The sequence below is a fragment of the Malus domestica genome, chromosome 16 (assembly GCF_042453785.1).
Source record: "Malus domestica chromosome 16, GDT2T_hap1".
Lineage (NCBI taxonomy): Eukaryota > Viridiplantae > Streptophyta > Magnoliopsida > Rosales > Rosaceae > Malus > Malus domestica.
In genome coordinates, this window is record NC_091676.1 from 10175082 (window position 1) to 10313112 (window position 138031).

Consider the following 138031-nt stretch of genomic DNA (forward strand, 5'->3'; position numbering starts at 1 on the left):
TCCAGCATGGGAAGCGAAGGAAGCCACAGCACACAGAATGACACCCCCTTGCACATAGTGCGAAACAACGAAAGAAGGAAGGAAAACGAGTTCATCTTCAAGCTAAAGTCGATGAGTTGGAAGCTCAGAACAACAAGATAGCAATGAGGAATGAGGTCCTCCAGGAGCAATATGAGAAGCTCTTCGAGACACTTCACGAAGCTAGGCAAGCTCAGACACGCGAGCTTGTTGCCCCCGTGGAAGTCAACCATCAACTGGGTGCCCTCCAACATGAAGGGTCACATGCATTCGACATAGATATCCCTGATAGGGAACAAATTACCCCTCGATTTGATAATCAACATGAGGCTTCTCTTAACCCAGTTGCTTCGACCCGAACCATGAGAAGCGGAGGGAGACACCTCTTTGCTGAAGGGGCAGAAGGATCGAAAGCCGTCTTTCGCGATTGTCGGGATTTCCTGAAGCAACGTCGAGAGAATTCCATCCATATAAGCTCAAAGATCAATGACCCAAGGATTTCTGAGAGACTCGGTCCCCTGCCACGGCCCGAGCCGGCCACCAACTTGGGGAAGGTGCAACAAGTCCTAGAGAGACATGAGGGTACAGGGGACTCAGAGGTGTTCCGACAGACATACCCTGGAAGCCAGTACAGCGAGTCCAGGGAAAAATCACATGCCCTTGATCAAACCTTCCTAATTCCAAGAGGAGATGGAGATTTACGAAAGAAAGCTCCAGTGGCACATAACTCCGCTCAGGACCCCCTTGTCCTACAACTTCTTGAGGAAGTAAACAAGTTGAAGGCTGAACGTCAGGCTGAAATACCTGACTGGAACCAACCCAGGCCTGGCCCTCTTACAAGGAGGATCCTCAACACCCCCATTCAAGCAAAGACAAAGCAGAAGCTTGGCTTGCAACTTTATACTGGAAAAGAGGACCCGATTGAGCACCTTAACCTCTTTGAGTCCACCATGGCATACCGGATGCACACCGACGAAGAGCGATGCCTTCTCTTCCCCTCCACCCTCTCTGGCGGAGCTCTAAATTGGTATTGTCGTCTTACACCTGAGACGGTAGACTCATTTGAGGAATTGAGGAAACTATTTGTTTCCCAACACATTTTCCAAACCGATCGCTTGCACTCTGCAGATGACCTGTACACTATCCGCCAGAAGCCAGACGAGTCATTACGTATGTATGCTGGCCGCTTCAGCCATGAATACTCCCGGTGTGCCGAGGCAGACGACAAGACTGCCCTCAAAGCCTTCACGGCAGGCCTACGTGATTGTTTCTTTAAATACATGATCAATGCCAATACTTGGAAGACTTACTCTGAGGTGATGGCGCAGGCTTATAACCATGCCTCCGCCGAGGCAAAAACATATCAGGAGAAACCCCCTCACCCAACGCCATGGAGGAAGAACTAGCAATAGCTAAAGTTCGACGGTTGGGAAGATCATCCAATGTTTCTCTAGTACAGGACTCTAACAAAGACCCTGAAGACTCCGACATTGCAGACTCAGACTTAGAGCTAAAGCTAGAAGAGCCCTCATCACTAGAACTTCCAGACTCTGACATCTACAATAAGAAGAAACAAATTCTATCACTACATGCATGATCAAAACATAAGGAAGTTCCTATATTACCCACAGGAAGATGGTGCAAAGCGATGCCGGAACCCTTCTCAATCAGAAAGCAATCCGTCTTCCACAGTCACTACAAAACAAGCAAATGAAGACCGTGTCAAGCGCCAAAAAAAAAAAAAAAAAAAAAAAAAAACAGTTTCACCCAAAAAGCTTCACCTAAAAAAGCTTCACAAAAAAAAAAAACTTCACCTCCAAAAAGCTTCACCCAAACAGCTTCACCTAAAAAAGCTTCACCCACAAAGCTTCACCTAAAAAGCTTCACCTAAAAAAGCTTCACCCAAAAAAAAAAACTTCACCTCCAAAAAGCTTCACCCAAACAGCTTCACCTAAAAAAGCTTCACCAAAAAAAAAACTTCACCTCCAAAAAGCTTCACCCAAACAGCTTCACCTAAAAAAGCTTCACCCAAAAAGCTTCACCTACACAGCTTCACCTAAAAAAGCTTCACCTAGAAAGCTCCCTCTACATACTTTCACCTACAAAGCTTCACCATCAAAGCTTCACCTCGAAAGCTTCATCTACAAAGCTTCATCTACAAAGCTTCACCCAAAAAGCTTCACCTAAAAAAGCTTCACCCAAAAAAAAACTTCACCTCCAAAAAGTTTCACCTAAACAGCTTCATCCAAAAAGCTTCACCTAAAAAGCTTCACCCACACAGCTTCACCCAAAAAAACTTCACCCGAAAAGCTTCACTTAAAAAAGCTTCACCTAAAAAAGCTTCACCTACAAAGCTTCACCTAAAAAAGCTTCACCTACAAAGTTTCACCTAAAAAAGCTTCACCTACAAAGCTTCAACACAAAACCTTGCTCCAAATAAACAAATTTTGTTCACAAAACCCAAGATGCCCTTGAACTTGTACAAAAACACAGGTCAACACAAACATTTGTTTTGTTCTACACCCACAACATCCCTGTCATAACCAAACAAGCAATTATGTATATGTTTCCAAACATATTATAATAGATCCAACAACAAGCCAAAGTCCCAAGTTTCATAATGGACAAAAGTACAAGCAATTCATCAATAATGAAGGTGCTACAAAACTTGGAATCTGCCCCAAAATAGAAATCCAACTCAAGAGACTTTTTCTCTCTCTCCCTCTTCCGCCTCCTTTCATCTATCAAATTTCTGCAACCTCTGCTCTTCTCCAATGGAGCTGAATTTTGGACACCCTATAGTTTTTGAGCATATGAACAACTTTCAAGAAGGAACCATTTCTGTTTGAGCGACGGAAATTAAAGTGTTGAAGCTCCAAACATGACAGTCGGATTCTTGCAGATTTCGAAGCTGCTGTGATGTTTCGAAGATCTGGAAATATTTAACCATTAGTTCATTCTGAATTTTTGATATGTTATGAAAGAGACGATGAGGAAAAACTTCAATGAAGAAAGCATGCTGATCTGAACAATAGAAAATGGAGTTTCGAAGCTCACAACAAATCTGACGGGTTGACAGAAAAATAATAACCAGTCATTCATCATACCTGAATTTCTTGAGTTATACAGCTCCGAGGGATCTCAAATTTGGATATGTTGTAGTTCACAAGCTGAGGAACAACTTCAATGAAGAAAGCATGCTGATCTGAGCAAGAGAAAATAGAGTTTCAAAGCTCACAACAAATCTGACGGGTTGACAGAAAAATCATAACCAGTCATTCATCATACCTGCATTTCTTGAGTTATACAGCTCCGAGGGATCTCAATTTTGGATATGTTGTAGTTCACAAGTTAAGGAACAACTTCGATGAAGAAAGTATGTTGATCTGAGCAAGAGAAAATGGAGTTTCGAAGCTCACAACAAGTCTGACAGGTTGACAGAAAAATGATGAACAATCACTCATCATACCTGAATTTCTGGATTTGTACTGCTCCGATGGATCTCAAATTTGGATATGTTGTAGCTGACAAGGTGAGGAACAACTTCGATGAAGAAAGTATGTTGAGATGAACAAGAAAAAATGGAGTTTAGAAGCTCACAACAAGTCTGACGGGTTAACAGAAAATTGATGAACAGTTACTCATCATACCTGAATTTCTGGAGTTGTACTACTCCGATGGATCTCAAATTTGGAGATGTTGTAGTTCACAAGATAAGGAACAACTTTTATGAAGACGACTTTGCGATCTGAGCTATAGAGAATGGTGTTATCTTGCATCCACTCAGGCTGATTAGTGGAAACGAAAAGCAATTCCACCAAAGAAAAGATGAAAAAGAGAGAAAAGCTACTAATTGCACTTGATCTTGTCTAGTCAATAGCATGCAGCATCAAACACACAAAAGTTGGAAATATTTTTAGATAAGGCATATGCGAATGTGTGACATCGAAACAAAGATTCGTTACTTTGACAAATTAGTAACAAGCGAGACACCTCATTCGGCAACTCTCTTCGCCTGAAGACTTGGGGGACTCCCACCATATGCTACTGCACCTTAATACTCGGCAGTCTCACAACCACTCAGTGACTTGGATTTTTCAAGTCTCCAACCGAGAAGTTTTCCTCACTCGGGAAATTAAGGGAACACTACCTCAAACTACATGCTTCACTCACAAAGCTTCAACAATACAGGTTTCAACAAAAGCAAAAATTCAAAGAACTTTATGAAGAAGGCTTTGGTGTATTTAACACAATATATTGAAATGAAGCAAAGCTTATTTATTAATATTTTCGATAAGCCACAAATATGTACATATACATGAGTCAAAATAAACAAACAAAAGGGAGCCTTCACAAAGGTTGCTTAGGGGAAGTCTCAGCAGTCGGTAGAGCCCCAGAAAGAGAAAGCACCGGAGGGTGGTTATCCGGAGCCTCAGTACTTGACAAAACCCCAGAAGGAGAAGGCATTGGAGGTTCATCATTTGAAGCTTCATTACCAGGTACAGCCCCAGAGGACGAAGGCAATAAATGCCTTTGGAACAAACCCACAAACCGCTGATGATCAAGTAAAACCTTACCATCAGTTTCCTTCATCTGGTCAAGCTTCCTCTTCATGTTTGTAGCATAGTCATGGGCGAGCCGGTGCAACTGCTTATTCTCATGCTTGAGCCCTCTAATCTCCTGTTTGAGACTCATCACTTCAGCAGCCAATGATTCAACTTGGCGGGTTCTAGCAAATAGGCGTTGGGCCATATTAGACACAGAACCTGCACACTGAACACTAAGAGCCAGAGAGTCCTTAACAGCCAACTCATCAGACCGTTTGGAAAGTAGTCTGTTATCTTTGGGAGTGAGAAGGTTCCTGGCCACCACTGCAGCGGTCATATCATTCTTCATCACAGAATCCCCAACGGTAAGAGGACCAGTAGGGGATATGAAGGATGGGCGCCATATGTTGTCTGGAGAAGGCGTGGCTGTCTCTTCTCCAAGGTTCAGGTCAAAACGACGGTCGGAGGGTCCAGACATTTTCAAATGTGTTGAAGAAGGAAGAGGTCAGACAAATCAAGATCTTAGAAGTGCAAGAAATGAGTTTCTACTGGTAGAGATTCAGGTGTGCTGTGGAACTTAATGCCAGCCTCTATAAAAATCTGCACTCGACGGAGCTTCAGAAATCGAAAAAGCGTTTGCTTTCTCAAAAGCTGGGCTGCTCAGAGACCACGAGGGCCGATCTCAGAAATCGAAGAGGCGTTTGCTTTCTCAAAAGCTGGGCTGCTCAGAGACCACGAGGGCCGATCTCAGAAATCGAAGAAGCACCTGCTTTTTCAGCCTCGTCAGCACCTGTCACATGCACAATCAGCTTTGCGAAAATTACGGGCAATCTGTCGAAGATTTCTGGTGAAGTAAAAAGCACGTGAATCTTACTGTTCAATCACCGCTCTCCAAATGCACCATCAACTCCTCGGGTACCACATATAACTTTGTCAAAGATCTCTGACAAAGTTTAGGCACGAGAATTTCGAAGTTCCAGCTACCCTACTATTACCCATAAGGGTAAAGGAACAGCACCACTGCTTGACAACTGGAAAGTCCCTATGTGTGTCGACCTCCGTGTTTTGCGGCAAGACAGGTTGGCAAGAACGTCCAACCTTTACTCACATTCGAGAAAAGACTCCCAACATAATTACTTTCTCAAAAACCGGAGTAGCACCGCTTTCCGAATCTCGAGAGTCAGATCCTCGACGGGATTGCTTGTTCGAAAACCGAAGAGGCACAACTCTCAGAACTTCGAGAGCCAGATTTCCTTAGATAAAGCTTGTCTGTAATCTTCACACGTAACATCAGCTTTCCAGATACCACATACCACTTTTTCAAAGTGCTCTGACAAAATTAAAACACGTGAAGCTGGCAGCTCCCACTACATTGCTGTGACCAAGAAGGGTAAAGGAATAGCATTACTACTTGTTATTGGGAAATCCCTATATACATTGACCTCCCTCCTCAACGGACAGGCAAACCTGCAAAAATGCTCAACCCTTTCTCGCATTCGAAAAGGCACCCTCAACATAACCTCTCGAAATACTCAGCTTTATTTCCCCCCGATAATACCTCAGCAAATAAGCCACACCAAGAACAAGAGTATCTCATATCATCAGGGTCGAAAGCAAGAGTATCCCATATCATGCTTTCTCCCTATCTTTGTCTTTGTCCTTGTCCACACCTGCAGGACAAGGAGAAAGAGAGCAGTCAGTCGGAACCTGAAATCAAACCTCCAATTTGGAACTGACTGCCTGGAGCCTTTGCCTGGTTGCTTACTTAGCATTGCTCTCGAGTACTCATCCTCAACTGCTGTCAAGGTCACGAATTCCACCGGCAAATACCTCATGACAGTTGATCAGATATTGGCTCTTTACACTGAAGCTGCCAAGCGTGGATGAGTCACTATGAAGGAATGTTCTGAAGGACCATTAAAATGCAAAGGTTGCACACCACTTCTGCCATGCAAAAGATTGAAGCAGAAGGTTCAACGGTGAGCTGAAACAGATCACTACAGCACGACACCTTTCCATACCACATTCATTATTCCGTCAACAGCAAAAGTATCCCATATCATCAAGGTCGAACGTACTCTAGATTTGATGGACTTGTTTTGACCCTCAAATTTTTGAGTCGGCCTTATACTCTGAAGGGCACCAGAAAACCCTCCAGCACAGTTCAAGAATAAGCATGTGGAAAGTTACTTCTTCAAAAGCAAAAGTATCTCATATCATCTCTTATCCATTTGCTTCTCCTTATCCTGGCAGTTGAATGAGAGACAAGGAGAAGGAGAACAATCAACCGGAAGCCGAAGTCAAACCTCTGATCCTGGGTTGCTTACTTGGAAGTTTGACTGCTTACCTTGTCTGTCACCTCTTTCGGCAGATCTCCTAGCTCGGCGACTTGGGGGACTCCTACTATAGGCTAAATACACCATTCCCGGATGGAGGAAAGGTACTTCCAGAGAAGGGCAGATGAAGATCAGACCACACTTCGGTACTTAGAAGTTTCGTGATTACTCAAGGGATTGGATCTTGCAAGTCCCCAACCGAGGAGTTTCCCTCACTCGGGAACTTAGGGGAGCACTGTTTGTACCATACTTGACCAATCCCGAAACTACCGAGCACCGGCCAACGCTATACTGTCAAGGACCCAGAAGAGTTCCCCTCCGACCAGGAGGCCAATCACTACTCGACACGTGTCAAGATTAGAAGCCAATCAGAGTGCAGCACGTGTCGACATCAAGAACCAATCATAACATGACACATGTCAATATGACAAAGCTACAAGTTTTTCTATAAATAGGGGTCATTCCCCCACAATATTGCCTAATGCCATTTGTGTTAAATCATTCACAAGAACTCACTAAATTGAGAGCTTGATCCTTTGTACTTGTGTAAGCCCTTCACTACTAATAAGAACTCCTCTACTCCGTGGACGTAGCCAATCTGGGTGAACCACGTACATCCTGTGTTTGCTTCTCTGTCTCTATTCATTTACGTACTTATCCTCACTAGTGACCGAAGCAACCAAGCGAAGGTCATAAAACCTGACACTTTCTGTTGTACCAAAGTCTTCGCTGATTTTGTGCATCAACAACATGTTTTTAAAACTTTAATTAAAAGAGATATGTTTGCTCAGAATATGCAGCCAAAGAGGTTTTTCTTTGGTTGTGGAATTTCTTCTGTGCCGAAAATATGTAAGTTTGTAGATTTAACCATCCTTGTAACTTGGTTTGTTAATTTAATATCTTTGAAGCCTAAGAACATACATCCCATGCAAGAATCATGATTCCATAAACTAATTAATAAAGCACATAAAATTATAATAATAATAGTTATTGATAAAAAAAACTGGAACTAAGACCAAGCCATAAACATGGCGCTTGTACCCGTTTTTGCACGCTCTCGGTCATGCATTTTAGGCCGTCTTTAGGTTTTGTTAGGAGCAGTAAAAAGAGATTCAATCACCAAAAAGTTTCTGGCAAAAATTTGGTAATGGTAAAGTATTTGTATCGAATAATACATTTTCGGTACGGTATTAGTATCCAAAACCATTATCGGTGGTATATGATAACAGTTCTTACTAATGCATAAGAACACACAAAAGCAGAGCAAGAACTAAGAGTATGTAAGAAGAAATAGAAGAGAGAGAGAGACGAAATGTTGTATATTGATTATACTGAATGAATACAATTGTATAGCTGAGGTTGCTATATATATTCCTTCAACACTTAACATCTAAGCAACTACTCTAACTGCATAACCGATTCTTAACAATCTTTCTAACTGCCTTGCTTACATGGCACTCCAACTTATGCTGACATGGCAACATTACATTCAACAGTATATAGTACCGAATTGGAATGATTAGTATTAGACAATATATTTATTAATTTATATATGTAATTATATACTAGTATATGCCCACACACAAAGTGTGGAATTTTTTACTTTGGTTGTTAAAATTGAAGGAGAGAGGTCACTCAGTACTACGATATGATGATATTCATCTTCACTTGGAAGTGAAAGGTCTTAGGTTTGAATCTCGTGAATGGCGAATTATATACCAAATTAGGTTGCCAATTGTGTGGCTTAGCCGAACTCCCCCTCCCCATAGTGTAAAAATATCGATGTATTAAAAAAAATTGAAGGAGAGAGGAATAGAGTGAGAGAGAAGGTGGGAGTGAGGAGAGAGGGAGAGAGGTTGTTTTTTATTTTTTTTTTTTAAAATTAGATATGATAAATTTAGGTGAGGTTTAAAATAAATAGCAAAATGTTGTTTTGTGAAATTACGTTACTATCCTTAACTTTTTTGTTGTGATAGAAGATAAAGATATATTTTCACCCTCTTTTGTTGACAAAGAGGGTTTCATTAATGTAGTTTTAGATTATGTAATTGTTATTTATTATTGTTATTGTTGTTACAAAAATTTCGATATAGTAACGGAAAGTGGCAACGTGATTGGAAAAATAGAAGGTTTTTCGGTTTGAATAACAGAACAAGAGTATCTTTGCTCATATAATATTTGATATGAAGTATAAGTAGTATGAACGTATGTTGGATATTAGATACATATACTTTCTTTAAAAATAACGCATGTATATTATATAATTGTAATCTGCAACTAAACAAAGAATTACGTGAATAGGGCATCTGCCCCCGGTGAGCTTGGCTTTGTCCATGGATGCAATCATGCATGCAACCACCCAGTTGGACGTTAAAGTTGATGCAATCATGCAACCACTCGTCAAATTTGAGCCAACCGTAAGGCCTGGTATCTAGTATAGCGAAAGACTCAAGGGTGCCGAAGACTTTGTGCAACAGGAAAAAGGATTCAATAAAGTTGTCGAATCTCTCTTGCTCCACGTGAAATTGGATGAACCTTTATCTAAGAGCAAGTCCAGCGGGGACAAAATGTCCCAGCCCTCAGTCCAAAAAACAAGCCAGGCCTCTGTCAATTTGCTCCAGCCCACCCTTTTGCCTGGGACGCAGCCCAAGCTGGTCTCCAGGCCAGCCCAAATTTGACTGAGCAAGGAACCAGGCAATTGGCTTGGCGCGTGCCCTTCACGCGGCCTTCATGGCGAGTAGCTGACAGAGTTTCAGAGATTGGGCCCGCCTCGCAGGCGCACTAACACCTAACCCCGGGTAGGCGACGTGGCGAAATGTATTCCGTTGGATTTCCAACGGCTAGTTTTTGTAGACCGTTGGATTTCCAACGGTAAAAAAAAATTAAATTTGACTTTTAAAATGGACCGTCCGATCACAGATCAACGGTCCACGTTAATTAACTAAATTAAAATTTATTAAAAAATACAGAAAAATTATTAAAAAAATACAGAATTTTTTTAAAAAAATTATTATTTTTTCTATAAATATCTAACCCTCATCTTCCACCTTACACCACATTTCAATATTTTCTACACTTCCTACCAAAGCTTTCATATACTTTTTGTGTGAAAAAAAATACCAAAAAGCTTGTGGTTGAAGAATAAAGTGTATTTGATGAGTTTATGTAATTTCATTTTAGTGTGTTTTTTTTTATAGTTTATTTGATGAGTTTATGTAATTTTATTTTAGTGTGCTTTTTTTAAGTTTATTTGATGGGTATGAAATTTTATTTTAGTGTGTTTTTTTTTTAAGTTTATTTGAAATTTTATCCGAAATTAGTTAAAAATCTTATCCGAAATAAACTTTAAAAAAAAAAAACACACCAAATAAATGCGCTCGGTGCCAGCGCATTTTTTTAGGGGTGGAGATGCCTTGGTCTATTACTGTTCACTCCAGTCTATTACTGTTCACTTGAGTGGATAAATGCGCTGGGTGCTGGCGCAAAGTCCTTAGGGGTGGACTTGCTCTAATGAGTTTAATTAGAGTAGAAAATTGGAAGTGGATCTTACTGTAAGCGGTTTAGTGCATTTAACAATTCACATCAAGTTCTATGTTCAATTTTTCTTTTCCGAATACCCTTTGTAAATTATATAAAAAAAATTGAATAGGAAAAATTTATGTAAACAAATCCAACACTATTAAGGGTTGTATTCACAAGTGTTGTACTACACTTCAAATTCCAAGTGAAGCTTTCAGGAAAGAAGGAAAAAATGAACGAAACATGCCTCTTGCTAATTTACCTCTTTGCAAAGCTCTCTATGATGAGGTACTTGCATGGAGTGCTACCAAAGAAGCATAAATGCCATCCTCGACATTGAGCAAAGTTTCATGCTTTCCTTTCTCTGCAATCACTCCATTTTTCACCACGGCTATTAAATCTGCACTCCTGATCGTGGATAACCGATGAGCAATCACCACTGTGGTTCGATCCACCATGACACGATCCAATGCATCTTGAACAACTCGTTCGGATTCGGCATCAAGCGCACTTGTGGCTTCATCTAGTAGTAAAATCTTTGGGGCCTTCATTATGGCTCTTGCAATTGCCACCCTTTGCTTCTGTCCGCCGGACAACTGAACACCCCGCTCTCCTACGGTTGTATCATAACCCTGCATTGTTTTCCAAACTCTATGCATTAATCTCCATCATTCTTAATATATTTTCGTAATATTTCATCAACTAGTCCTCGGTTATGCAACACCATGGCAAAAGTGAAATACGTACATATACAACTGGTTATATACTTTAATCAAAGATAGAACTGGGGGAAACAAAATAGACAATAAGTTGTATAGCGTGCGTTTATTGACAATTTACTGTCCCTCCGGTTCAATTTTTTATTAAAATTTTGTGACCGGCCCTATTGGTGCATAGATGGACAAATGTGTTTAAGTTAGTGCCTACCTGTTGTAAACTACTGATGAATTTGTGAGCGTTTGCCAATTCTGCTGCAGCTATAATTTCAGCTTCCGTTGCATCCCCTTCCTTTCCATATGCAATGTTGGCTCGGATTGTGTCATTAAACAATACAGGCTCCTGGCTCACCAGCCCCATTTGCTGTCTTAACCACTTTAACTGTAGCTTTTGGATTTCCACTCCATCTAGTGTAATGTAACCTGAATCAGGATCATAAAATCTCTGCAACAAGGAGACAACTGTTGATTTCCCACTTCCGCTTTCTCCAACCAGAGCAACTGTCTGCATAATGTAAATCAAAATGTAAGTTGTGGTAACATAAATCAGACTAAGAATTCCAAATCTTTATATTGATTGAAAAGGAGGAGTAAATGTACAAAGCATGCTAGTAAGTTACCTTGCCATGATGGATGGTCAAGCAAAGATCCTCAAAAATTTGAACGTCAGGTCTGGTTGGATACTTGAAGCTCACATGTCGAAATTCAATTTCTCCCTTAACATTTTCTATAGTTTTTCCTGAGTCATCACTGGAGTCTATCTTTGATTTCCGGTCAAGAATTGCAAATATGGAAGCAGCAGAGCTTTTTACTTTACTTACATCAGGGGCTAGGGATCCAGACTGAGACACTCCAACAGCTGTTATAGTGAGAGCAAAGAAAACCTGTAAACCAGGACAACAAATGTTAATGGACTGAATCGAATAATGAAGATTTATTTCTCAAGTAACAAGTATTTATTTAGCGAAGTGCGCATCCTGCAGTTATGTTTCCTGAGCTAGGTAGTAACTTGAAGACTTGTAGCATAACGCAGAGAAACTTACCCGGAAAACATCAGAGAATGTCGTCTTGCCTGCTGCAACAAGTCGGGCACCAGCATAAAAACTACAGGCGTACACAGAAAAAAGAAAAAAGAATGATAGCCCAAATCCTATCCCGCTGATTAACCCTCGTCTTATCCCTGTCTTAATAGGGCCTTCACATTTTCTCTGGTATAACTCCATCACCTTCTCTTCAGCACAGAAGGAAGCAATTGTTCTAATACTCCCTACAGCATCAGTCGCTACTTGACTTGCCTCCTCGTACATTTTCTGCAACCGTTTAGAATTTTCAGTATTGTTAGAAAAAGGATTAGTCTTATACATGTTATGCACGCTCACCAGCCACTAGTTGTAAGACCTTGTTTGGTATCAAGGATTGGATTGGATAACTGATTAGGTTCCATGTATATTGAATGAAAAAATGGATGATGTTTTGCTGCTGATCACTTAGTGAAGATGGGACTTTCTTGTGCAACTGTGTATCAGGAGTTGCTTGTTCCTCCTATTTTCATAATTGATATTCTTGGCGACGACAGGGTTGGTTTAATCAGACCCCATCTTGTTTCTCTTTGAGTTCTGCTGTTGGTGTTGTCCCTTTCCATCCGAAAAAATGGTTGATGTTTTGAGGTGCACCAGATAGCAGTTGTAAAGTACATATTTTTTTATAGTTTGAGATTGGAGAAATACCTTTGCATCTGCACTGAATCCTGTCATGAACTTGACTTGAACGTAACCAGTTACTCCTAACAGCGGAAGCAGAACGAGGATTATAAGAGCGAGTTGCCAATTTGCGACAAAAGCAATCACCAAACCAGCAATTGCCATTGCTAGATTCTCAACAACCAAAGCTAGAGCATCTCCAACCAGCCCTCGCAGAGAAGCTGCATCTGCAGAAAGCCTTGCACCAATTGCACCACTCGAGTGCTCGGGATCGTCAAACCAACTTACTTCCATGTAAACCACCTTCTTAAAGCACATAGATCGGACTCGTTTTATTAATTTACAACCAGCCACAGCAAAAAGGTACTGTCTTGCGGGAAGTACCATGAAGGATGCCACTCCCAGAACAATGAAGATTACGGCCCAAAACTCAGAGTCCTTTCGGAGTTCACGAGGTGGCTCAAAGAAGGACTTGATTACACTGGATATCAGTACCCCAAAAATAGGTAAGATTGACCCATTCGCTACTGCGGCTATGGTACCTAGTAATAAAACAGGGATCTCTGGCTTGTTCAAGTACGCCAGGCGGCGAAGTGAAACTTCTGGAGGCGCACTTGATGACGCTGACTCAGGAATATCAGGTCCTGCATGTGCTGCTTCAGGGACACCTACTGCAGTGGGCACATCATATGAGACTGAGAAGGAATGATGACTGCTACTTCCTCTTCCAGATGATCCCTTGCTTATGGATCGTAAGTTTGAAAGTCTTTGTCTTGAATGTTTCCGATAATCCATACTTATAATTTCTGGCCTTTCATGATCATTCACAGATGTTTGTTCTGACACACTGCTCATTTCTTGCAACCTTATAAGCTGGCTATATGCTCCATCAGAGTCCTTGATTAGCTCAGAATGTGGACCTGCTCAGACGAAAAAGATCAGTATGTGCAGTATGATAAAATGTAAGGAAACGTTGAACCATTGGCAGTGAGATTGCAGACCCATATGGTATAATAGGATACCTTTTTCGACAATTGTTCCCCTGCGTATAACAGCAATGGTGTCAGCATCCCTTACTGTGCTCAAACGGTGGGCTACAATGACTGTGGTTCGGTTTACCATAATTCTGTCCAGTGCCTCCTGCACAACTCTCTCAGATTCTGCATCAAGAGCACTTGTGGCTTCATCTAATAGTAGAATTCTTGGGTCTTTCAGAATTGCTCTAGCTATGGCAACTCTCTGCTTTTGGCCCCCAGACAGCTGAGCTCCATGTTCACCAACCATTGTGTCTAGTCCCTGAAAAAAGAATTGAACAAGCAAAATGGTAAAATTCCACCTAGTGGAGTTAAAAATTGACAGCAAATATTCAGCGAAGAAACACCCAAACTTAGAGCAACTATAAACAGAATTAACCTGAGGCAGTTTGTCTATGAATTTAGCAGCATTAGCGAGCTCAGAAGCAGCCAGTATTTCTTCATCAGTGGCACCATCCTTCCCGTAGGCAATGTTATCTTTAATGCTAGAGGTAAACAAAACGGGTTCCTGGCTGACAAGGCCTATTTTCTGTCTGATCCATTTCAGCTGGAACTCTTTCAGATTAATACCATCAATAAGAACTTCACCAGCTTGGGGGTCATAAAATCTCTCAATCAAACTGATTACAGTTGATTTACCACTTCCGCTCTCTCCAACCAAAGCAGCAGTTACACCAGTAGGTATTGAGAGTGAAAATCCATGGAATATTTGTTCATCCGGTCTCGTAGGATAACTAAAATGAACATCCCTCAGTTCTATGTCTCCACGTATATCGTGCAACTGCTTCCCATTAGTATCATAAGCATCTATCTCCGGCTTTCGGTTAATCGTCTCCAACATCTTATAAGCTGCAGCTTGTCCAGCAGCAAATGCATTCATGGATGGAGATGCTTGCCCAAGAGACCTGAAAATTTATCGCATTAACCTTCATATCTTGATATTCTGAAGCATCAAATTATCCAATTTTTGGAGTGAGAAAGGAGGAGGAGAGGAGGAATAGTCTATAAGTTTTTGAATATCGCATTATTGCAACGCATAGACTATGCCAAATTTATGGAAATGCACTTACATGGAACCAGTCAGCACAGCGAAAATTACATTTATTACTTCTCCTCCTGTATATCCTCTTTCAAGAATCATCTTTCCGCCAAACCATATAGCCAAAGCATAACTACACATCATAACAAGCATTACCGCTCCAATTCCAAATCCAGATGCCAAGCCCTCTTGTACACCAGAATTGTATGCCTTAATTAAGGAGTTGTCGTAATTAGCTATAGCTTGTTTTTCTCCCGTAAAGGATGCAACCTGCATTGGGAATGCCTGTAAGATTTAGTTCTATAAAAAGGCAATATTATTATGAAAATTTTATTTTAAAGACAAGCAGGCGTACAGTTCTTATTGAACCAATTGTCTGCTCTACTACAATTGCTGCCTGTGAATAAGCAGTTTGTCCCTGGGATGCCAACTTTGATATAATTATGCCAATGACGGCACCAGAGAGGACGAGAAGAGGAAGAGATGATAGCATGACAAGCGTGAGAAGCCATCCCTTAACAAATGCTATAACAAAGCCTCCGATGAATGTTGCAATTAATTGGATAAAACTTCCTACCTGCCACAAGAAAATGAAACGGAATCAAGATGTGAATTAGAGATAATGACAATAACTGAAGGCTGTTGTGTGGCACTGGCATGTAAATACCTTTTCGCCCATTGCCTCTTGAATGAGCACGGTATCACCTGACATCCTCCCAACAATTTCCCCAGTGTTCGTTTCTTTATCAAAAAAGCCAACATCTTGCCTTATAATTGTTTTCAAGTATAAACTTCTTATTCGTGAAGCTTGTCTCTCTCCAGTGACCATCCAGCAAGACATTTCTGGCATATAGAAAAAGCTAATTATCTCATTTTCCAATGAGCCGAGTTATTTCCTTAATACCTGCAGGGAGTTCAGTAAAACTTACGTAGAAATGAAAGAGCAGCAGCTGCCACAGCCAAATAAACGAACTTTAGAGCCACCTGAAAAGGATATTGAGTTGGCCTAAATTATTTCCCACTAAACCTAGTAATAATAGTTGCATATAGCACAATTTACAAATATGAGAATTTCTTAATGCAGAAATTTGGTGGAGGGGCAATGATCCTATTTAGCAACAAAACTGCAGGCACCAGATAACCGGAAAAAAAAAAGTTCCAATAAAGAAGTTGAGAGCTTAGTTGACACAAAAATTCAGATGGAACTGTATCGAACAATCTGCTACATACGTTGTTATTTGCTTTCCTTTTATGCTATTGCTCGGTTGACTTAATTTCTAGAGATGTTGCACTACCAGAGAGAAGTATTTATCAGGTTTTAGTCACAGAATATTTACCTCGGAAACTGCATCAACCACGCCTTTGGTATTCCCCGCTCCTCCAAAAGAATTAATTAAATCTCCAAGGATTATGGTCATGAGAGGCAAACAGATCCCATTTCCAATGGCACTGATTGTACCAACAGACATTAACAGGTAATCCAAGGAATCAGCAAAGGAGAAAAGCTTGTGAAATGGAACCGTTTTGGTGCCATCCTCCTTGCTCTTGCTTGTATCTTGTGCGTTGTTTTCAGAATCCACCACTGCTGAGTTTCCGTTTGATGCTGTCGTACCCTCCTCCTTGATTACATCTCCGTTAACAGGATTTTCCTCAGCCATGTCTTTAACAGTAATAGTTTTAACTTGCTATAATTGACAAGCAGCAGCACTTCTGAACTCTTCTCCTTTTTCCCCTTTTGTTTTCTTGGAAATTCAACACTTCAGAAAGCTTAGTTGCTTTGTTTTACAACACAAGCAATTCAGACAACTTGGATGGTGAGATCAGAGCTGCAGGAGAAACAATTTATGGTTTGAGTAAATTGTACTTATAAAAACCACATTAGTTCATGAGCACTAAATTGACTATAGGGTTTAGGTAAGCAGTAAAGAATACAAACCCATATACAATTCCGGCATTGAAAACAAAAAATTTGGCCCCATTGAAACAACACAAGAAGTAGTAACTCAATAAATAACGAAGAAGGGTGGTTGTTACTTTGCAGTGAAAGATTATTACAACAGAACTAAACATTAAAATGCTTCACAAAGCATGCAATATAGGGAAGTTAATTCTTTTCAGATTTTCATATGAACAAAAAGAATAACCACCTTAAAAACTACCTACTAACTTGATGAAACGAGGAATCAAACGAAGGAAGGAAACAAAGTGGGCAGCTGCTAACGCATGCTAATCGCTACAGGACTGAAACTCAAAGGAAGAGACATTTTTACAAACATCAGAGGTGCAACCTTAAAAGTGGTGCAGGAAACATTGTAACTGCGAAAGATGAAGTTTCTTACCAGTTTTTGGGAAACGGGTTGATGAAGTTTTTTGGATAATTCCCCGCCAACCATTGGTTTTTATACATCGCAGCCCTACAGATCAGTCAAACGTTCACATTATGGATAAGATTAAAGAAAGTAGATACTTTTAAACTTAGTTGAATGAAATACAATTCAAACTCTGACCTTTGATTAATTTTTCATTTTTTTTTTTTTCGTTTTCTTCTTCTTCAAGTAAGGAAGTATCTGGGAAACTTGGGTTGCTCTGATATCTGGTAGTCGTAGTCCAACTCCGATATACCATTTGAGCTCCTGGGCCCGTTGTGCTGCTTGTGGTTTGTCGTCTCCTGATGTCCTGAGGTCAACTGTGCTCCGACCACCCTACCCCACTGTCATGTTGGCTTTTAATTTTTACACAGACGACGAGTTTCTTTTTGTAATGTCAATGGGTCCATGTTTGCTTTTCCATTTTTCATATCACTTTATAAAATAAAATAAAAAAGAAATTTTAAGAAAAACTATAGGTACCGTTCACTTTAACGAAAAGCCATATTTTTATATTAAAATGTCAATTTTAGTACTATTCACTTTACCCTTTATTTTGTTCTTATTGTTAAAACTCAAAGTTTTCAAACTATTTTCATTAGTTTCCTAAAAAATAATAATTGTGGCAGTCCAACCAACATGCACTTCCCTCTTGAAAAAGTCTAATAAAAATGACATTTAATGAATTTAGGATAATTTTTTTTTCTTAAAGTAACTTAAAAATATATATATAAACTATCTAATTTAATTTTATGAACATTTTAATCTAAAAATATTTAGATTTTGATAAATATTGAAAAAAAAATCATTAAACTGACTACATGAAACTGGTGAAACACTATGAAAAAATATGAAATACATGAAAAAAAATTAATTTGGACCGTTGGATCTTTTTTTTACTGTTGATTTGATCACATTAAATCTCAGCCGTTAGATTCAATGAATTTAGAAATATAAAAAAAATACACATATATGGTGGGTAAGCCAACTAACCTAGGGATCTGACCTAAATTTGCCTCAAATATGAGTTTTGGGTTAAAACTCATATTTAGCCCAAAAGTTGGAGCAAGTTGAAGTGGATTTAAAATCTAAAATTTGAGTTTTACTCTAAGAGTTGGAGAATAATATGGACGATATGCATTCAACACATTATCATTTTATCGAATGTCTCCGAAGGGACTACGCAATATTGCTATATTTTTACACTAGCAAATAATAATGCAACGAGTATGTCCTTTTGTTTTAGAAAACAAGGAATGTGTTGTTAATTATTGTTAAACAAAACAAGAGACCATGACGACATCTTAACAGGTCATGACGTAAATGCAATGAGGTTCAAGTTTATTTTCCTGTATCGTCCTTATAGCGTGACAAGTCTAAGCGTGAAGAAAAACAAAGAAAAAGAGATGTACACTATGTTACGTACTTGCAAATTCCTTTTCTCCTGAATAATGCCTATTTTTCTTTATTTCTCTTGCTCCTTTTTCAGTCACGGAGAAATGAATTTACTTTGTTATTCTAGTAGTAGAGAGAAATGAATTTATCCTGTTACTTATAAGTTTTTTCCCTCTATAAGATAGAGCGATATTAATTTCTCTTACACCTCTCACACGAAAATAATAAACATGAATGAATTTATTCCATTATATGTAAGTTCGTTTCTATCTATAAACTCATTAGCGTTTATTGTCTACACAACGAATTGAGTAAAACAATAAGCCGGTGTTGGAATTATATACATAAATTAGACAATTAAGTTACATCTTAAAGAGAAACACCATAAGACCGCGGCAAAAAACAAATGATGGCATCAAATATGGCTTGCACGCATGAGGTAGGTATGGAATATTATTGCACTCATGAAAATAAAAAATGCTCGAGCTTATGCTATAGAAGAACAATTTCAATACGACTTTCTAGGGAGACTTTTTTCTTGGGTCACTATTGTGCGCGCAGTTTTATAAAATATTCTTTTTATACAAATGACGTTGATGTAAAAAAAGAATTTGGATCCTCTCCAAAGCTAATGGAGAGGATTCTCCTGACCAAGCATTATGGGCCGTTAGATAAAAATTCAACGGTTATAAACAGAGGATCACTTTAAAGTTATAATAATTATAACCGTTGGATAAAAATCCAACAGCTCATAATGCTTGATCAGGAGGATCCTCTCCATTGGCTCAGGAGAGGATCCAAATCCGTAGAAGAAAGGTCTGCCTAAAATGCTTGGCAGATCAGTACTCATTAAGTCGAACCAGTCAATTTGAAATTTTAAATTTCAAAATGATAATTATCATTAGATCGTAATAATAACGAAATGTTTATAAAACTTTAATCAAAAGATATGTCATAAGTCTTTTCTCAAGTTGCTCACAATATAGAGCCAAAGAGATACTCTGATCAGTTGAATTAAGCTTTGCTTAGTGGCCAAGTTAGTAAAATTAATGAACATGACTATTTGGCCGGCTCAATGGATGGCAAATTTGTGTGCACGTGTACTAATTAAGCAGTCGTAACCAATAGAAAACCTAGTAGGAAGTCAAGTATTTTGTTGAAAATTCAAAACCTCTAGATTGTAAAGGGGATCAAATTTCCTTATGTCACACAGCCAAAAGTGTATCTGGAATCTATAGATTGTTGGGAGTCAAAGTTGGCTGCAGTCGAACATTGAGTTGCATCCATGTCATACGGGAGGGAAATCATCGTCATGTTCTCATTGGCATTGTTTGTTTGCACTGAATCAAGGTCAAGAATCGATTCTGTTAATGAGACTTGATAGAAATCGGATGAAGATGTCTTGACTACATTGAAGAAATGAGAGAGTTTCATGTCTTTGTGAGAGGTTTTCTAAACAATACTTCGGAAGGGTTGTATTACTAAGGCAGCTCTCATTTTTATTAAACCATGAGGACCGAGTATGATCAAAATACATAAGAATATCATGCTTTCTGTGAGTGATCCATGAACCAAACATGGAGAACTGTCCAACTTGACCAAAGGTTGTTTGTTCAAAATTTGGCTCTTAATTGGAACGTCACATGCATGGAAATAGTAGAGAAAGAAAGGTATTTGGCCTCCAAAAAGGACTGGGGTTTTAGATCCTCATGAAATCCCCAAGTAGTGCGGAATAGGCTAATCATCAGATTGCTCCCTATAATGTTTTTGTAGATTCCGAAAATTTCATGGAGGTCAATGCACCAGCCAGACAATGTCTTGATTAACAATCGAACAAAAAAAAAAAGATTAAAAACATTCACTCCTGCACACAATGTCTTGTATTCGAAGTATTGCTTGTATCCTAAACAAAAAACAGACCTAGGATGATTATGAAATGGTTTTGGAACTTAAAACAGATTATCACTCATAGCAGTTGACCAACCTGAGAAAAATATGTGATGGGCCTCATGATGTAAAAAGCCCAAAAGAAGAAGAAAAATGGAAGAGATATGCAATGGGCCTATTGTGTATTAAGGCATAAGGCCTGATTTGTGGTTAGGGAAACGTGACTCTTTTGTACTCGGGCCCATCCTTTACTATTTTTTTCTTTAATTATTTAATTTAAAAGTCAGAGTAATATCATTAGTACTACAGTCTAGTACATTCATTTTCATTTGTAAAAGGTTTTAGGTTCAATTTTCTCTAAATGCAAGTTTAAACTACATTATTGCTAATTCATTATGAAGCTAAGTCCACATTATTTGTTAAAAAAAAAAAGTCAGAATAAATAATTTCGTTTGTTCAAATAAAAAAAAAATCATAATAACTAAGAATGCTCGTATATAAAAATGAGTATGCATAAATAATTTCCGTTGCATATGAACTTTATATTCAAGTGATTAATTGTGTTTTGTTTTAGTGTATCCTCGTTCGGCTAGAAAGATGATTATTAATTCTCTGCTCTTGCAATGTGATTAGTTTGGTCCTAATCACGAGTTTAAATTTCAGTTATTTGCTTTGATGAAAAAAGAAGTTTTATATCAAACATCATAAGATAATACAAAATGTTTTTGACATGTTGTGAAATGGACATTGAATATCTTCGAAAATTTAGACATGTTTATATAATTTTAGTAAAGTTAAGCAAGCCAGAGCTAAAAATAAAATATCTCTGACATGAAGTTGACCCATGATCAAATTCAATGGTCCGGTTGTGCCTCTAAAAATTGAGAAATGGACCAGGTGACCCTCCAATGGCCTTTTAGTTTTCGATCGTTTTGTTGCAGCACGACCACGACCACCACCATGGTCGCGGAGGCCCGATAGACCCGACAGTAGTCCCAGCAGCTGAGCGACAAACCAATCAATCTCTACCACAAACACTTAAAAAGCAAACCTTCACTTCCGCTACCGCTAGTGCTTTTCCTGTCGTTGTACGGGACTTAAAATTATCAGATATTTTCTGATTCCACTCTTCTTCTACTCCTCTCGCGCTCCGCACCTGCAACTGCAAGGACCCAGCTTTCAGCTTTAGAGATGTACGCGTTCGAGGCGTTGGGGAAATTCTCAGTTTTCAGAGAGACCCCCGTTTCAATGGCGGCTTCCAGCTCTCTCAGAACCCCGTTTCGAATCCGACCCATGTCCCAGAACTTCATCAGCAGCAAGAATTTGCGCCGGAATCGTGGAATGAAGTGCAACTGCAGCAGCAGCGGCAGCGGCGTTGACGAGAAGTCAGCGTTTTCAGTGACTTCGTCGAGCAAGTATGAAGTGGATTACTTGGGAGAGAAAACCAAAGGAGATTTGAATGTGAAGATGGAGCATCTCCAGGCTTTTGGTAACTTTTTATTATTCCCCTATCCAAATTCCAGTTCACTCTTTCAATTTTCCCACTTGTGAAACTGCAACTGTATTAGCCTGCAATGTATAAAGTTTTGATCTTTTTCGACAACCCGCGTAGGAATCGATGGTGATGTAACTTTGAAAGGTCCGATTGAGGAAGTTGCCAGAGTGGAGGCTGAAGAAGCTGGAGACTTGCTCAGAGACTTGGGTATTCCGGTGCTGTTATTTAATCTTTTTGTTGCATACATTTGTTTTCGACTGACAATTTTTTATTTTCGCACTATAGTTTTAGCCATCTGCACCCCAAATTGAATAGCTTACAATGTTTGAGCGAGTGTTTAAATCACTGGCCTTGTTTTCTTTTCTTTTGTCGTTGTTCCAGTGAACGTCACACTGACCATTTGCTTATGGTGGTACCTGTGCATCGAACTTACCATGTAGAATTTTTATGTGCAGAGCCCTTTTTCGTCGAGGCAATCACCTCGTGGCATTTTCTGTAGCCGCACATTGAATCTCCGATCAATCAGTGCCATCGGATATGATATGGACTACACCTTGATGCATTATAACGTGATTGTAAGTTTCATTGGTTTCTGTTTTTGTATGATTTTGCATTTGCAGTGTTGGAGCCAGAGTACATTAGTAACCATTACTATTCTGGTTACTGCTGGTGCTGGAGGAGGTGGAATTGTGGATTGTCTGACATGGATTTGTATCTTGCAGGCTTGGGAAGGGAGGGCTTATGATTACTGTATGGAAAATTTAAAGAAAGTGGGATTCCCTGTTGACGGTCTTGCATTTGACCCTGACTTGGTATCATCTATAAACTAGTTGAAAATTTAACTGAGTATTTACATTTATGCAAGCCAGAAGATCTTCAAGTTACTTTTTTCTTCCCCATCCTTGTTCTATCTTTTCATATAGGTTATTAGAGGCCTCGTCATAGACAAAGAGAACGGAAACTTGGTGAAGGCTGATCGATTTGGTTATGTTAAGAGGGCTATGCATGGCACATCCATGCTATCTAATCGAGCTGTAAGGTACGCTTGGAACCTTTTATTCTGATTATAGAGAAACAATGGAGAATGTGACTCACGTAGAGTGTCAGCCCATGGATTTATGTTTAGTCTCGCACTGCAAATGCAAATTCAGTTGTCTTTTCTGTTATAACTAACAATAAGATTTTCCAAATGAATGTAACTATATATCATATGTATACTTGGTCTGCCCTTATATTGTAACTATGCGTATGCGGCTAGGTTCTTCAAGCATGTAGCTCCTTAGAATATCATTTTGGGAAAAAGCTGGAGTAGTATATTCTATAGTGTGGCCTAACTTTCTTTCCATTGAAGTGAGATGTACGGGAGGGAACTGGTGGACCTCCGGAAGGAAACTCGGTGGGAATTCCTTAATACACTGTTCTCTGTCTCAGAAGCTGTGGCTTATATGCAGGTATTGGTGTTGTTTTAGCTAGATCACCTTTTTAAACAACCAACTCATTTTGTTGCTATCATTTTGCAGATTTTACTTATGTAGATATTGACTCTTCATTTTTTCAGATGGTTGACAGATTGGATGATGGAACCATACCCGCAGAACTTGGTCCACTTGATTATAAAGGGCTCTATAAGGCAATATGCTCTGCCTCAATTTTATAGAGCTCTGGCATTGGTTTTTTCTTGCTCCCTTTTAACTCTTGACATGATTTCAGGCTGTTGGAACAGCCCTCTTCTGGGCACATGTCGAGGGTCAACTAAAGGTTAATATATTTGTATATTTATTATTTGTTTATTGAATAATAATCAGATATTGGTTCATGAACATGAACTGATTTTGGCGTATATGCAGAGCGAGATAATGTCTAAGCCTGAACTGTTTGTGACGCCTGATCCAGAATTGCCACTAGCGCTTTTGGATCAAAAAGAGGTATGTCTTATAGGATCTCAATGATCTCATCTTTGCATAGCGTGTGGCTATTATATAAATCCTAATTTACTAGAACTTATTTGTGCATAAGGCTGGTAAAAAGCTTCTGCTCATTACCAACTCAGATTATCATTACACCGACAAAATGATGCAGCATTCCTTCAACAGATTTCTTCCCAATGAGATGGGTTGGAGGGATCTATTTGACATTGTAAGTAAACGTCATCCATCTAGTGTTAACTTCATGGTACGTTGAATAATAATTATTCTTTTGGGCATCTGCTCTACAGGAGTTTGATAAATAGTAATGATCTTTAGAATTGTAACCAGGCGTCAACAGCAGTGAGTAGAATTTTTGTTTATTACGCTTATATGCAGGTAATAGTCTCTGCAAGGAAGCCAGAGTTCTTCCAAATGTCACACCCAATGTATGAGGTAGTGACGGGTGAGGGCCTCATGCGTCCATGCTTCAAGGCTAAAACAGGTGATAATGGCTATACTTCAGGGTTTAGGCTAAAACAGGTGATAGTGGCTATAGTTTGGTACTTGTGCCTGTTTAGCACTGAATATCTTGTATGTGGTTGAACATGCTTTTAAGGTGTCTAGGATGTGATTCCATGGACAATAATGTCTTCTCTTAGTCTTGAGAAATGGATAGTGGCATAGTCGTCATGACTCATAATTTGTAGTGAACTTTATATGCACGGAAGAAATACAGTGAATGAGCAGGGATAATACCTGAGGATACATTTCTTCATGGCTAAAGTAGATGAATTTAGGTGCATGTAATAAGGGGCACTGCTTGCCAGGATTGCCTGAATATTCATCTGTGCTTTGCATTGATCTGATTTTTCGATTCATCTATACTTTGTTGACATCTATTTATGAATCTCATTCTCATTCAAATGTCTTCTTTCTGCAGGGGGATTGTATTCAGGAGGTAGTGCTCAGATGGTTGAGAATTCCCTAAATATCCACGGAGATGAGATACTATATGTTGGTGATCATATCTACACCGATGTAAGTCAATCCAAAGTTCATCTGCGATGGCGAACAGCATTGATTTGTCGAGAATTGGAAGAAGAGGTTTGTGCAGTTGATTTCTCTTTGCATGCTAGAGTTCAGAAAGGGAAATGCAACTAACAATTTGGCATCACTCATAATATAGTACTACCTAGAAAAAAATCATTGAGACTGCAAACTAAATCCGCCTTTATATAAGTATTCCGTTATTCCCCAGACCGAACACTGTGAACTAAATTTATAATTTGGTGTCCTAGAAATTGAGATTTTAATATACTTGAGCTGTTGAATGCTAATGAGGGCCTTAATTTGTTTCATGAAAATTTTGAACTGCAGTATAGTGCTTTGATTCATAGCCGGGGTCATAGAGCAGCACTAGTAGATCTTATAAATCAAAAGGAGGTCGTAGGGGATCTTTTCAACCAACTTCGGCTCGCCTCACAAAGGCGAACTAAAGGGCGTCCTGCTCAAGTAAGTTGTCTTATGATTTCATTGCTTATGTTTTTAGTTAGCTATTAGTCTAAATTGGTTTCGTTTTGAATCATCAGCATTGAGTAAGCAATGTGAATGCCTTGCATGCCTAATCCAAGACTTATGTGATGTAGTGCTTCTTAAATTTTTTCTGTGCTTTCAGACCCTTGCTGCAACAAACTTGGATGATCAAGAACTCTCAGAAAGCATGCAAAAGCTACTTATTGTTATGCAACGACTAGACCAGAAAATTGCTCCGATGCTAGAAGCAGATGGAGAGCTCTTCAACAAAAGGTAAGATGCTTACAAAGAATACGGAATTGTTTATTCACTACTAGTGTTTTATTTGTAGAAAAAGTTTGTCATATGAACATACAGTTGACATCTTGAACCCGCCTTGCTTCAGGTGGGGATTTCTTTCACGTGCAGGGTTCTGGGATAAAAGCCATTTGATGAGGCAAATCGAGAAGTATGTTCTTTCTTCTGACATGTTCACTTTCGTTAATGTGTACTCCGGTCACGGCTGTGACAGATGTCAAAATTGAAATTATGAATGTCCTCATTGATATTGATCCTCTCAATTCCTTTTCATCTTACAGGTATGCTGATATATATACCTCTAGGGTGTCCAATTTCCTACATTATACACCGTTCATGTATTTCCGCTCGCAGGAACAGGTAACTCAACTATCACGGCGTTCTTTATCATGCTTTCTGTGTTTGACAACCACTAAACACCAAAGCTTAAATTGTTAGAGAATGAGCGAAAATCTCTTCTTCACGTGCAACCCTGCACGATGAAATGCTGACATAGAAAACCATATAGGTGTAGCTCCGCTCTGCATTCAAACTCAGGATTTCTATGCAGACGTGATACAAAGTAAAGAAAATGCAAATAAGCAATGTATTACACGCGCACACAATCGTGTAGTCTTCATAGCAACGGCCTTAGAACCAACACTTATACGCCGTGCCTTTTGTTTCTGCAGACGCTTGCTCATGATTCGTATTCATACTACTGTTCGAGGTTTAATGGATCTGCCATGGACGACGAGGTGAACTGTATGTCGTAAAACTGCATTTTTGTTGTAAATATTGATCATGGCGACCAAGTTTACCATATTGATTTTTATTTGAATATCCTAACTTGAGTATTTGGATCTAACGGAAGACGTGACACACAACCGAGCGTAATGGCGTTCTGGGATTCATGTAATCGACCCCACTTAGTGGGAAAATGCTTTGTTGTTGTTGTTATCCTAACTCGAGTATTGATCTGTATGATGATTCGACACGTTACAACATCAAGGTTTCAAACTAATAACAATAATGTGTGATTACTAATTAGTAATCAGTGCTTATGGCTTGTGACGGATTTACGACACCAAGGTGTTCATCACCTTTATCAATTCATCTATGCCAAGGCTCAAACGAATGATGAAAATTATACGTTAAAATTCATTCTCACTCCTATGTGGCCTCGTTTGAGAGAAATTTATATGAAACGTGTTTATCACCACGTTGCGTCTTGCTTCAAGAATGTAATGTGTCGATGCTTGTTAGGGTCTGTAAGTACAAATGATTAAAAAAAATAATAATAATGAAAAGAGTTTGAAAACTTTGAGTTATAACGAAAATGACAAAATAAAGGATAAAATGAATAGTACTAGGTTTGATTTTTTAGTGTAAAAATATGGTTTTTCGTTAAAGTGAACAGTATCGTTAGCTTTTCGTTAAAACTCTCAAAATAACACAAAAAATGGGACCTATCCCACTCAAAGCACTGTCGTTTCCAAAGTTAGACGACTTGTCGTTCATTAATTTGTCAAAGATCCAATGGGTTTGAAGAAGTTGCAGAAGCAGCAGAAGAAGCTGAAACAAGAAGCAATCTGGGAATGGAGATGAAGAAGCTGAGATGGGCAATGGACGGCAGCTTCTGGGACCTCGACATGTCGACACCGAGGACCCTCGACGGACTGGTCCGGCCGGTTCCCGGCGATCCACTTCCTCTGGGCCTCACCCGTGGCGCCAAGCTCTCCAGGCCCAACCAAATCGACTTCATGCAGCGGTTCATGCCCTCCCCCTTGGTCCCTTCCTACGCCCCCGCCAACGGCTTCACTCTCCAGCGAGTCCTCACCCTACCCATTGGCGACAATTGGTAGCCGCCGCCAAAATCCACTTCACTTTCCCTTTTGCATTTTTCAAGTTGAATCACTAATTCTCGAATTGAAAAGCTCTATAGGTTCGGGACGTTTCTGGGTCAGTTCAATGTGCAGCGGTTCATCTCCGCCGTGAAAAAGAGCGGGAAGGAGGCGCCGCCGGACTCTGTATCTTCGTGGATGCAAAGCATTGGAACCCACCTGCGTGAGAAGTCGTTGTACGCCCTTTCTTTCTGCTCTGAGTTTTGGCTAACACCCGATGACACATTGGTTTTGAGTGTGGACGGTTATGGCGATGACAAGAAGCCCCGAAAGAAAGCACTTTTTCAGCACAAGGTGACTTTTTTTCATGGAAAATTATCAGTTTTGTGCCCTTGTTGCTGAGTTTGTAGTAATGCTGTGAATAATCATGTACATTGCAGTTTCCTCATCATAATTTGACAGTGGAGGCAGTTTGGCCCGGACTTTTCGTTGACAAACCCGGAAACTATTGGGATGTGCCATTCTCAATGTCACTTGATCTGGCTTCGGTTGCTTCTGACTCCGGTGCCAGTTATCATGTATGTGCACGTCATAATTCAGGGACTCCTGACCGGTTTGACGGTGGTCAGAGCGATGGAGTTCCTGCTACTCTGCTTCCTGGTTTGTCTGTCACAAGTGCATTTTCCTTTAAGAAGAACTTTGAGCTTTGGAGGAGTCATGCTCAGAAGTTGAGAATGGTCCAACCATTTGATATATTCCTTTCGAATCCTCATGTTTCGGCTTCAGGGATTATTGGTCCACTGCATTTGCAGAATTATACAGGTAGTTGATAAGGAAGGACTAGGGAAGGGAGAAGATGATGAGGTTTTCTATAAGAACTAGTTAACACCCTTTTGCTTATATAAAGGAGGAACGCTTTTTCCGGAACTTATTAGGAAAGAAACACTCAGTTGTAGCATTAATAATAAAAATGTTTGCTCGTAAATTGGGATCAGGTAGTCCTGTGTGCTTTGCCATCGAATGCAATTTTTGTCAGATTTGTCTACCGGCATGTACTCTTACGGTGCAGAGTAGGGGATGATTGTGTGCAGAAGTTGCAGTATAATTTTGCTTATGTTCGTTATTAACAACAACAACAACAACAACAAAGCCTTTTCCCACTAAGTGGGGTCGGCTATATGAATCCTAGAACGCCATTGCGCTCGGTTTTGTGTCATGTCATCCGTTAGATCCAAGTACTCTAAGTCTTTTCTTAGAGTCTCTTCCAAAGTTTTCCTAGGTCTTCCTCTACCCCTTCGGCCCTGAACCTCTGTCCCGTAGTCACATCTTCGAACCGGAGTGTCAGTCGGCCTTCTTTGCACATGTCCAAATCACCGGAGCCGATTTTCTCTCATCTTTCCTACAATTTCGGCTACTCCTACTTTACCTCGGATATCCTCATTCCCAATCTTATCCTTTCTCGTGTGCCCACACATCCCACGAAGCATCCTCATCTCCGCTACACCCATTTTGTGTACGTGTTGATGCTTCACCGCCCAACATTCTGTGCCATACAACATCGCTGGCCTTATTGCCATCCTATAAAATTTTCCCTTGAGCTTCAGTGGCCTACGACGGTCACACAACACGCCGGATGCGCTCTTACACTTCATCCATCCAGCTCGTATTCTATGGTTGAGATTTCCATCTAATTCTCCGTTCTCTTGCAAGATAGATCCTAGGTAGCGAAAACGGTCGCTTTTTGTGATCTTCGCTAGATTGCTCCGGTCATTAGTGTGGATAAGTATATAAATGGATAGAGATAGGAAAGCAAACACAAGATGTACGTGGTTCACCCAGATTGGCTACGTCCACGGAATAGAAGAGTTCTCATTAATTGTGAAGGGTTTACACAAGTACATAGGTTCAAGCTCTCCTTTAGTGAGTACAAGTGAATGATTTAGTACAAATGACATTAGGAAATATTGTGGGAGAATGATCTCGTAATCACGAAACTTCTAAGTATCGGAGTGTGGTGTCGTCTTGACTTGCCTTATCTGTCTCATAGGTAGATGTGGCATCTTCTCTGGAAGTACTTTTCCTCCATCCAGGGGTGGTATCTTTAACTGGTGGAGATGCACAAGGTAATGTATCAATTTCACTTGAAGCTTACTTGTAGTTTCAGGCTTGGTCAAGCGCGATACAAACCATGTAGTAGGAGTCCCCCAAGTCGCCGAGCTAGGGGGTCTGCTGAAAGAGGTGACAGACAAGGTAAGCAATCAGAGCTCCGACTGATTGTTCACCTTCTCCCCATCTTGCAACAGCATGAAGGATAAAGAGAAGAAAAATGAGAAGAGATGATATGAGATACTTTTGCTTTTGAAGAAGTAACTTTCCACAGGCTTATTCTTGAACTGAGCTGGAGGGTTTTCTGGTTTCCTCCAGAGTATAAGGCCGACTGAAGAATTTAAGGGTCAAAACAAGTCCATCAAATCTAGAGTACGTTCCACCCTGCTGATATGGGATACTTTTGCTTTTGACAGAGTAATGGATGTATCGGCACGTGTGCTGTTACGCTTGTCTCCACATGCTTCCTTGTATCCTTCGCACTTGCCCTATCTGTTCCTCAAGCAGATGCGGAATCTTCCTTGGAAACATAAGATGTTGAAGATGAGTACTCGAGAGCAATGCCAGGTAAGTAATCAGGTAAGGGGTTCCAGGCAGTCAGTTCCTGGCTGGAAGCTTGATTCCAAGTGCTGACTGATTGCTCTCTTTCTCCTTGTCTTGCAGGTAAAAACAAGGCCAAAAGAAAAGATAGGGAAAAAGCATGATATGGGATACTCTTGCTTTTAACCCTGATGATATGAGATATTCTTGCTCTAGTATAGCTTGTTTGCAGAGGTATTATCGGGGGGAAAGAAAGCTGAATATTTCGAAAGGCTTCGTTGGGAGTGCCCTCTCAGATATGATGAAGGGTTGAGCATTTTTGCAGGTCTGCCTGTCCGTTGGGGATGGAGGTTGACATATATAGGCGTCTCCCTAACAACAAGTAGTAATGCTATTCCTTTACCCTACTTGGTCATAGCACGGTAGTGGGAGCTGTCAGTTTCACATGTTTTAACTCTGTCAGAGCACTTTGAAAAAGTGGTCTGTGGTATCTGGCTCTCGAGATTCGGAGAACGATGCCTCTTCGATTTTTGAGAAAGCAATCATGCTGGGGGTCTGGCTCTCGAGATTCGGAGGGCGGTGCCTCTTCGATTTTGGAGCAAGCAATCTTGTTGGGAGTGTTGTCTCGAATTTGAGTAAAGGTTGGGCATGTTTGCTAGTCTACCTTGCCACGAAGCACAAAGGTTGACACACAGGGACTTTCCAATTATCCAGCAATGGTACTGTTCCTTTACCCTCTCTTCGATTTTGAGAAAGTAGTCATGTTGGGAGTCTGGCTCTCGAGATTCGGAGGACGGTGCCTCTTCGATTTTGGAGCAAGCAATCTTGTTGGGAGTGTTTTCTCGAATGTGAGTAAAGGTTGGGCATGTTTGCTAGTCTACCTTGCCACGAAGCACAGAGGTTGACACACATGGACTTTCCAATTATCCAGCAGTGGTACTGTTCCTTTACCCTTGTGGGTAATATTATGGTAGCTAGACCTTCAAAATTTATGTGTCTAAACTTTGTTAGTGCTGTTTCTTTGCTATTCTTTTACCTTTCTTGGTCAGAGCGATGTAGTGGGAGCTGCAAGCTTCACGTGCTCAACTTTGGCAGAGAACTTTGACAAAGTTATCTGTGGTACCCATGAGCTATTGTTGCGTGTGGGAAGTGGGTAATTGAACAGTAAGATTCATGTGCTTTCTACTTCACTAGAAATCTTCGACAGAATGCCCATAATTTCTGCAAAGCTGAGTGTGCGTGTGACAGGTGCTGACAAGGCTAGAAAAGTAGGTGCCTCTTCGATTTCTGAGATCGGCCCTCGTGGTCTCTGAGCAGCCCAGCTTTTGAGAAAGCGAGCGCCTCTTCGATTGATTCGGAGAACGATGCCTCATCGATTTTTGAGAAAACAATCATGCTGGGGGTTTGGCTCTCGAAGATTCGGGGAGCAGTGTCTCTTCGATTTTTGAGAAAGTAATCATGTTGGGAGTCTGGCTCTCGAGATTCGGAAGGCGGTGCCTCTTCGATTTTGGAGCAAGCAATCTTGTTGGGAGTGTTTTCTCGAATGTGAGTAAAGGTTGGGCATGTTTGCTAGTCTACCTTGCCACGAAGCACAGAGGTTGACACACAGGGACTTTCCAATTATCCAGCAGTGGTACTGTTCCTTTACCCTTGTGGGTAATAATATGGTAGCTAGACCTTCAAAATTTATGGGTCTAAACTTTGTTAGTGCTGTTTCTTTGCTATTCTTTTACCTTTCTTGGTCAGAGCGATGTAGTGGGAGCTGCAAGCTTCACGTGCTCAACTTTGGCAGAGAACTTTGGCAAAGTTATCTGTGGTACCCATGAGCTATTGTTGCGTGTGGGAAGTGGGTGATTGAACAGTAAGATTCATGTGTTTTCTACTTCCCCAGAAGTCTTCGACAGAATGCCCATAATTTCCGCAAAGCTGAGTGTGCGTGTGACAGGTGCTGACAAGGCTGGAAAAATAGGTGCCTCTTCGATTTCTGAGATCGGCCCTCGTGGTCTCTGGGGAGCCCAGCTTTTGAGAAAGCGAGCGCCTCTTCGATTTCTGAGATCGGCCTTCGTGGTCTTTGAGCAGCCCAACTTTTGAGAAAGCAAAAGCCTCTTCGATTTCTGAGATCAACCCTCGTGATCTCTAAGCAGCTCAGCTTTTGAGAAAGCAAACGCCTCTTCGATTTCTGAGCAGGCGCCTCTTCGATTTCTGAAGCTCCGTCGAGTGCAGATTTTTATAGGGGCTGGCATTAAGTTCTAAAGCACACTTGAATCTCCACCAGTAGAAGCTTCATTCTTGCACTTCTAAGATCTTGATTTGTCCGACCTCTTCTCTCTTCAACACCTTTGAAAATGTCTGGCCCCTCCGACCGTCGTTTTGACTTGAACCTTGTTGAAGAGGCAGCCCCGCCTTCTCCAGACAACATATGGCGCCCATCCTTCGTCTCCCCTACTGGTCCTCTTACCGTTGGGGATTCCGTGATGAAGAATGATATGACCGCTGCGGTGGTGGCCAGGAACCTTCTCACTCCCAAAGATAACAGACTACTTTCCAAACGGTCTGATGAGTTAGCTGTTAAGGATTCGCTGGCTCTCAGTGTTCAGTGTGCAGGTTCTGTGTCTAATATGGCCCAACGCCTATTTGCTCGAACCCGCCAAGTTGAATCATTGGCGGCTGAAGTGATGAGTCTCAAACAGGAGATTAGAGGGCTCAAGCATGAGAATAAACAGTTGCACCGGCTCGCACATGACTATGCTACAAACATGAAGAGGAAGCTTGACCAGATGAAGGAAACTGATGGTCAGGTTTTACTTGATCATCAGAGATTTGTGGGTTTGTTCCAAAGGCATTTATTGCCTTCGTCTTCTGGGGCTGTACCGCGTAATGAAGCTCCAAATGATCAACCTCTGATGCCTCCTCCTTCTAGGGTTCTGTCCAGTACTGAGGCTCCAAATGATCCCCCTCCGGTGCCTTCTCTTTCTGGGGCTCTACCGACTGCTGAGACTTCTCCTAAGCAACCTTTGTGAAGGCTCCCTCTTGTGTGTTTATTTTGACTCATGTATATGTACATATTTGTAGCTTATCAGGGATATCAATAAATAAGCTTTCCTTCATTTCAACGTATTGTGTTAAATACACCAAAGCCTTCTTCGCTAAGTTCTTTGAATTTTCTTTTGTTGAAGCTTGTATGTTGAAGCTTTCTGAGTGGAGCATGTAGGTTGGGGTAGTGTTCCCTTAATTTCCCGAGTGAGGAAAACTTCTCGGTTGGAGACTTGGAAAATCCAAGTCACTGAGTGGGATCGGCTATATGAATCTTAGAACGCCATTGTGCTCGATCCTGTGTCATGTCCTTCGTTAGATCCAAGTACTCTAAGTCTTTTCTTAGAGTCTCTTCCAAAGTTTTCCTAGGTCTTCCTCTACCCCTTCGGCCCTGAACCTCTGTCCCATAGTCGCATCTTCTAATTGGAGCGTCAGTAGGCCTTCTTTGCACATGTCCAAACCACCGTAACCGATTTTCTCTCATCTTTCCTTCAATTTCGGCTACTCCTACTTTACCCCGGATATCCTCATTCCTAATCTTATCCTTTCTCGTGTGCCCACACATCCAACGAAGCATCCTCATCTCCGCTACACCCATTTTGTGTACGTGTTGATGTTTCACCGCCCAACATTCTGTGCCATACAGCATCGCCTGCCTTATTGCCGTCCTATAAAATTTTCCCTTGAGCTTCAGTGGCATACGGCGGTCACACAACACGCCGGATGCACTCTTCCACTTCATCCATCCAGCTTGTATTCTATGGTTGAGATCTCCATCTAATTCTCCGTTCTTTTGCAAGATAGATCCTAGGTAACGAAAACGGTCGCTCTTTGGCATTTCTTGATCTCCGATCCTCACCCCTAACTCGTTTTGGCCTCCATTTGCACTGAACTTGCACTCCATATATTCTGTCTTTGATCGGCTTAGGCGAAGACCTTTAGATTCCAACACTTCTCTCCAAAGGTTAAGCTTTGCATTTACCCCTTCCTGAGTTTCATCTATCAACACTATATCGTCTGCGAAAAGCATACACCAAGGAATATCATCTTGAATATGTCCTGTTAACTCATCCATTACCAACGCAAAAAGGTAAGGACTTAAGGATGAGCCTTGATGTAATCCTACAGTTATGGGAAAGCTTTCGGTCTGTCCTTCATGAGTTCTTACGGCAGTCTTTGCTCCTTCATACATATCCTTTATAGCTTGGATATATGCTACTCGTACTCCTTTCTTCTCTAAAATCCTCCAAAGAATGTCTCTTGGGACCCTATCATACGCTTTTTCCAAATCTATAAAGACCATGTGTAAATCCTTTTTCCCATCTCTATATCTTTCCATCAATCTTCGTAAGAGATAGATTGCCTCCATGGTTGAGCGCCCTGGCATGAACCCGAATTGGTTGTCCGAAACCCGTGTCTCTTGCCTCAATCTATGCTCAATGACTCTCTCCCAGAGCTTCATTGTATGACTCATTAGCTTAATACCCCTATAGTTCATGCAATTTTGTACGTCGCCCTTATTCTTGTAGATAGGCACCAAAGTGCTCGTTCGCCACTCATTTGGCATCTTCTTCGTTTTCAAAATCCTATTGAAAAGGTCAGTGAGCCATGTTATACCTGTCTCTCCCAAAAGTTTCCACACTTCGATTGGTATATCGTCTGGGCCTATTGCTTTTTTATGCTTCATCTTCTTCAAAGCTACAATCACTTCTTCCTTCCGAATTCGACGATAAAAAGAGTAGTTTCTACACTCTTCTGAGTTACTCAACTCCCCTAAAGAAGCACTCATTTCATGTCCTTCATTGAAAAGATTACGAAAATAACCTCTCCATCTGTCTTTAACCGCGTTCTCTGTAGCAAGAACCTGTGAAAATTAGGTTTAAGGTGAGTTGGGTGTAGCAACATTCACCATTTCGTTAGTGCTGTGTTGTTGGAGGGAGAAGTAACAAATTGAAGTTAATATTATTTATTGAACAATCATGTTATTACTTGTTGTAAATTGTTTGGTTGGTAGAATGCAAGTGAAATTCTTAGTAGAATGGAAGCTTACATGAGCCAATAGTATAATGCATACCAAAACTGGTTGCGAAGGAACCGGATGGAAGCCGTAGATGCTCCTCGTTGTACTTGACCGTCGCAAGACAAAGCCCGTGGGGTGGAGCAAACATGGTATATTTGGCAAGCACTCTCCGATCTCGTGTTGCCAATATCTTGGGAACAATATCAGGAGGAAGTGCTTCCCTTCCAATTTGAATAAGCAGAGCAACCTGCAGAGGTGAAAAAATGCAGATGCTTATACTTTTGTTGCTTGGAACTAAAAAGACGTTAACTTTTGACGAAAATGGTTAAAACGAATGCTTCACCATGTTCCGGACTTGTCTGTATAAGAAGCCGGAGCCTTCAACTTCTAGCCGTAAAAGAACTCCCTAAACAAGGATATGACGACAGAATCAGTTATCAATCAATGAACAGTAATGCACAGAACTCTAAAATTCAACTACTGTTGAAGAAATCTTTCGGGGTTTGATCGTTACCAATTCAATGACATCAAAACGGAATATATCCTTCACTGGATCACGCACTTGTTCCTTCTGGGAAGCATTGACAAAAGCAGAGAAATCATGCTTTCCAATAAAATACTTTGCAGCTGCTCGCATGACAGCGGCGTTTAGCTTATGAGCACTCTATGGTAAGCATATTGGCGCTGAAATGGATCCATGAATGTGTCGTTATGTATTTTGTAATGATAAATCTTGCTTTTCGCTGAAAAACGAGCATGGAATTCAGGCATTGCAGGGCTGATCTCCCTAACTCGGATATCATCAGGAAGAAGACCGTTGAGAGCAGCGTGAATGCTTTCAATGCTGTCATAGTCGAAAGGTGTGACAAAGTGTGCAACCTGAAAGCTCAACTGAACGTAAGTCTGTGATATGGTTGATTGTTAAAATGCTTGTGAGAAAGTCAGACCTGACCCCAGGCATGTACTCCTTTATCCGTCCTACTTGCACCAACGAAATGAAGATCGTTCCTTTCCAGCTTCGTAGCGGTCGTTAGAGCTTTCTCCACAAAGCACTGTACGGTAGGTGGTGAACTCTGATATTGCCATCCTGTAACATTCATTGAGGTGTTGGAAGAAGATTGATGCAGAAAGTTGAAGCTTAACATCAAGTTGAGAGCTTTTGAAATGGGCGTCTTAAACATCTCAAATTGGACAGGTCCTTGTGTGTCACCGGGTGTATACAACCATGAGCCTATCTCTCTCATCACAGAAATGACGAGGGAGACCCATGGCAGGCACGTGGTTATATATAACTGGTGATATGACAGATTTTCTCCTAAAATTGACCACAAAGAATGACCTTCATGGCTATAAGGTGCTCGATTTACAAAGTTGGAAGTTGAGGAAAATGTAAAATCCTTCTCAGCGGCATTATGTCACATATATCATAGAATCACATTTCTAAGCAGAGCTTATTGGCCGCAGAAACTTTTTTCTTTTATATATGGGCGATATTATACCTTAAACTAATCAAAATTGCGAGAAAGGATTTGAAATCAAGTGCACGGAGCACATTCGCTCTAGCCAATGCTATTCTCATCAAAACTTAAAATCGCATATTAGCAATTGGGTTCCTCATGAACGTAATAATTAGCAAAACCCAAGACTGGGCGCTGACTAATAAAGCAAAGCACATCAAAATTGAAGCAGAAGGAGGGGAAAGCTCAAAGCTTTAAATTTTAATGGAAGAAAGAAATAACCTGCATAACGGGTGCCGTCATAAGCAATCACCAAACGCCACTTGTACCCACCATCCCCTGTCTCCTTCATTACCATTTGCTCTCCAATTCCATCCTTTTTGTTCTGCAAAATCAAAATTTACCCATTTCTGTTACCACAAGTAAGAGAGAGAGAGAGAGAGAGAGAGAGAGAGAGAGAGATTACCGAGCTGCTATTAATGGGAGTTGGAGAAAAGAGAGACCCGTTAAGATTAGGGGGAGAAGGAAGGGCTACTACAACTGCAGCACTACTCACAACTGCAGCACTACTCATCTTCCCATCTCCCCACTCAAACCCCCAAATGTCCGTCACAATGTTTTACACGTTAAATTGCAATTCCAAACGGTTTAAGAGACGGGAAATCAAATCTTCAGCCGTTCAAAGAGTCAAAAGCAATGAAGTAGCAAGATGAACGGTCTAAAGACGCGGATGTTCGAGACATTTTCTCGAGCCTCGGCTGTTCAAGCGGAACTCCACATGATTCATTAGTGCGATTAGAAATTTTACTAGTGAATTAAAACTTACTTTCAATTTTTCTTTTAGTAACTATTTTTTATTGCTGGTGTTCAGAGCTTCCGCAAATCATGAGTAGCACTTTGCAATATATCATGGTTACCCAAGATAAATAAAGGAGGTGGAGAATCTATTCAATTTTGGGTTACAATGCAATACAGTTTTTCTTTATATCAACACTATTGATCACACTGTTTGGTTGATAGTTCATCCATGTTCACCATCCAATGTGATTCCCTTGTTTATACAATTACTTTGAATGTGATTTGGAACAACTAAATTGTACTTGGTTTGAAGGTTAGAGATCATTTGTTATGCACTCACTTGCGTCAACAACTAGGTAGCTTAACCCCAACGATGTCGTAGACACTCAAATGGAATGTCTTTAACATAGAGCATGCAACATTTCCTCCGATTTATCAAACCGCAACACTTGATGTTACACCTCTTGCTGCTTGCACTTTGTAGTAAGCAAGTAAACTACCTTATAATTAACAAGATCTAGAGTCTTGGATGTTTTCAAGATGAAGACCGGCTGGATGCTCCTTGCTTGTGGAGCAGCATGCCATATGAGTTCAAGTGTGTGCAGGTCAAGCTCATTGATTTGGATCTTTGTTTGGAAATAGTCACATTGGAGTCTTTTCTATCCCTAGTTGAGCCGCCAAATCGTGTGGCACAGTAAACGTTTTCGATTGGGGTTTTCGGCCTTACTTCGTTCGCAACTCTCCTTTGTAGCCGTCGGTGCCCTAATCGACGTAACAGTAAATCCCATATCTACTGGAGCACCCGACCCTGTTCCCCCAATGAAAGATACCCCTATACCAAGAGTAGCTTCGAAATTTAGCGTCTTGTCGTTGTCGGGTGAACATTAGATTAAAAGAATGTTATACCAACTGAGCTATTAAAGATTAATGACCTAACTATAAGACAATTGTGGTGTCTTAGGTTAAATGACTACTTTACATTATCCGAACTAGTGAGTGCTCATATGACATGAGTATGAGAACTCTTGGTTGATCGTATTCAATGGACTCACTATCTATTGATCACTCACATACATGTCTTGGCCACCAATGACTCAAGACTAGCCATTGTATGAAGAGAAGGTATAATATGTATTGATCTATCTGGATTGTCAATTTTCAATTGGCAATCCTATGATCATGAACGTTTAGGATATGTGAAATTGAAAGGTCTCATATTTCTAACTTATTTAGATCACATTCTCTTAACTACATATTATTTGAATTTATTGTTGAAGCGCATAACATTTAATGAGCCGGCTTTAAACAATAATCTTTACCATTATATTAAAATAGATTATTTTAACATATGAAATGTTCGTAAGGTATCATTTCATGATTGGTTTTAAAGCACATTTCCAACAAACACATAGTTCACATTATTGGCCCAGGATGCACTATGTCACTCCAAGGAGTGTAAATAAGTTTGTGACCGTACCCAGACTCAAACGTGTCATTGTAGATTAGTTGTATTCCTGTTTATTTGCAAATGAGACATTTTATGTTTGAATTGCATGGAGTTTATATCAATTTATTTTTCTATCTCTTAGTGTGAATATATTGTTGTATAAAAAAATTCATTTAAGGAATGTCGTGTCCATAGTTTAACTGGAGTCTCACAATTTGAGTAACAAATGGCTCCACATGCAGTGGCGAAGCCATAAATTTTCATGGGGAGGGGCAAAATTTAAAAGCGTAAACAGTTCAAAGAAATGTAGCTTACCTTTTAGATAGTACACAATATTAATGTCATTCATTATTTATCAATACAAACAAGTTACAATTGTTGCCAATGAGGTTTCATACTATGAAATGTCACATCTAGGCTCATTACCAATAAAAGAAAAAACATATCTTTCAATTAAATCTTAAGGATGAAATTTAGCGAAACAAACTATTTTTTGTTGTTGGGGCAAATTATTCACCAGACTCAAACATGCCCCACAAAGAAGCAACTCGGTGTTTACTTCATTGAAGCGATTATTCAATTCTTTGAGTTGCATATGAAGGACCTGAAAATAGAGGTCCACACGATAGTAATGGAAGTTTGCAAGTCTTGGAGATTTATGCTTTTGATTTTCTGGGTATAAAATGCAAATCCTCCATATTAAGAACATTAATATTATTTTTCTCACAAATGTTTATACATTATGAAACAAGTCCTCAAAGTAATCATCTCTCAAGGATTGAAAAAAAATAATTTAAATTCTGGAAAAATAACAAGAATTAAAAAAGACCAATAGTAAGCATCAACCTTTTATTTTTCTTTAGTCTAAACAAATGAAAGAGAGGAAAGAGAATTGAAATGGTGGAAACAATAATCAATTAAAACCATAGTCCGATTGGGAAAGAAGTCCACATCAATATAAAATAAAAAAATAAAAAAGAAATTAAAGGATCCCACGTCCAAATTGTACCGTTTCATTAAAAGAAACCAAGTTTTATGACTAATAACCACAAACAGGCAAACGACGTCATGTGGTTTGAAACAAAATTAGGTCGTCTTCTTCCCTTGAAAGCATTAAAACCCAGCAATGCAGCACACCAACCCCAAATACCAGTGGGTTCATAAAATCGGAAGAGCGAAATCCTCACTCTCAAAGGCGATTTTCGACGATCGTAGGGGCTGGATTTTCTAGCGAGGGAAGGGGTTGAACCTACGCTCCAGCTGTGTTTTCCGGCGAGGGGAGAGGCGGCTACCACCCCTCGCCTTCACGTGGCTTCGCCACTGTCCACATGTAGGTATTCCTTGTGTTTGTGTCTGTGTTTACATGATCACATAACAATTTGAAATGAACACTATAGTTTTAGTATTTTTATGTATTTAACAAGAGAAATTTAAGCATGACTGCTTTTATAACACATTTTACATGTTAAGTGAGATCGATGTGAAACAATACGAGTGTCGTATGAATACGATGGTCGAGGTAGGGCTGGGCACAGGCCGGGCCCAATTTTGGAGGAACCGGATCTTACCCGTTTTAAATAGTAACAGGGCGGGGGGGGGCCGGGTAAAGAGATTTTGAGTTTTGGAACCAGACCTAACCCGGCCCGTTTCAAACAGGCCGATTTGGGGCGGGTCCACGGGTCCAACTTTTTTTTTTAATACATCATTTTATAAAATGGGGCTGCAACCTGCTGCTGCACTGCAGTGCACAACAGCACATATTACACTTACACTTACAGAAATATTGAAGCACAGATTGTTGAAGCACAAATGCACATCAGCATATATTAATATGATCCCATTTTAACAATGGTTCACAAACTGATACCAACTAATGCTTAATCCCAGATTTCGACCCCTTCCACCCAAATCATTTGAACAAAAGATTTGAAATTGGAACATAACAGAGGTCAAGGTTTCAAAACCCAACAAAATCTCTAAATCTAGAAAACCTTAATTTAATTTTAAATCCTAAATCCCTAAAACATAATACCTTAATTGAAGAGGACTGTCAACAGAGCTCGACTGCGCTGCAAATATGAGTCTGAGTCAGATGGAAGAGATGATTGATTCGTCGTTTTGAGTTGTTTGACTTCGTCGTTCGTCCCTTCGAGTTCGACAGAGAAAGACTGATTTCAAGAGAGTTAGTGAGAGAGAGACACAGCAGCAGCGGTTTAAGATTACATTAGAAAACAAGGAGCTCCAGATCATCGACCATGATTGCATTCCCCATCCCAATTCCTTGCATGCATTCAAAAATTAAAGCCACATAAAACAAAGAAATTCACTATAAATTGAATGAAAAAAAAAACGAAGAGACGATTTTAGCTTCCATGGATCGAGGTCTGATAATGGTGGCGGCGGACGGAGCTGATTATGGCAGCGGCGGACGGAGCTGATGATGGCGGCGGCAGACGAAGCTGGGACAGTAAGAGCGAGTCAGGATGAGAGATCGAGTTGGGAAAAAGGAAAAGTGAGTGACTGAGTATATGAGAACTGAGAAGACTGAAATGAGGATAAAACCAATTATTCTTGCTAGAAACGGGCCGGGCCGGGGGCCCGTTCCCTCCTATTTCTAGAACCACCCCACCCCGCTAATTTCTTGTACCCGCCCCGCCCTGCTCCATTTTGTGTTTTGAAATTTAGGACCCGGCCCTTACCCGCCCAAATCGTGGGTACCCGCCCCGCTCCGCGGGTTTAGGACCTGTTTGCCCACCCCTAGGTCGAGGTGCCCCGCCTAACCCAAGATCCCATTGTGCATGACTCAACGAAAAGTACGGGATATGTGTAATCAGACGATTGGAAGATCAGGATACAATGTGCAGATATATTGTGTACCTGATTGCTAAACAGTGAAACGTCGTTTCTCCAATTACGTGAGGCCCACGTCGATTTTATGTGGGCCCCGCATGCTGCTTGGACAAGTAAATTACCTAAAGGCTAAAGCAGCATTCCCGATACGATCACACTCACCGCGTCGTTTTACCAGATACCGTACAATCCGAATAATATATCTACACCATAAATCTACAGCCGTTCAAAACGTCAAATCCGAAGTAGTATAACGATCAACGGTCTCTGACGCCAAGTAAACAAAAAGTAACCTACACGCGGATGCAGCCAATTACAAGGGCAAAGTCATCACCCGGTTCGCTCCTCTCTCTCCTCCTGTTTATCGGTCTGCGGAGCTTCTTCGACTTTCTTCTGTTTCAGAAGCTGAAGGCCTCTCATAGTTTCACCTGAGAAATTCATCTCAGTCTGGCTTCAAGGTTTGATTTTTAATTCCCCCAAATTCTAGGGTTTCGATTATATATGTTTATATTTACAATTCTTTCGTATTAGGGTTCTTGTTTCCCGCTCTCTCGTAATTGTTTAATTTTTGTTTACTTTATAAATGATTTTTTTCTTTTGCATTTAATTATACGTTCGATTTTATTGACTTTTTTATTTATTATTATTTAGGATTAGGATTTTTCTGAACGTCTTCCTTCTGCAGATGGAAAATTTGATGCTTTTTATATGCAAAATAAGAGATTGGGGTTGTGTAATTTCAACATTTAGGGTATGGATATGTGCAAAAGTTTCAAAATTTAGAGTTATTTTTGTGAATGTGGCTGGAACTTAGTTTCTTATCAACTGTGAAATTGAATCTGCTTATGTAATTTTAGAAACTTAGCTTCAATCTGTGTAATTAGTTTCTTATGAACTACGAAATTTGACTCTCTTGTGTAAACTGCTTTGAGCAATTTGTAGGTTTCGTTATGATTTCTTGTGCATAAACATATAAAAATGTCTTTTTGAGTGGGTAGGCCATGGCTGCAAAGAAGGTTATAGCAATATGTCAATTGGGCGGAGAATTTGTGACGAATAATGATGGAAGTTTATCGTACTCTGGAGGTGATGCTCATGCGATTGGCATTGATGAGAAAGCACTGCTTGGTGATTTCAAGTCTGAAATAGCGGATGTGTTTAATTGTAGTGCTGATACATTGTCCATCAAGTACTTCCTTCCTGGCAATCAGAAGACTCTCATTACGATCTCTAAAGACAAGGACTTGCAACGTATGGTCAATTTTCTGGGGGATACAAACACTGTCTATGTTTTTGTCATGACAGAGGAAGCTGGTATTCGAAATTTGTCCAACATGCCTGCTAGTAGGTACATTTTATTTTTAGTTCATCTTATTTCTTGCTGTTTTGGTATCTGCTTCTGTGTTTTTTGCCCTGTATGCATAATCTTATATGGTTCGGTTTGGGAACAATCACAATGTGGAACGAAGGCCATGGAAATGTGTTTATTATCAAATTTTTGTTTACACGGATTGTTACAAGAAGTGACGTTTTCCATGCAGGTCAAGCAGGACAACTGTATCGGAAGCAGTGGTTCCTATTGTTGATCCTGTTGATATGCGAGTTGATACCGACAATACTGACAATGCTGATGGCCAGATTGATATGGAACTCCAAGAAATCCCTTTGGTTTCTGTTCCTGGCTGTTCCAGTGATGATAAGCATCATAAAGCTGCACAACAGTGGGAAAACACCATCACCGGTGTGGACCAAAGGTTTAATAGTTTTAGCGAATTCCGAGAAGCATTGCATAAGTTTTCAATTGCGCATGGATTTGCTTATAGGTATAAGAAAAATGACAGTCACCGTGTCACTGTCAAATGCAAAGGTCAAAATTGCCCATGGAGGATATATGCATCAAGGTTGTCTACTACCCAGTTGATTTGTATCAAGAAAATGAACACAGATCATACATGTGAAGGAGCTGCTGTGAAAGCTGGGTATCGGGCTACGAGAGGTTGGGTGGGAAGTATCATAAAAGAGAAGTTGAAAGTTTCCCCAGACTACAAGCCAAAGGCTATAGCAGAGGACATTAAGCGAGAGTACGGGATTCAATTGAATTATTCTCAGGCATGGCGTGCCAAAGAGATTGCCAGGGAGCAGCTTCAAGGCTCCTATAAAGAGGCCTATAATCAGTTGCCATATTTCTGCGAGAAGATAAAAGAAACTAATCCAGGAAGTTTTGCTTCATTTGCAACTAAGGAAGACTCGAGCTTCCATCGTTTCTTTGTATCTTTCCGTGCATCAATTGTGGGTTTCAAAGAAGGTTGCCGCCCTCTAATTTTTCTTGATAGTGCTCCTCTGAACTCAAAATATCAAGGAGTTTTGTTGGCTGCAACAACTGCAGATGCTGATGATGGTGTGTTTCCAGTAGCATTTTCTATTGTGGATGCTGAGACTGATGAGAACTGGCATTGGTTCTTACTAGAACTGAAATCGGCAGTGACAATATCTCAGCCGATCACATTTGTAGCAGATTTTCAGAATGGATTGAAAAATTCATTGCCCGAGGTATTTGATAAATGTTACCACTGCTATTGTTTGAGGCATCTTGCTGAAAAACTTAACAAGGACTTGAAGGGGCAATTTTCTCACGAGGCAAGACGATTCATGATAAGTGATTTTTATGCGGCTGCTTATGCACCCACTCGGGAGGCTTTCCAGCACAGTGTTGACAACATAAAAAATATTTCACCGGATGCTTACAATTGGGTCATACAAAGTGAGCCAGTGCAGTGGGCTAATGCATTCTGCGGAGGAGGCAGGTACAACCACATGACATCAAACTTCGGACAGCAGTTCTACAGTTGGGTATCAGAGGCGCATGAGTTGCCAATTACGCAGATGATTGATGTATTACGAGGCAATACGATGCAAGCCTTCTATTCACGCGGGGTGGAGTCCAGTCAGTGGGTGACAAGTTTAACACCATCAAAGGAGGAAAAGCTTCAAAAGGAAACGGAAATTGCTCGATCACTTCAAGTGTTACTCTCACATGGTAGTACATTCGAGGTTCGTGGAGAATCTGTCGACAGTGTTGACATCGACCATTGGGATTGCACCTGTAAGGGATGGCAACTCACTGGTCTTCCTTGCTGCCATGCTGTTGCTGTCTTTATAACTATTGGCAGGAACCCTTATGATTACTGCTCCAGATACTTCACAGTGGAGAGTTACCGTTTAACTTATGCAGAATCAATTCACCCTGTTCCGAATGTAGACAGACCACACACAGATGAATCAAACCAAGCAGTAGTTACTGTTACCCCTCCGCCCACCAGGCGGCCGCCAGGGCGGCCAAAGATGAAGCAGACGGAATCAGACGACATAATAAAACGTCAACTGCAATGTAGCAAGTGCAAGGGGCTCGGCCACAATAAGAAGACATGTAAAGATTCTAGCATTGTTTAAGGGACATTGTTAAATTAGGGTGTTTGGGCTTTCAACCTCTGTATATTTTTGACAACTTTGATTGGCAGTTTAGGATTCTGTTTCCAAGCTTTGAAGTAGAGTTTTAGGATCCTTTTTTTCTTTCTTCATTTACTTGGAGAACAAGGTAATGACTTTCCTGTCACATTATTTTAATAAATTTTGATCCAGTGCTACACCTTTTGACTTGCTCCTATGCTCGCTCTCATCATCTCTTGGTTGATGATTCATATTTCTTTCCATATTTCTTTCCCATCCTTCACTCATGGTTGTCAGAATTATGAGTATATTGATGAATTCTTGTTAGTAGTGGCATTCTTTGTGATTGTGCAAAGATTGGTGGAGAAGTTGTGATGAGACGATGATAATTGTATTTGTGAGTTGTGATTCGATGTTGTTGAGCTTGATGTTAATTAAATTCGATTATAATTAAAGAGTAAATGCCATTTCGAAATTGTTGTTCAGTTGATTTTTGGCATTGGTGGATATACTGAAATTTTGAGGATGAAATTTTTTTTTAGAGGGGAAGAATGTGAAATCCTGTTCCTGGATTTCACTGTTATAATCTACGTATTTGTACTATTGAGATTTTATATTATTTCTCGAGAATTTATTTTAAATTGTTTGGATTTAGATTTTAATTAAACTAGTTACGAAGATTGAAGTTTGGAAAATAATTATTTAAAATTCGTTGACCTTTTGAGGTCACAAGTAACGTTTTCGAATAGGTCTCGAAGCCACGAGCGCATAGGCGAAAGCCGTTTGCGAGTCCGAGTTATAACGGTATAGTTACGGACGTTTGAAGTTGTGAGCTATAGATTATGGGAATTATTTAATTCCCACATGTGGGTTAAAGGTTAAATGATAAAAAGGGAGAGACCAATTAGACAGGAGGAGGTTTCTGAAAAAAAAAACAAAAACAAAACAAAACAAAACGGTGGCTGATTTCAGCCCCTTTTTGGGCGATTTCGACCCATTAACCGGCCATCTTGACCCACTCATATCTCCATTCGAGCTCCGTTTTGGGTGATCTTGGTGTCCATGCAAAACTCTTGGCGAGCACTACATCTCTGTATTTTTAGATTTCCCATTTTCTTATCCATTTTTCCAGTTCGAGGCAGCAAAGTTCTGTGGGTTTCCGGCGGTTTTATCATTTTTCTGGTGAATCCGGCAATCATTTCCTAAAAGTGAGGTATGAAACTTCATCTACTCTTCATAATCTTCAAGTTGGTATGCTTGGTTTATGCTTTCGTATTCGTTTTAGAGTTGGGTGTTTAGAACCCTAGAAATCCGGTTTTCTCTGGTGAATTTGGACGGCTTCCGGTTAGAATTGGTCGTCGGCTTATTTGTGAAAAGTGTTTCCCTTATTGAGCTCTAGTTACCACGTAAATTTGAGTTCATCTAGTTAATATTGAAAATTTGGGTTTTCAAACCCTTCACCATGGCTAGCTCGTGTGTGGCAGTGCGTGGGACCGTCCACAAGTGTTGTCTAAGTACCAAATACCTTATAGGGACCCTATGAACCTATGTCTAGCTCAGTTTCCCGAAATTCAATTGTTTGGTGTGGTGATCAAATTGGACCACCACTTGTTTGCATGATTGACGACAATCCGATCATTGGATCATCGTACAATTTTGTGAGCACCCTAGTTATCAGTTGTTGGACCTTAGGAACTTACTAGTGAAAATCTAGTGGTTGGATATTAAGGAGCAAGTGATGTAAGATCATGGACCATACATTTGATCGACGGTTTGATTCTCATTAAATGTCATTGTGGGGAAACTTATGAGAGTTTTGGGTATGTGAATTTATTGAGAGAAATGTAAATGTGGACTTGTGCTTTGTTTTTGGCGGTGATAGAGTTTGATGCCTTGAATTCCATGTTAGAGTGCGTTAGTGTGGACCTTAGGTGAGTGACTTTAATATATGTGATATTGGTGATTACCCTATTTTCGTAATTGTTATCCTATATGGATATGACTTGGTTTTATAAATATGTTTTTTTATTAAATAATTATTTTTAACGTTTAACCATTGATTTAAGTTTATGAAATGAGATTTGACATGTATATATTGAAATATGGTTTGATTGACATGTTGTGATGAAATGTGAGGACTAGTGGTAGACCGTTAACCCGTGGTGATGGAGATTTGTTGCTTCGATATGGTTTCATCTCCCGCTTCGATGATTCATTCTAAATTTAGTATTTGTGCCTTATATTCCCTTGGTTGAGCTTTTGTAAATTAAGTAACTTGTGCTTGTCTCATTTCTTTGAGCCGTTCTATATATGGTTGTTGGCCTTCCGCAATTTCATTGAGTGATGGTCTGGAATCGTATCCACTCGGATTCCGTTGAGAGATGGTCTGAAATCCTTCCTACTTCATGATTCCGTTGAGTGATGGTGTCACATTCCGGCCCGGGTCCACCACATCCCGGGCCCGTTCCACCACCGTAGCACAATATTGTCCGCTTTGGGCTTATCATTCCCTCACGGTTTTGTTTTTGGGAACTCACGAGCAACTTCCTAGTGGGTCACCCATCTTGGGAGTGCTTTGGCCTCTTACTCGCTTAACTTTGGAGTTCCTATGGAACCCGAAGCCAGTGAGTTCCCAAAAGGCCTTATGCTAGGTAGGGATGAGAATATACATTTAAGGATCACTCCCCTAAGCAATGTGGGATGTCACAATCCACCCCCCTTAGGGGCCCAACGTCCTCGTTGGCACACACGCGATCAGGGTTAGGCTCTGATACCAAATTGTCACATCCCGACCCAAGCCCCCACCACATCCTGGGCTCGACTCCGCCGTAGCACAATATTGTCCACTTTGGGCCCTGACCACGCCCTCATGATTTTGTTTCTGGAAAATCACACGAGAACTTCCCAATAGGTCATCTATCATGGGATTGCTCTCATGTGAACTTGCTTAACTTCGGAGTTCTAATGGAACCCGAAGCCAATGAGCTCCCAAAAGGCCTTGTGCTAGGTAGAGATGAGAATATACATATAAGGCTTACAGGATCCACTCCCCTGGGAGATGTGGGATGTAACAATCCACCTCCTTTAAGAGCCTGACGTCCTCGTCGGCACACTTTTGACCAAGGATTGGCTCTGATACCAAATTGTCACATCCCGGCCCAAGCCCCAACCACAACCCGGACCCGTTCCACCACCGTAGCACGATATTGTCTACTTTGGGCTTACCATTTCTTCACGATTTTATTTTTGGGAACTCACGAGCAACTTTCCAGTGGGTCACCCATCCTAGTAGTGCTCTGGCCTCCTACTCGCTTAACTTCGGAGTTCCTACAGAACCCGAAGCCAGTGAGCTCCCAAAAGGCCTCATGCTAGGTAGGGATAGGATTATACATTTAAGGATCACTCTCATGGGCGATGTGGGATGTCACAGATTTTCCAGAATCGTATCCACTCGGATTCCGTTGAGAGATGGTCCGTAATCCTTCCTACTTCGCGATTCCGTTGAGTGATAGTCGAGGATCATATCCACCTCGGGTTTCATTGAGTTGGATTGAGATAGCTTCAAAGATGTAGGCTTCGGCCGAACTGCGTCCCTCTAGCCCTAGTTTTTAATGTACATATGAACGATGGATTTTGAGAATCTTGTGCTTTGAATTAGAAAAGTAGTTGGATGTCTGGGTGACTCATTTGAAGTAGGGGTGGGTTCAAAAAACCGAAAACAAAAAAAAAAAACAGAAAACCGAACCGGACCGAAGCTGAAAAAAATCGAACCGAAAAAAAAACTGAACTGAAACTATCAAACCAAACCAAACCGAATCTGGCCAGTTCGGTTTCGGTTTTTGAGGTTCTGAAACCAAACCAAACCGAACCGAACTGATATATATATTTAAGGGCAAAAGACTGTTTACTACCCTTATGTTTCGTGGTTTTCAACATTTAGTACATCAAGTTTTTGTCGTCCCAGAGTCATACCTAAAGTGTAAATTTTGGGACAGTCTCATACATCCGTTAGTCAAACTGTTAAGTCTGCCGTTAACAGTGACGTGGCGCCCATGTGGACAATGACTAGGCGCCATGTGTCATCAAAGTGGAAATTAAAAAAAAAATATATATATACATATTATAAAATAAAAAATAAATAAATTTAATAAAAAAAACGTTTTTTTTTTTCTTCTTCCTCCTTCATTTTTCTTCTTTTTCTTCTTCCTTCTTTTTCCTTTGAATCTGGGTAGCAGATTCGTTTTTTTTGTTTTTTTTTTCTTTCTTTCTTCTTCCTCATTCCTTCTCCTTCTTCTTCTTCCTTCTTCCTTCTCCTTCTTCTGAATCTGCCCATTTTTTTTTTCTTCTTCCTCTTTCTTCTTCTTCTTCTTCTTCTTCTTCTTCTTCTTCTTCTTCTTCTTCGAATCTGCCCAGTTTTTTTTTTCTTATTCCTCCTTCTTCCTCCTTCCTTCTCCTTCTTCTTCTTCTTCCTCCTTCTTCCTTCTTCCTCCTTCTTCCTCCTTCTTCTTCTTCTTCTTTTTCTTCGAATCTGCCCAGTTTTTTTTTCTTCTTCCTCCTTGTTCTTCTTCCTCCTTCTTCTTCTTCTTCGAATTTGCCCAGTTTTTTTTCTTCTTCCTCCTTCCTTCTTCTTCCTCCTTCTTCCTTCTTCCTCTTCTTCTTCTTCTTCTTCTTCGAATCTACCCAGTTTTTTTTTTTCTTCTTCCTTCTTCCTTCTCCTTCTTCTTCTTCTTCGAATCTGCCCAATTTTTTTTTCTTCTTTCTCATTCCTTCTCCTTCTTCTTCTTCTTCCTTCTTCTTCCTCCTTCTTCTTCTTCTTCGAATCTGCCCAGTTTTTTTTTTCTTCTTCCTCCTTCCTTCTTCTTCCTTCTTCTTCCTTCTTCTTCCTCCTTCCTTCTCCTTCTTCTTCTTCCTTCTTCCTTCTCCTTCTTCTGAATCTGCCCATTTTTTTTTTCTTCTTCCTCTTTCTTCTTCTTCTTCTTCTTCTTCTTCTTCTTCTTCTTCTTCTTCTTCTTCTTCGAATCTTCTTCTTCTTCGAATCTTCTTCTTCTTCTTCGAATCTGCCCAGTTTTTTTTCTTTTCTTCTTCCTCCTTCTTCCTCCTTCCTTCTCCTTCTTTTTCTTCTTCCTTCTTCTTCCTCCTTCTTCTTCTTCCTTCTTCTTCTTCTTCTTCTTCGAATTTGCCCAGTTTTTTTTTTCTTCTTCCTCCTTCTTCCTTCTCCTTCTTCTTCTTCTTCTTCGAATCTGCCCAGTTTTTTTTTCTTCTTCTTCCTCCTTCTTCCTTCTTTATTCTCCTTCTTCTTCCTTCTTCTTCCTCCTTCTTCCTTCTCCTTCTTCTTCTTCTTCGAATCTGCCCAATTTTTTTTTTCTTCTTTCTCCTTCCTTCTCCTTCTTCTTCTTCTTCCAATCTGCCCAGTTTTTTTTTTCTTCTTCCTCCTTCCTTCTTCTTCCTCCTTCTTCCTTCTCCTTCTTCTTTTTCTTCTTCTTCTGCTTCTTTGAATCTGCCCAGTTTTTTTCCTTTTTTTTTCTTCTTCCTCCTTCTTCTTCCTTATTCCTTCTCCTTCTTCTTCTTCTTCCTTCTTCCTTCTCCTTCTTATTCTTCTTCTGAATCTGCCCAGATTCGGTTTTTTATTTATAAATTTTATAATATATATATATATATATATATTATTTTATAATTTTTTTTTTAAATTTCCACATGGATGACACGTGGCGCCCAGTCATTGGCCACATGGGCGCCACGTCACAGTTAACGGCTGACTTAACAGTTTGACTAACAGATGTATGAGACTGTCCTAAAATTTACACTTTAGGTATAAATCTGGAACGAAAAAAAATTGATGTACTAAATGTTGAAAACCACGAAACATGAGGGTAGTAAACAGTCTTTTGCCCTATATTTAATTATTGTTTTCAATATTTATAAATAGTTTAGTCATAAAATCAAAACAGAACTTGTTACCAAGTTGGTTTCAGTTAAACCTTTAAAGTTGGAGCGCATGGGTTCAAACCCTCATGCCTCCAGGATTTTAGAATTATTTTTTTAATTTTGTTGAGAAGTCAACAAAACCCTTTAACCCTGGTAGCAGCCGCACCCTTAACATTTTTGCATTCCCCTATTCTCTTTCTTGTTCCTTGCCTCCAGACTCTCTCCATCATGCCTCCAGGATTTCGATTTTTTTTATAATTTTGTTGAGAAATCAACAAAACCCTTTAACCCTAGCAGTAGCCGCACCTTTTCTATTTTTGCATCCCCCTCTTTTCTCTCTTGTTCCCTGCCTCCAAATTCCCTCCATGTCCATGCTTCCAATTTCTCCATTCTTCTCCATAACCTGCATCCTCCTTTCTATTTCCAGCTTCATATTTGTGAGACCCTCCATGTCCATGCCTTAAATTTCTCCATTCTTCTCGATTCTTCTCCATAACCCGCATCCTCCTTTCTATTCCAAGCTTCATATTTGTGAGAAGTAACTTCTTGCCTTTCCTGGAACAAACTTCCACGGCCATCTATTTCCATGACAATAATTATTTGTTCGATTGCAGATTTGTATTGCAGCTTCGTATTGCAGATTTGTTTGATTTTTGTGTTGTGGGTTTGTTAGTTTTTTTTTATTTCGGATGAATGAATGTAATTATTGCTGTGAGTTATGGATTAAGATAGTATTTTGATGGATTTTGCTCTTGGTGTTGCAGACTTGCAGATTTGTTTCTTTCCAGATTTATTTCTTTACCAATTTCCAGATTTACTTGTTTATCAATTTTCAGACGTCTGCTTCTCTTTTTGTTGTTAGGGTTTGGTTGGTCTTCACTTCTAGTGTTTGTAGGGTTGCTGGTTCATGGTCGCCGGAGCTTGCTTTGACAGCGACAAGGGAACCACGCGGCTAGGGTTTTCAGTGTTTTTCTTTCTTTTTCGAGCTCAACCCCTGGGTTGGGTTGTTGTGCTGGCCCATTTTTTTGTTTGTGTTTAGTTGTGGGCTTTTGTTATGTTATGTATGTAAGTTTACCTTTTATAAATTATAAAAAAAAACCGGGCCGAAATCGAACCGGAAAAAACTGAACCGAAAAAAAAAACCAAACCGAAAAAAAATGAACCGAACCGAACTGAACCGAAATTTCGGTTCGGTTTCGGTTTTGGCAAAAAACCGAACCATTTCAAATCGAACCCAACCCTACTTCGAAGTTGTCAGTGACTTGATTATAATTTCATAAAGCATAATTCTATACTTGATGTTTATGGATTGTGATCAATGACACTAATTTTACATGCGAGAAACCGATTGATAATTTTGGTTCCGTTAAGTGATCTGGAACCCGATGTGATTTGGATTCCATTGAGTGGTCCGGAATCCCTACTCTTGCTCATTTCCATAAGTTAGACTTGTACCTGGATTCGAGTGAATGGGAATTAACCACAATAGATCTTGTGAATATAAATTAGAATTATCAAGTTATTACTTGAAATCCAGGCAGGGAATTATATAGAAGTCCTTTATTAATTTTGTGCATTGAGGTGTGATTTGATTGATATTAACATAATTAAATGTTAATATCGTGCCTCCTTGATATCATGGAATGGGTTACTTGAGATGATTGTGGAAGGATGTTGAATATGATTGTTATTAATACGATTAGATCAATGATCATTATGAATTGAGAATAATATTGTGCTTCATTGGTTCTTTGATATGTTATATACTATGAATTGCGGTATTATGTGAAACTTAATGATTTATATGATGGATGAAATAGAAACCTTGATTGTCATGCGGGTTGTTATGTAGTTTGAATCAAATAATTCATGCTTGTTAAGGCCAAATGTTTGATTGAGGAATGTTATGCATTTTAGCTTGAACATACTGTGTTATATGTCGAGTTATAGTGAAGTTGAACTACGAATGGCTTGATCCCTATTGAGGGTACATAGGCAGTCTAACGAAGAGGTTAGATGCAATCATAAAGTATACGCAAAATTATTATACATCTAGATCTTGAATTATATTTTGTGCATATCTAAAAGGCAGGTTACGTTAAGTTACGGGCATTTAGTGACGTCACGTGTCGATCTTGGACGTATGTTGGGATCGAGACGTGACATGGAGCCCAACTCGTTTTCTGAGCACTTGAGAATTTGCCTTGTTCTGCTTGTGGGGAGCTCGCCTTGTCTTGCATTCCTGGGTTCGCTTCGTTCTTCATGTGAGGCGTCCACATCGTTTTGCGTGCTAAAAGCCTGCCCCTTTTTGCGTCCATAGAGCCTGCGTAGTTTTGGCATGCACGAAGCCAACCTCGTTTTTCTTGCGTAGAGCTGACATCGTTTTGGGCGATGTATCCTGCCTCGTTTTGGTGTGCAGAGCTCGCCTCATTTTACGTGCCAAAAGCCCGCCCCGTTTTCTGTGTTCGAAGCCCGCCTTATTTTGTTTGCCATGGTTCGTCTCATTTTACGTGAGCTGAGTCCACCCCGTTTCCAAAGCACTCGAGGGTGCGCAGAGCCTGCCTCGTCTTGCATGCCTTGATTCGTTTCATTCTGCATGTGAGGTGTTTGCATCGTTTTACATGCCAGAAGCCCGCCCGTTTTTACGCCCACGGAGCCCATGTTATTTTAGTGTGCACAGAGCCAACCTTGTTTTCCGTGCTCAGGGCTGGCCTCATTTTGTGCGACGTCTCCCGCCTCATTTTTTATGTGCAGAGCTCGCCTCTGCCCTGATGATCGAAGCCTGCCTTGTTTTGCGTGAGCTGAGTCCGTCTCGTTTTGCGTGCGTCGAGCCCGCTAACACCCATGTTTTTTTTTTATAAAAATACAAACTTTTTATTTTCACAAAATAGTTTTCCTGAGCATTAAGTTAAACTTTTTAAGGAATTTGAAAGCAGTTTTACAGTTTATTGAGCAACAAATGTATATATTTAGTAGAATATTCGAGCCGAAAACTAAAAAAATAAGTGAAAAAAAATAGCAATGAGACCCAAAACATTGTCAAATAGGGTTCTACACTCAAGAATCTCAACAAAAAGTCTCACCTTCATTTTCAAAACTTCACAGTGAGGCGAAGGTGAAAATAAATAGATTGAATAGTGATTTATGTACGAATTTGCAAAACCGACTGAAAACCGTGAGTGTTAATCCACGTTTTTTTTTTTGTAAAAAAAGGAAAAATTTTTATTTTCTCGAAATATTTTCGGTGAACATTACAGAAATCTTTATAATGTATTTGGAAGCAGACTTACGATTTATTGAGCTACAAGTGCATATTCAGTAAAATATTGAAGCAGAAGAGTAAAAAATAAGTGAACAATATAGAGATGTTAAAATATATATTTAGTGAATATTTTTTATTTTTTATTTTTAATTTATATGTTAAAATCACCTGTAGGTGAGGCTTAAACAAAAAATAGTAAAATTTTGTTTTGTTAAATAGTTTTTCACCCTATTTCTGTTGATAAAGATGGTTATATTAATACGTGGTTTAGATTTAGATAAATGAAAAATCAACAAAAAACAAAAAGATTCATATATCTTTAAGTTTAAGTTTTAAATCGTTGATTACAATTGTTTAAATACGAATTATAATCGATTTTGCACGAAAATATATATATATATATATATATATTGTAACATGTCACATCGACCAACGGAGAAGGGATGATGTGCCTTATATGTACATGATCCCCTCCCTAACTTACTGGCTTCAGGTTCCATCAGAACTTTGAAGTTAAGCGTTGGGTGAGAACATTCTCAGGATGGGTGACCCACTGAAAATTTCTCGTGTGAGTTCCCAAAAACAAATTCGTGAGGGAATGGTAAGCCCATAGTGGACAATATCGTGCTACGGCAGAGTTGAGATTGGGATGTGACGATTTGGTATCTGAGCCACTCTGTCGTGTGGTGCGAGTGTGCCGATAAGGATGTCGAGCCTCTAAGGAGGTGGATTGTAACATCCCACATCGACAAACGGAGAAGGGGTGATGTGCCTTATATGTACATGCTCATCTCCCTATAGCACTAGGCATTTTAGGAACTCACTGATTTTGGGTTCCATCGAAACTTCGAAGTTAAGCGAGTTCAAACGAGATCATTCCCAAGATGGGTGATCTACTGGGAGGTTTTACTATGAGTTCCCAAAAACAAATCCGTGAGGGAATGGTAAGCCCATAGCGGACAATATTGTGCAACGGCGGAGTCGATACTGGGCCCCGGCCACGCTCTCACGGTTTTGTTTCTGGGAACTCACACGAGAACTTCCCAGAGAGGTAACCCATCCTAGGAATGCTCTCGCTTGAACTTGCTTAACTTCAGAGTTCCGATAGAATCTGAAGCCAATGAGTCCCCAAAAGGTCTCATGCTATAGGGAGGAGAGCATGTACATATAAGGCACATCACCCCCTCTCCGTTAGTCGATGTGGGATCTTACAATCCACCCTACTTAAGGGGAACTCGGCGTTCTTGGCTCTGCCGTAGCACGATATTGTCCGGTTTGGGCTTACCATTCATTCACGGTTTTGTTTTTGGGAACTCATGAGCAACTTCCTAGTGGGTTACCCATCCTAAGATTGATTTTGCTTGAACTCGCTTAACTTTGGAGTTCCAATAGAATCTGAAGCCAATGAGTTCCCAAAATGCCTCGTGCTATATAAAGGTGGACATGTACATATAAGGCACATCACCCCTCCTCGTTGGTCGATGTGGGATGTTACAATCCACCCCTTTAGGGGCCCGACATCCTCGTCGGCACAATCGCACCACACGACAGAGTGGCTCTAATACCATTATGTCATATCTCAGTCTTGACTCCGTCATAGCATGATATTGTCCGCTTTGGGCTTACCATTCCCTCACGGATTTATTTTTGAGAAGTTCTTGTCTGAGTTCACAAAAACAAATATGTGACCGTGAAGGAATGGTAAACCTAAAGTGGACAATATCGTGCTACGGCGAAGTTGAAACCAGGATGTGATAGAATGGTATCAGAGCCACTCTGCTATGCGATACGGATGTGACAGCGGGGACGCCGGGTTCCCCTTAAGTGGGGTGGATTGTGAGATACCACATCAACCAATGAAGAAGGGATGATGTGCCTTATATGTACATGCTCCCTTCCTTATAGCACGAGACCTTTTGGGAACTCACTGGCTTCAAATTCCATCGGAACTCCGAAGTTAAGCGAGTTTGGGTGAGAACAATCCTAGGATGGGTGACCTATTGGAACTTTCTTGTGAGTTCCTAGAAATAAAACCGTGACAGAATGATATCAAAACCACTCTGCCGTTCAGTACGGATGTGCCGGCAAGGACGCCGAGTTCCCCTTAAGTAGGGTGGATTGTAAAATCCCACATTGACCAACAGAGAGGGGATGATGTGCCTTATATGTACATGATCCACTCCCTATAGAACGAGGTCTTTTAGGAACTCACTGGTTTCAAATTCCATCGGAACTCAAAAGTTAAGCGAGTTCGGGCGAAAGCAATCCTAAGATGGGTGACCCACTGGGAAGTTGCTCGTGAGTTCCAAGAAACAAAACCGTGAGGGAATGATAAGCCCAAAGTGGACAATATCGTGTTACGGCGGAGCCGAGACTGGGATATGACATAATGGTATTAGAGCTACTTTGCCGTTTGGTACGGATGCGCAGGCGAGGACGCCGTGTTCCCCTTAAGTGGGTGGATTGTAAGATCCCACATCGACCAACGGAGAGGGGGTGATATGCCTTATATGTATATGCTTCTCTTCCTCTAACATGAGGTCTTTTGGGAACTCACTGGCTTCGGATTCCATCGGAACTCCGAAGTTAAGCGAGTTCGGGCAAGAGCATTCCTAGGATAGGTGACCTCCCTGGGAAGTTCTCGTGAAAGTTCCCTGAAACAAAACCGTGAGGGCGTTGCCGGGGCCCAAAACGGACAATATCGTGCTACAGCGAAGCCGAAACTGGGATGTGACATATATATATATATATATATATATATATGAAGAAGAAATTTATTAAAGCTTAAAGCCTCTAATACAACCGTTTCTCATACAATTAAAATTAAAAGTCTCCATAGACGAAATCGAAAGACAAAAATTCCAAAAATGTGGGTTGGCAAGATTGAGGCCCACATGAGCTAATGTGTTCGCCATGAAATTAGTCTCCCTATAAAAATATGCTTCCAACTGATATGCTGAAATTCAGAAGCCAACCATTTGATGTCCTTTATGATAGGTTTAAGATGCCAGAGGGGCATCCAAACATCTTGCACCACTTGGATGACAAGCTTAGAATCCCTTTCCACCATCAGCTGCTTCACACCTTTGTGCCTAGCGAACAAAAGCCCTTCCTTCAAAGCAACGACATCCGCAACCAAAATGGTGGCGCCATCAAGGTTTAATGCCCCAGCACCAACATGTTGCCCCTCCTCTTTTCTAAGAACAAAAGCAGCTACAGAACGATCCAAACTAATTAACCCATCAAAGTTTAATTTCACATAACCATGGGGAGGAAAACGCCAACAAATGAGGTGTTGGTGGCAAGGATCACCCCTAGAGATCTTCTTCTAATTAACCTTAAAAAAGATAAGTCTACACTTGCAACAATGGAGATACTCCTAGCCGGATTAGGAATAATACTTCTAAAAACTTTATTATTTCTATCATTCCACATTTGCCAACAATTTAAAATAGCTTTACTAAGATCACTCAAATCATTGCATTTAACATTGTCAATTAGTTCCATCCAGCCTAACATCTTATTAAACTGAGTCAAATGATTCTTCCAAAGACTTACCGGACAGAGGTTCCTCATTTCTTTAGCATGCTCGCAATTAAGAAAAAGGTGATTTTGAGTCTCATCCTCATTGCCAGACACGGGGCACAATCTGTCAATATTTTAAATAAATGTACTCAATCTCATCCTAGTATGAAGTTTTTCATAAGTAAAAAGCCATACAAAATTTTTTATCTTCAAAGGTATCATTAACTTACATATCTTCTTAAGGAGCTTCTGCCTTTTAACTTCTTGATTATTATTACTCTGAATCCAAGTCGCTGACTTGATTGAGAACTTACCAGTAGAGGAGTGTTCCCACACGAAATTGTCACTTTTATTTTGAAGGGAAATAGGCACCATACAAATTATCCTCACAACATCTAGGTCCAACACCCAACTTTTATTATCAATAAACTCACTCACTTTAGTGTCCCAATTTATGTTTTGTCATTGATTTTTAGGAATTAGTTGGAACAATGGATAAGGAAAACCCCAATAATAGATCCAAAAAAGGATATACTCACCATTACCCATAACCCATCTAATTCCCCTATGAATAACATGTCTACTATTCAAAATCCTTTTCCAGGCCAAAATGTGGTTATGCTTGACTTTGCAACAAAAAAAAATCATCCTTCTTTAATTACTTTCTTTTAACAATTTGCACCCACCAATTGTTTTCATCCTTTAAAACTTTCAATCCTAACTTACACCCAAGGCCGGCCCAGTGCAGGTAGGGCGACCGTCCGGGGCCCAGAAAAATTAGGGGCACCAAAATTATTAGGGTGGTATATTTATATTTGTTTTTATAAGAGTATAAATTTATAAAATTTGGTTCAAAGACACAAAAATTTAACTAGAAGTGGTGGTTTGTCATTTGAAAATAATGAAGAGGTCTTGGGTTCAGAACATTATGTGTGTTTATTTACTTTTCATTTTTTACAAATTTCTTTTCATAAGAGTATAAATCTATAAAATTTGGTTAAAGGATCAAGAAGTTTAATTAGAAACAATGATTTTTGTTGTTTAAAATTAACAAGAGGTCCTAAGTTCAAAATGCTATGTGCATGTTTATTCTTTTCAATTTTTACAAATTTTTGTTTGGTTGTTAATTTATTTTTAGTTACTATCTAGTAGCTATGTGGGTTGTTATTTTTAAATATTCGTTTTAATTCAAGTCTAATCTTCAACAAATAATAATACGTAGACCAAATTTGCAAATTATATGACATGTCATCAAAATGTTTAATTTAGTGCCCATTCATTAATAATACATATCAATTAAAGACTTGAAAACATCATTATTTTTTAGTCCCATATTGACAAGGTTAGTAAATAAGAAAAAAAACCTCACGATTTATTCAAAAACACATTCAAAGTTCAAATGGAAAACAAAACTCATCATCTATCTACTTGTAAGCCCAAAGTTTTTTTGTTTCCCTCTCTCAATACAAAATAAATTAGTGTTTCTGTGTTTCTAAATTACTGAGTTTGAATTGTTTTTTTAAGTATAATTTTATCGATGTCTTACGTGTGAAAATAAATAATTTTCTTACATGAAGTTAGGGCACTTTTTTTACGTCGCCCCGGGCCTCAAAAATCTCTGGACCGGCCCTGCTTACACCCAACCCCTTTGATCCTTAGAAGTACACACTTTTTTCCAAGCCATAGGTTTTAACTTCCTATCTCTCCCCCAAAAGAAGTCCCTACACTCATTGGTTACTCGAGTAGGACATTTAAAGCAAGGCATGATATGGTTCAACATACTAGATAAGTTAGACTTAATAAGGGTTAGTCTTCCTGCCTTAGAGAGAGTATTAGCCTTCCACCCAACAAGCTTTTGCTTAATTCACATTCATTCACTGTATCTTTCCAAAACACAATATTATGAATGCCCAAATATTTGCTGATGGTAGTTTTATGTTGAATATGTAAAACATTCACAATAGCATTTCTAGTTTGAGCATTAGTATTTTCTAAAAAATTAAGCGAGGATTTGTGGAAATTTATCTTTTGACTGGAAGCTTTGGCAAACATATTAAGAACATGAAGTACATTCCTAGCACCTTTTCAAAGAACATGAATATTATAGTTTGTTATAGTGATAAGATAAATAAAAGAAAAATTAACAAAAATTGTAATACCCTGAAAATTTTAAATATATGAATATGTGGAGAAAATCAAAAATAAATCGATTGATGATTATAAAGAATTTAATCGAGAATTGTTAAAGTTTTGTTTTCGGAAATTATAATAATCTAGGTATTTGTATTATTAAGCTTTTATATGATTTTTCAAGAGTTTATAATAATTTGTGTAAGTTTAGTTTTAAATTAAACTAGTTACGAGGTTTACAATTTGGAAATTAACTATTTAAAATTCGTAGAACCTTTTGAGGTCACAATTTATATTTTTGAATAGAGCTCGATCTCACAAACGCTTGGGCGTAAACCGTTCGTGAAATGGAGTTATAACGAAGAAGTTATTAACGCTTAAAGTCAAGGGTAAAATTGTACATGTATCATTTATAGAATACTCCAGATTTTTAGAGCCAAATCCGGAAGGCCACGTGTGTGGCCCAGATTAAAAGTAAGAAAAATTAGGCAGTGGAGATAGAAGATAAAGGAGAGAAAGGAGGGAGAGAGGGGCCAATCAGGAAAGGGGGGGATGAGAGAGTGATCAATGAGAGAAGAGAGAAAGGAGGGGACAGGAGAGGAAGGAAGTGCACCGGATTCTTCGACCTGGTTCTATGCCATCAACCCGACCCGGCTTTCTCCACCTCCTTTGGTGGCTTTTCGTCGGGTTTTTCGACGAATTATGTTACCAAACCACCTTAAAAACGTTCCATGACCTTCCCTCTTCCTATTACACCCCAAAAATCATGAAATTTGGCCTTGAATGTGGGAAAACCGCACCGGTGGGTGCGATGAACCCGTGCCTTTGTTTCCCCCAATTCTGAAACGACTCCATCAAATTAATACCACCATTAGACTCCCCTTGAGGTTTGGAACAAAGCCCATTCATTGGTTGGGGCGTCGGAGTTGTTTTGGAGACGAATCAAGAACACCCAAAAATAAGGGTTTCTGACGGTTCGTGGCCATTTTGAGGTGTTTCCCGACCAAATTGGCCTTGGTCTCAGGTATGAAGTTTCTCTACTCATTGAGATCTTCATTTCTGTAATTTTTGAGAATTTTTAGAAATAGTTAAGTTTTCCGGCAAGTCGGGGCAGCTGACCGCCACCCGTGGTGGCTGGTGCGGCGGCGCACTGCCAGGGAGCCGACATTGTGTTTTTATGCGAACTTCGTTATTCTAATTATGTTTTTGAGACCTAATTGTTGTGGTTTGACTATTAATATGATTATAGTAAATGAATATATTCGGATTTGGTTTGAACTTTGGAAATGTGAACTACGAATGACTTTATCTCTGTTTAGGGTACGTAGGCAGTCTAACGAGCCGTTAAATGCAGCCATAAAACAACTAAGATTAAATAATTTAGAATTACATTTTTGTTGAGAAGTAGAAATTATATTTTGGCCTATCAACAAACTAAATCCTTGAAAATAATTATTTCGGGGCCGGGGCATGACAAAAATGATAAGTCATGTATGACTTTGTGGCAGCCAGAAAGTCGTGACTTCTGGCACTCCCAACAATTTGAATCATTTTCCACATTGTTGTTAATTTTTCTTTTATTTCTTGTACCACTACAACAAACTATCATATTCATGTTCTTCAAAATATAATTTTTCTTGCGTGGAGCCCGACTCATTTTTTGAGCACCCGGGAATGCGCAGAGCTTACCTGGGTTCGCTTCATTCTGCATGTGAGGTGTTCGCATCATTTTACGTCCTAGAAGCCGGTCCATTTTTTGCATCCACGGAGCCTCCGTCGTTTTAGCGTGCACGGAGCCAGCCTTGTTTTCCGTGCACAGGGCTAGCCTCGTTTTGTGTGACATATCCCGCCTCGTTTTCAGTGTGCGGAGCTTGTCTTGTTTTGCGTGCAAGAAGTCCGTCCCATTTTATGTGATCGAAGCCTGCCTTGTTTTGCAAGTCATGGTTCACCTTGTTCTGTTAGAGCTAAGTCCGCCTTATTTTACACGTGTCAAGCTCGCCTAACACCCTTTTTTCTGACAAAAATACAAATTTTTTATTTTCGTAAAATAGTTTTCCTGAGCTTTAAGTTAAACTTTTTAAGGAATTTGGAAGCAGTTTTACAGTTTATTGAGCAAAAAATGTATATATTTAGTAGAATATTCGAGCCAAAAACTGAAAAAAAAAATAAGTGAAAAAACATAGTAGTGAGGCCTAGAATGTTGTCAAATAGGGTTCTACACTCAAGAATCTCAACGGAAAGTCTCACCTTAATTTTTAAAACTTCACAGTGAAGCAAAAGTGAAAAGAAATAGATTGAACGGTGATTTATATACGAATTTGCAAAACCGACTAAAAACCGTGAGTGCTAATCCACGTTTTTTTGTAAAAAAAATGCAAAATTTTTATTTTCTAGAAATAAAAAATAGCAAAACTTTGTTTTGTTAAATACTCTTTCACCTTCTTTTGGTTGACAAATAGAGCTCTATTAATATATAGTTTAGATTTATATAAAAGAAAAATTAACAAAAAACAAAAAAAAGTTCAAATATCTTTAAGTTTAGATTTTAAATAGTTGATCACAAGTGTTTAAATACGAACTATAACAGATTTTGCACGGAAAAATATATTTCAAAAAAACATGAATATGATAGTTTGTTGTAGTGGTATGAAAAATAAAAGAAAAATTAACAAAAATGTACAATGATTCAAGTTCTTGGGGGTGCCAGAAAGTCACATGCGACTTTCAATATGATTAACCACTAAGTTATGTTTTTGGCAAGGGATTAGGTCATACTATTATTATCGTTGTTGTTGTTGTTTTTCTTCTTCTTTTACAATAATTTTTTCTTTCATTTCATTTTTTAGGACATGCGAGATTCCACATTAATCTGAACTAAAAAAAGAGGTTTAAATTCAAAACACAATATTAAAATTGAAGTGGAATACATTAACCATCTAGACAATCCATTATTTGATACTTTTACCTTTTTAACATCATGAATTCAAAATGCATTGAGTGCACTTAATATTTTACATAAAAAATTAAGAAAGATAGAGAGGGTCACCGATCACATGAGCGACGTGACGCAACTGCACACCTAAAAAAAAATACTTTAATGAAATGATAAGTATGCTTAGTTGTAACACCATTTTATCTCATGATAAGTTGAAATATAATTATAATATATAGTTGAAATGGAGGGGTGTAGGGTTGAGAGTGCATCGGGAGGGTTTTGTGGGTGAGAGGAGAAGATGGCGATTGGCAAGTAAAAATCAGAAGAAAAACGTGGCTAATAGTTTAATACAATCTTGGTCTTCGTGTTGTTGCCCAAGTCTACAAGGCCGCCGTGAAACCCGTTATCCAACACACGCCTTATATTTTGTCCGTGGCAATCCAAACCAATTAAACATCTTATAATTTTGATTATCTACTAGGATTCGTAGTTTGACCATGATCTATGTACTAAGATTAGGTAAAGTTTCATATAAACGATCATTAAAAGATAGAGTAAAAATTGTTATTGAAATTGCAAAATGTTCATCATGCACTTCTGAATCGATAATTTCTTCATTACGTTCTTGGGTTCCAAAAGTATTTAAAGTGTTTTCTGCAAGAAGTACTAGTTGTCACAGCCCGGGATTTTTATATCGGGAACGTGAAATGACGGAATTACCCTTGACGGGTATTAAGATACGTGTGTGTGACATATATATATTTTTGGACTAAATATTCATCCCTAAACTTTTGGAGAAAATAATTTAAGTTGGATTAATTTGGATTGTATTTTGTGTGGTTAGGGATTAAAATTGGTATGTATGGTTTTGGTTGGACCACACACACGCACAAGACCACCTTTCCTTCCTTCTTCCCCGTGCCTCTCTCTCTCACTTCTCCGTTCAGTCTCTCTCTCACTCTCGAAATAGTACGGACGAAACCCAAGAACCCTCTAAACTTCACGGATCGAAGCAAATAAGGTATGATTCTTCATCCTTTTGATGTTCTGAGTTGAATGGTACTAGTTTTAGGAAGTGAAACCCCTCAGAATCGTCGTGAAACCCTAACCCCGAAAATGTGCACTGTTTATGCACACGTGAAATCATACATTTCAGGGAATTTCAAGCTCACAGTGAGCTTAAGGATATCCTCACGAGCTTCGGGGTACTTCGTTGGTAACATTTGGACGTCGGAGGGCTGAGAACGGAGTTTTTCAAAATTTGTCGGATTATCGTGCTTCTCCAGGTAAAATCTAGTGGATTTTAGACCTTGAAACTAGTCCATCGTGATTCTACATGTTGAGGGCTTCAAATTGATATAAAATTTGAAGAAAACGGTTGAGAAACGAAGGAGAACAAGCGATTACAAAATTTGCCCAGTTTTCCGGCCATTAGAAAATTCAGTTTGACGAGCCCAAGGTAGGAGACGACACGCGCGGTGCGTGGCCTGCGCATTTACCGCGCGTCTGGCAGTGCCTTGGCCGGCGTGTGGGGCTTCCAAAAATTTTTGTAAAAATTCCTCGACGTCCGTGACGTCGAGTAGGCCACTGTGGTATATTCACGTACCCAAATTGAGCACCGTATGAGAAGTTATTTCGAATGATTGGTTATGTGTTTTAATTAACGTTTTTATAGTTATTTCGCATATAGGTGACACCTATCCCGAGGATGAGCGCATCCAGGGACGTCACGGGGGTTACGACCCATCGACTTACCAGTGAGTGGGCAGTTTTGTTTTCGTATTACCTATATACTATTGTTTTTCCCAGAAAATGAATTTATTTGAAAATATGTTTTAAAATGCCATGCATGCAATCGATGAGATATTTGAATTGATAATTGATGCATATGTATATATATATGAATTGACGCTGTGGACGCACAGATGAGTTTTACATTATTCATACGATTTATTTTATGTGAATTGCATTGAAAGCTCATAACCTGCACCCTAGGTGTTAGTGCTTATATTATTCACCGCACTGCACACTCACCTTGGATCCAAGTAGGTGAATGTCGTACAGACCATGTGAGGGTTCCGACATGCTAGTCGTATAGATCGCTAGTTGTGATTCCGACTAGTGGGTGACCTTAGTTGATGCGCGCCGATGATTGATGAGAAAAGCACTAGAGCGTATTCTTACACCTTTCATCGTACAGACTACCTTACGTAGTTCCGAGTGACGTGCAGAGTAGGGCCGTATAGGTCACTGTGGTGACTCCGGCTGAGTGGGATATTGAGTTATAGAATCAGCCGTACAGGACCACTGTAGGGTCTCCGGTTGATTTATTATTTCACTTGATTTATATCGATGCATTCATATTATATTTTGGCATGGCATGGCATATTCTTTCTGAAAAGCGTTGAAAGATTGTGAGCTGAGTTTTGATGATATATATATATATATATATTTATATATATATGTTTTTATAATAAATTTCTGGGAAAGTATACAGGTTTTACGGTGAGGGGTTAGAAATGTTTTAAATGAAATGTTCTTGGAAAATTTTTGGTTTTACTGACCCACTCATCTTTGTTTTGCGCCCCTCCAGGTTCTAGTTAGCAGTTGGTGGCTCACGAGGTTCTTTTCGGCGTTCTGACGGACATTCTGCATGTAGGACTCACCTATGGGTGTTGTACTTTTAATTATAGTCCTACTTGACTGCACTTAATACCTACGCTCTGAATTCATGTGTTTTACTTTATAACTCACTCTTTTTTGCTAGTAGGTTATTACTGCTAGTGGTTGGTTTAAATTCCTTCATATTTCTCTTATCTCTTGCTTCCGTGTCGCACTTTTGCCTACATCACGCTCACGTGACGGCCAGCACGCCTTGATTCTAGGATCGGGGTGTGTCACTAGTTATGTGCTTCTTCCGTGAAGCACTTTAAGTGTTTTTTTTTAAATTTACTTGCATTTTTACTAAAAATTGGTTCCAAAAACATTTTCGCCAGAATCATTTTCAGTCATTTTAAAAGTACATTCAAACGAGCTTAATGATTACATGTCATTGTAATATTGACACGTGATATTACTTTGACGATGTACTTGTGCTATAAAAGTATTTTTCATGGATGGAATTATGAGAAAGATGATTAACACAAATAATTTGGTACCGACGTTGTCATTTATAAGATTCAAATTTAAAACATTACACTTAAATAAAAAAGATATCACCAAATTATACTACTGCTATAAAGATTTTGGTTAGATTCATACAATAGGATAAAAGATAAAAATATTAGTTAGATATCCATGAATTTGATACCATGTAGGATGTATATTCGAGTAAAAAAATTCTCTTGTCCACCTTTGTTTTCTACATATTGTTGATGTATCACTCTTAAATAATATTTTCTCTCGTGAGTGAGAGATTTTTCTAAGCAACGAATATTTAAGCAATACTTCATATCATGTTATAATAAAAGTAAGGAAAATGATATTTTTTTCCGTATCCCTTGATTTATTTTTTAACACGTGAAATACCCGCTTGACTACCGGACAATTGGAAGATTTCTCACTGTCAAAATGTATTTTATATGGGACATTACAACTAGTTTTACATATTTTTACGAGGGTCTCCACCATAATTACAGTTCAACTCCCCTACCCCTCTGGCTTTTTATCCCACACAATGCGTTGTATAAACTGCCAATCTGCATAAATACAAGACTCCTCCAATGGCCTCCTCCAATTATTTAGAAACTCAACTTCCCTTCTCATAATTCATCCCCCTTTTTATATAAAATATACAACTCCAACGCAGAGAGAGATCGTTTCCAAAAACTTTCCAAATACGCGTCTGTTTCTGCCCATTTGGACTTTTGACTTTTGCTTCGTTTTTAGCTTCCTCTCCGCCTTGCGTTTTGGAATTGATCGTTTCTCGAAACAATTCTCAAAAACTCGTTTTTTGTTTTCTGAGGAGATTTTTCTGCAACTCCTCTGCGCAGAAACAACAGAGGAGGCGTGTGATTGCATGGTGATCGTGAGCAACAGTCGAAATTACAGTAACAAGGGAATGCGACTGGGGAAATACGAGCTCGGAAGGACACTTGGCGAGGGTAATTTCGGGAAAGTCAAATTTGCTAAGAACGTCGAGTCCGGCCAGTCCTTTGCCGTTAAGATTCTGGAGAAGACCAAAATTATTGACCTTAAATTCACCGACCAGGTTCTTGTTTTTTCCTTTTAATCTTAATTTTTGTTCGAAGTTTTAATCTTTTCGTTAATGGGATTTCTGGGTTGTGCTCGTAAATTTCAAACTACTCTGATCTACATAGAAAGGATCGAACTCAGGTGTAAGGTGTTGGTTGACGGGTCACGCTGTCAACCTAACTCACAACTGCGTTTTATTTCCGAGGTTGGTTTGTTTCAAATTTGAACAACACATTAACAATTTAACACAACTGAAAATTTGCAGATAAAGAATGAGATTGGAACATTGAAACTACTGAAGCATCCAAACGTTGTCAGATTACATGAGGTATGACAATGTTCTTCTGTTCTATGTCAATTATTACGAATGGATGCTGCGCCGGATTCTTTTGTGAGGATCTTAAAGGTCCATCAATCTTATATGTTCATCGTACATCATGTGGTTAGAAATTATTTTAAATATTTTTATTTCAAATTAAACACAAACAGTACTTGATAAAAATTAACCTACAATATACGATGAATGAACATGATTAAGAGATTTTTAAGATCCTCACAAAAAATATCTGGAAATGATCTTGTTGGAATTATTACTGTCTGATCAATGATTGATACTTAATCATTATTAACATAATCTCTAAGCCTCCATAATTTGGGATTTACAGCGCACTAATGCTTTAATAGTTGCACCAAATCATGAGTCCATGTGTAGGATTATTGATTTTACTTTAGCTGGCCCTGTACGGGTTTAAAATAGTATTAGTAGGTAACCAAATGGACTGCATTCCAAATAACATGTATCATTCACATTTAAGATTATCATTTTTAGTATGTTATTTTTTTGGACTGTCAATTTAAATCACAAATTGTACATGTTTATATGTTTTGTTAACATATATAAGAATGATCGTGTTAGTTTTTTGTTTGTTCTAATCGCAATAAGTGTCATCAAAGAATTTGTTAATTTTTAGAATTCAAATAGTAATTAGTTTTTTTAACAAACAATATTATCTATATTAAGGGAAAGGGATGTGCTTAGCCTCACAATAGACTAGCAATAATATAGTTCAAATTCATTTTTGACGAAAATCGAAACTTAAGACTTCTCACTTAAAATGAAGAGGAATATGATTAGATCGTAGTACTAAGAGATATTAATTAGTGTTCATTAGGAGAGTATTGAAACCGGACCTGACTTCTCTGCCTTCCTACTTCTCATACATTCTCATTCCCTCTTATTTGTGCGGTCATGGTTAAATCACGTCAACATTTTATATTACTATTACTTTTTATCTTATTATCTTTATAAAAAAAATTAATATAAAATATTAACGTGATTTAATTATGATCGTATAAAATAAAATAAAATGAAACCTGAGTGCACATCAGCCGAGAAACATTTTCTTGGCTGAAATGAAAACTTGGACAGTTGGGATATTTCCCACGGACAAGTCTTCATCAACCAGTCCATTAAGGCCACGTGTCCACTGTTATCATCCCCACCTCGCTGCGGCAGTTTTTGCATGGACTGACCTGGAAGGATGAGGATCCTCTCTAGATTCTATTTGTAAAGATTTTAGAGATTCTCATATCATGATTGTTTATTGCATATTGTATAATTAATTTTCGTTAGATATTATTTATATTTAATTTAAAATAATTTATGATCATATAATATACGATAAATAGTTAAAATATGAAGATTTCTAAAATTTCCACTTTGGTCCGAATGAGATCAAAATCCGACCTGAAACCCCAACCCGTCCATTCGAGCCACGTGTCCATATTGTTAGCTTGTCAGAGTTTTAGAATGCGGTCCCACATGAAAGCATTTTGGTGGATAAGGTCCCTGAAGCTCGATGTTAGGCCACACCTTTTTTCTATTTGTTGTCACCATTAAAATTATAGAAAATTAATAAAAACTTCTATGCAAAACATTTTTTATTCAAAAGTAGACAATTTTGTTTATCATTCAGAATTTTTTTTTATTATCATTTTTTTTATTATGAAGGATTTTTTTTAATTACAAAATTATCTGTCACTCTTTGTTTTTTGTCGATATAACACAAAAAAGTATCCTTAATACAAAGGTGTTTTTCGATGAAAAAATGTTTTGTGGAAGATTTTTATTAGTTTTCTCTTAAAATTCAAACGAAAATGATCAGACCAAGTGACTTGGGTATATTCATTAAGTACTTTAAAAATAATTTTTATTATCCACTAGGGTTTTTGTAAATTAATCTTAGGATGTGTAATAATCATCCTATGCAATTGTTTAGGGAAAATGTCTTCATGTTTAGTTTAAGACTAATCAAGACAGAAATGATATAGTAAATTAGAATAAATAAATGATTTTTACTAAGAAAAAGAATGGAAGGTGAGAATTTTTAGCGTGATGGTGATGACTGTATGAGGGTAGAATTAGCCTTCGAAGAAAACGTAGGTGTCTCACACACGACTATAAATGAAGAGAGTAATTTGACAAAGTGTTCCTTTATCCTTTATGAATGGGAAGGAGTAATTCGAACTCTTGAACCTCTTCCAACACTGCCGCTAGACTAATAGTTTATATATAGTATTGATTCTTATACAATTACACAACCACTCGCTTTGTCTTTTAGAAAAGAGGAAATGCAGTCTGACATGTATGCAAAACTAACTCATTAAAATGACTAAAATGATTTTTTTTTGTCCATATATATCGCACTGGGATTTATCTGCAAAAAGGAATGACTCCTCACATGAAATCATGTTTATCATGAAGGTTGTAGCAAGCAAAACCAAGATTTACATGGTCCTCGAATATGTTACTGGCGGCGAATTGTTTGACAAAATTGTAAGGATCTCTTACTTTAAGCAGCCTTTAACAAAGACAAAATGGTTATCAAACGTGCACTTAACGGAAAACATACGAGTTACTCTGTATGTTGTGATTATACTAATATGTCACTCTGTGCTGCAGGCACACAACGGAAAACTTACAGAGACCGAAGGCAGGAAGCTTTTCCAACAATTAATCGACGGTGTGAGCTACTGTCACAACAAAGGCGTCTCCCATCGGGATCTTAAGGTACTTCCTGCATTTTCCAAACATTAATTTTTATGATAAGGTCCAAACTGCATTGTGTGTTCCAGTTTGCGCGCACGTTTCAAACGTTGTATGTTCTGGTTGCAGCTGGAGAATGTTCTTGTCGATGCTAAGGGGAACATAAAGATATCGGACTTTGGCCTTAGCGCTTTGCCCCAGGATTTTCGGGTACATTACTCTTCCAAACCGAACTTTGAACTGTTAAATTCCGCGTTGAGTATGAGTAATTTAACCCTTTGATTGTTTCTGAAATATCAGGAAGATGGTTTGCTTCATACAACCTGTGGAAGCCCCAACTATGTTGCTCCCGAGATTCTTGCTAACAAAGGTTATGATGGTGCCACCTCCGATGTATGGTCATGTGGTGTCATCTTATACGTCATTCTCACCGGATTTCTCCCTTTCGATGATAGAAATCTTGCAGTTCTCTATCAGAAGGTATCGACAAATTCTCTTCGAATCTTTCTTCTGTTGTGTGAGGAACTTTTATTATTTGCATTCCTTCGATTTGATGCTAAGATTTCAAGAGGGATTACAGATCTTAAAGGGCGAAACTTCGATACCGAAATGGTTATCACCCGGTGCAAAAAACTTGCTCAAGAGGATTCTCGATCCCAACCCTGCTACCAGAATAACAATGACTGGCATCAAGCCAGACGAATGGTTCAAGCAGGATTACTCTCCTGTAAATCCTGATGAAGAAGAAGAAGATAAAAACGTCGATGATGAAGCTTTCTCAATACATGAAGTGGTATGAATTCGCAATACATATCCATTGTCTACTCTTTTGGTGCAACTATCTTTTTTTCTCTGTGCTATAACTGGGTGTTATTTCTTTTGGTATAGCCATCTGAGGAGGAGAGGAGTCCAGACGCCCAGCACCCATACACGCATATCAATGCCTTTCAGTTGATCGGAATGTCCTCATGTCTAGACCTCTCCGGCTTCTTTGAGAAAGAGGTGAGGAGAAAATGATTTTATCTTCTAGTTTGGCATTGAATGTATCGATTTTCTACTGAAGATGAAAGTTCTAGATTATATCTGATCGCGATATCTGCATTCTGTATGAGTTAATTTAGGATGTGTCTGAGAGGAAGATTAGATTTACGTCGAACCACTCTGCTAAAGATTTGCTCGAGAAAATCGAAGAAATTGTATTGGAGATGGGATATTGTGTCCAGAAGAAAAATGGAAGGGTTAGTATTGTGTATACCCCCTTGTTCTACACAAATCTGAAACTAATTTTGTTTCAATTATATAAAACGGTACAAATTTTGTTGGTTTCATTGTAAAATATCGACTGAAATATCGTTATATGTTTTGTCCGATATTTCAGTTGAAAGTGATGGAAGAACACAAGGGGGAGAGAAGTGCGTGCAGTCTATCAGTTGCAGCAGAGGTCAATTTCATTTCCAAACTTTTGGAGGAACTTCTTCCTCAAACAATATTTTTACCCGGCACGCATTTGAAATTCTTAATTAATTTCTAATCACAAATATTTACATTTTTACGTGAAAATTAACTGACAATTGTCTCCATAATTGTATCAGGTGTTTGAGATAAGCCCATCTTTATTTGTAGTAGAGTTGAGAAAATCATGTGGTGATTCTTCTGCATATAGACAGGTATGTACTCTCTCTCTCTCTCTCTCTCTCTCTCTCTCTCTCTCTCTCGCATAAATTTACATTACGCCCCTTCGATCTCTTGTATGTCAGGCATTAAATCCAGTTTTTGGGTATGTGCAGTTGTGTAAAAAGCTTTCAAATGATTTAGGTGTTCCCTCAAGCCAAGAGTTGCTGACTAGCTGAGTGATTAGAAATGTATATATAGATATAGATATATATGTAGATATAGAATCCATATATTACATTTTCATGTAGATTTTCATTTTTGGATGTAATGTTTAGTGTTACTTTGTAAGACTCAAGTAAATTAATGTGAAATATGATTCAGATTGCAAGAAAAACATCCTTGTTAAGAGTCCGCAGTTCCAGCTATGTAGTTTAACCCTCACGAAGTGATTTCCGCACTCCCCCTTTTTTTCCTCCACGTACTAGTTTTTTTTTCTTTCTTCTTCTATGACTTGGATTGAAGAATCAAGAGCATCAAGCGACATAAACAAGGGGAGGAGTGCAGAAGGAGAAAACGGGAGTGTGAAATTCACTAGTCACTTTCTCCACCCTTAACTCTAGCACTTGCAATAGCGGAGCTAGGAATTTTTTATCGAGTGGGCTAGTTTAAAATTTTAAATCTTTTTAAATAAAGAAACTTGATACCCTATTTCTCATAGTATCAGCTAGCTTAAACAAAATTCACACCCTGAGCCAAAAACGTGTTAAAATTAAACAAATCCAAATTTGTACATGTAGAAGAAGCAATGAGAAAAATAATGTAAGAAAAATAGATGGTTTGCATACTGTATTATATTATTTTATATAGTTAAACCTAGAGAATTCGAATTAGCGACTAAATATTTGGTGGGCTACATTCGAAAATCAATCAGAATTATATGTAAAATTTTATTTTTCACCACAAGCTACCTGGGCTACAGCCCAGGGTAGCCCTTAACTTGGCTCCGCCTTGCTTGCAGCTTCGTTTCGTATGCTCCAAGCCCTTTAACCTGGGTAAAAAAAGATAACTCTACGTAGTGTTGAAATAATCTATTTCCGTGGTGAATGATAGGGTTACTACAAGTCTTCAGCCAGGTGCAAGAAAATCCAACTTGCAAGGCTGCTGCCAAGATCTTCACCGTGTACCTGGATCAAACTGCTGCATTTGTCTGCTGTTGTCTGCAGTTTGACGCTTCTTATTCACACGGTCTTGTACTGCTCGTCTCTGTTCTTCCGAATTACGCATAAATTCAGTCTGTTGAGAAAAATAATAAAGATTTGGATCATAAAATTGATGTCTTTAACAAGTAATGTGCATGGGAAATGTGGAGACAATTGTTGAAACGAGAGATCCTCCAGCTACAATGACAACAATTTGGTCCCGACAGCATGAACTAATGGCGCGTAAATCTTCATGGCCTCATTGTATCTGAGCTGAATATTTACACAACTTCTTACCAATAAGAACAAGTTCAATAATCAATATCTTAGCTGAATATTTATACAGCCTCTTACCCATAAGAACACATTCATAATTGAAGCTGAATATTTGCGAAGGTTCTTACCAGTAAGAACGCTTCATATATTTCCTAGATTTCTGAAATAGTAGGTAAAGTGTTAGAAAAATACATGGCGTGTAATGACTTGTCTTGACACGCTAACCCTTCACTGTGGCGTGCCGTAACAAGTCTCGCAAATTGTCAACATAATGCATGTGAGTGTCATGATATGCATTGTGCCGACAATTTGAACGCTTGTCATGTCGTGCCCAACATTGATGTTTTGACGTGCCACGATGCGAGGGTTACCGTGTCAAGACAAGCCATGACATGCATTTTTCTTGTACTTTGGCATGTTAACCCTCGCATCGTGGCATGCCAAAACATCGTTGTTGGCAGGTGTGACCCAGAAAGGAAAAAACAAAATTGCACGACGGTTCACCTTCCTTAGCTTTACCTTAACGACGTTGTCGGCTTTCAAAATTCTCCTCCGAATTCTCTTCAATAAACCGGCTTAGTCACTCGCGGCCGATCACGTACGTAAGCCTCTCTTTCCCTCCTCTCCAAATTCTTAGTTTCAATTTCCAAAAATTTTCGAGAAACCAAGCGAAGCATTAGGGTTTATAGAAAGAGTAAATGGTGTGTCATTACATGCATTCAAGTATGGAAATTGCACCATCTACAACAATCAAATTCACTCAAACCTGTCAGTGGTTTCTTGCAAAACAAGAAACTGAAGGTCCACAGATTGAAAAAGAAAAGGTTTGTACCTGATGGTCTGCAACAAATCAAACTTATCTGAGCCAAGTGAACCATCACTATTTGCATCAAGGAGCTGCATCATCCCCTGGGGCACCAAGCTTTTCCATCACCTTCGTAAGGCCATCTCCAACCGAAGGCTCGTTTTAGCCATCTGGCCCTTCAAGAAATTAATATTTTAATGATCAGTACATGGCTATATTTGCCTTTATTCAGGGCCATAGGGCTCGTTTTAGCCCTATTACAAAAAAAACCGTCTCCAACCAGGGGCCAAATGGTCATAGGGCTAAACATAATTTATTATTTAAAAACTACAACTTAAATTCAAATCCAACCACTAAGTGAAACAAATTATGTAAAATTTTGTAAAAAAATAAAATATGCAACAAATTTTGTAAAATAGAAGTTATAGGAAAAAAATGGAATTTAAAAAAAAAATGATGTAAAATAGAAGTTATAGGAAAAAAAATAGAATGAAATGAGATAGTATGGAATGGTGAAAATTATGTTAGAAATTGTGTAGGAATGACTTATGTATTTATAGGAAGAAAAAAAAGTTTAAATTCATTATAAATTTTTTTTTTAATACAACGGCTAGTCATAGTCATAGGACTAGCCGTTGGATTCAAATTTTTGTTTAAGCATTCATGTCAGTTATATCCGATATGATTTTTTGAATTTCTGGCCCTTTTAGATTCCGTGGGGCCCACAAGCCATCTGGCCCAGCTCTCGGTTGGAGACGGTTTTTAAGCTATTTTCGGCCATTTGACCCTCTGAACCCTTCGGTTGCAGATGACCTAAGTTTCTCAATATTTAACCTACAATCTCCATTCTAGTCAAACATGTCAAAAAAGTTTAAAGGGTATATTTAATTATCAATATAACAATTTCTTATCGCCAATGCATTAGAAAGATAAATCCACAAAACGGGGGTGGAGCTAAATCTCCATCGATCTCTGTATACACTTCTCAATTCCTAATTTCGTGAAAAAGAGAAGATCAACGCAAGACTTAAGTCATTATTTTTAAATTGGTGACGATCATAAAATTCTAGAATTTTAATTGCGACAATTGAAACTATTGAGACCAAACTGAAATTCGTCCCAACCACAGGGGCCAATTTCTATTTCGACCTAAACGACACCGTTTAACAGAGTGATGGAGCATAGAGCAGAAACATCATCTCTCTCTCTTCCTAAAGTCCTAAACCCTACTGCTCCAAATCCCCATTGCGATCGCTGCAACCTCCTTCCGGGGTTTTACACCGCCATGCCATCAAACCCATTACCCCATTAAACATTCTTCAGATTTCACGGCAGCCATGTCGGCGCTATCGAGAGGCCTCATTTCCCGCCTCCGCCTTCTCTCACTCAACCCCTCCTCTTCTTCTTCTCCTCCTACTGCTGCCGCTAATGCTACGACGTCGTTTACGCAGACTCAGTGCCATTTCTTCAGATGGTTCAGCTCTGAGGCCACGGTGGATGCGACGGAGGCCGTCGCGGACAGGAGACCGGTTATCGAAGCGAAGCCAGGGCCGATGAGCCCGGGTTCGAAGAGGACCGGGCTTATAGCCGTCAAGTGCGGGATGACTGCGCTCTGGGACAAATGGGGCGCTAGGGTTCCGATAACTGTGCTCTGGGTCGATGATAATATCGTCTCTCAGGTCAAGACCCCCGAGAAGGAAGGCTTCCCTGCTCTCCAGGTAACCTTTTTTCTCTTCATTTGGCTCTGTTCGTCCCGAATTCGATTCGATTCGATTTTGTTTGGTTATGAAATTTTCGAAGTTTAGATTTTTTTTTTTCTGGAATTTTTGAGAGACGAATATGGTAGTGCGTTTCTAAAGTTTTATAATTTCGTTACGGTGTATACAATTGAACCGATAGAAGTTGCGTTTTGCTGTTTAATATCTGCAAAAGTCTGTCTTGAGGCTGGACTACTAGGCAATTTAACCTTAAGTAGATCAGCTTGGCCTTAGTATCGGGTAGCTTCAGTTGCGATTTACAGTTTGAAACCATATGCATTGCTTTGCTGGGCATGAAAGGTCTTGTTAGTAGGGGTTTAGAGGAATGGAAACTGATAAGTTCCGAAATTTTTTCCCACCAAGAGAACATCAGTTGGGATTTGTTTTCCTGCTGTTATTCGTTATTTAGATTGAGTGGAACCGAACAAAGGGTAATTTTGATACTTGCATCTGGGTTTTGTTTGGTTTGTCCAATATTGATCACTTTGATTTTTCTTGGCCACTAAACAGATGGTAATTTTATTATTTGAAAAAAATTCCAAAGTCACGGGTTTAATTATAGGATGGCATTCTGTTGTGGTGCTAGTTAGATTGGTTGCGGACAGAAGAAAGCAAAACATTTGACAAAGCCAGAGGTGGGTCATTTCCGAGCTCAGGGTGTTCCACTTAAGAGGAAATTGCATGAGTTTCCTGTATCAAATGATGCGCTTCTTCCTATTGGTATGGAAATTGGTGTTCGCCATTTTGTACCAGGCCAATATGTTGATGTCACAGGAATCACGCGAGGGAAAGGTTTCCAGGTGAACTAATTTCTTTATCTTCACCTGTGGTTGTGTACGCTGTTTCAAGAACAAGAAAAAATGGAAATCTTTTTAATTGAATTAATCAACGAATTATGCAACTGTGTTTCTCAAAATTTTTTTTTTTATGATGGTGATAACAGGAACACTTTTGTGAGGTTATGAAACATTATGTATCATTTTTATTTTCTGTGCCCAGGGTGGAATGAAAAGGCACGGTTTTAGTGGTATGCCAGCATCCCATGGCGCATCTCTGTCACACCGAAGTATTGGTTCTACAGGTCAGAGAGATGATGCTGGAAAGGTTTGTATGGCTTACAATTCTCCATAAACTATTCTGACAAGCTCTTTTGGGATCTCTATGACCGAACTTTTCTCTTTGCTTCTAATGAAGATGACTTAATTTAGTCAAATAATCTGTTGCTTATTTGTTTAATCCATAATTCTATTTGAGCACACACAAGCGACACGCTTTCTAATAGACGGGCGCCCTACATTGTACGCAAGACCCACCTTATATTAGAGAACGTGTCAACAAGTGTGTTAGTTTTGTGTCTAAATAACATTACTTTTTGTTTATTCGTGGACATGCTATATATCTAATACATATATTGGTTTACCTGTTTATATTTTCTCTTTATCTGTAAAATGCATATGGTTTCCAATAATTATAAATTGCAACTGTGACATCATTTGTTGTATGAACAGGTCTTTAAAGGCAGAAAAATGCCAGGGCGCATGGGTGGGAAACAGAGAACGGTGAAAAATGTATGGGTCTACAAAATTGATCCTGCAAGGAATTTGATGTGGGTGAAAGGCCAAGTATGACTCCTCACACTTTTCTTTTCTTAAGTTTGTGCACTTTGAACCTTATTCAACAATAATTTGTGAGCTTAATATGTTCCCGAATTGTTCAGAATGTTGAGGAGGAAATGTATAATGATATTAATGAAAGGTTTTGAGCTGGGTAGATAATATTGGTTGGTTTAATGAATTTGCTGATACACATTCGCAACTGCAGAGTTTAAAATCGATACAGTAATGGGTCCTAATCCTCTTCTGGAGTCTGTATGTTGTGTTGTTAATTCCGGTTTCACGTTACTCAATTAGATGTTGACTATTCTCACAGGTCCCGGGTGCTGAAGGAAACTTTGTTTTCATAAGAGATGCTTTCTACAAGAAACCTGATGTTTCATCGCTACCATTTCCAACTTATTTTGCTTCAGAGGATGAGGATCCATCCAAGTTAGAACCACTAGTTGCTGATCTCGGAGAAGTAGATCCGTTCATGGTGGCAGATTAACAAGTAGCTGAACTTGAAATTGCACAAGGTACTAGGTTGTTGAGTTATGCCCAATCGACTACATTGCTATCGTGACCTATTAGAGGCCGTTGATTTGTTTCATTTGAAGTTGATTTTTGGTATAGGAATATGCAGGCGCAGAGGTTGTAATACTATAATTGAGTTCATTTCAACCTCAGAATTGAGTAGTGACCCACAAATGTTTTTGATGTTGGAACCATGCTTTCAAATAAATGTGGCGACTTGAAAATTTTGTATTCCATTCCCCTATAGATCGGTTTTTATTCAACGCGGCAGTGTTGCATTTCGTGCGATCGCACTTTCACATCGTCGGACTTATGCATTGCTTGTTCAAAGTGGTAGGTTGGTTGAACGATATTCTACTTTAAACTAATTTATATTGCATGAAAATTAGTTAAACTCAAGTGTACAATTGATTACATTCGTTCTAATCAATGCGATTGCGATCGAGTCCAAAATGGAAAAATTGATTTTGCTGTGCAGATGGGCTTTAAAAGAAAGAGAGGAAAACAGAAAGGAGTTCGGCTTTTGGCGTTTTGCCAAAATTTGCATTCAATTCAAACGCAAACCGTCAAGTGTCGAACGCTCGTAGACTTGTCAAACGCTCGACTATGAACAATCTCCTCACCACCAAACACCAATTCGCACCCCAAAAAAACCCTAAAATCCACCTCCCGTCTTCCCTCTCCCCCTTCCTCGAACCCTAGGGTTACCGTTAACCAATAATCCAGTCCAATCCAATCCCCCACCCGCAAATGCGAGTCCAATGGCAATGAGGCGAGACGAACCAGAACTCGAGAGGCGACTCTGCGGCGTCTGCGGCTTCTCCGAACGGTGGTTCCTCCACTACATCCGTCACAAAGGGGCGTTTCAGAGGCTCTGCACCAACTGCGTCCTCCAAAACTACCGAGACCTCTACTGCCCTCTCTGTCTCGACTTCTTCGACCAACCGCTTCCGGCACGTGACCGTGTCATGTGCGTCAAGTGCCCTTCCGTTTCTCACTCCGCCTGCGTCCTCGTCGCTAATTCCTCCTTCCATGGCTTCGAGTGCCGTACCTGCCCACAGGGCTACCCCTTCTTCACCCTCAATCGCCCCCAAAACGACGCCAACGACGCCAAAACGGCATTCGTCATCGACAAGGCCAACGCCAAGGCCCTCGTCGCCGCCGCCAAAATTGCGGCGGCTTCAATGGCGAAAGCCGCCATCTTGGCCAGGACCGACTCCGAGCGCCGCGTCAGGGAGGCCGTGTTGGCGAAGAAGAAGGCGAGGGAGGCATTGGAGAAACTCAGTTCTCTTGTTAACAAGCAGAAGCAGCAGGATTCGAAAGCTGGAGATGTTTCGGGGCCTGAGAGCCTCAACGGGAAGCCGAAATTGGAGAGTTCTGGTGGAATTCCAGCGGCGCCCAAGATTGTTAAGGCTGAGGGAAGTAATGGGTTGGTTGGTGATCGATTAAAAATCAGTAATGTTGACGCCATGGAAGAATGATCTCAAATCAAGGGAAGGATTTTGAGCTTGATGAGTTCATGGGTTTCCTTTCAGCTCTTCGGCTTCCGCTTGAGCTGCTACACAGCCTCTCTCAACCTGTGAGTCTCTCTGTTAGTTGCAGTTGGTTCTTTTTCGTAATTTATGTGCAGCAGCCTGGAAACTTTTAGGGAGATCTCGTAGATCAGATTGTTGTTGTGTACTCGTATTTACTTTTCCATACAGTTTTGTGTAGCTGAATTTCGATGTGGTGACGATTCTCTGTGCCTCTCTGTATCTACATTGTTCTTCCTTTTCATGCTCAGAAACTGCATTTTTCCAATTTCAAAAGCGAAATTTTGTGGTTCATTAAGCTTTATCCAATCCAGTTTGTGTGATGACCTTGCTTGCTGTGTGCTAATGTATTGTGTCCGGATTTTCAACGCTTTTTAAGGAGATACTAGAAAGTTGACATGTTTCTTAGGACTTGAGAGCCGGTGTTTCATCAATTCACTGGCTACCAATGTGTCCTTTTCTCGTTCCTTACATCTTTGCCGGTTTTGCCGTTTTCTTTCTAATGTTTTGTTATGAGTGTCATTTGACATGGTGTGTGATTTCCTGAAAGACATCAGGTTGTTTTACGACGTCGGCTTGTTTTCAAAGTAATTCTGCTATGGTTTGAATTGATTCTTCAGACTCGTTTTGATATCGAAAAACTCTTTTCTTTTTTCTTGTTCATTTTGTTGGTGCCAACTTCAAGGTTGCAAAACCCATTTGTCTTGTAAAAGCTCAAACCTACCTTGTAATTCAGTGCCATTCCTCTATGACTTGACCTAATGGTCGTTTTTACACGTCTGATTGTTCGAAATTCAAGTTTATTTAACCTTCTCTCGTATTTGTTGTGCTATGAACTATTTTCTTCCCCGGTTTCCATCGTATTGTATGTTCCTCTGTCATCTGCCCCTCGGAACACCGTTCTCATCTTCCGATCACTTTTCTGTTTCGTGTATTCGGCCTTCCCGGCACCACCAAAACAACGGTAAAAGAAATCAAAAAAGAAGATGGTTTTTTTGTTGAGATGTCAAGTTTACTAACATAGATTTTCGATCGGGGAAAGGAAAGGCATTTCTTCGTGCCAATGTTTTGAGAAGAAAAAGAAACGAGAAAAGATGCCCATGAATGCGACCGGCTTTTAATTTTGGTGAAACCACCCGTCCGATGGGTTTGATGACATACAAAATAGGGCAATCATTTTTCGTTTCTTGAACATCCCACTTTGACTCAACATAAAAGCAACTCATGTTCGAAGATCACATGACATCGCTGTAATTGTCCTTTTGTCCTAGATGCCACGGTGACCTACTAGACTACTAGTGGTGTAGGTAAGTCTTTTTCAAGACATGATAGGATTTGGATCCTCGTCGGATCCCCTCCTTGGGGATTCTAGGGATCAACGAATACTTGTATTTATCTTAGATGCCACGGTGACGTATCGGTTGTGTAGGTAAATCTTTTTCGCTTCCCAAGTTAAGACTTAAGAGTTAAAATTTCTCTTCCCTTTTGGCATTGTTTTCACCAAAAGACAAAAAGAAGGGAAAACAAACACAATGTACTCTGCATGCCACTTAGTACTACGGTCTGGTGGTAATTGTCTTTACTTGTAAGTGAGAGGCTTGGGTTCGAATCTCGTGAATGGTGAATTCGATACCAACTTATGTTGCCAATTGTGTGACTTTGTCGAACTCCCTCATCTCCTTAGTGTAAACTATAGCGTTGTACTCAAAAAACACAATGTACTCTGCCTATAGCAGTTGAAAAGGATCATAAAATTTCTTAAGAGTGCGGAAGAAAACTGTAAGAGAGGATTTTACTGTGAGATTACATTCTATACAAAAAGTTAATAAAAAAAACTGTTCAAATACATACAGTAAAATGTGAAGAAAAAAAATGCAGAGACAAAAGGGCTTCTTTTCTCCTACCTGTTATCACTAGGTGGGGTGACAATCAACAGCGCCATCCTTCCATCAATTTAAATCAAACAGGTGTTAGTTTGAAGTGAGATCTCGTGAAAGAGCTAGGTTTTCAAACCGGCAAAGTACGGTATGCCGGTGGTTTTCAACCACCGATCCGCCAATAGAAATGGACCGGCGGTGAACTGGACAGCGTCATTTCTGTTAATCACATGATATCCCTTCCATCTCACCCTTTGGTTGGTCGCAGCCCCCGGACCCCGATTCCCATACTCTGCGTAATATAGAGTATCGAGTGCAAAGTTGCCACTCCAGGGTAGCCACCCTGCTGGTTGTATGAAGTCTCCGAGCTCCGACTCCATGATCACCGTCCTTGCATACGTCTTCCATGGCCTGCCTAAGTATGACGGAATCTTGAACCTTAATGGGAACAGAACCTCCTCAGGGACTATTCTGCAGTTCTGGATGACAATGGCGGTGTTTTCCCTCCTGTCCTCTCTTCCCTGAGCCGTCACTGTGTTCTTTTGGTTGTCCATAGGCTTCCTCACTATGATCAAAGAATTTTGGATCAGCGTTGGCGAGTCACCAAAGATGAAGTCAACTGTGCCAGAAATGACACAGTTTCGATAGAATTGGCGATGTGTTTGCGCGTACAACGTGTCTTGGTAGGCGTCCATTCTGCAGTTGAAGAAGGCTGACATCTCCGACTGGACTCGCAGTGCCACAGCCTGATGCTTCTGGGCGCCTGCCGTGTTCTGAAACCCCATCCCCTTTGCTAGAAATCCGTTTCCAATTGCAGCTGTGATTACATTAAAAAAATTATTACAAGCCTTTCTATATTGTAAGTACATATGTCGCATTTAGTGAACACATTTGGTAACCCTAGTAGTAGCGATAATATCTAACAGATGACTCACCGAATGTGGCGGTGTTCTGAGTGGTGATGCCATCGGCAAAGCTTTTACTTCCGGTGACCATGGTCTTCCGGGGTCCGTCTCCATACATGAACACATTGACCTGATTTTTGGTGACAGTAACATACTCATTGTAAACCCCAGCCTTCACATATATGATATATCTTCCTTGAAGCCCCTTTGGATATGCAGCAAGGGCAGCACCAATGGTCTTAAACTGTCCACTCCCGTCCTTCGCCACTACGGCATTAGGTTTAACCCCTCCATTGTCTTGTTTTGCCAACAGCCGCCTGTCCGCGGCCGGAAACCAACTAGGATACTGGCCATGCCCATCGTTTTCTTGCTCAAGGATCCGCGAGCTGCTCGTTGGCCTTAAGTCTTTGTTCAATGTGATGTTGAAGTTCTCTAAGATTTGTGCAATTGATGTGGCAATTGCCAAGGCATTGCTGGTTAGCTGTGTGGCGTTGAGAAGGCTATCTTTCATGAGCTTTTGGAGCTCCTCCTGAGGAATGCCGTCAAGGCACGATTGTTGGAACGATATCACCGCGCTGAACCAATTCCGCAGCTCTTCCTCTCTGTCGTGCATTGTGTGCATGTTGCTATCCCCAACGAACGAAAAAGAGGCTTGGAGATCGGCAATTGCCGATTCCAACAAGTCCTTGCAATCGTCCATCGCCATTTTACCCGTCGAGTTGATCGCTTTAAAGGATTTGGCAATGCTGTTAGAGTTCTCTATCGCAGACTTTACGGTTTTAATTGTGGAATCAATGGCGGCCTGGATGAGGTCTTTGGGCGTGGCGCTATCATTTTTCGCGACGGATCCAAGGCTGTCGATGCATGCCTCTTTGTAATCCGTAGGATCACAAATAGCAGCAACGGCCTTAGAACTTGTGGAAAGTTGGTCCTTGTTACTCTTTTTTGTGCAAACTACAGCTACAAGGCCGATCACCACGCCGACGATAAGGATGATGGAAACTCCTCCTACCACCAGCTTTCCTCTCTTCTCCATAGATTAGGTTTCTGACACGCGATTTTCGACGAGAAAAGATCAAAATTTGGGTGATGGGGATAGAGAAGATGAAGCTTTGAAAGCATGGAGATGGAGTTCTTATATGTGCATGCATTGTGGAGTGCCCAAATTTAGGGGGTGACTTTTAAGGCCTTAGGACTAGAATTCCCATGATATGGGATGGTGGTTAAGAGGCAGTTAAATTAGTTGGTCCGGAAGGAGTTCCTGCTTTGTTGGAGGACGTCAATCTTCATGAGATGTCAAAAAATACAAAAATGAGATCACTATCTTACTCCCCCTTTAATATAGCATGCACCATATATTTAGAGGTAGATATATATCCAGTATTAGTTGACCTTCAAGTCAAAATCTACGTATGTGAGGCTTTTAGAAGTTGAATATATTTTGATCTCACCTGATCACATGTAGTCTACACTCGTTGTGATGATTATTTAATCCTACCAAACATTTTTGCCCTTTTTCTTGTCTTCGAAGTTTTTCAAATAGTTCCAAAATTAACAATTACTAAATAAGTTGTCATTGTGTGGCTTAACTAAACTTCTCCATCTCCTTAATGTAAAATATATCGTTATACTCATAAAAATAAAAATAAAAAGTTCTTGGCATGCTAATATAATTAACCGTTTTATATAAGTGTGATTTAGGTTAGTCAAAAAAAAATATATGTCGTTTTATAATAAATTCGAATTCTTTTTCTAGAAATTACCATCCTATAAATAGAAAACAATGCTCATGCGTACTATGTCTACCTGTAGCTAATTCTTTTTAACAAATGATAAAACTAATGGAATTGGACTCTATCCGGATTCAAATTGTGGGAATCTTAATAATTCTCACATTTTAATCATCATTGTATATCGTGAGGTCAGAAATAATTTGATTTTTTTATTTAAAAGTAAACACAAATAGTATTTGATAAAAGCTGACCGCACAATATATGTTGAACGACTAGAATGTAGAAATCCTTCAAATCCCTACAAAATGGATCCGGAGAAGATCCTAGTTAAATTATTAATTGTTGGTCGTACTTGTGACTAATTTTATGTAGAAAAAGAAAAAACATTTCTGGGCCCCACAATATCTTATCTCTGAATCGCTGATGCACACACAGAAAGTAGAAGGTGCCGACGAGATAGAACTCACACACACCACATACAAATGACTTCGCTGCTAGTCCTTCAACCCACCGGTCCCACCCCAGCCTCCCTAAGCTCGCCCAGGACCCACATTTCACCGTTACGCGGCCTGGAATCATGCTCTACCATGGCGGAGCTCAAGCAGTTGCACTCCCAAGTCATCAGGCTCGGCCTCGCCGCCGACAACGACGCTATGGGCCGGGTCATCAAGTTCTGCGCCCTCTCCAAAAATGGCGATTTGGGTTATGCCCTCCAGGTGTTCGACGCAATGCCTCAACCGGACGCATTCATTTACAACACCGTAATGAGAGGTTACTTGCAGTACCAATTGCCGAGAGATTGCATTGTTTTGTACTCGCAGATGTTGCAGGACTTTGTGACTCCAAATAGGTTCACGTTTCCGTCTGTTGTACGAGCTTGTTGCGCTGATGGTGCTGTTGGAGAAGGGAAACAAGTCCATGCCCATGTCGTTAAACTCGGGTTTGGAGATGATGGGTTTTGTCAGAACAATTTGATTCACATGTATGTGAAGTTTCAGTCTTTGGACGAAGCTAGAAGGGTGTTTGACAAGATGCCCCGGGTGGATGTTGTGTCTTGGACGACTTTGATTGCTGGGTACTCCCAGTGGGGCTTTGTCGATGAGGCTTTTGAAATGTTCGAGTTGATGCCCGAGAAGAATTCTGTATCTTGGAATGCAATGATTTCCTCTTATGTCCAAAGTGATCGTTTTCATGAGGCGTTTGCTTTGTTTCAAAGAATGCGTGTGGAAAACGTAGAATTGGATAAGTTCATGGCGGCTAGTATGTTATCAGCTTGTACTGGTTTAGGTGCTCTAGAACAAGGGAAGTGGATACATGGATATATTGAGAAAAGTGGGATTGAGTTGGACTCGAAACTTGCAACAACGATCATTGACATGTATTGCAAATGTGGCTGCCTGGAGAAGGCTTTTGAAGTTTTCAATGGTTTGCCCCGTAAAGGGATTTCTTCATGGAATTGCATGATTGGCGGGCTAGCAATGCACGGGAAAGGAGAGGCAGCCGTTGAGCTTTTCGAGCAGATGCAAAGGGACATGGTAGCTCCCGACAACATTACTTTTGTTAATGTTCTGAGTGCATGTGCTCACTCAGGGTTAGTAGAAAAGGGGCAGCAGTACTTCCGCTGCATGGTTGAAGTCCACGGTATTGAGCCCCGAACAGAGCATTTTGGCTGCATGGTTGATCTTCTTGGACGAGCCGGGAGGCTGGAGGAAGCAAGAAAGCTAATAAACGAGATGCCTATGAGCCCCGATGTAGGTGTCTTGGGTGCTCTCCTCGGAGCTTGTAAGATCCATGGAAATGTTGAACTGGGAGATGAAATAGGGAGGAGGGTAATCGAACTGGAACCAGAAAATAGCGGGCGCTATGTGTTGTTAGCCAATCTATACGCAAATGCGGGCAGATGGGACGATGTTGCCAATGTGAGGAGGTTGATGAATGACAGAGGAGTGAAGAAGGTTCCTGGATTTTCCATGATTGAATTGGAAGGCGCTGTCAGTGAATTCATTGCCGGCGGAGGGTCTCATCCTCAGACAAAAGAGATATACTCGAAAGTGGATGAAATGTTGAAATGTATAAGATCTGCAGGATATGTTCCGGACACAGAGGGAGTGTTGCATGACCTCGACGAGGAGGAAAAGGAGAACCCTTTATACTACCACAGTGAGAAACTTGCAATTGCATATGGCCTGTTGAAGACAAAACCCAGGGAAACTCTTCGTATATCGAAGAATTTACGAGTCTGCAAAGACTGCCACCAGGCAAGCAAGCTGATCTCAAAGGTTTTCGACCGTGAAATAATCGTAAGGGATAGAAATCGCTTCCACCATTTTAAAGGGGGAGAGTGTTCTTGTAAAGATTACTGGTAAGTGGGAATGCTATCTGGTTCTCAAGAAAATACATCACAACTTACTTGAGGAAAGATTATATCACAACCTACATACTGTTCATCTAATAGACTGATAGAATATACATATATATACACAGTGGTGACGGTGTGATGCATATTTCGTAACATTTTTCAACGATCGAAACCGTTTATATTCTAGAACATTATTTATAGATCAGCAAGAAATTAAACAAATCCATAACTATTAAGGACATCCAATTGTGATGAAGAACATAGACGAATATGGTTTTTTTTTTTTTTTAAACTATTATGACTACTATTTAATCCAACAGTCAAATGGTTTCGAACTTTAGTGATTTTTTGTAGATATAATTTTTAAGAGAATACCTAATAGATGAACGGTTGAATCGTTGAAATACGGTGTATAATGGGTCCAACAAAAGATCTCTTAAATAAACTTATAGGAATCTCTCAACATAAGGGGACTGATATACACATACCCCGGTAAAAATTGCAGATTTTATTTTAAAGAACTTTAACGAAAAGCTCTCGGTACTGTTCATTTTAACGAAAAAACATATTTTTACACTAAAAAGTCAATCCTGATACTATTCACTTTACTCTTCATTTTGTCCTTAAAACTCAAAGTTTTCAAGCTCTTTTCATTAGTTTTCCTTTATTTTATTGTATATGTTTTCAACTTTATGGCAATTTGTCCATTTAACAGCTCGGTAAGGTAGGGTGGCGCATAATTGGAAATCTCTTTTACTTTCCGATACCAACAACCATTTTTGGTTTATTTCTCATTTCATTCAAATTTCTTAATCTTAACTTCCTTCCTCAATCTCTCTACCGCCCTTGCAGTAACCCAAAAATATTCATGAATCCTCTACTCCAAACATATCATAAAATCAAACAAATTTCCCACTTAATTGTCTCATTAGGTTAATCAAATTTTGTTTGCAATGACAGTAAAAATTGGATTTGAATGTAAAAGCACACAACGTGTCATTGTAAAACCTGATTAAGCAAAAGGACAATTAACTGCACTTCTAACTGCCGCAAAAGACCTTTAGCCACGATTGAACGAATAATTATGCACTCACTGAGTCAAACTCAACACTCACTTATTGAACTTTTTAAAATTTTAAAAGAAAATAAAAGCTATCAATTTTTTATTTTTTTTATTTTTTTTCTCAAATCAATTATTTGTATTAAATAGTGAAACATAAAATACAGAATTAATATGTTTACCATAAAGAACAGAAACCCTAAAAATCGGCGGGTCGAGCAATCGAGTCGAACCTATTCCACTCGCGACTCACGATTCCGAACGATCCCGGATCGTTCTTCCTCCTTCCCCCCAATTTTTAATTTTTCCCACCAATCCGGCCCTCAAAAACCCTAGCCTTCCCTCAACTTTCCCCTCTTGCTTACGTATCAATCATCCCCAAATCCAGATTTCTCTCACCCAAATCCAAAAGCTTTCAGATTTGTCGAAATTTCTGACTCAGGTACGCAAAATTTGAGCAAGATTTTACATTTCGGAGAAATGCGTATTATATTTTCCTGGTTTATGGAATCAGGTTATCCCCTTTTCATATTAATCTGTTAGAAATTGAAACCTTGAACATTTGGTGTTAGCAAATTTAAGCGGTATTTATAGGTGCTGATTTATTGTAAATTTGTAACAAAGTTGGTAACTTTTTATGTGGTTTTTGTTTTATGATGATTCTGGTTTGATCTCAGCTTGCTACCCATGTACAATGTTTTGCTTTCTGAACCATGATAAATTGCTACAGTTGTTGAGCTTTTTGGTTGTTCCAAGTATTGTTCTGCTGCTTCAAATGCTATAAAAAACAAATTTACATGGAAGTGTTGGATTTGTTGCTTCAGAAGCTTTTTTTTGGAACTTATTTCTGTGGACGTTTTCATTTGAACAGTTAAATAACATTTTAAAACCACCTGTTATGTGTTTGTAACAAGTTTATTTCTGATGTTGTACTGATGTAGCAAGCACGTTTCAGAGTCGTGACAGCTATGTTTTGATGTTATCCGTCTTTACTATCTTCATACTCAATCTCATGTATTTCTCGTTTGTGCTCGCTATGCTTTCGTATTGACCTATATGTTGCCCTTAAGCTAATCAAAGAGTATATAACTTTATTTTTCATACATCTGCTACAGATTCCTATTTACTTTTGCTTGACTCTCACTGTGGTAAACACCAACATCCTCTTTTACGAGTGTCATTGGACCATACAACATCGCATGATCAAAGATGTTGACTTGTGTTAGTGCCGAGAATACAGTGAGTGAATCAGATAAGGGTAGTTTCTTGAAAAAATTCTTAAATGGATTGAATTGGTAGCTACAATGCGCTCCTCTGGGCTTGTTGACCCTGGATGGGACCATGGTGTTGCTCAAGATGAGAGGAAGAAAAAGGTTAAATGCAATTACTGTGGAAAAATAGTTAGTGGTGGAATATACAGATTGAAGCAACATTTAGCCCGAGTTTCTGGAGAAGTTACTTATTGTGATAAAGCTCCGGACGATGTATACTTGAGTATGAAAACAAATATGGAAGGAAGTCGTTCTCATAAGAAACCTAGGCTTTCCGATGATATTGGCCAAGCATATTTGAATTTTCAATCTAATGATGACGAAGAAGATGTGCAGGTTGGCTATAGAAGCAAAGGAAAGCAATTGGTGGGTGAGAGGAATTTAGCTATGAAATTGACTCCTCTTCGGTCGTTAGGGTATGTTGACCCTGGGTGGGAACACGGCGTTGCTCAGGATGAGAAAAAGAAAAAGGTGAAATGCAATTATTGCGAGAAAATAGTTAGTGGTGGTATCAATCGGTTTAAACAACATTTAGCTAGAATTCCTGGAGAAGTAGCACCTTGTAAACATGCTCCTGACGATGTCTATGTTAAAATAAAAGAGAATATGAAATGGCATCGTACTGGAAGAAGACAGAGACAACCTGATTCCAAGGACACGTCAAATTTTGATCCTCTGTCAGATAATGAAGACCAAGACGATGACCAAATGGAAGCTGTTCTGCCACATATGAGCCAGGAAAGATTGATCGATGGTGATAGGAGATTGGGCCAAAATGTGAGAAATACATTCTTGTCGCTGCCCAGTACTGGTTCTGAACCATTATTTAAAAGATCAAGGCTCGATTCCCTGTTCGTGACAGCTCCTAAGAGTTTGCCACCACAATCTTACAAGCAAGGAAGGGTCAGAACAATGTCAAATAAAATTTCCCACAAGGAAGTTATTTCTGGAATTTGCAAATTCTTTTACCATGCAGGAGTTCCTCAACAAGCAGCAGACTCCTTATACTTTCATAAGATGCTGGAATTGGTTGGCCAATATGGGCAGGGTTTGGTAGCACCTCCAAGTCAATTAATATCTGGTCGATTTCTACAAGAGGAAATTGCAACCATTAGAAACTACCTGGCTGAGTATAAGGCATCTTGGGCAACCACTGGCTGTTCTATCATGGCTGACAGTTGGAGAGACGCTGAGGGTAGAATATTGATAAACTTTTTGGCTTCCAGTCCAAATGGTGTGTACTTTGTTTCTTCAGTTGATGCCACCGAAATAGTTGAAGATGCTTTGAATTTGTTTATGTTGCTGGACAAAGTCGTTGAAGAGATGGGGGAGGAAAATGTAATTCAGGTATTTGATTTTATTTGTTTCTCATGTAGTTGCTCATCTCAAACTGTGATCTGCTAGCTACTGACTTTGTTTTGCGTCTAATCCCCAGGTAATCACTCCAAATACTCCTAGTTATAAAGCTGCTGGAAAGATGCTTGAGGAGAAGAGAAAGAATTTATTCTGGACCCCATGTGCCACCAGTTGTATCGATCAAATGCTTGAAGATTTTTTGAGGATAAGATGTGTAGCAGAGTGCATGGAGACAGGCCAAAAAGTTACGAAGCTCATTTACAACCATGTTTGGTTGTTAAATTTTATGAAGAGTGATTTTACGCAGGGGAAGGAACTTTTGAGACCATCTATTACCCGGTTTGCTTCTAGCTTTGCTACCTTACAAAGCTTGTTGGACCATAAGACTGGTCTTAAAAGAATGTTTCAATCAAACAAATGGATTTCATCACAGTGCTCCAAATCATTTGAGGGAAAACAGGTGGAAAATATCGTCTTAAATGCTGCATTTTGGAAGAAGTTACAGTTTGTTAGGAATTCAGTGAACCCGATAATGCAAATTCTTCAAAAGGTTGAGAGTGGTGACTGCTTGTCAATGTCATCTATATACAATGACATGTGCAGGGCTAAGATTGCAATAAAAGCCATTCATGGTAATAAAGTCCATAAATATGAACCATTTTGGAGCGTTATAGAAAGTCATTGGAACTCGCTGTTCTACCACCCCGTATATGTAGCTGCTTACTACTTAAATCCATCATACAGATATCGACCTGATTTTATGGCAGTAAGAGAAACAATGACTGTTTGTGTTTTTTATTCATGATGTTAAGTTCTTTCCTAATCCAGATGGTAATTTGTGTAGCATACTGAGGTGATGCGTGGACTTAACGAATGCATTGTTCGGCTGGAGCCAGACCATTCAAATAGGATTTCTGCATCTATGCAGGTAATAGTTTTTTCTTACTGGAATGAATTATTTGGATGCTGAATGGTTTTATATCTTGAGACGACGTCTTATTGTATTCTCCCATTCTGTATCCCAACACCTCAGATTTCTGATTACAATTCTGCTAAAGCTGATTTTGGAACCGAATTGGCAATCAGTACAAGAACAGAGCTTGATCCAGGTATAGCATTAGACTGTCATGCTACACGTTTTAGAGTTCTGGTATATGCATTCCCATGTGTTGAATCTCTGGGCATTATGCCACTTGCTGATACATTTCTCCTACTCTTGTTTCCTATTAGCCGCATGGTGGCAGCAACATGGGATAAGTTGCTTGGAGCTGCAGCGTATAGCTGTGCGTATATTGAGTCAGACATGCTCTTCTTTTGGGTGTGAGCATAACTGGAGTATATACGATCAATTGTACAGTCTAAGAAGTAATCGTTTAGCCCAAAAAAGATTAAACGAGCTCATCTACGTTCATTACAATTTGCGTCTTAGAGAACAGCAATTACGAAGAAGGCCGGAAAATTCAATCTCCCTCGACAATGTGCTGTTAGATCGGTTGCTAGATGACTGGATTGTAGATGCTGCGGAAAATGACTTGCTAGAAAATGAGGTATTTCAAGCTTAGATTCTGTTATTCGGCACAGTGGTTTAGTTATGTGCAAATGACTCTGGAAGCTTGTTTATTAAGTAACAGGAAACTACATTTTGTCTGAAATCAAATTCTTTATATTTTGTCTGTCAGGAGGTCCTTTACAACGAAATCGAACAGGTTGATGAATACGAGAATGATCTTGTTGATTACAAATGTGGAATGGCAAATGGAGAGACGAGGAATGGATCCATTGAGCTGGTAACCTTGGCTGATGGAAATGTCAATCCAGCCAATGCTGGTGTTGCCACCGATGATGATGACGAGGAGGAGGAGGAGGAGGCGGATGGCGATATGAACTTTTTCCATGATGACATGAGTGATTAGCAAGATGTAGACCTTCAGCTAACGCAAAATGTAATGGTGGTGAGGAAGCTCGGCCTTAGTTGTGTAATTATGTTCCAGCTTACTTGTTTTGCAAGTTACCCATTGAAGTAAAACAGGGCGTCCTTTCATGTAAAATACTCTTCAAAGCCTTTTTCCTGAAATGTTACTTATTCCAACGGGTTTTTTCATCATAACTCCAAAGCCTTATCACCTTCAAAAATCTTAGTGGATTCCACCTATGCGTTTCGGATTTGAAATTCTCTACTTCTCCAAATTATTGTAATAATTTCAAACTCTTATCCTTCTAATAATAAATTAAAAAATTAAGATGATGAGCAATACCGTTACTTGTGGCGAGAAAAATGCATCTGTGACACATGAACAATCCACTTTGAAAATAAATAAAAAACACATTTAATGTACCTGCACACAAAGGGCATAGTTGGAAATAGACTTCCAACTCTCTCTCCGACGCCGCCTCCTCTCGAAGCCCAGTTTTTGCAGTCTCCCTCCTATCGAAGCAGCCAAACTCTCTCAGTCCGAAGCCGTTGTCGGTGAAGCAACGCAACGAGCCGCCGCCCTCAACGATTCAGCCACCGCCAGTACGCTATCTTATTCTCTTCTCTAAATTTTTCAAGGAATTAAAACTGCTTTATGCTTATCAGCTTATGCTTGTAATTTCCATAGGTGCTGTTTCGAGTTTCGATTCCATAAATTTCGTTCCAGAATGGCGGAAAGCAAGGCGGCGATTGGGCTCTCATGGGAGCCAAAGTTGCCGGCATTTTCATCGGGGTCTGGCTCCAAACCTCGCCCCGAAGCCAATCCGCTTTGGAAACCCAGTACGCAGCTTGTCGATGGCCTCTTCGTTCCGCCGAATGACCCGGTAAAGAGGAACAAATTGGCCAAGAAGCAGATCAAAGACACAGCTGGAACAAGCTGGTATGTCATCAGCTCAATTCACTGTGTTTCCTTTTAGTCTTGGGTTTTGTTAGAGTCCCCCATATAATTGGCCGTCGATTGAAACTACATTGTTTTCGGTGTTTGGTAATGTGTTTTCTGATTTAGGTTTGACATGCCTGCACCAACCATGACCCCGGAGTTGCAGAAAGATCTCCAATTGCTCAAGGTATGGCAACTTATGTTGTGTTTCTGTTATCTTTCATTGGCACAATGTTGTAGTCATGTGCATTCCTTGTTTTCTCGGTTTTTCTCTTGCCTCGGTATGGATTTTACTCATAGTGATCTGTGTTGTAGAAGTTTTTGTGGTTATAGTTGTTGTTACCATGAGTTTACATTTGATGGTACACTTAATTTGGTATGATTCCGAGTCCTTGTCAAATTGGTTTTAACGGAAATGAACCATCTAGGTGCTAGCACATTCAATGGTAAGTTGTTTTTCTTGTCCATCTGGAAACCATATGTTCGTCGAAACATTAAACAAGATGGTAATTCTTTGGAATCTGGAACCCCTTCCAACATTCAGTAATTTTGCATGCTTCCATGATTCCTGTATCGTTCGGACCATTTCCATTCTAAAGCGTATCAATTGACATTTATTTGAACCTAGTGGGATATATGCCTGCTCATGCACCATTTTGCTGGCTTATTGATATAGGGTTTATCCATTTGCAAGGATTACTATAACTTCTGCGTTTTATTGTTTCGTTTATCTTTTGGTGTAATCTTATGCTTTCGTTGTGGCTGATTCAATTTTCTAATTGCAGTTAAGGAATGTTATGGATCCAAAGAGACATTACAAAAAGGGGGATGCACAACCGAACAAGTATTTCCAGGTTAGAATATGGTACCACAATAACATTACAAGAAGCCATTCATAGGATGTATTAGTATATTTGACGAGGTTATCTGCCTTTTGGTTGCTTATCAGGTAGGGACAGTGATAGAGTCCCCATTAGATTTCTTCTCAAGCAGACTGACAAAGAAGGAAAGGAAGGTGTCCCTTGCAGAGGAAGTGCTTTCTGATCGTAACCTTGGGAACTACAGGTAATAAGACAGCCAGAGACATCTACTGTTTTCCAAACTCTGAAACCATATGTTTAAGGATGATTCTTTTGGCATCCGAAAAAAGTTAAAACTTACATTTATTCCTATCATGCCGTTACTTATTTCCTCGGTCCACCTTACAGAAAGCGGAAGGTTCGCGAGATAGAAGAGAAAAACCGGCCTGGTGGAAATGAAAAATGGAAGATAAAAGGGAAAGGGTCGTATCAGCGTGCAAAGCAAAGAAGGCACTGATATATCTTCACGTCGTTGACCAAATTTTTGAAACGCTGGAGAGATATTGGTTTCTGTTATACAGGCAATCAAAGAAAGATATTATTGATGATTCGTAATTTAATTTAGTGAGAGTTTCTTGAAAGCTTCTGTTACTGCTTGCCTCACTTAGGTGTTAGCCTGTAGCCTCTGGATATGATTTCCACCAGCACGCAGTATCGGCCATGGTCATTTGCTTAAGGAGGCATCTTGTTTCCTTTTTATTTTTGCTTCATTTTATTTGTCTCCTTTGGTGGCGGGTGCGTTACTTTTCATGACATGTTTACTTACATGAAATGAGGTTATAAATGTCGGATTGAATAAATCAATCAAAAACTATAAACAAAATCAGATAGGGGTATATGAGATGCTAAAAAGGTTGTGTGTTTATCATTTTCCGACCTGGTGAGGCAAGACTACATAGAAGATACAGAAGAATCACTGCCAACTTTTATTAGAAAAAATAAATAAAAAAATTGACAGCAATTTTATCCATTTACAATAAACGTGTTTATATGGCACTTTTTACTTGCAACATTCCCAGAATTAATTTAAGAATTCAACTGTATCGTAGTCATCAACGTTGAAACACAAGATCACATCATGACAATGGCTCCTGAGAATCTCCCAAGCGAGACAGATGCAGATACGCGTCGGTCCCTGTACAGACATGACGGCTATGCGTGAGAAGATATCGGCGGATGAAGTGAAAGAAAATGACAGGTGATGTTAAAGAGAGATCAAGATGCACGTGTTTATTCAGTTAAAATTTGAAATTATAGAATACGGTGTAATTGAAGTGTATAAGAACTAACCCTTCGACTCTCAGAAGGGAAAGTCCTGCACGATCATGTACAAGTATTCTAAACACGACGAGCTTGAAAATGTGGATGAAGCACGGTGCAAATGAGGCAAAAAGACGACGACAGGTGACTCTAACAAGGTAAGTGAAAACAATAAGATGATGAACTAATGACATCCAGAGTCTTTAACCCTTGCAACCAAATTGTATTGTAAAGCCTTGCTAATAGTGTGTAATATTCTGAATGCAACAATGTGGATCACTTGTAGAATTTTCGGTGCGTGAAACGTGCAGATGACTAGGCATTGACATGGACAAGTATTGTGTTTAATTACAATAGCTTATGGCTATTGTCAGAATATATCTCTTTTCATAACACATATGAAGAAACAAAGGTGCAACAAACAGTATGACTGTGGTTGCGACGCCCCACTAATTGTGTGTAACTAAATGGAACATGTACGGGAACTTGACAACTTACCATATCCTTCCATAGAGATCATTTGTAAATCCCCTCCAAAGTACATAGCATACAAGCGGCTAATAGGAAGCCCATATCCATATCCAGCCATTGTAACTGCATCAGCGTCCGAAAGATCTGAATGCTCATCCAAATGGCTATTTGCAGTGCTGTAAAGATATGTAAAAATCTTGGGGAGACCACTTCTTGGTATGCCACCCCCCTCATCCGAGACCTATTAAGTCAGCCGTACCAACTTGATAAGCACTTCATTGATAAGCATCTCACAAAAATTGGTTTCATAAACATATGAAATTCTCTGAATCAAACAAAATAATACCTTGATAGTGACATCCTCAATTCCATCAGCCACTATTATTCTAACAGGAGGTGCAACTTTATCCGAGTCCATGAAACGCTCTTGGACGGCACGTAAGGAGTTCTTAACCAACTCAAAGACCATAGTATGCAAGTGTGTTGGAACATACCTGTTACAAAAACAAACAGAACCTTATTTGTCTGATGATAATATATCACTAGCCACCGCTTCTGGATTCAAAGTAAAGAGTCGCATAGATTTCAGGATAGTATAAAGAACAATATACTTGTGGCAATGTAGAACCGATTCAATTAGAAGCAGACCCAATTGAGTGAGAACAAAATATACTTACGGGAATGTAAAATTGGGATCCCCATAGATAGTAACATTAGGTGCACTGCCATACTCACGTAGGCAGATTGAGCGGGCATCCTCAGTGGCATTTTGTGCTACCTCCATGGGCGACATCTTTGTATCGATATAACCCACGCAATGAGGAGGGGGATTGGGATTGTGCAACTCAACATGCTGGCCTGAGTTTTAGAGATGTTAGAACCCGCTGAAAGAAAAGTGATATAACTTGCAAAGCCAGCCAGCTAAAAAAATCACAGTAAGAAGGCAATCTGACCAATGAGCATGCGAATCCCAATTCTTGACATGTAGAAGCGATCCAAAAATTGGTGAATCTCATCAAGATCGTCATGTAGAATCTTCTCTTTCTTCAACTGCTGAACACCCAAAGCCATCATCGGGACAACATTGTTGTGTCTCACCTTAATCGCCTTAATCATTTGGGTAAAATCCTTCTCATCTTTAGCATCCTTGATATCAGGAAAGGTTCTAAGATCACGGAAGGAATCCAAATACCAGTCCCGTACCTGAAAATAAAATAAAGCAAAATTTCATCCTTGTAATATCTGATTCTTAAACAATTGCATTTAAAATATAGTTCCGGCATAGTTCACGGTCCAAAATTTAAAAGGCTAAAAAACAAGGGCTCAGATGAACTAATATCATAGCAGGCTGCAACAAGAACAATCAACCGCAAGCAATTCGCTCGCAGTCACTCTGAAAATTGATTTTGCAGACTACTCGAAAATCACATAAGACCTACTAGCAAAGTTTTTCACATTGTCGATGGAAAAAAATTGAACTTACATAGTCAGAGAACAAAACTCCACATATTCATAAACAAACTAGTCAATGAATATTCCACAAAAACCCACATAGCAATTTGCAGAAAGATCCATCCTTCACATTCTATATGCAATGAACTAAAACTTTAAACCCAGTTACCAGAACCACATTCTGAAAATTAAAAATAAAATTGAAATTAAAATTTAACTTAAAGTGGATATGTAGCCCAACTTTTCAGTCCTTTTATGGTACAATCAAATAAATAATAATATAACAATTAAATACAGATTTTAAACCTTTATTCTGTTCCACAAACTAACTAAAACCCAAATCCCATTTCTCACAATTCGATTCCAAGAACAAAAAAAATGCATAATTTAACAAAAACAAATAAAAAGAAAGCACCTTCAAAACGGCAGGTTTCTCAGACAAGCCGTAAGGGAGGCTCTCGAGCTCGGTCGCCCGCCTGGCAATCCGAATGGGGAGCTCCTTGTGCAGAAACTGCGCCGAGATTATGAAATTCCGCTGCGTGGGCCGGGACCCGAACTCCATCATGTACCTGAGGCTCACCCCCGTCTGCTTCATACAGCCCCATCTCTGCACCTCGTCGATCAAGCTCTTTGAGAACGACTCGCACGCCTTCTTAACCGCCATGGCTCCGTCGCCGAGCCCAGAAGCGAGTACGACCTTGCAGACGCGCAACCACCCGCATGCAACCCTGTGTTCCCACTCTCACAATGCGACACTGACATGGAAGATATCACACGCAGCCAAAAGCGAAGCCCCGCAAATTGTTGTCGTGAATTACGAGGAGCTCAGTCCACACATGGGGAATTTATAAAAACGATAAGTTGGGTGTCTTCAGAATTTTTGAACCCTAGGGCTAGAATTTATACAACTTTAACGAAAAAATTTAGTACGATTTAATTTATCAAAAGATTATATTTTTATACCAAAAAATCAATCGTAATATTATTTATTTTATCCTGTTATACTGTTAAAACTAAAGTTTTTAAGTTTTTGTGCAGCAGAGGTAGGGTTTTAATTTTTTTTGGGGAGGTGGGGCCTGGTTTTTGGATTCTCTCGGGTTTTCTTGGTATCTACGGGTGGTGGTGTGGCTGTGAGCCAGTGAGGGCCAGCACTTGCCGGATTTTGGACTGGCATGTGGGTTTTTTGACACGTGGTCTTGAGCCCTCATCCAAACTTCGTGGCGATGGATATGCTAGAGAAATTTGTGTTTTTATATCAGTTGTGAGAAATTTTATTTTTAAATTATTAACTTTTTAACACACACATCTCATTATTTATATAGTGACACGTAATGTATCATTTCGTGTACCGATTACATTAAAAAATCTCTTGGTATGTTGTCCCCAATTCTATTTCTTCTTTGGGTCTTTTTTCTCATCTTGTGAAGTTTAGTTTTGCTACTCTTTTTCTATTACAAACGGTATTACCATTGTAAGTTACATTAATAGAATGGACGATTTAAATTTGAAAAGCAATAAGTTGATGTTCTAACCATCAAATCAATACGCAACTTAACTTACAAGTTAAGTATATTTATTAATGTTATTTTCCGCCAGTTTAGCTCGAAGATTCTCCTAATGTTATACATCTTCCTATAAAACTTTAAAGTATCAGTGAAAGCTATGGTATTCCTTTCACATAAAGAGTAAGATGATAAAAACCGATATGTTATATTTCCATGAAATATTAAAAGAAAATTTCATGTTTATGATTTGAGTTGAATAATATTATCACATGATTATTAGTACGTCAGAAAATTGCTCATCTTACATGTGAAGTTTAGGTGTTTCATCATTTGGGTTTGCGATAAATTCCTTCATGGGACTTTTTCGGAAAGGACTCTATACTCTTTTTATTTTAACTATTAAATCTTTATTTAAAAATATAAAAATTAATATCTAACGGTTAAAATACACAGACACTCTCCGGCACCCAAATATTTTTGAGCCATTATTGGGGCTGAATGGATTGGGTGGAAAAAGTACAGGGCTGTGAGTGGGTCTGTGGGTGGGGGGGTCCAATGGTCCTCTTATATTTGTACCATGGCCCACGGCTCACTCAAAAGAAGTAGGAGAATTATTCAACTTTAAAAGAGAGATGCGAAGGGAATTCTCTTAAAATTTGATTTTTTAGATTTTCTATTGTTTCGGAGTTTAATGTTAATTTTCGTATCAATATTATAAAATATTATGCAAAAAAATGAAGGGGTAGAGAGTTTATGAAGAGTCCTATTTTTTTAAAGTATGTTTAACATTCACCTCTCCCAGACCCTGCGTAAAGCGGGAGCCTTGTACACTGGGTACGACCTTTTTTATGTTTAACATTCCTCGTGAATAGGATTCTCTACTTATACTTTTGGTGAAGTCCGGATTCTCATCGGATCCTCTTTGTGAGGATCCCGGGAATCCGTGAATTATGTCCATTCATCGAACATTGTCCAGTCATAAAAACAGATTGCACGATGTATACGATGAATGAACATGATTCACGGATCCCATGATCTTCACCAAAAAGATCCGGAGAAGATCCTGTTGGCTTTTGGTGTTGATTTTATGCTTATATCGTACAAATTTTGATGGTTATTTGCTTAGATACCACCCTTTAACGTAGAATATCCTTCTACAAAAGTAAAAGAATAAAAAAGTTAAATCAAATTAGCAAATGATATCAACTGATTTAAGCAATCGTCCACTTGTTGCATAAGAACAAAAACGCCAGATCAGTTTGTCGAATGTTTGGATTTGAGAACAACCTCCTCATATCAAATTAGTATTTAATTAATGAAATAATTAAGTTTAACCCAATAGTATGTGTATAATCATAAATCCTTGCGTGCGAGTTAGGATTACAATTAGTTCCTTGATCATGGTGTTAAGTGGTTGTAAACTCTCAACTAATACAAAAGATCATACTCTTAGAGACCCACAAAGAGCTAATGATACTAAAATCTTATGTTCTAGTCGCTATTGTGGAGATTTGAGCTCCCATTCAATTTTGTTGACATTCAATTAGGTGATGAACCGGCAAAGGCACAATGGAGAGGCAATATACATAGGACCCAACAAACTTTTAAATTTTTGTTTTTATTCCATTGATTTGGTTTCATACGTAAATCATTTACATTTTTTTTTTGTAAGACATGATATAGAATAAATGGCTGAATTGATCATAGGATGGTTGGAAAGACGTAAAATTAACAGCAAGGCCCAATCATTAGAGATTTGGTTATGGCGTTCGATTTAGGTCCATGACTTGTTGTTTTGAAGAGAACAGTATGGCGAACAAGAGACGTTACTTTATCTTGACATATATGCATTTTTGGCCGAATTCCTCATTGACATATCAAATCGATGACAAATTTTGACATTTTCTCAATTATTGGCGAATTTCAGTTTACTAGTGAATCCTAGCTTAATGTATTCCGATAATTTTTCTATTCATTATAACACGCCGCGTTAAAATGTTTGACAAAATCGCTCTAAGTTAAAAGAAGGCCTAACAACACCCCTCGTGTTCAATTTGATAAGCTCTCTCTTATCACTCCCTATTGGTAGCAAATCATGCTTCCAGGCCCAACCTGCGGAGGTGGTTACTGCCAATGATTTTTTAAGAAAATGAAGCATAACACGTTATGCCCGTTTCCTTGGTGAGAAACGAGGCCAAAAGTCAAACAACAAATGACACGTTGGGTGTCAAACACAAGGGGAAACACACACACTCTATATGGATGAACGAGGATCCTCTTTATGAGGATCCCGGAAATTTTTAAATTATGTCCGTTTATCCTACATCGTACGATCAATTTTTATCAGATACTGTTCATATATGTACGATGAACGGACACGATTTGAGAATCCTAGAGAATCCTCATTCCATATGGATAATGGATGTCAGATTTTTAACACATTTTTTAGCTATGTTGATGCACAAAATCAGTGGGGACTTTGGTACAACAGAAAGTGTTAAGTTTGTGACTTCGCTAGATTGCTCCGGTCACTAGTGTGGATAAATATGTAAATGGATAGGGACAGGGAAGCAAATACAAGATGTACGTGGTTCACCCAGATTGGCTACGTCCACGGAGTAGAGGAGTTCTCATTAATTGTGAAGGGTTTACATAAGTACATAGGTTCAAGCTCTCATTTAGTGAGTACTAGTAAATGATTTAGTACAAATGACATTTGGCAATATTGTGAGAGAATGATCTCTATTTATAGAATAGAGCTTCTAGTTTCATTATGACATTGACACGTGTCGTGCTATAATTGGCCTCTAATGTCGACACGTGTCGCGTTATGATTGGCCTCTGATGTTGACATGTGTCACGTTGTAATTGGCCTCCTAGTTGGAGGGAGACTCTTGTGGGTCCTTAGAGGTATAATGTTGACTGGTGCTTAGTAGTTTCGGGGTTGGTCAAATATGGTACAAACAAGCTACTTGGGCTTTTTGTTCTCGTTAGTGTTGAGAGAAACTTGGTAACCAATAAGAACATGTCACATCGGTAGTTAAATGACACATAAACTTTTATTAAAAAAATATACAGAGAATGATATTTATAATGATGTAATATCGCTAATATAAATAAGATATTAATAGTCAATAACGTGTCGATATTAAACACTCGTTAATATTAAACAATCATATTAGTTAGCTAGACGAGCGATCTCACTTAAGTTTATCGAATAATTATATGCATCAATCAACAAATCATGTATTACACAAACGTCACCTTCTTCGTTAGCAAGTCTGGCTCTAGAGTTCCAGCCTGCTAAGCAAATCACATGGATCTTTAAAATTTGATTCAACGACTAAATTATTATAACTTTTAAAGATGTCTCATGTTTGTAGCAGTTTGATCAAATTTCAACTGCATGTGTGATTTGCTCAGGAGGCACAGCCTCCTAAGCCTAGGAGAGGATCCGGTTTCTAGAGTTCCAAACCCAAAAGAAAATAGAACGAAATTGTTGCCAAGTGTCACCTCACTAGCTTGGTGGGTCAAAAAACAAATGGACATGGTAGCAGGGTAGGTAATGTTATCATTGTTCCTTAAACAATTGCGCATAGGGAGTTGAGACAGGTGAAGAATTCGAAATCCAGTTGTATGGAATATAGAGGACCCAATGCACAGGCCCTGACAGCGCAGTGTTCTTTTGCTGTCTCTGCTAACGTAATCTGCATAGCAGGGGTTCATAATCTCGCGATATATCCCACTCCCATCTCATCCAATCTCGTAAAACGACTTAACAACTATTATTATCACACGAGTGAGCAATTAACAATAACATTATTCTGCATTTCACACAACAATGAAGAAGCCATGAACCAACTAACTCTCGAATAAATCATTTTTATATAACATGCAAAATGTATGTCATGGTTATATATATATAATGGAGGAAGGGGAAAAAGATTTTCAAAATTCAAGGCACATGAACTCATAAGGGAAGAGGTTCGTTAAGACATTGGAGGAAATTAAAAGAAGCGAAACATAAATGAAAATTTGTTGGAGAAAAATAGTTTCTCTCCTCCCTTATTAGGCTAATTATAGCATACTTATAATTTCATTGTTGAAATGGGCTTGTTGTGCTTTCGCCTTAGCATCGCTCATGTTGAAATTTTCTACATTTTATTTTTCTAATTAGCGGTGAGTTCGGTTTTTTGTCAAAACGGAATTTCTAACATTTTGGATCGTTTTTTCTTTCCGTTTGTTCGGTTCGTTTTTACTTGGGTTTGGATTTATCAGTTTGGTTTGAGATTTTTTATACATCAGAAAAATTATAGCAAACCATTTTTGGTAGATCCTACAAACACACAATGCTAATCTTTATCTTAATTGAAGTATTTGAACCTTAGAGAAAACACATTAATCATAAGAAAAACTACCTAGGGAGACCGAATGTGTCACCGACCCTATTGACTATTCAACTTTTCTATTAACAGTCATCAAGGAAAATAGGTACCGTTTGGTACGCGGGACGGGACGAAATGCAGTGGGACAAGGCGCTCCGTCCCACGTTTGGTGCGAAAAATCGTGGAACGCACTGTCCCGTGGAATGGATTTTGGTCACTTTTTCATTCCACTTTCTCCCCTGGAACGACTCGTTCCACCCCGTGGAGCAAAAAATTATATTTTTTTGGACAACAATACCCCACTTCTTTTTCATTAATTACATTGTCTACCTCCCTTTCTCTCCCGTAACCTCCCTCTCTTCTACCCTCGTCTCTCCGGTAGCCTCCTCTTCCTCCACCGCACAGTCAACAACCCAACTACTAACCCAATCCCAGCAAACCCATATGAACCCAACTATGGATGCACCTTTTTCTCCGACATCGTCACCATAGCCAGGCCGATGACGACAACGACGACGTTGCACGGAGGATGATGACGATGCTGCACGGAGGACGATGACGAAGCTGCAGAAATTGATTGAAATGAATTTGCAGATCCGACGATCCGACGAAGCCTCTGTAAATTGAAAGAAAAAAAAAACAATTTGGGATTTTTCTGTGCTTGATTTGAAGAGAAAGAAATTAAAAGAATCTGGAACCCTAACACCTCCATTTCTAGAATTTCTGCGTTTTTTATCTTGTAATTGTTTGGGGAACTGATTAGTTGCCGAGAAAACGAAGGAAAACGAAACTGAATTGTTGTTTGTTGATGAATTATTCCCCTGCAAATTTGGATTTGATCTGTTTTGTGAGAGTAGAAATTGATATTGGCATTTTGTTTTTCTTTCCATGCTTGTTGAGATACGGTTCAGGTGATCCAGTTGTTCATTTTAATGGCTTGAGCTACTTGTTTATTACTTGATGACTGCGTCCGAGCAGAACTGCAATGCCGCTAGTCTTCTCTTCTTTCTACACCGAATAGTCGATGTAAGCTCCATCAAGTTGAGAAGTGCAGCCATTGAGTTCATACTCGCACTCAGCAATTGTACAATTTTTTTTTTATTCTCCACAACACAACAATTTACCGTAGCATAGTAATGTAGAGCAATTCCATTTACATTTTTAACTATCTACCTTTCTCTTTTATATGCTGGTATCAGCTAGCAACTCGTACTTACCCACGCATAAACACTGTACAATCCTTTCATTTTCCTTGTTTGAATATATCCCATCACGTCCCTTCCCATGCATAAACAATGTACCAAACAACAGACGGAACAAGGCTAAGTTAGTTATTTAATCTTTTGGTTCCGTTCGGTCCTGTACTTACCAAACGCAAAACGGAACAACAGTTCTGTTCCGTCATGTGCGTACTAAATATAACACGGAACCTTCATTCTATTCCGTTCCGTCTCGTCCCATCCCATTCCGTTCCATTCCGTCTGCGTACCAAATGGTACCATAAGGATGGTTTGCCAGCACCCGAACAATCTTACATAACATGTAAGAAACACTGTCCATGTATTCCGATTCAATTTGGTTTCCAAACTACTGAAACAGTTCGGAATCCGAAAGCAAACCAACTACTTTCGATTTGGTTCGACTTTTTAAATTCGATTCGATTTTTTTAGCTCAACTTTTTCAATTTCTATTAGATGAATGGTTTGATTATTTTCGGGTATTTAGTTTTTCAAGCCACCCCTACTTCTGATACATATTATATCATTAATGGGTTAATCCAATTTTGTTCCATTTTGTTTCTCAATCCCTAGTGGCGGGTGGCAACGCAACACCACCCAACTAATGATACTCTTTTAACTTTGATGCTACCCACATGAGAACGATTTTTCAATGTGTTCGGAATGTGGGATGTACTTGTGTAACAACTTAAAAAATAAAATTTTCCTCCATTTATAACGACACGAGGTCGTGTTCCGGACATAATGAAAAATTTCTCGACATATGACAGAATTAAAGGATGTTTGTACCATACTTGACCGATCCCAAAACTACTAAGCACCGATCAACGTTATACCGTCAATGATCCACAAGAGCATAGTCTGAAATATCGATAATATCGACGAAATATTGAGGATATTTCGGTTTTTTCGAATCACGGATATTTCGGAACATATCTATGTATATATCGTACAAATATTGACAATATCGACGATAATATCGGAAAATATCCCAAAACTACTAAGCACCGATCAACGTTATACCGTCAATGATCCACAAGAGCATAGTCTGAAATATGGTTTTTTCGAATCACGGATATTTCGGAACATATCCATGTATATATCGTACAAATATTGACAATATCGACGATAATATCGGAAAATATCGATGTTGATAATTTCGCTCACACTTCAGCAATATTTTGTCAAAATATCAGTGTAATATCGCTAAAATATATTGATGTAAAGGAAGGAAAAAAAAAGAAAAAAAAGAAAAAAAAGAAAAAAAAAGAAAAAAAAGGAAAAAAGCGAGGAAAAAAGTCAAAATATCAGTGTAATATCGTTAAAATATCGAAAATATCGATGTAAAGGAAGGAAAAAAAAAGAAGAAAAAAAAGAAAAAAAAGGGAAAAAAAGGGAGAAAAAAACACAAAGGGGATTTGAACCACTCCCATTTTACTCCTCTAACACCGTAACCACCATATATCACTTATGTTTTAGTGATAATATGCTAAAATATTTTTATTTATATGAGTGACATGTTAACAATTACATGCAAAACTATTTTGAGAATTTATCATTTGATGAATACTCTTCACAATAAACTTACTCTACACATAGAGATGATGAAGATAGTGAAAATTTTGAACCTCATAGGAATTTTATGTGGTACTAAATCACTCATGTATCTTACTATGCAATGTATAAAGTGTAAAATATTGTAGTAAATCATTATATATAAATGATTATGGTGTGTTTAATTTTTTTCTTTAATTACTACATATTTTCTACACTCATAGTGTTTGTCAGCTCGCTGTATAATCAACTTAAATTAGTTAAATCCATCATGTAATGCATTTCCTTCTAATTTTTTTATAAACTAATAGATAATTGACTAAATAAACATTCTCCAAAGTTTCAATAAAAATTTCCAAGTTTTTCTTACAATTTCCGTGGTTTTTATTCAATTTTTATCAATATCGATAATATCCCGATATTTCCATCAAAATTTCCATGTTTTTGGACTACCGATATTTCCGATATCATCGATATTTTATATCATGCACAAGAGTTTCTCTCCAACTAATAGGCTAATCATAACGCGACACATGTCAACACCAAGAGGCCAATCACAAGGTAACACGTGTCAACATCAAAGGCCAATCATAGCATGACACGTGTCAAGGCCAGAATAAAGCTAGAAACTCTCTTCTATAAAAGGAGATCATTCTCCCGCAATAATCTCTAATGTCATTTGTACTAAATCACTAGTACTCATTAAAGGAGAACTTGAACCTATGTACTTGTGTAAATCCTTCATAATTAATGAGAACTCCTTTACTCCGTTGACGTAGCCAATCTGGGTGAACCACGTACATGTTGTGTTTGCTTCCCTGTCTCTATCCATTTACATATTTATCTACACTAGTGACCGGAGCAATCTAGCGAAGGTCACAAACTTGACATTTTTTGTTGTACCAAAGTCCTAACTGATTTTGTGTATCAACAATGGACAACATTTTAAAATAGGGAGACTTTGGATGCGATCCTTAGTTATGAATATTCTTTGATTGAAACCTTGTTGGTTTTTAATTTTTTATTGAGGTCTTGAAATTAATATGATAATTTATTTCTATGTACGTTACTATATTTTTTAAATTAAAAATTAGAAATTTTAGTTGTTTATATAAATGAGATTTTAAATAAATAAAAAACCATAATTTGTGGGATTAAAAATATTAAAATATAAATACACTATTGTGTGTGTGTATATATAAACATGGGTACATTCATCAAAATTAACCAAAAAATTTATTGTGTCAAAACATTGGTACATTCTTCAAAATCACAACAAAAAAAGAAAGATATTAGGCTTAATAACATTAGTAAATTTCTTCGATTAAACTTGACATGGATACATTAAAAAAAAAAAGAATACACCCATATAAGTTTAAAAATAGATTAGAAAAAAATTGAATAGATTTTATATAAAAAAAAATGGTACATTTTACATATAATAAATTGGTGTATTTCAGAATGAGTACATTTTAAGATTAAAAAGTTTTACATGAATGGGTACATATAATTAGCATGGGTACATTTAGCAAAATAAAAAGTACAAATAAAAAAAATATATGGGTACAAATACAAATAAACTTTAAAAAATATGGGCACAAAAAGAAATTAATATATGGGTACAAATTAAAACTGAAAAGAAAATTGGTACAAATTAAAAAAAGAATTACAAATTAAAAATGGGTACAAACTAAAACTAAAAATATATGATAAAAAAATTAGTCATAAATATAAATATACTAATTGTAACATTTTTAACATTAAATGAATATATTTAGAAATAAAAAATATATTTTATTATTGAAATAATTAATGATGTTATTAATACCCAAGAACCTTGATAAAAAATTGATAAAGAATAAAATTTTAATCAATAGAGTAACAAAATGAAGAATGAGAATCTAATTTCACTTTTAAAATATTTACAAGTTCAAAATTAATATCTGCAAGTGAAGTTGTGTTTTGTGCAAAGCCCACATAAATTGCAACAATCATTTTTTACCAAATGATGTTTTTGGATGCCACCCATTGGCGATAAATAGATGATGGATTATGAAACTCGCAATTTAAACCCAAGGAAATAGAGGAGAAGGCAAACTTGATAATGGAACCAAAGGATAACCCAATACGACCGACTAACTTGAGGCTGGAAAATAAAGGCATTCAAAACCAAATCATGCTCGATATTGTATTAATTATTTTACCAAATCAATCCAGCTTAGTCTATTTTAAGTTAGTTCAATTTAGTTTCTAAAACTAGTTCAACATAAGACAGTTCAGTAAATCAAACACACCATTATATAGACTCCAAGTCAAGGTGAATACCCAAGTTTTTATGGACTTTTAAATCATGTTGAATACACTTGAATTTTTAGGATTTAATGATGTTTTCAATGCACAGTTTTGTGGTTTTTCTTTTTACTTGCAAAATAAATGTTTTAAATTCAAATCACAAATTCACGACTAATTTTTTTTCCCACCCCTTTAATATAAATATACAATTGTATTTAAAAAAAATTCTAATTGAGTACCCTTTAAACTTTCATAATCACAGTTGAAATTTGTTTTTTTTTTTCGAGTACAACGATATATTTTACACATTTTACATTAGAGAGATGATAATTCAGCTATGCCACATAATAAACAATTTAATTTAATATCGAATTCGCCATATATGTTGCTAATAGAGAATTGCAGGTTGAGAAATATATCATTTTAGTAAAGAAAAATCCAACTCGCAAGCGAAGAAACACAACAATCTTAACAACATTTTTAGATGTTTCTTAAACCTTGCAACCAATTTGTCGCGAAATCTTTCATTATCTCACGGTTCAACGTCCCAATTAATTAATTACCAAATTAATTAATTTTCGCCTAATCACAAAGAAACAAAGAAAACATAAATACATTTTGTTACAACTTACAACAAATCATTACCAGACAGCGATTCTTTCTCCCCTCTCTTTATTCCACGCCCAGTTTCCATCCCGTCACGATTTCCCCCAAAATTCCTTAATTTTTCTGCAATTTTTTTTTCTTTCAATTTTTGTAAATTTTGTGAAAGATTTTTTTGCCGAAGGAGTAAGACCATGGAGGATTGCAGTTAGGGTTTCGTCGTTAAAGCTCCTGCAAATATCGTCTTCAGGCGACAGAAGCTGTGGAGTGTTGCAGAAGCGTAGAAAGGGGAAAGGTTAGGGTTTTCTTGCGGATTCGATCTGGGAGGGGTTAGTCTCTGGCGACAATGGCCAGCAACTTGCCGATGAGTCCTCAGTTGGAGCAGATCCATGGCGAAATCCACGATAATTTTCGAGCCCTCGCGTATGTCTTTAAATTTCAGTTCCTGCATTTCGATTTCCATCGTTACTGAATAAATTTCCGAGCTTTGATTTTTCTCTAAGTGTTTGAATTGTTGTGCGCATTGTTTTTTGATTGTGAATTCGATGATTGAGTGATCTCTCAGAATCCTATGGTTCAATTAGAGGAATGTGAGAATAATTTGTTTGTTTCGTAATTCGATTGCGTATTCATTCACAATTACGTTAGCTTGATGTTCATAAACTGTAGTTAAGCATTATTAACTTACCGGAGAAAGAGTCACTGAGGTGATTCGAAGAGTGTATGTTCTTGTTCAGCTGTTCCTGTAGTATTTTACCTCTTTGCAATGTTTTCGTGGAGTGGTGAGTAACATTAGTTGCTCTTTACAAAGAAACTTAAAGTGGGTGTCTTTTGGATAACACAGATAAATTTCCTAGGTTTCAAGGCTCGAGTTGCTCTATTGATTTTGCACATTGCTCAATAAACCTTTGGCATTGTTTGTGGGGGAACCAAATACTGAAGTGAATAATATTTTGGCCATGCTCTTGATGGTTCATTACTACTCCCGTGCTACCTAGAGGGCAATAATGTTATTGCTTCCACGACCACTTAATATTATTTTGACATCCGTATGTGGAACCCCATGGAAGCAACAACCATGATATACTCTCTGGAAACGGATGGATAATGAGGGAGATATTAGTCAAATAGTAGCCGTTGCGGGCATTTATTCTTTGATACAGTCTCATTTAGCTTCCACTCATTAGGTGGTTACTGAAACCAGCTGCCATTGTTTTATCACAGTTCTTCTCTGCCTCCGTCTGACCCAGTGTATTATCACTAACCGTTGTGATTGTGCCGTGCACTTTTTTAAGCACATGGTCCTTCTTGTTGTGCACCATCTTACATGTTAATTGTTTGTCTATATTTCTTCTACAGGGTGTAGTCACTTAATGAAAGAATAATTCATCTCTTTGCAGACTATTTCTTTGTTTCATTTGTTGGGGGAAGTGGTGGGGTTGTGTAGTAAATAAATGTATTCCACTTTCGATAATAAAGTGATCACGTTATAACCACAGTGACTTCCTTTTTGTTTTCAGAAATGGCTTCCAGAAGCTGGATAAGATCAAAGACTCCAATAGACAAAGTAAACAGCTGGAGGAACTTACAGGAAAAATGAGGGAATGTAAAAGGTATGCCACATATGGTATTTTAGTTTTTACTCTCCGAACATTGATCTGATATTTTTATTAACTGGGGATCTTAGACAATCCTAATTTTCACTTTCTTCGAAGAGAGAAAATACAGAGATATAAAATGTTGCCACATCCAATGCAATGTTCAAAATTTAACGATTCTTGCATCAATGACTCCATTAGGTTACTTTGGAATTTTGAAGAAATAGTAACTTATTAACAAAGACAGTTAGGTTGGAGCCATAAAAGTTTTGTCAAGTATAACTAGGATCATGATGAAAGTGTCTTTAAGTCATGCTTATATAGAAGTCCCGCATACTGTTCCTGGACTCCCATGCATCTCTTCATTTGTAATTTTTTTGGGGATGTTGGAAGAATTGAGGTATGCGATAATTGTTGTTAGTTATGGTAGTGAAAGAAATAAAAAGCTACAAAAAGAAACAGAATCTCAGTTCTTCAGGTTTTCCGTTTTGGATAAATCAGAGTATGATTTTGTTAATTCTTTGTTTCAGATTAATTAAAGAGTTTGATCGTGAAATCAAGGACGAGGAGAGCCGAAATCCTCCTGACGTGAATAAACAGCTTAATGATGAGAAGCAATCTATGGTAAGTTGTTATGAGCTTTTGTTTTTTTCCATCACATAGATGTACACATGTATGCTGTACCACTTGCTGCCTTACAAACTCTGTTACTACTTTTTATCGGTGTATTAGTGCACAAGACCTTTTGGGGTACACAAGGTCTATTAGTTCCTGCTACTGTAACAACTCCATCTAATTATCATGCTTCATTTTGCAGATCAAAGAGCTGAATTCATATGTACAATTGAGAAAAACGTAAGTCCAGCTATGCATTCTGCACTATTGTCAATTAGTTGCTCATAAATTATGGAGTCTAATGTTTAGCATGTTGCCTTCAGGCTTTATATTCATGGGACAAATAAGTTAACCCACAAACACAACAAAATACTGTATATTACAGTTCTTGAATTCTAAAACCCTGTCACTCTTCATGCTCTGGGTATCTGTGATTTTTTTAAAATGATTTTTCATACTCTAGCGGAACTGCAGGTATATGAATAGCCTTGGTAACAAGAAAGTCGAACTCTTTGATATGGGAGCAGGAGTTAGTGAACCCACTGCTGATGAGAATGTTCAAATGGCTTCAGGTAGTTCTTGTCATTCTGCATATCTATGAGCTTAATTTGAATTTGTAGGAATGAGCTTTTTCCTATAAATCTTTCAAGGTTTTAGCAGTTAATCATGCTATGCTAATCCACATGCGGTCTTTTAATGATAGTACAAAGTAAAGGTTTATCAAACTTTGAAAAGATCAAACTGCTTGGAACTTTATATCTATATCTGTGCTTGTTTTGTGCCTGATTTGAAGAAAAGATATGTCTGACCACCTTTCTAATCGGCATATATTTGTGATAGCTATGTCAAATCAAGAACTAATCAATTCTGGGATGAAAACAATGGATGAGACTGATCAGGTCATTGAACGCTCTAAAAAGGTGAACAGCTGTAAAAAAAAAAAAAAAAAACTACAATGTTAAGTTTGTGTATTTTCTTTTGCCAACAATTTTAACTCTTTAGTCTGTTGATAGGTTGTTGAGCAAACAGTTGAAGTGGGAACTCAAACTGCTGTTACCTTAAAGGGCCAAGTGAGTGTGTTCACCTATTGTCTCTATTATCTCTCATTTCAAGAGTTTAGAGACTAAACATTGTTCGACTTGAAAACTTGCAGACTGACCAAATGGGCCGCATTGTGAATGAGCTGGACACAATTCAGTTTTCAATTAAGAAGGCCTCTCAGCTTGTAAAGGAGATTGGTAGACAGGTTAGTTGAGATCCCGCCCCCGAAATACTCAACTTGTATATTTTTTTAACAAAAACTAATTTCTCTCTCCAATATTTTTCAGGTGGCAACAGATAAATGCATCATGCTTTTTCTTTTGCTTATTGTAATTGGTGTAATAGCAATTATTGTTGTGAAGGTATGCTCTTTGATTCATTTATCTATTGGTCTTCTACCCATTTTACGCATTTTTTATGATACTTGGAAGTCGCACATTAAGTTACAAAGATATCCGCAGAGTTGTATTTTAGGAACTGTTTGTGGGGGAAATTTGTTTATGAGTTTGGAAAGTGATTTCTGACGGATTGTGAACCATGCTATCTATTTTCCTCTCCCTCAAAGTAGTTAGTAATGTATGGAAAATTCATGCTTTCCTTCTCAGACGTGTGTTCAAAATCGTCCTGGAAAAAAATTAAAAGTTTAGAAACGACTACATCTGTTGCTAACTGTAATGTCTGTTTACATTTCAGATTGTGAACCCTGGCAATAAAAACATCAGGGATATCCCTGGATTGGCACCGCCTGCCGCAAGGAGGCTTTTGTCACTGAGTCCTCTGCGACAGTTGGAATAGTTTCCTCTTCCTTTACAAGATTCAAATTTTCCGATATAGTTACTATGATTCGAGTTCTGGGGGATGCAGAGGACGCTAAGAGGAATAGTTGCGTTGGTCGGTTTTTTCTTTATACATTATTCTTGCCCGAGTTGTGCATAAAGTTTGTGATTCTCTATGTAAATCACGCGTGAGTCTTTTTTTTCGCTTCGGTTTGAATGGCCAGCCACGGTTGTACTTCGTTCTATATGTACTCACCATGGAGATGTATTGCCTTTCAATCTTGTATGCACGCTATTTTCTTTCAATTTCTTGTGAATGTCGGAGCCGCTTGTTGCAATTTCTCTACCGTTTTTCCAGAACAATATAACTCACATAATTGAGACACAATCCGTAACATCTAAGACTACTCATGAAACAGAGCTCATGTTCTAACCACTCGACAACTATGGGTCCTAAGCTACCGTCTACAAATTTCAACCGGCAAATCATGCATTCACTTCCTAAAACTGAAAGCAATACAATGAATTGCCCCCGTGGTTCGGCGCGTTAAATCTGTTCCCTGGAAAGAATTAAGGGTCTAGAGTTTGAAAAGAATCTGCATACTCCGTTTCTGGAGTTTCCTTTCCCAAACATCATACACGAGTTCGTGAATCATGCAGCATAGTTGCCAGCCTGTGTTCGTCCAATGTGAGACAATCTTGTTGATTGAGTTAAGGGTGTTTCTTCATCAACACCATCGGAGGCTGAACCAGTCCCTCCAGGGACAAAAATATCAGAGGCCTTTTTCTCCAACTTCCAATCCTGTATAGGCCCGCACACAAAACCACGTGTCACAAAAAACATAAGGGGATCAAGGACTCCATAAAGAAATCAAATTCTGGAGAAAGCAAACCTTTGATACTCTCTCGGGAATGCTTTCTGAAGGTAGCTGAGATGCACGAACATCCTTGACCTTTATGTAATTGTACATGACAACACCACACAATGCTGCAGGCCAAATTGACTGGTCAGCTAAAGCTTCACATTTAAACGCGTATAAAATGCAGTTGCAACTTTGAAACTTTCAAGTTAATATATACGGAGAGCTACCTATGGCATAACCGATTATGTTCAGCCTGGTTATAATAGACTCTGGAAATATAACAGTTGAAAGGGCAATCAATATCCAGTCTTTCAGAACACCAGCAACCCGGATGGTAACTGCTCCAGTTCTACCAATTACTAAGAATATGGAGAAGTTCAACGCCAAAGCACAAAGAGCATTGGAGAAAAAGATCCAGAAGTTGAACTGAAACTGTGAATACTCTATTGCAGACTTCTCAAGTAACAACCAGGGCACAAACAGGAAGACAAAACTGCAAAAATAAATTAAACAATAATGGTGAGACGCTGAAGCAATGGCATGCACAACCATCAAGGGAAAAATCTATTGAGTACAGAACTGTGTTTAAATCGCATGCATCCATCAATAAGACGTAGAACTTCATCAGAATAAGGATGTAAAAAGGAGCGGAGATTTCCCATGGTACAGATGGATCGTTCATACACTCACTGTAAATTTACTATGTTTCATCCTCTAAATTATGAATCTCAGCCATATAATACAAGTTACAGATTCAGATACTCAACATTTACAATAAATAATAAGTAAAGAATAATTTCATTCACCATCAGAACTAAATTCTGGAAATGAATCACTATTCTCTATCAAGATTGTTATGGATGACAAAGAACTAATATACTTCTTATTCATACTTTGCAATTGGAAAAAATATTGTTTGCCAAAATTCTAACTCCTATAATGCATATAAGTCCAAGCATCACAGTATAATACCTGCATGGGGCAATATAGTACAAGCTGGTGATCGGATTTAGAGTCAAGCCCTTCTTCTGTAGAAGGACTTGTGTCAAGACCAGCCTGAGAGCTTCTGCAAAGATGCCTGTAACCTGGTAAACTGTACCAACTACATTAAAATGAATCTCCCCGTATGAGGAAATGACAACTCCAACGCTGACCAGCAACATGTTTGTGAACACGTCGCACCTTGCTTTGTCAGTGCCACACAATACAGCCATGATAAAAGTAGCCACTGGCACTGCAGTATTGAATGTAGATAGATATAAGCAGTCTTTTATTAGTGTTTTAAAGTGTAATTATTGTAGTAAAATAGATATCATGAGTCTCTGTCGGTGCATCAGCACACATACTTAGAGCTTTGAGCATTTGGATGAACGCCACTGAAATATGCAAGTAAGCAGTGTTTCCAAACCTGTAATACAGAAAAAGAAAAGTTCATAACTAAAAAGCTTGAATTCTCGTCTTGACTCTTGATAAGTACAATTTACAACAAAGCAAAACTTGACAAGCATACAATTCCTAAATGTGGCCATTGCATTTGAGCCCAAATCTAGACAACTCAACCGTACAAGGGACACCAATTCTTGAAGGAAGTTCGGACATTCTACACCAGGGAATCTAAGCATACGTTCATTTTTTAACACAAAATGAGAAATAGTAAGAGAACAGATTGGCACAAGTAACATGAGGTCTCTAAGCATTTTAGTACTTTCATTGTTAAGCGGTAGGTCTCGGGTTCGAGACTTGGGAGCAGCCTCTCCATAAAATGGGGGTAAGGCTAGCCGACATTCACCTCTCCCAGACCCTGCGTAAAGCGGGAGCCTTGTGCACTGGGTACGACCATTGTTAAGCGGCATAAGCCTGGTAACTGGTTACAGTCAAATCTGAAAAATTGACCGTAACCTTTTCATCAAATATGACAAGAACGATCTAAGCTCTCTCCTGAGTTTGAACAGTGACAGAAGACAAGATACATGATGCTTATCCATGCCCTTATTGATAGCATTATTAGCCAAAACAACACCCAACTACGTTTACATTTCAGTGCTTACCAAAGACTTGACGCAAAGAAGGCACTGATTGGAATTACACAAGTTGCATATCTGCCACATAAAAAAAAGAAATTAGCAAAAAATTTGGACAAAAACAGTAATAACAAATTGGAACCCAAGATACAGCCTACATTCTTACATTTCAAATGTCATTTTGACAGGAGCTACAACCTGCGGATTTACAGAGAAATAAATAAAGAGAACAAAAGCAATAAATGAATACAACAGAAACAAAAATATGGAGTATTGATGCAATTTTTGACAAATGCATAACAGAAAACTGATACTTGCATATGATGCAGATAAAAAGAAAAAAAATAAAGAAACTAGAACTACCCCAATCTGCACAATTAAGACAAACTATAAATTTTGAAGTTCAATAAAATTTCAAGATTGGCTTCTATAGCTCCAGTTACAGAGACCTCCAAATAAATCTTACTTCACTCTGGCCATATAGGGCATCAATTACATGTCTTGTCACACTATAGACTAATTTAACCCACTATCTTTTTGGCAGTCACCCTTCTCATTCAGATATGGGTAGCATGAGTGTCAAAAACATTCATGTATTAGCTACTGATAAGAGTAAATTAAGGAAAAGCAAAAGAGGATGTAAGAATCGTAATGGACACCAACTCCGCCAAGAGCTTAAGGTAACCAAAGTGATGTGAATCAATAGAAGACTTCCAGTCATATAAAGTTAATAGCAATAAGTAATATGTCAGAGAAATTATGTGCTATCACTTCGACTATCGACTAAAAGAAAATCCACGACCTGTCTACATGTTCAACTGGCTTGACACGGATACTAGCACTGATGTCAAAAGTAATTAACAGATATAAAAAGCATATCCAAAAGTAAATAGTCATACCTTGAAAACACGAACAAGAAAAAATGCTACTAGTCCAGAAAATCCCATATGAATCATCGTAAGTGTTATGGGTAATGGAAAATTGAAGTATTTTGGAGACAGAACCCACTGCAAGGAAATTCACACAGAAAATAATCAGTAAAACAAGAAGGGAAATTATACCTTGAGTTTCAGTGTAACCATATAGACTATCGATGACCACAATGTAGATATAAACAGGCAAATCAGTAATGGGCAAGATATACAAATGAAGTACTGAGGAGGAAGTACCTTGTTGTACAATATAACGCCGGACGAAAGCAGAATGTAGATGAATAGGTAAAAATAAGTCAGCAACAGCGGTTTGCTGATCATCTTGGGCATTTTTTCTTTTATCAAACGACCTAATGTATGGTTTTCTGGCCTTTAGACCATCTTATGTAACATTTTTCACACCGAAAACGGCAAAATTAGCCACAAATGTTATGCAGTCCTAAACCCAGAAGAGGACCTCCTCATGCCCACAATCACAGATTTGTATGACGATCAGATATCGCAATGGCTGCACTGATTCGAATGCTTAAATCCTGAAAGTGAAGGCACAGTGAGAAGAACGTACTACAGTAGCATAAACAATAACCAAACAACAAGGAAAGCATCAAACGTTTATTTATTAAAATAGCATGAACTGGTATAGAATCAGTATTAAAAGTGGAAGCTGAAACCAAATTGGGCATATGGGCAAGCACAGAATCTGATCCAAAACAATTAGCAACAAGCATTCAACAAAAAATCAATCAGTGGTTTCTTCAAGAACTAACAAAACCAACATTTCCCAATTGAAAACCGAAACGGGCAGATCTAAAACGGACCCAAAACAAAAAAACTGAGAAGAACCCAATTCAGATTCTGATCCAAAACAGAAAACCCATGTCGAATTCAAGACGAAGGAGCTTACCCGACAGTCGAAATCAACTGAAACTGGCTTCGAATCTGAAAAACCCCGCTCAATTTCAGAGATCTATCCACTTGGGAAAGAAGAGAAAGAGACAGAGTGAGAGAAAGAGGGAGAGAGAAATGGGATCAGGGACTGCGGGAAATAGTTGGTGACAGTGGGTGGGTAAATGAGTACAATAAATAAGCCTGGGAAAGCTAAGAGAGGGAAGAACGTGCGGTTATCGATAAATCACAGAGAGATAAAGAACGTGGGGTTGCCTGAATCAGAAGAAAGAAGGGAAATTTACAACTAATAACAAGTAAACAAGCAAAGAAAGCAAGCAAGAAAGAAAGGGGCCTGCTTTGCCTTCCTTCTCGTACCCAATGGGAGAGAGACAATCCAACAGTATCTTAGGCCGAAGAAAGACCAAGCGTTATCGGCCTCGCTCACTATGTCTGTTTGCGACTTACTGGCTTTGGTTGCTACAGACGGAAGAGACGGAAGAGAGAGAGTGAAGAAACAAATAAGCGTTTTTGCTCTCTACTATTTTAAACGTTTTTATATTTATTTATTTTTAACAATCGATATTATTTCCATTAAAGAAATTTAATCTTACAATGAATTAGTAATAATTTAATTTTAGTTTGACCCGTTTAATTGATATGGTAAATTTAGATCCATTGGGCCCACATTGCACTTATTTGTGTCTTCATGACTTGCATAAAACAAGTTAATTATCATCGTAACGTTCTGAATTAATAATGTGTAAATTTAGTTAATAAGTACAACGGTCTAATGATATTCTTCTTCATTTATAAGTGAGAGTTCTTAGGTTCGAATCTCGTGAATGGCGAATTTGGTACCAAATTAGCCTGCTCATTGTGGGGCTTAGTTGAACTTCCCATCCCTAGTATAAAAATATCAATGTACTAAAAAACAAAGAAAATAATAATGTGTAAATTTATCTTGGTATATTATTTTGTTATTAGACCAAGACGCAACATGATGATAAACTTATTCCATACAAGTTGCTCTCGTTCTCAAGACCTCTCTTAAATCAGTCACTCACTCATTGTGCGAATCGGGTATGCATGTCAAATTGTCAATCTCATGATTAAAGAATAAACCATATTGCAACTGTATAGAGTTATGCACTTTACATTAGTATTACCAATGTCCTCAAATGACCTATTGCTCACGCGTGTGTAAGTGATTCATTATCGTAGATATATACAGATCATATAAAAAGTTCATACATTACGTGCACTCACCAGAGACAAACCCTAATTCTCTTTTTACAGTACTAAATTATCATCATATGTCGAATCGTAACCCTAATTTAAAAAAAAAACGCATGACACACATACTAAGGATGGTAAGCAAAATTATTTTCAATTACTTCTCAATTGAGTACTAGGATAGCTACCTCCAAAGTTGCCAAGTTGGAATGGTTAGTTGGTTGGGGTTTGGACTGTCCTTTGTCCTAGAAATAATATAGTGGTTGGTTGGTTCATAGTTTTAGTTTTGCCCTGGCTGTATCTGGATTCAGATATAATGACATTCCAACTACAACTAAATTCATTAGTCAAACTACAACCTTAGAGGTCTTTCCCCTCTGCTGCTAATAATAGAAATGCAAATCCTGTTGGTCATTTTGATCCTCCACTTTTCAGAAAATTGGATTGATTTGATGGGCACAAACTTGATTTTAATCGGGAATATGTAAGAACGTCCGATTTGTTAAAGCATAACAACATATTTACACTAAAGGTGGAGATTAAGTTGATATTGAACTCGTTTTTTACGATATTCTATCTAAAAGCTAGGTATGTGAAAATATTTGACATCAATGTATTCTGAGAGTATATATCCATAATCCCAGGTTTGAAAATGAAAGTCTTATCTAGTGGTTTAAATAGTCATGAGGTTCTCTCACATATTGTTTTATGATTTTAAAATGAATGCTCACATTATAATATGATATCAGAACAAATTATCCATGCGTTGAACCCAATGATCAACGAAAAACATAAGCCTCGGCCCTTACCTAATATTTAAATAATCATGAACCTCTCCCTTCTAGGCTCCTAACATTAATTGGTCTTAGTGTGACACAATAATTAGCACGCCTTGCAGCATGAATGAGTCAAATCAAGTTTGAGATTCCTGCCCATAACTCTTGCAATTTGTAGTTTTTAGGGTCCTTTTTTTTTTGGACCTGGCTTCTGCCCTTCTATTTCTCATACACTCTCATATTTTTCTGTTTGTGCGGTCACGGTTAAGTTATGTTAATATTTTATATTATTATTGCTTTTGTCTTATTATCTTTATAAAAAAAATCAATATAAAATATTGACGTGACTTAACCGTGACCGCACAAAATAAGAGAAAATTGGATGTGAGTGTATGGGAAGTGAGAGGGCAGAGAAGCCGGATCCCTTTTTTTTCATAAAATTCATGGACAAAGACAAGGGGATGGAATGTGCACAATTTTTATCAACAAATTAATGGTCATAAAGTGGATAGGACTTTAGAAATTTAGAATCTAGGGTTTGGACCACGACTAAAACAATTAAATTAACATCACGCGCATCACAGTTGATTGGAAATTGGAATTATCTCACAGGCCGACTTTAGTAAAGCTGCATAATTACTATTTTAAATCATTTGCAGGTCACATTATTTCTCTAATCTCATCCTAATCCCTTCTTAGCACCATTTTTGGCTTCTAACCTTGAATCTCTAATCTCTATCTTCTAGTTGATTCCTCATCACCAATGCTTAATCTCTATCAACGTAGATTATTGTCAATGGATCAAAATTATTTGGATTGGAACTCGATTCGATGTAATTAATAGGATGTAAATTGAGACTTTTAGTTCAATAATTTGAAGAAAATGATAATCCTAGTAAATGGATTTGTATATGGATTAAGATTGATTCAATTCATTCACATGTCCTGTTGGATGATGGGGTATATATAGTTCTTGACATAAGAGGGAGGGGAAATCCCAAACTGAACAATGGGACATCAAATATAATGTAAATATTCTTAATCGTTTGAGCTACAAACCTCTTGCAAGACATATCTGTTTAACAATTTGAATGAAAATTGTAATAACAATGCTACCTAGACACACAAAATTGATATCATTGCTGACCATTTTAATAGAGGTGAGTTCCATGCACACAACAGTTAGTCTACCTCTATAAGAAAGGCAGAAATATTAAGGAGACTCTCAAAGTGGGACTTTTTATGGACTCTTTGCCACCTCATATTTTTGGCTCAATATTTTATAATGTGTGGCACAAGAATTGTGTCAAAAACATGAAGTGGCGAGAGTCCATAGACAATCTCATTTTTAAGAGTCTCTTTAGCATTGCTCTAAGAAAGGTGGATGTCAACATAGTTATTTTTGCGTGTCTAAATAGCATTATTGGTTTTCGAGTCCTCTGTATCCATGACTAGTTAATCTAATGGCACCGCATATTCACTTTATTGGAGGAAGTCTAAGTTCCAATTTTATGAACGACATATATTAAAAGTATAAAAAAAGAAGAGTGATGTTATTCACACACTTAATTTTACCTCTCATACACTTCCTGTTAATTTCTGTCATTTGATCATTTTCAACTCTTTGGATTTGATGGCAAAAAATTGAGAGGTGTGTGAAAAGTAAGAATGGATATGTGGAACGCATTACCCAAAAACAAAACTTGAATCTTTTATTTGATTTGGGCCTTTTTAGTTTTGGGCAGACTCAACTCCTTTCAAATTTTGGGCCTCAGTAACTTCACAAACACATCCAACGGGCATGATTCATGTGTGTCTTTCCCAAAACAAGAACTATTATTCTGGGGTCCAAAGTAGTTCCTCTGTATCTTTCTAAACAGAAGAACTTCATCCTCAATTAACAAAAAATAATAAGTGATTAGGTCATATTTAGGCAAAATAAATTTTATTAAATTTGTAATTATGGTGCCAAAAATTCAATGGAATCGAAAGGAATGAGCCACATCAACAACATTGGAGATTTTTTTTTCTTTAAAAATGGGATAAGCTGGTGGCTTCGTCACGGTAGTTCACTTTTTCGAGGACTGAAAAGACTCATAGAGGTATTTCAGCCTCCCCTTGGCCACCATCGTGCAATTCACCAACGCCAGGAATCGAATTCAGGACGTGTCGTGTGAAATACGAGCCTGTAATTCATTCCCAACCACTGAGCCACCTAGTGGTGATCAACATTGGAGATTGGAGGTTAACAGAAAATACCAAATAATATAATTAGGGAAAAATGACTTAGTTAAATTATTGCATTAAGAATGCATTATTTATTAATCAAATCCAAAACACAAGCTGATACCTCCCCTAACAACCATACAATATCTAAACAGAAAACAGATGTTGCTGATTCAACAACTGATGCAATTTGTCATCAGCCGCACAAATGTTGCATTTGCACCCAAGGATTAACGTTAATAATTAATTAAAATGTCTGCATGAGCATGCTAAGTTAAACATTCTTCTTCCATGAAAATTCCCAGCAGCAGCAGCATGCATGCATGGGGATCATGAGCATAAATTAGGGTTTGACATGGGCTTCTTCCTCTCATCCTCTCCAACCCTTGCCCTAACTACCAACATCAAAGATTCCTTCTTAGTTGATCAAGTTTGGTTTAATATATTGGGAAGCAAATATATAGGAAAATTATAAAACACGTACTGAGTTTTGAGCTCATAATTTTAGCGTTTATGATTTAGTTTATAATGCACAAGTTATACTTTTAAAATTGATACATATATCAGCATGTCAATCACGTGGTGCATCATATACACAAGCATACATATTATTTGTTCATTACGTCTGTCTTTCTATTAAAGAACATATTTATATTCTATTTCAATAATGTTATTATTTATATCTTAATTATGACAAAAACGTAACAATACACATCTACAATTTTTTATTAGCATGTTATCTACTAATGCTATCAAGAACTTATCATCACAAATTATATTAACATTTCATCATTTAGTAATTAACATCTTGTCCAGAAATGAACTGATCATATATATTATATAAGTCAGGAGGCTCGTTGTAATCCAGTCCAAATTGTATCTTTTGCATGCTTTAGGTTGAGAGACAAGTAGAAGATTTAATTTTGACCTTTGTCTATGCCACCTGTATGAAACACTAAAAAACCTATTTAACTTTAAGATTTGGGTCCATAAAATATATTACCCTGTTTATACTTCACGCTTGCCCTTAAAACATAGGACATGGAGGTCCCTTGAGGAATTTGTACAGCACATTCTTTTTCCTACCTTTCCATTAAAATATAAGGCAAAATGCCAGACCAAAGTTGACCTTCGTTTCCCTTGCTGCTATAAAATTCAATACCGATATACTGCCGACTAAAAAGAAAAACCACAGCAAACCTGACTTTATATATTTTTAGTCTGCCTGCATCAAGGAAAAGAAAAAAAAATTAACAACCGAAGAAACTTGAGTTTTAAGTCACTTAATAGTACGGTTTAGTAGTAATTCTTTCATTTGTAAGCGGAAAGTTTTGAGTTTGAATCTTGTAGAAGATGAGTTCAATATCAATTTATTATGACTAGCTCATTAAGTTTCCAACTAATTATATTATTGTTCTTGGTGTATCGGAATTGAAAAATCTCTCCATGTTGAGAAAATAGTTATTAAATTTGGCTGTTTAGTTTTAGAAACCCTAATCAATGTCTTAATTGGATGATTATATCATATTAAACAAGTAACCGACACCTACTAGGTTACCACTTACTAGATACCAATGAGAGAGGATCCTCGTCGGATTCTCTTTGTGGGAATTCCAGAGATCCTCCAATCATATTTGTTCATCGTGTATCATGTGGCCAGTTTTCGTCAAGTACTATTTATATTCAATTTTAAATAAAAAAATTTACAATGATTTCTGACCGTATGATATATAATAAACGAATATGATTTGAGAATTCTCAGAATCCTCACAAAGAGAATTTAGCGAGGATCCTCAATAACAATGTTGCATCATTCGAATTTAACATTTTGACTGTTGAATATTTATGTACTTTTTCTCGATTAATTTAACCCACTTTTGTGAAAAGTCAACAATATTTGCGTGTGGGGAAGAAATGTGGCAACCCTTTATTAGCATAATCAATCTTGACGGAGCTGGCCCCATACGATCAATTTTTCATAAAGAAAATAACACAAAAAAGTAGTTTCGTTTTAGAGATTAAATGAAATTTTATTAACAACGATCAATTAGTTCATTAGTAAACATGTTAAATGTAATTAAGATAATAACACAACAATAGCCACTTCTCAAAGATTCGAGCTTGAGTAGTAATCATAGCTGATATAAAGATTTTCTCAACCACCACGATCAATAGTTCAAAAGGTAATAAATCATAGCACCCACAACCATGAAAACTAACCGTCATAGCAAAAGGGCGAGCACAACCAACATATAAATATAACCAAAAGATAGGAGAAACATAGAGAGGAAGGAAAGGAACAAATCAAAAGAGATTGTCGCCGACCTTTCAAGACCAAAAACAAGGTCGGCAACGGAGGTTTTTTTCTCTTTATAAGCTATATATCACATGCGGGTTAAACTTAACGTGTGCATTAATAAATCACTTTGAATGTATTATGACCAAACTAAACTGAAATATTGATTTTTTCAATATTTTTGTTTCACGTAAAATTTCTAATTTACGTGGTTAAGAACAATTATTCATACCTACACCAAGCAAATGTACGTATAGTTCTTGTGCATTTTTAATATAGGGCAATGACCAATTATAACATTGATTTATATGGCCAATTTGCTAAGATAAAACACATTGGATTCTATTTGATCATATTCCCCTCATAAGATTTTTACAGTTTATTGAATTTATTTAGGCGTTTAATTTTAGTAATTGTTAACGTTTTCCTAAATCTCATTGGATTCTATTTAATCATATTCCATGCTTGGTTGGCTAATCTAAACTCTTTTAACTTTAAAAAGTAATCTTAAGGCCAAAAACAAAGGCTTTTCTTCTAAACTCCAAAGCACTATTGTCTTATTCTATATTTTTCCTCATAACCGAAGCCTTGTGCAATGCTAAAAAACCAAGTGAAAAAGTATATGGAATTCGAAAAATAAATATGTATAACCCAATAGGCAATGTCTCAATTATTATTAACAAATATATGTACTCATTTCTTTCTCACCATGGAGACTTCATCATGTGCTATTGAAATAAAATCACTAATTATTTAAATAGAGCATTTCATAATGTTTCTACTCCTAACTATGAATATAATATTCATTTCAAAGGGTACTATATATACAAGCGCGTTTACGAGATGAATGATGAATGAATTGATTCAAAAGTCAATAAATTTTAGATACGAGCATTTCTATTATTGTATTTTTACTAACGGCTCACTCATACCTCATATTTGGGATGATTTTTAACGTCAAGAAGAAAAGTAACGCTGAACGAATAGTTGATTGGTAACTTAGCTCTATATAGTTATTAAACATTGAGATATATAATTAGGAGTAAGGCATGAATATGTAGTGTATTGCATCAAATACAGGTTCATAAAACAAAACAATAAATGATGAACGTGAATACCATGTGAAGTCATGCAGATGGAGGGGGACTGTTCATGTATAGCAGCGAGCAGTTAATAATACAGAAGCAGACGTATTATGTAGTCTATGTATCTGAAATGTGAAGCAATCTGACACTTGAACCTAGCTAGGTATATAATCGAGTCCTCAGCCTCCTGCACTCACTGGACCAACCTACTGCTACTAAACATGATTGATCCTGCTCTAGCTAAAGATATTAAGTTGCAAATGCGGAAACTCCAAGCTAACATATTGCTCGATCTTTCACCTCAGTAGCTTTTTGGTTATTGTATTGTGAAACCCTAATGAGATATTTACTTATCAATGATGGAAAGTAAAGAATCGAGAAACTTATGAATAGCAGAAGTGAGGAATGAAAATGAGATTCAAATTACTTTTCCTAGTTTATTTAAATATTGATTTTAACGGTATTGGATTACAAATTATAAAGTGAGATCCCCATACTATACCTAGTACATGTTGGGAAGTCGGGATTTAGAATGATTCACGCGTACAGATTCACAATAAGTAATTAACATGCAATAAATTACACGTCGACAATCTTGTGGACTAGATTTTATGGAGATACTAAAGCAACAACGGTTACGAAACTAAAAGTCAATTTTAGCTAACACTTTTGAAGAAACAGGCATTGAGTGATGGTTACGGAATAGCGTTCAAAAACAAAAGAGCCGCTCTTCAATCTTCATCGATCTGTAATGTGTTACTCTCTCCATACAGCAATGATATCTCATATCCTAAATCTGCCACAAATTTCATCATTTCATGAATTATGAAATATTGTTGTCGACTGTTTAGGTTGATCTGTTGATCTGGATTCCAGAACAGTTTTTTTCCTGGTGGGTTATGAACTTATGGGTTATATAGGATCCCAGATTGCATTTTCTTTTTATCAAAGAGAGACCAGCTAGTGGCTTCGGCACGAAATCCATTTTTTGGGGGATCGGGAAGACTCACAGAGACATTTTAGCATCTCTTGGTCATCATGTGATTCACTAGCACCTGAAATTGAACTTAGAACGTGCTGTGTGAAATAACAGCTTGAAATTCATCCCCAACTACTGAATTATCCGTTGTAGTTTATTTTTCTTCTCGAAAATATGAAATATTACCAATTTACCAGGGGTATCTTGGGGTCATGAGTCTATCATGAGTCTATAAAATTTGGTACGGAGTTCCAGTCTGTTTCCTTGACTATTCCCCCTTTTATTTCCTTCACAATTTGTGCTCTACATTTCTTCAAGGTCACACTGATTACTTGTCCCCCATGTAATCATAATCCCTCCTTATTATAAAACATTTATTTTATTTAAAAATTGATGTTTGACTAACAAAATACTTCTCTTTAAATATACAAGAGATCCCTTACATAAAATCTGAAATTATAAACTGTTTATATATGTAAGATATGTTAGTTGTTTTTATCCTTTTTCATAGTCTTGTTAAAAAGAAAATTGTAAAGCCACTAAGTAATACGATCTAGTGATATTTCTCTTTACTTGTAAGTGAGAAATCTTTAATTTGATTCTTCGCAAAAACGAATTTGAACTATATTATTACACAAAGAGTCTAGCCTACCCTCACCTTTTTGGTGTAAACACATCGTTTGCTAGAAAAAAAATGTAAAAAAAATTTGTAAATTCTTTAGAGAGAATAAAAAGACCCAAAAAAGGAGGGTTTTATGTTCTGCAAAACCTGATTTAAGTTTCGGATTATCTATCACCCTCAGCAGTCGGCACGCATTTAGACATCGCCATAGGAGTAAACAAATAAAAAGAAATGAAACGATAGAAATTTGTAAAAACAGCAAAAGAAAGCTTCGATTTTTTTCATGCTTCTCTTTTACTGTATGTAATGTTGTAACTTGTAATGCAGTCTCTCTCCTCACCACCTAACACTGACAACTCCAACCCTTTTTATTAACCCCACCATCTCCATTTGCTCTCCCCAGAATTCCATGTGCCTCTCTTCTCTTCTCCATTCCCCTTGGACTGCACAAACACACATTAGCCTCTGTGCTTGTGAGTTGTGACGTCCCATTTTTGTTTGGAGTTTTTCAAAAGGGGCAAGTGCTTCTCTGGAAGAGTGCTGCTCTGCCTCCTGTCTCACTGTCTGAGCTTGGATACAAAAACGCATTTGCCCAATTGAGAAACCCCAGAAAAGAAACCCACCAATGTTTACATTACAGATAATGGGATTGATTTGGTTATGTGGCAGCAGCCCCATTTCCAAGCTGGGTTTTTCTGGGTTCTCTAAATAAGAGATCTAGAAGACTGAGTTGAAGAAAAATTTCAAATTGAATTGAAGAAAAAGGTAAAAATTCTGAAACTTTCAGTATACAGAGCTTCTCTATATGGTTATTTCTTGCTACATTTATATATACATAATATATGTATATATATTCCCTGTTTGTTTGCTGGGCTAAATGTAGAAAATATTAAATGGGGATTTTTTTGAAGATTTTACTGTTCTTGTTGTTATTACCATAGATGTTAAAAGTTCAAACTTGTTTCAACTTTTGTGGGTAATGTAGAAGTGGACTTAGGTAAGCCAAGTGCCAAGTATTTGTTGTATTAGGCTTTAGTGGGTTTCTGCAGTTATTGGTTTAATTGGGTAGGGTGAAAAATGATTAAAGTCTTAGTCTTTATCGATTGTTTTTGTATTGGATATGGAATGATGTGGGAATGCATTAGTTGGTTATGCTGTTAATATGTTTTCACAGTTTGAAAGTGAGTGGAATTGGAAGGAGAAATCTTTGTGCATTTTATTTATCCTGCTCCTTCTTTGGTTTATGCTTCATATTTGCCAAGTTGCCTATTGGGTCTGAGTTTATTTATCCTGATCACTTTGGTGTTCTTTGCTCTGCATCTTCTTTGTGAGATTGTGGATTGTGGTTGAGTCTGTTTTCTTGACCACGTTGGTTTTCCGCTCTCTCTCTTCAGTACCGCATTATGGTCTACCACGTCTTTACTTTTATTATGTTCCCAATTTGTGAATGTGTGTTTTTGTCTTTGAAAAGAAAAAAATTGATGGCCATTGAAAGAGGTGAAATTTTGGCGATATAAGCAGTTAAATTCAGTAACAAAATGCTAGATATGCAAAAGGTTGAGTTTTTTAATGCATGGAATTGGAGTTCTCATTTCTTTGTTTTGAACTCTACAGGGTCCTTTGTATCAAGAGAAAATGGCATCCGGTCTTGATACTGTATTAGCCAAGAAGACATTTGTCTTCGGTTTAAAGGTTTGGGTATTAACAGGGATCATTGTGGGAGTTTTTATAGTGATGATTCTTGCGGTGCTATCAATTTGTCTTACTTCGCGAAAGAGATCAAGAAAGTCTAATGACGTGCTTCCTCTGGGCCAAATTCCAAATGATTCAAAGGAAATCAAAGAGATCAGGGTTGATCAAGCTTCAGCAAATAACTATATACCCCGTAATATTTCTTCTCTCACCCTTGGTGATAAATTCAGTGACAGAGAGTCAGAGAAAGTGTTGATCCATAAGAATGGAGATAGTAACAGTCGATCAGGCTCATTTAACAATGCGGAGAAGGAAACTGTTGGTTCTCAATCTGGAGATGAGAGTGGTGCGGCTAATATGTACAAGCCTTCTTCACAGCCTATAACTGCCTCTTCACCTCTATCTGGTCTACCTGAATTCTCTCGCCTTGGTTGGGGTCACTGGTTTACATTAAGGGACCTCGAATTTGCAACAAGTCGGTTTTCAAAGGAAAATGTCATTGGTGAGGGTGGATATGGAGTTGTTTATCGGGGTAATCTGATTAATGGATCTCCTGTGGCTGTGAAGAAGCTACTCAACAACCTGTAAGATGCATCTTATTTCCATAGTTTTATGGCTTTCTGTTTTTTGTATTTTCTCTTTTCCTTACAATTCAATTATTTGGGTTTATAACATTATATATTTTCAATCATCTCATAGAGGACAAGCAGAGAAGGAATTCAGAGTAGAAGTTGAGGCTATTGGGCATGTACGACACAAAAACTTGGTTCGACTTTTGGGATACTGCATCGAAGGCACCCACAGGTACCATACCCTTTAGTTTTACTGTAATGGCTTCCACATGGTAAAATAAGGCAGTAATGTATTAGCTGAGCATCTTGTTTTGGTTTGGATAAAGTAAAGAGTACCACTGTCACATCCTTAATTATATTCTTAAGCGAAAGAGTTTTGTACAGGTTGCTGGTTTATGAGTACGTCAACAATGGAAATTTGGAACAATGGCTACATGGAGCTATGTGCCATCATGGATATCTCACATGGGAGGCACGCATGAAAGTTCTTCTTGGCACTGCTAAAGCGTAAGTCTTCCTATACCTTAGTTTGAGTTGTTTATCCTTGTGGTTTATCTCCTCTGACTCTTTTTCATGTTTTTCAGGCTGGCTTATTTGCATGAGGCCATTGAACCAAAAGTTGTGCATCGAGACATTAAGTCGAGCAATATCTTGCTTGATGATGACTTCAATGCTAAGATTTCCGACTTTGGTCTGGCAAAGTTGCTAGGTGCCGGGAAGAGTCATATTACGACTAGAGTTATGGGTACCTTCGGGTGAGTACCTTTTTTCCATTAGGACCAGTTGCAAATATTTGTATGAAGATTCTTGTGTTGATAGAAGAACACTATATCGTTATTTTAGAGTAATCCTTTCTTATTGGCTCCTTTCATCATTCTTTTTTCAGGTATGTTGCCCCAGAATATGCCAACTCTGGCCTTCTAAATGAGAAGAGTGATGTTTATAGCTTTGGGGTTGTGATTTTGGAAGCAATCACTGGAAGGGATCCAGTGGATTATGGTCGGCCAGAACAAGAGGTATGACAAAATTGTTCCTATTTTGAAGTGAGAATTTTGAGATCAAATGTGCATTTTAGTTCTGCGTTCTTATATTGGTTAGTCAAGGTTGCATGTCATATTCAATAATCTGCTTTTAAATTCATAGTTTGCACAGGAAAATGTAAATTTTAGCTGGAAATTCTTGCTTCCGAACAGATGCATACCCACAAAAACCTCGGAGTTGTTTGATTTGTTCTGTGACAGCAATCTGTCTTTATATTTATCTGCTTCCTTTAGGGGAAGAAAAAAGAAGAAAAAGGAATGATACCAGTGTAGTAACAGTTGTCCTTACACCTGCTGCGTGGTTCTTGCAGGTAAATTTGGTAGATTGGCTCAAGATGATGGTTGGAAGCAGGCGTTCAGAAGAGGTGGTAGATCCGAACATTGAGACCAGGCCATCTACGAGCGCCCTTAAACGAGCCCTTTTGACTGCACTGAGGTGTGTAGATCCAGATTCTGATAAAAGGCCTAAAATGGGGCAAGTGGTTCGCATGCTTGAATCGGAGGAGTATCCCATACCGCGAGAGGTATGTCTCTGAAATCATCTTTGAAATAAGAATGCTAAAAATACCTTACATCCATTTTCGACACAAATATATAGATTGATTCAAATTTCTGGCTTGCGTGGTTTTTTATTTATTTTCCCAATTGGTCTCATCCTTATACTCTGAGGAGTTCATAAGTTGATCTATCTATTGTAACTTGGTTGGAATTTAGGACCGAAGACGCCGAAGAAATCAAGCAGGGAATACAGAAGCCGAGTCTCTGAATTCTGATACAGATAAAAGTGAGAATCCAGATACAAAGACAGATAGCAGAAGGAACCATCGAACATAGGCACGTGGGCGAATCAATCATAGAAATGCAAGGAATACAAGTTGTTGATGCACAAACACAAGTCAAAGGGGACATTTTGCACTCGTTTAAAGCTTTCATATTCTTCAGCCTGCCATAGTTAAGATCAAGGGAAGGAATCGAAACGAGATGAAGGAAAGGATGAAAACGAGAAGTAACCTTTTTTTCTTTTCCTTTTGATTCTATAAACCTACATATAGATGTTGAGAGACGGTTATTGTGTGTGGAGTGGCATTGGAAGGGGATGCCCTTGCCACCGGTTGTGTACAGTTATCGGTTTTTTCTTTTCCTTTTTGTTTAGGTGATTGTAGTTCATGAGATTTTTCCTGAGGACATGCCAAGGTTTACAGTAAGAAACGTTTTTGGCTTGCATTGTGTGTTTCTACCAGCATTGTGTTAGGTTTACGACCGCGACCGCAACCGCAACCGCAACGGGAGCTTGGTTGACATGTCAAGCCATGTTCCCGTACATTTGAAGCAAAATGTGAGATGTTGAAACTCAGCACAAAGAAACGCAGTCATATAATTGCCAAGTTCAGTATAAGGGTTGCACTGTTAGTTGTTAGGGGGAGGGGGATTGAGCCTGTATCAAGGTACATAAGCATCATTATTTCTCGTATCTGCGGTGAAGCGTTATCTGCATTCTCTCAACTTTTTGGAGTAAACGTATGCGTTCAGCCCCGTACTTTTTTTATTGGATTTGATCTAACGATCCTCGGTCAATTAGTTTACACCGTTGGATCAAATTAAACTGCCAAATATTTGTTGCGCTATGAGAACATATTTTTTTACCTGATAGTTTACACCGTTGGATCAAATTAAACTGCCAAATATTTGTTGCGCTATGAGAACATATTTTTTTACCTGACATTCACCTTGGATTTTGGATAGACATTGATGTGTTAATTATCCTATATACAATCCTATCGTGTTTGAATAAAGCACGTTATCCACCCACCAAAAAGGATCGCAACCATTAGAGCAACTCCACCCTTGGAGCCCTCCCCCCTGGCAATCCACTATTCAATCCACCTAGTGAACAGTAACCGTCCTTAATAAACAGTAATTGCCATTTGCATCTCCACCCTTGGAACCCTTCTCCCGGGCAATTAGTAATAAAATATTAATATTTTTTTTCTCACCCAATCCATAAAATATTATTATTTTTTCCTAATTTTGACCGGTCCTCTCTCTCTCTCTCTCTCTCACAGCAGCCATGGAACACCGAGGAGGAAGGAGGAAGGAGGACCGGTCCTCTCTCTCTCTATCTCTCACAGCAGCAGCCATGGAACACTGAGGAGGAAGGAGGACACAGAGAACACCGAGCGCATGCACCGATGCCGCACATCAGCCGTACGTCACACATCCCTCAGGCTCTCGGGCTGGCAATCCCCGCCGGGCCTGTCGCTCGGGTCCTTTCTCCTCACCTGTCCCCCGAGCAACCAGCAACGCTGGAGCCCTATCCCCCGACCGTCGGGCCCTTTCTCCTCGCCTGTCCCCCGAGCAACCAGCAACGCTGGAGTTGCTCTTATGGGATCGTTTGTTCAGTCAAACATATGTACTAAACAAAAACATAGATATAGATTGGATCAGTTGGTTAAGACAATGTGTCTTAACTCAGAGCATCCAAGTTCAAATCGCCTTCCCATAAATTACAATAGTTTAGAACATTGTCGCCCAAAAATAAAAACATAAATAATATGTTTCCAGACCAGCACAGAATAAAAACAGCTTGTTAACATTGTTCACAACAAAAAAATAAAAAACTATATTACCATGTTTGGAATCTTATTCTCTGCAAATATATGTACAGTTCCAGGAGACTAAACAGACACCCAAGAAAAGGCTCTTGATGTCGAATGGTCAAATAATCCAAGGCTCCAACTTGGAACTTGTAAGAGTTGGTGTGAATTACATAGGGGATCATTAAGATTTTGATGACTAAAAGGAACCGAACAATGGTATACGATCTACAGAAACTGTGGTTACCAAACAAATCTCAGTGATGTTGTCTGCACGAACGAGTGACATGTCAGGAATCCAGAAGTTTGTTGTTTCAATGGCGGGGAGCGGACCGAGCACGCAATAGAGGTTGTAGAGCGTTGACAACAATGCTCATATTTGGCCGGAAATTAGCTTCATATTGGACGCACAAAGCGGCAACAGCAGCAAACTGTTTCAAGCACGTACAAATTGCGATCAGTGGATTTGGAGTAAACCAGCTACCTGCCTTTTCAATTAGTCTATAACTGGTCGAATGAAAAGTATGTCGTGTTCTTGTCCATCCAGTCAACAATTTAAACATAACATAATTGTATATGTGTGTACACCTATTAAGGAAAAATAGCTTTGGCAAGTATTTCTCAGAATCAAGAAACCGGTGGTGAATAATTACTCAAAAGTGTTCCCCATTACCTTTGCAACTGCCTTGGAAGGGTATTCTCCATTGAGTCTAGCATCAACACACTGCTTCACCTTATCCTCACTGAGTTTAGGTGTTGCCTAATAGAACCATATATTCGAGAAACAAACTCAGCGAAATGAAAAATGAAAACCAGTTAAAAGTAAAATTCTCAGCTTCCACCCCTCCAGAATGAAAAAAAAAAAGATGCAAGAACCAAGCATGAGTTACAAGTAGACAAGAACTAGGTTGAAATTAGTACCCATGTCACAAGGCTCTGCTGCCCACGCGGCAATGTGTGATCAACAGGTTTACGCCCAGTCAAGAGTTCAAGCAACACTACACCAAAGCTGTAAACATCACTTTTTGAACTCAGCTCTCCGGTCATTGCATATCTGCCATTCGGAATCACATATAAGAATTACAATGGGAACGATGTATATGCCAAGTCAAAATTTTGAGCGTACATCATAACGTGATTTATACAGTACATCAAGGAAGAACTTACTCTGGAGCATGATAACCAAAAGTCCCAAGAACACGAGTAGAATGAAGACGTGCTGCCATATCAGGTGCTTGATTTGACAGATCAAAATCAGCAATCTTTGCAACATCATCATCAAAAAGCAGTATATTGCAGGACTTAATATCACGATGGACTATATGAGGCCGAGCCTTTTCATGTAGATATTCAAGTCCTCTGGCTGCTCCTACAGCAATTTTAACCCTTTGTACCCATGACAAAACCGGTCCTGGCTGTGCTCCCTTAACACCTTTCCGTCCTATAGCCACATAAAGTGAAACAAAATTCTATTAGCATAGAGATGAAGGCGATCTTACTAATTATCAAAGAGATAAAGCTAAAAAATTTGCAGCCGAAGAGCTATTTTCTATTGTTTGGAGGCCAACCCGCTCGTTTAGCAGATTAGTAGAAATACTAGGCGTCATTAGACACAAACAACTATCATCAACTGACCTTCAACCTAATAGTTATTAAGCCTCCTTCTAAATTTTAAACAAAACAAAAAAAACAAAAAAAAACTGCATGCATAAAGCTTCACTCAAAAAACATCTATGTGGTCCTTGATTATTATAATTTTGGAGGCTGTAATAACACCAGACGATAGAAATTTGGAAATGTTACTTACCGTGGATAATATCATGAAGAGACCCATTAGGAGCATACTCATAGGCAAGGAGACGGAGAGGGCCATCAACACAATAACCAACAAGCTCCACAACATTTTCATGTTTTAGTCTTGAAACCATGGAGACCTGTAAAATTATGCTCCAAGAATTAAATAAATTTCAGCACCAAATCACATACAATGTTAAAGTACAAAACACAAAAAATTCCGTAGACCAAACCTGCGATAAGAATTCTCGCTCCAGTTGTTTACTGGAATCTAACTTCTTAATAGCTGCAGCAGGCCCACTTTTCAGAACACCATGATATACTCTTCCATATGAACCCTCACCGATTAAAGATTTTGTGCCAAAGTTATCTGTCAAATCTTTCAATTCATCCACTGGAATGGCAGCGACAGCAATGGGAAGGATATTTACAGTCTGTGTATCCACGGGTGCAGCTTCTTCGTGATAGTAACCTCCACTATTGCCTACATTTCAAATGTCGAGTTTTGCATCAATCCAACAAGACGCCATAAAACGATGGACATCCAAAACCAAATGGCATACAAGTTATTAGCTTCAATGCTCTTGATAAGAATACCATAAATATAAACACACACAGGGTACCTGCTGAGTGATTTGTTACATATGGTCCATTCTCAGAAGCTCTACGGGTGTCATCTTCTACACAACAACTGAAGCAGCTCATAATCGTTTTTCCTGAAGAAATAACATCTTAAGCAATCTTGCATAGACAAACCGTGCGCGATAACGTTCATCTAACAAAGATCAGTGCTTTCAGGATAATTATAGAGTGGGCTTAATTAAGTTGACTAAAACCTCAATGAACCAACATGCTTTGTTCCAATTCCCCAGTTTATTCTCTACATGTCAAACAAGAGAAATGAAGAAGAAGCACTTGGATATCACCCAAAAAATTAAAAAACACAAACAAAAATACGCATCAAATTCAAAGGTTAAATCCATCAATTTATTCAATTAACAAATAAACTAAATCAATTCAAAAACCTAAGATTGTCTCTTAAAATCCATCAACAAGGAGAGATTCATATTTACAACAGCAAATAAAATTCAAAGCCTTCAATTTCTACATGTTCCTCTTGAATCTTGTCTAAAAAAAACAAACAGATAAACTAAATCAAAAGAAAAAGAAGTTACAAAAAAATAAATGAAAATTTGAAAAGTAGCAAAATTTTGGGGGAAAGAAAGCTCACCTTTGGTACGTTTGAATGGTTCTTCTGGCAATTGGGTTTTCTCAGTTTTGAGTGAAGCGTTGGAATTGGAGTGATGAGTGTGATCAGGGCGGCTATGGAGGTCTGCAGGAGAGGGAGAAGGGAAGGCGGCGCACGTCAGCGGTTAGCAGAAGGCATGCAAATGGGGAGGGCTGGGATGTCTGTATGTCTCCCTGTTCTGGCTTTTGACTTATGGTAGAAGGATTAGGACTCTCACCTCTCTTCTTTCCATCTCCTTCTCTTACATTCTTTATTTTATTTTTTTTCTTTTATAAAAAATTAATATAAAATGTTAATATGGTTTAACCGTGATTGTTCAAATAGAAGAGAGAAAAGGGAAAGGAAAAAAAAGAGGGGAAAAAATCCTACTTTAATCATAAATATTTGAAGCTTCTATTTGAGTTTAAAGAAATTAACAAACATTATATTATAAGAAATATTAAAATTTCATCGTGACAATTACATAAATAAATAATTTTAAATTAAATTAAATTTTTACAAACATAATTTATGAGTCAAGACTTAAGAAATAAACCATACTTATTATCTTCCCTTAAAAGGGCGTATAAATATCTAGTTCTTTTACATTTGTGTCATTATACATTACTTTAGTCTAAAGAAAGGTTTGGAATTGGCACTGTAGAAATGACAAGTGTTTCAATCCGAATTTCAGATTAATTACAACCATGCCATTGCTCTGTGTTGGTTTTGGGTCAGTAGACCGGCCCTCAGCCAAGCCCAAATGAGTTTGTTTTAGCCGAGAAGCCCGGCCCTCAGTCAGGCCCAAATAATTTAATTACAGTTTTGCCCATCAAAGAGTACAATCCGATGGTGGGGATGGTGTATTAGGAAGGGTAATTTTGTCCTCTCGGTTTTGGGCGAGATGGGGGGTAACCGGGTAGGTGTCATTTGCTGTAGTTCAATTAGGGTTTCGGGATGGAAGGTCTGAGGGAGAGACAGACAGAGACAGAGACAGAGATATAGATGGCGATGGAAGGAGAGCGAGGGGGAGGGGTAGGGGTAGGTCTCGGTACTGTTGCTGCAGATGGCTTTCATAAGTGGGAGAGTCGGTATGGTCAGAGAATACCATATGGGTCGTCGGGATTTCAGGGACACGGGGTAAGGGTCATCAACAAACCCTACTGAGAGTGGGGTGTGCCGGTTCTTGCGCTGCATGCCTCAAATCCAAAGATAAGTTCGTTTTTTAAATTGGATTTTTTAATGGTAGGTTAGATTTTCGAATTGTTAAAGAGGGAGAGGGGGACAGCGCGAAAGAGAGAGAGGGAGAGGGAGGAGTAGGAGAGGGGGTACACTCAGAGAAAAGCATAGGGGTCGTCGGGATTTGAGGGAGAGATGTTTTGCGGTGAATTTCAACTTATTTACAAATTTGCCACAGGCTCTCTCTGCCGCTGATCGTGATGCACACGCGTTGATGATCGCGGGAAGGGAATAACAATGGTAAAGCAGGCCTTTTCCGTTTCCTTCCCAAAGAGATGGAAAGGGAGATAAAGATAGAGAGAGAGGAGAAAGCATGGCTGTGTGTATTTTTTGGAGTTAATTAATGGGTTAGTGCACACTGCACAGGGTCAGTGAGGAGAGAATGACAGAGGGATGTATGGGAGGGTATGGGTTTTCAGTTTTTTACTCTGATTCAACAGGTTATGCACTGTTTGAAAATCATTGTTTATTGTTTTGTTTTCCATTTACTTTGTTAAAACCATATTTCGAATTTTTTGGTTTCACTGTGCTCATTTCTGTGCTTCTTGATAATTTCCTGGTGTTTGCTTCTCATCCCTCTGTTGGTAGATTTTTTCCTCATTTCTTGGTTCCTTATGTATTCCTTGGTACAAATCTGTCTAATTTTTGGCTGTGTGATGATCCTTGCAGGTGAGCTATATGAATGTTGTTTTGAAACACAGAGCTTCATCCACTTGAATCTGCAATTCATAGCAGCAGGTTCATCCTCACCCTTTCACTATTATCTTCTTAAAGCGAAACATTTTAATTATGGCTTTGGTTGCTTGACATTTTTAGGTATATAATTTGCTATACTTTTGTTTTGGTTTCTTCAGTTAGATGTAATGTACAAGTCAGATCTCTTATTTTCCTGCAAATGAATAGACTTAATGCAATCCTCGGTCAAATCATTTATCACATTCAGACAAGTCCCAATTATTTTTGCATATGAAGAAGACCATCTTCACCAACACCGGATTTATCTACAAAGTGAATTTTGATTACCCCAAACTTATTAATCAAGAAGCCACTGTTTTAATAAAATTTGGCATAATCTTTAACATGAATATTGAAGGAAAGAAGCAAAATAGGCCTCAAATGGATGTATATGTGTAGAAATTATGTTGGAAGGTTAGTTAAACTTAGGCTTATTCTCAAGTATAGTATAAATCCTTGGGTTATTTGGATTTCAGTATTTATCAAACTTTGCCTTGCTTATGTATTGATCTCA

The 138031-nt window shown here is 38.5% G+C and overlaps 16 protein-coding genes, 2 long non-coding RNA genes and 1 pseudogene across 36 annotated transcripts in view; 12 read left to right on the forward strand and 7 right to left on the reverse strand.

Annotated features, from left to right (window-relative positions):
• Positions 1 to 2616: 2616 nt before the first annotated feature.
• LOC139193173 (uncharacterized) lies at positions 2617 to 3801 on the reverse strand. Of its 2 annotated transcripts, none has more exons than XR_011577576.1 (5): positions 3669 to 3801; positions 3488 to 3542; positions 3307 to 3404; positions 3126 to 3223; positions 2617 to 2950 (listed from the first exon to the last, which is right to left on the reverse strand). It is a non-coding gene; the product is annotated as an uncharacterized lncRNA (long non-coding RNA). The 2 variants fall into 2 exon arrangements; XR_011577575.1 differs by having other exon boundaries at positions 3488 to 3561; positions 3669 to 3782.
• Positions 3802 to 10556: 6755 nt separating this feature from the next.
• Positions 10557 to 17599, reverse strand: LOC103452721 (ABC transporter B family member 11-like). 2 transcript variants are annotated; one of them, XM_070815740.1, is made up of 15 exons: positions 17417 to 17559; positions 17249 to 17323; positions 17057 to 17150; positions 16247 to 16735; positions 15839 to 15893; positions 15577 to 15752; positions 15265 to 15486; positions 14941 to 15179; positions 14250 to 14775; positions 13859 to 14132; positions 12864 to 13756; positions 12180 to 12446; positions 11757 to 12020; positions 11348 to 11641; positions 10557 to 11052 (listed from the first exon to the last, which is right to left on the reverse strand). In XM_070815740.1, exons 4-15 carry the CDS (start codon positions 16565 to 16567, stop codon positions 10699 to 10701), a joined length of 3885 nt encoding a protein of 1294 aa, XP_070671841.1. In that variant the 5' UTR covers positions 16568 to 16735; positions 17057 to 17150; positions 17249 to 17323; positions 17417 to 17559; the 3' UTR covers positions 10557 to 10698. The 2 variants fall into 2 exon arrangements, with proteins under 2 accessions (XP_070671841.1, XP_070671840.1); XM_070815739.1 differs by lacking the exon at positions 17057 to 17150 and having other exon boundaries at positions 17417 to 17599.
• A 3784-nt stretch (positions 17600 to 21383) lies between these two features.
• On the forward strand, positions 21384 to 26837 carry LOC103452719 (uncharacterized). The gene is made up of 17 exons (XM_008392249.4): positions 21384 to 22046; positions 22170 to 22267; positions 22508 to 22627; positions 22775 to 22864; positions 22976 to 23091; positions 23404 to 23503; positions 23611 to 23682; positions 23763 to 23810; positions 23900 to 23977; positions 24069 to 24188; positions 24356 to 24461; positions 24900 to 25063; positions 25337 to 25471; positions 25635 to 25765; positions 25878 to 25940; positions 26071 to 26149; positions 26461 to 26837. Exons 1-17 carry the CDS (start codon positions 21749 to 21751, stop codon positions 26542 to 26544), a joined length of 1902 nt encoding a protein of 633 aa, XP_008390471.2. The 5' UTR covers positions 21384 to 21748; the 3' UTR covers positions 26545 to 26837.
• A 267-nt stretch (positions 26838 to 27104) lies between these two features.
• LOC103452718 (protein TRIGALACTOSYLDIACYLGLYCEROL 4, chloroplastic-like) lies at positions 27105 to 28597 on the forward strand. Its single transcript, XM_008392248.4, has 3 exons — positions 27105 to 27629; positions 27714 to 27966; positions 28053 to 28597. Exons 1-3 carry the CDS (start codon positions 27367 to 27369, stop codon positions 28440 to 28442), a joined length of 906 nt encoding a protein of 301 aa, XP_008390470.3. The 5' UTR covers positions 27105 to 27366; the 3' UTR covers positions 28443 to 28597.
• Positions 28598 to 35234: 6637 nt separating this feature from the next.
• LOC103452723 (uncharacterized) lies at positions 35235 to 37436 on the reverse strand (annotated as a pseudogene).
• A 4750-nt stretch (positions 37437 to 42186) lies between these two features.
• On the forward strand, positions 42187 to 45507 carry LOC103452722 (uncharacterized). Of its 3 annotated transcripts, none has more exons than XM_008392252.4 (3): positions 42187 to 42321; positions 42862 to 43211; positions 43405 to 45507. In XM_008392252.4, the coding sequence occupies exons 2-3, from the start codon at positions 42865 to 42867 to the stop codon at positions 45311 to 45313; spliced, it is 2256 nt and encodes a 751-aa protein (XP_008390474.1). In that variant the 5' UTR covers positions 42187 to 42321; positions 42862 to 42864; the 3' UTR covers positions 45314 to 45507. The 3 variants fall into 3 exon arrangements, with proteins under 3 accessions (XP_008390474.1, XP_008390475.1, XP_017192605.1); XM_008392253.4 differs by having other exon boundaries at positions 42221 to 42321; positions 42862 to 43207; XM_017337116.3 differs by having other exon boundaries at positions 42224 to 42321; positions 42806 to 43211.
• A 21187-nt stretch (positions 45508 to 66694) lies between these two features.
• On the forward strand, positions 66695 to 72335 carry LOC103452734 (CBL-interacting serine/threonine-protein kinase 1-like). 4 transcript variants are annotated; one of them, XM_008392265.4, is made up of 12 exons: positions 66695 to 67297; positions 67547 to 67609; positions 70046 to 70117; positions 70244 to 70351; positions 70457 to 70537; positions 70628 to 70807; positions 70908 to 71120; positions 71216 to 71329; positions 71449 to 71565; positions 71706 to 71768; positions 71920 to 71994; positions 72085 to 72335. In XM_008392265.4, the coding sequence occupies exons 1-12, from the start codon at positions 67106 to 67108 to the stop codon at positions 72175 to 72177; spliced, it is 1371 nt and encodes a 456-aa protein (XP_008390487.1). In that variant the 5' UTR covers positions 66695 to 67105; the 3' UTR covers positions 72178 to 72335. The 4 variants fall into 4 exon arrangements, with proteins under 4 accessions (XP_008390487.1, XP_008390489.1, XP_070671034.1 ...); XM_008392267.4 differs by having other exon boundaries at positions 66822 to 67297; positions 70009 to 70117; XM_070814933.1 differs by having other exon boundaries at positions 66822 to 67297; positions 70009 to 70117; positions 72115 to 72335.
• Positions 72336 to 75337: 3002 nt separating this feature from the next.
• Positions 75338 to 78331, forward strand: LOC103452733 (large ribosomal subunit protein uL3m-like). Its single transcript, XM_008392264.4, has 5 exons — positions 75338 to 75939; positions 76569 to 76778; positions 76978 to 77082; positions 77487 to 77600; positions 77908 to 78331. Exons 1-5 carry the CDS (start codon positions 75559 to 75561, stop codon positions 78079 to 78081), a joined length of 984 nt encoding a protein of 327 aa, XP_008390486.1. The 5' UTR covers positions 75338 to 75558; the 3' UTR covers positions 78082 to 78331.
• A 193-nt stretch (positions 78332 to 78524) lies between these two features.
• On the forward strand, positions 78525 to 79933 carry LOC103452732 (uncharacterized). Its single transcript, XM_008392263.4, has one exon. The coding sequence runs from the start codon at positions 78869 to 78871 to the stop codon at positions 79586 to 79588; it is 720 nt and encodes a 239-aa protein (XP_008390485.2). The 5' UTR covers positions 78525 to 78868; the 3' UTR covers positions 79589 to 79933.
• Positions 79934 to 81404: 1471 nt separating this feature from the next.
• Positions 81405 to 83535, reverse strand: LOC103452731 (putative pectinesterase/pectinesterase inhibitor 28). The gene is made up of 2 exons (XM_008392262.3): positions 82452 to 83535; positions 81405 to 82333 (listed from the first exon to the last, which is right to left on the reverse strand). The coding sequence occupies exons 1-2, from the start codon at positions 83455 to 83457 to the stop codon at positions 81639 to 81641; spliced, it is 1701 nt and encodes a 566-aa protein (XP_008390484.1). The 5' UTR covers positions 83458 to 83535; the 3' UTR covers positions 81405 to 81638.
• Positions 83536 to 84741: 1206 nt separating this feature from the next.
• Positions 84742 to 86520, forward strand: LOC103452730 (pentatricopeptide repeat-containing protein At5g66520). The gene has a single exon (XM_008392261.4). The coding sequence runs from the start codon at positions 84742 to 84744 to the stop codon at positions 86518 to 86520; it is 1779 nt and encodes a 592-aa protein (XP_008390483.2).
• A 1218-nt stretch (positions 86521 to 87738) lies between these two features.
• Positions 87739 to 92307, forward strand: LOC103452729 (uncharacterized). Its single transcript, XM_070815482.1, has 7 exons — positions 87739 to 88015; positions 88689 to 90191; positions 90280 to 90966; positions 91045 to 91128; positions 91234 to 91309; positions 91431 to 91747; positions 91880 to 92307. Exons 2-7 carry the CDS (start codon positions 88878 to 88880, stop codon positions 92111 to 92113), a joined length of 2712 nt encoding a protein of 903 aa, XP_070671583.1. The 5' UTR covers positions 87739 to 88015; positions 88689 to 88877; the 3' UTR covers positions 92114 to 92307.
• Positions 91890 to 94622, forward strand: LOC103452728 (rRNA-processing protein fcf2-like). Its single transcript, XM_008392259.4, has 6 exons — positions 91890 to 92715; positions 92801 to 93052; positions 93179 to 93239; positions 93838 to 93906; positions 94002 to 94117; positions 94261 to 94622. The coding sequence occupies exons 2-6, from the start codon at positions 92841 to 92843 to the stop codon at positions 94367 to 94369; spliced, it is 567 nt and encodes a 188-aa protein (XP_008390481.1). The 5' UTR covers positions 91890 to 92715; positions 92801 to 92840; the 3' UTR covers positions 94370 to 94622.
• A 133-nt stretch (positions 94623 to 94755) lies between these two features.
• On the reverse strand, positions 94756 to 98118 carry LOC103452727 (pyruvate dehydrogenase (acetyl-transferring) kinase, mitochondrial-like). 3 transcript variants are annotated; one of them, XR_011577153.1, is made up of 7 exons: positions 97511 to 98110; positions 96597 to 96846; positions 96321 to 96501; positions 95990 to 96137; positions 95671 to 95884; positions 94830 to 95047; positions 94756 to 94789 (listed from the first exon to the last, which is right to left on the reverse strand). XR_011577153.1 is itself a non-coding variant. In XM_070815483.1 (7 exons), the coding sequence occupies exons 1-6, from the start codon at positions 97757 to 97759 to the stop codon at positions 95213 to 95215; spliced, it is 1152 nt and encodes a 383-aa protein (XP_070671584.1). In that variant the 5' UTR covers positions 97760 to 98110; the 3' UTR covers positions 94816 to 95047; positions 95203 to 95212. The 3 variants fall into 3 exon arrangements, 2 of the variants coding, with proteins under 2 accessions (XP_070671584.1, XP_008390480.1); XM_070815483.1 differs by lacking the exon at positions 94756 to 94789 and adding an exon at positions 95203 to 95322 and having other exon boundaries at positions 94816 to 95047; XM_008392258.4 differs by lacking the exon at positions 94756 to 94789 and having other exon boundaries at positions 94816 to 95047; positions 97511 to 98118.
• Positions 98119 to 108689: 10571 nt separating this feature from the next.
• LOC103452725 (novel plant SNARE 13-like) lies at positions 108690 to 113040 on the forward strand. The gene is made up of 10 exons (XM_008392256.4): positions 108690 to 109095; positions 110193 to 110285; positions 110801 to 110894; positions 111088 to 111125; positions 111360 to 111457; positions 111726 to 111805; positions 111899 to 111955; positions 112039 to 112131; positions 112214 to 112288; positions 112620 to 113040. The coding sequence occupies exons 1-10, from the start codon at positions 109019 to 109021 to the stop codon at positions 112719 to 112721; spliced, it is 807 nt and encodes a 268-aa protein (XP_008390478.2). The 5' UTR covers positions 108690 to 109018; the 3' UTR covers positions 112722 to 113040.
• Positions 113009 to 117936, reverse strand: LOC103452724 (probable sugar phosphate/phosphate translocator At3g17430). 2 transcript variants are annotated; one of them, XM_008392254.4, is made up of 10 exons: positions 117423 to 117936; positions 116756 to 117051; positions 116486 to 116593; positions 115753 to 115784; positions 115614 to 115664; positions 114912 to 114973; positions 114538 to 114799; positions 113793 to 114058; positions 113596 to 113690; positions 113009 to 113504 (listed from the first exon to the last, which is right to left on the reverse strand). In XM_008392254.4, exons 2-10 carry the CDS (start codon positions 116846 to 116848, stop codon positions 113355 to 113357), a joined length of 1119 nt encoding a protein of 372 aa, XP_008390476.1. In that variant the 5' UTR covers positions 116849 to 117051; positions 117423 to 117936; the 3' UTR covers positions 113009 to 113354. The 2 variants fall into 2 exon arrangements, with proteins under 2 accessions (XP_008390476.1, XP_008390477.1); XM_008392255.4 differs by having other exon boundaries at positions 117782 to 117932.
• An 8829-nt stretch (positions 117937 to 126765) lies between these two features.
• On the forward strand, positions 126766 to 131151 carry LOC103430760 (probable receptor-like protein kinase At5g18500). Its single transcript, XM_008368905.4, has 8 exons — positions 126766 to 127388; positions 128238 to 128899; positions 129015 to 129119; positions 129272 to 129394; positions 129472 to 129642; positions 129774 to 129903; positions 130239 to 130451; positions 130642 to 131151. The coding sequence occupies exons 2-8, from the start codon at positions 128259 to 128261 to the stop codon at positions 130759 to 130761; spliced, it is 1503 nt and encodes a 500-aa protein (XP_008367127.1). The 5' UTR covers positions 126766 to 127388; positions 128238 to 128258; the 3' UTR covers positions 130762 to 131151.
• A 1347-nt stretch (positions 131152 to 132498) lies between these two features.
• On the reverse strand, positions 132499 to 135833 carry LOC103430761 (pto-interacting protein 1-like). Of its 2 annotated transcripts, XM_070815484.1 has the most exons (9): positions 135547 to 135741; positions 135152 to 135195; positions 134939 to 135031; positions 134549 to 134799; positions 134329 to 134455; positions 133689 to 133962; positions 133443 to 133575; positions 133195 to 133281; positions 132499 to 132952 (listed from the first exon to the last, which is right to left on the reverse strand). In XM_070815484.1, the coding sequence occupies exons 3-9, from the start codon at positions 135018 to 135020 to the stop codon at positions 132836 to 132838; spliced, it is 1071 nt and encodes a 356-aa protein (XP_070671585.1). In that variant the 5' UTR covers positions 135021 to 135031; positions 135152 to 135195; positions 135547 to 135741; the 3' UTR covers positions 132499 to 132835. The 2 variants fall into 2 exon arrangements, with proteins under 2 accessions (XP_070671585.1, XP_008367128.1); XM_008368906.4 differs by lacking the exon at positions 135152 to 135195 and having other exon boundaries at positions 135547 to 135833.
• A 681-nt stretch (positions 135834 to 136514) lies between these two features.
• LOC103452736 (uncharacterized) overlaps positions 136515 to 138031 on the forward strand; it is a 7610-nt gene continuing 6093 nt past the window's right edge. For 6 of the 8 annotated variants that reach the window (XR_011577122.1, XR_011577121.1, XR_003770159.2 and 3 more), the window contains exon 1: positions 137382 to 137520. This is a non-coding gene — a long non-coding RNA (uncharacterized lncRNA). Of the gene's footprint in view, positions 137223 to 137381; positions 137521 to 138031 lie in introns of those variants that run through there. The other 2 variants (XR_011577119.1, XR_011577120.1) reach the window with 2 other exon arrangements.

Excerpts from the sequence above, each read along its gene's own strand:
- LOC103452721 (XM_070815739.1), bottom strand. The coding sequence starts at position 16,567 with ATGGCTGAGGAAAATCCTGTTAACGGAGATGTAATCAAGGAGGAGGGT. Across the intron at positions 15,487-15,576 it reads AAGAGGCAATGGGCGAAAAG|GTAGGAAGTTTTATCCAATT; the intron begins GTATTTACATGC and ends TTCTTGTGGCAG. Across the intron at positions 12,447-12,863 it reads GATTCAGTGCAGATGCAAAG|AAAATGTACGAGGAGGCAAG; the intron begins GTATTTCTCCAA and ends AAACGGTTGCAG.
- LOC103452719 (XM_008392249.4), top strand. The coding sequence starts at position 21,749 with ATGTACGCGTTCGAGGCGTTGGGGAAATTCTCAGTTTTCAGAGAGACC. Across the intron at positions 23,811-23,899 it reads ATGTCGAGGGTCAACTAAAG|AGCGAGATAATGTCTAAGCC; the intron begins GTTAATATATTT and ends GCGTATATGCAG. Across the intron at positions 23,978-24,068 it reads CGCTTTTGGATCAAAAAGAG|GCTGGTAAAAAGCTTCTGCT; the intron begins GTATGTCTTATA and ends TTTGTGCATAAG.
- LOC103452718 (XM_008392248.4), top strand. The coding sequence starts at position 27,367 with ATGGAGATGAAGAAGCTGAGATGGGCAATGGACGGCAGCTTCTGGGAC. Across the intron at positions 27,630-27,713 it reads CTACCCATTGGCGACAATTG|GTTCGGGACGTTTCTGGGTC; the intron begins GTAGCCGCCGCC and ends AAAGCTCTATAG. Across the intron at positions 27,967-28,052 it reads AAGCACTTTTTCAGCACAAG|TTTCCTCATCATAATTTGAC; the intron begins GTGACTTTTTTT and ends TGTACATTGCAG.
- LOC103452722 (XM_008392252.4), top strand. The coding sequence starts at position 42,865 with ATGGCTGCAAAGAAGGTTATAGCAATATGTCAATTGGGCGGAGAATTT. Across the intron at positions 43,212-43,404 it reads TCCAACATGCCTGCTAGTAG|GTCAAGCAGGACAACTGTAT; the intron begins GTACATTTTATT and ends TTTTCCATGCAG.
- LOC103452734 (XM_008392265.4), top strand. The coding sequence starts at position 67,106 with ATGGTGATCGTGAGCAACAGTCGAAATTACAGTAACAAGGGAATGCGA. Across the intron at positions 67,298-67,546 it reads ACCTTAAATTCACCGACCAG|ATAAAGAATGAGATTGGAAC; the intron begins GTTCTTGTTTTT and ends GAAAATTTGCAG. Across the intron at positions 71,769-71,919 it reads GTCTATCAGTTGCAGCAGAG|GTGTTTGAGATAAGCCCATC; the intron begins GTCAATTTCATT and ends TAATTGTATCAG.
- LOC103452733 (XM_008392264.4), top strand. The coding sequence starts at position 75,559 with ATGTCGGCGCTATCGAGAGGCCTCATTTCCCGCCTCCGCCTTCTCTCA. Across the intron at positions 77,083-77,486 it reads AGAGAGATGATGCTGGAAAG|GTCTTTAAAGGCAGAAAAAT; the intron begins GTTTGTATGGCT and ends TTGTATGAACAG. Across the intron at positions 77,601-77,907 it reads TGATGTGGGTGAAAGGCCAA|GTCCCGGGTGCTGAAGGAAA; the intron begins GTATGACTCCTC and ends CTATTCTCACAG.
- LOC103452732 (XM_008392263.4), top strand. The coding sequence starts at position 78,869 with ATGGCAATGAGGCGAGACGAACCAGAACTCGAGAGGCGACTCTGCGGC.
- LOC103452731 (XM_008392262.3), bottom strand. The coding sequence starts at position 83,457 with ATGGAGAAGAGAGGAAAGCTGGTGGTAGGAGGAGTTTCCATCATCCTT. Across the intron at positions 82,334-82,451 it reads TCAGAACACCGCCACATTCG|CTGCAATTGGAAACGGATTT; the intron begins GTGAGTCATCTG and ends ATGTAATCACAG.
- LOC103452730 (XM_008392261.4), top strand. The coding sequence starts at position 84,742 with ATGGCGGAGCTCAAGCAGTTGCACTCCCAAGTCATCAGGCTCGGCCTC.
- LOC103452729 (XM_070815482.1), top strand. The coding sequence starts at position 88,878 with ATGCGCTCCTCTGGGCTTGTTGACCCTGGATGGGACCATGGTGTTGCT. Across the intron at positions 90,967-91,044 it reads ATCGACCTGATTTTATGGCA|CATACTGAGGTGATGCGTGG; the intron begins GTAAGAGAAACA and ends TAATTTGTGTAG. Across the intron at positions 91,129-91,233 it reads GGATTTCTGCATCTATGCAG|ATTTCTGATTACAATTCTGC; the intron begins GTAATAGTTTTT and ends CCAACACCTCAG.
- LOC103452728 (XM_008392259.4), top strand. The coding sequence starts at position 92,841 with ATGGCGGAAAGCAAGGCGGCGATTGGGCTCTCATGGGAGCCAAAGTTG. Across the intron at positions 93,907-94,001 it reads AACCGAACAAGTATTTCCAG|GTAGGGACAGTGATAGAGTC; the intron begins GTTAGAATATGG and ends GTTGCTTATCAG. Across the intron at positions 94,118-94,260 it reads CGTAACCTTGGGAACTACAG|AAAGCGGAAGGTTCGCGAGA; the intron begins GTAATAAGACAG and ends TCCACCTTACAG.
- LOC103452727 (XM_070815483.1), bottom strand. The coding sequence starts at position 97,759 with ATGGCGGTTAAGAAGGCGTGCGAGTCGTTCTCAAAGAGCTTGATCGAC. Across the intron at positions 96,138-96,320 it reads GATCCCAATTTTACATTCCC|GTATGTTCCAACACACTTGC; the intron begins GTAAGTATATTT and ends TTTTTGTAACAG. Across the intron at positions 95,323-95,670 it reads GATCTCTATGGAAGGATATG|AGTCACCTGTCGTCGTCTTT; the intron begins GTAAGTTGTCAA and ends TTACCTTGTTAG.
- LOC103452725 (XM_008392256.4), top strand. The coding sequence starts at position 109,019 with ATGGCCAGCAACTTGCCGATGAGTCCTCAGTTGGAGCAGATCCATGGC. Across the intron at positions 111,458-111,725 it reads GAATGTTCAAATGGCTTCAG|CTATGTCAAATCAAGAACTA; the intron begins GTAGTTCTTGTC and ends TATTTGTGATAG. Across the intron at positions 112,132-112,213 it reads TAAAGGAGATTGGTAGACAG|GTGGCAACAGATAAATGCAT; the intron begins GTTAGTTGAGAT and ends AATATTTTTCAG.
- LOC103452724 (XM_008392254.4), bottom strand. The coding sequence starts at position 116,848 with ATGCCCAAGATGATCAGCAAACCGCTGTTGCTGACTTATTTTTACCTA. Across the intron at positions 114,059-114,537 it reads TACTATATTGCCCCATGCAG|TTTTGTCTTCCTGTTTGTGC; the intron begins GTATTATACTGT and ends TTATTTTTGCAG. Across the intron at positions 113,691-113,792 it reads CATAATCGGTTATGCCATAG|CATTGTGTGGTGTTGTCATG; the intron begins GTAGCTCTCCGT and ends TTTGGCCTGCAG.
- LOC103430760 (XM_008368905.4), top strand. The coding sequence starts at position 128,259 with ATGGCATCCGGTCTTGATACTGTATTAGCCAAGAAGACATTTGTCTTC. Across the intron at positions 129,395-129,471 it reads CTTCTTGGCACTGCTAAAGC|GCTGGCTTATTTGCATGAGG; the intron begins GTAAGTCTTCCT and ends CATGTTTTTCAG. Across the intron at positions 129,904-130,238 it reads ATGGTCGGCCAGAACAAGAG|GTAAATTTGGTAGATTGGCT; the intron begins GTATGACAAAAT and ends TGGTTCTTGCAG.
- LOC103430761 (XM_008368906.4), bottom strand. The coding sequence starts at position 135,020 with ATGAGCTGCTTCAGTTGTTGTGTAGAAGATGACACCCGTAGAGCTTCT. Across the intron at positions 133,576-133,688 it reads TTTGGTTATCATGCTCCAGA|ATATGCAATGACCGGAGAGC; the intron begins GTAAGTTCTTCC and ends TCCGAATGGCAG. Across the intron at positions 132,953-133,194 it reads CTTCCAAGGCAGTTGCAAAG|TTTGCTGCTGTTGCCGCTTT; the intron begins GTAATGGGGAAC and ends TGCTTGAAACAG.